At 41.7% G+C, this 142,995-nt stretch overlaps 9 protein-coding genes across 14 annotated transcripts in view; 6 read left to right on the top strand and 3 right to left on the bottom strand.

Annotated features, from left to right (window-relative positions):
- The window catches only part of ccdc178 (coiled-coil domain containing 178), a 21,312-nt gene extending 19,522 nt beyond the window's left edge, over positions 1 to 1,790 (bottom strand). The window contains 2 exon segments of the mRNA XM_030074059.1: positions 1,252 to 1,356; positions 1,748 to 1,790. Of these exon segments, the coding sequence (XP_029929919.1) occupies positions 1,252 to 1,333 (82 nt within the window). The 5' untranslated portion in view covers positions 1,334 to 1,356; positions 1,748 to 1,790.
- Positions 1,791 to 3,174: 1,384 nt separating this feature from the next.
- On the top strand, positions 3,175 to 23,314 carry dtna (dystrobrevin, alpha). Its single transcript, XM_030075017.1, has 23 exons — positions 3,175 to 3,359; positions 7,070 to 7,137; positions 7,712 to 7,792; positions 7,885 to 8,098; positions 8,478 to 8,563; positions 9,080 to 9,234; positions 9,340 to 9,445; positions 9,987 to 10,153; positions 10,371 to 10,495; positions 11,364 to 11,372; positions 11,773 to 11,856; positions 12,035 to 12,064; positions 14,627 to 14,722; positions 16,120 to 16,201; positions 16,536 to 16,630; positions 17,343 to 17,456; positions 17,654 to 17,750; positions 19,460 to 19,619; positions 19,741 to 19,830; positions 20,247 to 20,367; positions 20,886 to 21,015; positions 21,184 to 21,190; positions 22,027 to 23,314. Exons 2-23 carry the CDS (start codon positions 7,071 to 7,073, stop codon positions 22,053 to 22,055), a joined length of 2,145 nt encoding a protein of 714 aa, XP_029930877.1. The 5' UTR covers positions 3,175 to 3,359; position 7,070; the 3' UTR covers positions 22,056 to 23,314.
- Positions 23,315 to 25,093: 1,779 nt separating this feature from the next.
- On the top strand, positions 25,094 to 34,223 carry mapre2 (microtubule-associated protein, RP/EB family, member 2). 2 transcript variants are annotated; one of them, XM_030074661.1, is made up of 7 exons: positions 25,094 to 25,198; positions 29,029 to 29,156; positions 29,770 to 29,915; positions 30,072 to 30,288; positions 31,371 to 31,513; positions 32,357 to 32,515; positions 32,782 to 34,223. In XM_030074661.1, exons 2-7 carry the CDS (start codon positions 29,036 to 29,038, stop codon positions 32,878 to 32,880), a joined length of 885 nt encoding a protein of 294 aa, XP_029930521.1. In that variant the 5' UTR covers positions 25,094 to 25,198; positions 29,029 to 29,035; the 3' UTR covers positions 32,881 to 34,223. The 2 variants fall into 2 exon arrangements, with proteins under 2 accessions (XP_029930521.1, XP_029930520.1); XM_030074660.1 differs by lacking the exon at positions 25,094 to 25,198 and adding an exon at positions 26,906 to 27,338.
- A 1,268-nt stretch (positions 34,224 to 35,491) lies between these two features.
- On the top strand, positions 35,492 to 65,258 carry spidr (scaffold protein involved in DNA repair). The gene is made up of 20 exons (XM_030075005.1): positions 35,492 to 35,679; positions 35,951 to 36,100; positions 36,304 to 36,367; positions 37,153 to 37,359; positions 38,236 to 38,378; positions 41,688 to 41,923; positions 42,349 to 42,449; positions 44,058 to 44,277; positions 48,504 to 48,714; positions 49,603 to 49,841; positions 54,663 to 54,821; positions 58,409 to 58,490; positions 59,193 to 59,333; positions 59,465 to 59,524; positions 60,091 to 60,289; positions 60,902 to 61,102; positions 62,405 to 62,498; positions 62,591 to 62,705; positions 63,627 to 63,683; positions 64,729 to 65,258. The coding sequence occupies exons 1-20, from the start codon at positions 35,665 to 35,667 to the stop codon at positions 64,846 to 64,848; spliced, it is 2,814 nt and encodes a 937-aa protein (XP_029930865.1). The 5' UTR covers positions 35,492 to 35,664; the 3' UTR covers positions 64,849 to 65,258.
- Positions 65,259 to 65,436: 178 nt separating this feature from the next.
- On the bottom strand, positions 65,437 to 66,908 carry cebpd (CCAAT enhancer binding protein delta). Its single transcript, XM_030075459.1, has one exon. The coding sequence runs from the start codon at positions 66,652 to 66,654 to the stop codon at positions 65,752 to 65,754; it is 903 nt and encodes a 300-aa protein (XP_029931319.1). The 5' UTR covers positions 66,655 to 66,908; the 3' UTR covers positions 65,437 to 65,751.
- A 1,218-nt stretch (positions 66,909 to 68,126) lies between these two features.
- mcm4 (minichromosome maintenance complex component 4) lies at positions 68,127 to 76,568 on the top strand. 2 transcript variants are annotated; one of them, XM_030075265.1, is made up of 17 exons: positions 68,127 to 68,240; positions 68,514 to 68,589; positions 68,722 to 68,880; positions 69,213 to 69,376; positions 69,578 to 69,682; positions 69,791 to 69,886; positions 70,011 to 70,106; positions 70,434 to 70,572; positions 70,747 to 70,967; positions 71,114 to 71,234; positions 71,828 to 72,087; positions 72,813 to 73,178; positions 73,304 to 73,431; positions 74,141 to 74,348; positions 74,522 to 74,750; positions 74,976 to 75,109; positions 75,581 to 76,568. In XM_030075265.1, the coding sequence occupies exons 2-17, from the start codon at positions 68,529 to 68,531 to the stop codon at positions 75,674 to 75,676; spliced, it is 2,583 nt and encodes an 860-aa protein (XP_029931125.1). In that variant the 5' UTR covers positions 68,127 to 68,240; positions 68,514 to 68,528; the 3' UTR covers positions 75,677 to 76,568. The 2 variants fall into 2 exon arrangements, with proteins under 2 accessions (XP_029931125.1, XP_029931126.1); XM_030075266.1 differs by lacking the exon at positions 68,127 to 68,240 and adding an exon at positions 68,321 to 68,343.
- A 1,250-nt stretch (positions 76,569 to 77,818) lies between these two features.
- On the top strand, positions 77,819 to 82,184 carry ube2v2 (ubiquitin-conjugating enzyme E2 variant 2). The gene is made up of 4 exons (XM_030074962.1): positions 77,819 to 78,036; positions 80,704 to 80,852; positions 81,034 to 81,159; positions 81,336 to 82,184. The coding sequence occupies exons 1-4, from the start codon at positions 78,021 to 78,023 to the stop codon at positions 81,480 to 81,482; spliced, it is 438 nt and encodes a 145-aa protein (XP_029930822.1). The 5' UTR covers positions 77,819 to 78,020; the 3' UTR covers positions 81,483 to 82,184.
- Positions 82,185 to 127,541: 45,357 nt separating this feature from the next.
- Positions 127,542 to 130,043, bottom strand: snai2 (snail family zinc finger 2). Its single transcript, XM_030073555.1, has 3 exons — positions 129,797 to 130,043; positions 128,997 to 129,518; positions 127,542 to 128,484 (listed from the first exon to the last, which is right to left on the bottom strand). The coding sequence occupies exons 1-3, from the start codon at positions 129,873 to 129,875 to the stop codon at positions 128,303 to 128,305; spliced, it is 783 nt and encodes a 260-aa protein (XP_029929415.1). The 5' UTR covers positions 129,876 to 130,043; the 3' UTR covers positions 127,542 to 128,302.
- Positions 130,044 to 132,687: 2,644 nt separating this feature from the next.
- The window catches only part of sntg1 (syntrophin, gamma 1), a 27,105-nt gene continuing 16,797 nt past the window's right edge, over positions 132,688 to 142,995 (top strand). The window contains exons 1-5 of one of the 4 annotated variants that reach the window (XM_030073925.1): positions 132,688 to 133,407; positions 133,515 to 133,628; positions 139,755 to 140,119; positions 140,873 to 140,922; positions 142,432 to 142,566. In XM_030073925.1, coding sequence (XP_029929785.1) covers positions 140,896 to 140,922; positions 142,432 to 142,566 — 162 coding nt within the window. In that variant the 5' untranslated portion in view covers positions 132,688 to 133,407; positions 133,515 to 133,628; positions 139,755 to 140,119; positions 140,873 to 140,895. Of the gene's footprint in view, positions 133,408 to 133,514; positions 133,629 to 139,754; positions 140,120 to 140,233; positions 140,324 to 140,436; positions 140,483 to 140,872; positions 140,923 to 142,431; positions 142,567 to 142,995 lie in introns of all 4 variants that reach the window. The other 3 variants (XM_030073927.1, XM_030073926.1, XM_030073924.1) reach the window with 3 other exon arrangements.

The following is a 142,995-nucleotide window of genomic DNA, read 5'->3' on the forward strand; positions in this document are numbered from 1 at the left end:
TTTCCTCTGTTCATTTCCCTCTGTTTTGCCCGATTTTAGCACTCTACATCTCGTCCTGGAAGTGGCCTCAAATATTCTGGGTGAAATATCGCCTGTGTTCACACGGTGGTTACAGTCTTTCGACTTGTGAAAAGCATTCATGTCAACAAACGCATGCTTGATTAAAGGAGCATTCCAGACACTTCTGTGTTATCTACCTCCTCCCAAATGAGGCTTGGTCATTGCCACTAGGAGGCTCCACTATCTTATTTCTGGAAAAAGCGTAATCCTAGATTTGTGAAACTTGCACATTTGATTCAGCACAGTGGTGCTTTACTCGGCCCTAACTTTAATCTTAAGCTTAACCCTAACCGTGAAAGTTTGAACGAGAGTTTGGTGAGAGTAGGGTTATCATCTAGACAGGACCAGATGGAGGACTGGGAATGCCCACCTCCGAAAAAAAAAAAAAAAACAGATTGCATTTCCTAGTACAACAATGGAATTTGTAACTGACTTAATTAATTCTTTACAGCCTTTCCCCAACGGAAGCCACACCCAATTTATGCCTACCGTATTTCCCCAATTAATCGCCCAGGCGTTTAATACGCAAAATCAACTTGGACCCCAGGCGTTTAAAAGAACCAGGCGGCTATTTGCTGCAGGCCTTTATTCATTTATGCACAGACCTGCACCAGGCCATTATTGTGATCACAGTTACTGTCCAACATATTTACAGTCCATCGATTTAAGATTACGGTACACCCTTTTTTTTTCTAACGTTAGCTAGCTCTCTTATTTTGACAGAAAACGGAAGTGCCGCACAGTTATTGTGCGGCTAACTGTTTACTTACTGTTTACTTCTGCCATTAATTGGTGAAATACGTAATCCTAACCTTAACCATAACATGAACCAATACGTCAAAATTACCACCAAAAATGTAAAAAAAAAAAAAAAAAAAAAAAAACCTCTACTGTACTAGGAAATACAAATTAAGTTTCAGGAGGCTAAATTGACATACTAGACATGCATACCCCACATTACTTGTTTCTGATAGGCTAGTAATCATGCGCTTTGAACTGGAACGACACGGCAGACGAAGCTGGAGCACGTGACTCTTCCCGCGGGTGCACGTGCGATACATGCATGCGAAGGCCAGCGGCGCGTCCGTTTGAAAGTGAACACAAGTAACACAAGTCGCGGTAATGGGAATATGTCCGACCTGTAGTAGCACACCGTCTTTGAACGCAGCATCAGGTCAGCTCCACTCTTACCTTGATTCTGTCGTTTTCCTTTCCTTGATGGGAACTCACGTTGCTCATCATCATCTGCAAACTTTTTGAATTTGGACAACATCTTGGGTTTTCAATCTCCAACACCTTAGAGAAAAAAGAAAAAAAAAAAAAAATCAAATTTCAACCGCCCACCATCATACAAAATCATGAATGAGAAAATGCAACCGTTACCTTTAAAATGGATAAAAGTTGACGTTACATGTTTTTGTTATATTACTGCTATTGTTGTTGTTGTTGTTTTCAAAGTTCCAGATACCCTGTTATCCTGCTCCGGATGCGGCTAATTTCGATATCTTATGTAAAAAATGAAACTTAAATATTAATGACCTTTTAATTAGCCGGTGGGGTCGCTGCCATGGCAGAAAGTGAAAGCTTAAAGTTGCTGGCTGTCGACTGACTTGTAATATTCTCTTGTTTCGGCAGCTAAATGGAAGCCCGTTTCTGTTCTGTACCGAAGGAAAGCTAGCATACTTACTGCAAACTTTTCCCCAACATAGGAGACATTTAGTGGAAACCTGGCGGCTACAACTATGTTGGTAACAATGTGCTGTCAATCTTCATGGGCTGCGGTTGCCAGGCAACAAGGAGCTCCGCTTGGCCAGCGAGAGCTACGTTCAAGAGCAGCGGATGTTGTGTTGTTGTTCAGCAGCACTGGCAAGGCTTTTCATTTAGGCTGTCTGAGGCTTGACACAGTCCTCTATGAGAAAGTATAGAATAGAATAGAATAGAATAGAATAGAATAGAATAGAATAGAATAGAATAGAATAGTGGAGTGAATGAATGCAATACCACAGCAAGGAATCATTTTTAGGCTACTCTATCTGTGATTACAGGCAATGAAAGTGCAGCCCTTGAGCAGTGTGCACTCAATAGTAAAGCCATGCATACTAATAGCCTATGCATGTGGAATTACAGGGACCACCTGCTAGAATACAGCTACTATTACTGCTATTACTATTTTTACCATTTATTCTGAATTTACCGTGACAGAGAATTAAATCACAGTTGCCAAGTGTCAACTTCCATCAAACGTTAGTTTAAAAAAAATACACTGGCCTGAATGTGGTATATCGATGAGTGTAGGCCAAAAAAAGGGAAACATACATTACAGTTCAGTGAGCCAATGCTACCATTATGATCTTGTAAAATATAGTGTCATTTGTCTTGTTTTTGCCGAAGGACCATCAGTGTGTGATGTCATTCAGAGAGACATTCATATTCGGGAATGCTGGCTCAGCAAATAACAACAACAACAACAACAATAATAACAATAATTTTAAAAAAAATAGTAGAGGTAGGAGTAATACTCCTCCTCCTCCTACTACTACTGATGATGATGATAATAATAATAATAATAATAATAATAAATTTAATTCCTAAGACCAATGATCAACTTGTAGCCAGTGGAGCAGCTCTACATACATCGTGTCGGTGAAGGTAGATGAATGCAGCATTATTTCTGAAGCTGAAGTGTCTAAAACCATATTTATAAGATAATATTACGTATTTTATTTTGAGGATTTTAATTTTGTTCTTCTTCTTTGGAATATTATCATTATTTTCATTCTTCTTCTTATCTATTGTTATTGTTATTGTTATTGTTGTTGTTGTTGTTGTTGTTGTTGTCGTTGCTGTTGTTGTTATCAGCATTATTAGTTTATTTATTTATTTATATATTTATTTATTTTTTAACAAAGCCTCATGTTTGGCCGAGATAATTCACTGTTACCTTTTGCTGAAATGCTGACAGTGGTGTTTGGGAATTACGATGCAGTGGTGTTTTGTATGGATCCGACAGACTTTGCTGCCTCTAAGTTTATCATCGTGTCGCCTCAACACACTGACGCCAGTGAAGAGATTCCGCATTACGTCATCGCGAAGGCCACATACTGGAGGCAAACGCTGGTCTGCTCCAGTGCGCTACTCGAAAATTTCCATAACACAGGAGGCGGAAAGCGGTAAGAATGGCCGCTTCGTGCAGTGATGCACAATAGACCAAAGAAATCGTGACCGCACTTACGGATACGACCGACTGCTGAATTCCTGGATGTAAACAGTGATGTTGCATGACATGCTCCGAAATTCTGGTAAGTCTTGTGCAAGTGCGCTGCAGCTGAAGGCTGGTAGCCCAGTAGTGGAGCGACCTTAACCTACTTTATCACTCTGGGAGAAATGAGTTACCCGGCAACTTTCGGCGATGAAAAGAGCGGATTTATCGGGCTAAAGGGAAAGAAACAGGGCTGCATGGCCGGGGGACATGTTTGTGTATCACTGAGAGCTTTTGTCGCCTGTGCACAGAGGTGTCTCTGCCGTGACAGGTGATGCTAGTGGAGCATGTACTACTGCCTAAGCTGCCTGTTGCCTTTCCCTGCTGCCCTTGTGCCTTTGGCAAGTCCAACACTCGGAAAACGACGGTGGATGCATTTCAAGATGCCTCTCACCGAAACGTGTGTTATTCTGAATTCCCCGTGTGCAACATGACTAATTTATCAGTGCCTAAAAAGTCATATAATGTGTTTTTTTAACACGTGATTGAAATACACACGTTAATTCCATGTTGGCCATCATGTCACATGTGAATTCTTAACATTTCTCTCTGCAGCCTACTTCTGCTGTTTTGATCCTGCAGAGAATTTACCCGCTTTCATTTGCACCAAGAAGTCAACAACAATGCCATAAAACATCATTAGAAGCAATAACCATAGGCTTGTAAGTGAACACCCATTACACATCAGGGCTCCAAAGTTTTTGCCTTTTCAGAGCTGAAACCATGGTGATCAGCAGGCGAGGGCCCTCCAGCAGACATCACTGGCTGGTACCAGACAGGGAGAGAAAACCGAGTTTGGTGTGCTATTTTTCACTTCCACCTAGAATTTACTATTGCATTAATTAAACCACCATTTTCTCTGGCTTTGCTCACAGATGAACTTGAAGTCAACAACATAGTTTCTCTCCCTGCCAGTGGATGGACATCAGATGTCAGAGCAGTTAATACTCTCATGATGTAAAAATAACACTGGCCAATCAGTGGGGGTAACAGCTGCGTTGCACTGTACAGACTGAGCCAAACACACAGCGTACTGTAAACTGAGGCAACTGCAGACACTCAGAAATGTTGCATGACAATCTGTTTCCACTGCTTTAAGGAGGATACAAATTAGCAGCACTCTCTACTGCGTGTTTTGAGCTGCTGCAGAAATAGGCACATAGTATAAATAACTGACAAATAAGGCAAGTTTTTCTGCTCGCCTGAAATGCAGCCTAATATCTGGGCAACAGAGGTCTTTGCAGCACTAAATGACAGGGTGAGTCATTACTGTGAGACTTCTGGTTTAGTTTTGGCCGAGCTCAGCACTTCGGGTCCTCTGTGATGTTTATGGTATACAATGATTTGCTCTTTTAAGGGCAGTTATTTGCTAATGCTGCCACTGTGACAGTGGCACAGAGAAAGACTAATGTTTACTGGGCTGATGCCAACTAAGAGGTTTGGGGTCTGCAACTGGAGAGCCAGTAAAGCTGTACAAGAATGTGGAGCCTTCTCATTTGTAGTTAAAGATAGAGGCAGCACAGGCTGTATCCTAGCTGACAGTTTCTAATTTCAGATATCTTCGGCCAGCCCCATCCATTTGGACCGCTTTTGTTGTAATGTTTCCGCGTTAGAACGGATCTTACACTGTGTACAGTTGTTTTTTTTATCAGAAGGGCATAGGTGTGCAATAACAAACAAGGCAAGGAAAGGAATACCACTATGGTGCTCTCTCAAAGGTATGCCAATCATCCTGTTCTCTATCATTTTGTAGTCTGTACTGGATATGTTCATTTTATATGTGGATTTATTTTTTATCTTTTCAGACTGCATCAGACTCTTATTTCTGAGACTGAAATCAGAGCACAGGTCACACGGCTGGCACTCAGGATGTGTCTGCTTGTGATGTGCAAAGGATTTAAATGTTAATGTATACAGCAGTGTACATTTGTGCACTTGTACATTTACTCACGCTTAAAATGATGAATGGGCTTGCATATCTACTACTTTTAAGATCACATCGGAGTACTGGCTTCTGGCGCTGTGCTGTTGCTGTGTTTACATAGAGCAATTTATTGTTGCAGTTGCATTTATCATTGCATTAGAGCTGATGAAACTCTCATTTGTTAATAGTTTTTTAGAGGGCCGTTACTGGGCTTTATGTCTACATGTGCGTCCAAATTTGATTGAAGATGAGCTGTAAATTGCAGTTCATTTTAACTTCATATTTAGATGTTCTGTCAGGGTAAGGTTCCATTAATAATCAGTTTATTACCATTTTATAATAGTATACTGTGCTATGAGTAGGGCTGGGCAATAAATCAAATAAATTAATTAATTCGGATTTATGTTTTAAATCAATGGAAAGAACTACTGAATCCTATGATTAAGCTTTTTACTATGTGTTATAAAGCAGCTTAGCACTCTGTCAAACAAGTCAAATAATCCACTCATCTACACAAAATATGCATGCACAAAAATGCTTGCGCGTATCATCAGTATCGTCATTATGCCCACTAAGATTTTGATTGCTTAGTAGCTGTAGTAACAAGAAAAATCCAGAATATAATCGTAAAGTTTGAAAAAAATCAAGATTTATATTTTATTGGCCTTATCTTCCAGCTCTAACTATGAAATACTGAAATATATTCGCTCAGTTGTGTTTTACCACTTGAATTGGGTATCACATAGCTGTACTGGGAAAAAAAAAAAAAAACAGAGAAAGGATAGAGTTTTACAAAATAAAGGTCCTGTTGTCTGCTGTTAAACCCAAAGCGTGTTCTCATGTCCACACCAAGCGAGCGTCTCTCTGCAGCATAATATTTGGGGTGACTAGTTACTGTCAAAGTAATTTGTCATTTGTCAAAGTACCATGCCTGAATGATTGTCTTCCAAAAAATCAGCAACAACAACAACAACAACAACAACAACAAAAGAGCTTCATGTCACTAGCCCAAGAAGTGGCCTTGCACTCCCAGCTGTGATCAAATCAAAGCATTATGTCATAAAACGGAGATATTTATTAGGTGAAAAACTTTTCTCAACAAACTTTGGTTCTGTGTAGCGGGTGGTGGGATGAGGAGGGGGGGGTGACTCGCACTATGTTTTTATGAACAGAGCGGCTGGGTTCTTTGCTGCTATGGCAACAAACCACATGACTAGGTGTATTAGATTGCCTTGGACAGTGTGCAGTGAGGCATGGTGTGAGCATTCTCTCTGCTACTCTGCCCCTTTGAAAGACTTGTCCTTGTCTTACTCAAGTTTTTTTTTTCTTCTTCGCCCCCTGACATTTCTGATATAAGCTCCCTCAGATCCCTGTTTGATTTGCAAATGTTCTGCCAAATTAAAACAACAACAACAACAACAATTAGGCTATACATTGTAAACATTTGAGGTAAGTATGTAATTATGTTTTCTCTGCAAAGATAACATTAATTTATCTGTCAGTTGTTGCTCATGATTGTTCATAATGTTCCCATGGGAGTGCTCCTGATGTATCACTGTATCACTGAGAGTAGAGTTGCATCATTGTTAAAATGGAGCTGATGCTGGCTGTGCTGTTGTTAACTAAGTGGGTGGTATTATTGAGTTACAGTACACATTATTTGCTTGTATCAAATACTCTCTGGTGTTTCTGAGGGAAAACTACTCATTATTTATTTTGGATAGAAAGAAGTGTACTCAGTGATTGAATAATGCTTTAATTGAAAGTGTTCATGATGAAAGCAGGGGTGCCTAGACTCTGACACAACTGTCTCTCCCCCTGATCAGAATGATTGAAGATTGCGGGCGGAGTGGTGACACCATGGCAGATAGAAGGCAACTGTTTGTCGAGATGAGTAAGTGCTCAGGGCCTTGTTTGAAAGGGCCACATTTCAGTGTGATCTATGCCAGGCTGTTTCGCTCACCACCCATAAAAGTGGCAAATCTTTTTTTTTCAGTAACTTCCATGGAAAGTGAGTATCATGAAGATCAATTGTCCCCACCGGTCCCATCCAAATTCATTTTATAAAGTCTGACTCGAGCAGACAGGCTGCAGATGACCCCCATGCTTTCTTGTTGCGTACACACCTTCCCTCCGTTACGGCTGAACAATTAATAGAAATATTATTGAAATTACAATGAGACCAAGTGCAATGGTGCAACAGAGGTGGCCTGGCTTATAAATAGTACTGTCCAGATGTAACAAAACATGTGAAACATTTTTTTCAGTGAAAACTAAAATCATGATGGAATAAATATCACCCCCATTAAAACTACGCTAAAATCAGGATTTATATTGCACTCACAATAGTTGCACAATAGTTGATTTTTTTTACCATATTGTTTAGGCCTATCCTCCATGGTTCCACACCCTATGTCAATTGATGCTGCCATTTTAAATGTTACTAAAAATCAGTGATTATCCCACAGGGGCTCAAGAGTTGGATTCCATAAGGTTGTCGACATACAGAACAGCGTGCAAACTCAGATTTGTGCAGAAGAAATGCAATCGTGAGTATGATACGTTGCACTTTGCGATGTAAAAACAAGCATCGCCGTCAAAACGTTGTCAGGATAATGTTTTTTTTCTGTCTGTTTCCCAGTGCATTTGGTTGACATTTGGAACGTCATCGAGGGTTTCCGAGAGAACGGCCTCAACGCCATGGACCTCAACGCGGAGTTCACCGTGGCTCGCCTGGAAGCCATACTCTCCACCATCTTCTACCAGCTGAACAAGCGTATGCCCACCACCCACCAGATCAACGTGGAGCAGTCAATCAGCCTGCTGCTCAACTTCCTGCTGGCAGCCTATGACCCGTGAGTAACATGTCACGTGACAGCTGGCGACTAGCTGTGTGTGTTCGTCTCTGAGGATTTCACGTGAGGTGTGAAAAGTGACTGCAGTGTCTGCCAAGGTGGAGTGAACACCCACACACGTATTTCCTTTAACAACATCATGGCATGCTTGTGCAGAGTGCATATTTTTAGTGAATGTAAAAGCCAAGTGGATAGTCCTTGAAAATAATGATTTCTGAAATTAAACTTTGCCTTATAAAGGTTGAACCACGCATGCATGCCTGTTAGAAAAAAATAGCTGAGTACACCCTGTATTTGCAACCCTATAAATAGGAACTGACAGCTACACTTGAATAAAAAAATCTGTGACTATAATGCAACATTGATTTGTTCTTTTTAGGGAAGGCCTTGGAAAGATATCTGTGTTTGTAGTGAAGATTGCCCTAGCGACCATCTGCGGAGGGAAGATTTTGGATAAACTAAGATGTAAGCAACACTGCAAATCTTTATTAACTTAAGCTTAGGAAAACAATGGAATTAAAATCAGTGAAAGTGACAAATCTGACCTGTATTGAATCAGCTAATTGCCTTTGTTAAGTTCCTACAATTCCCAGTCTAAAGCTACTGCACTGGAATTTCTGATATAAACTCATTAGAGTCTGTGGTTGTTTAGATCTCTGTCTGTTTAGGCCATTGTTCCTAGAAAAATAGCCCAGGCCTGGCTCTTCATGGCTGGGAGAAGTCATTACTCATTATCTGAAGGAAAGGTTTTATTACTTAATCTACAAAATCTGTGGGTGTAGCAGCAGTGGCTCGTGAAGGGAAAAAAGAGAGCTAAGTTGCGAGTGTATTGTAATAATTGATTTAAATAACTACTTTACTTGGATTTGTTTTCCCAAATAAGTGGGATAATTGTATTGTGAAATACTGTAATTAGTCAACTGTGGTAGCAGCTAACAATTAGTTTGATTAATTTATAATGCCTCCCTGCGTTGTGCCAAGATATTTTTTCACAGATATCAGATTCTGCTGGAATTATGGTGTACTCGCAATTTGACCAATTTCTGAGGGAAGTTCTCAAATTACCTATGGCTGTTTTTGAGGGCCCTTCTTTTGGTTACACCGAACAAGCCGCGAGAACCTGCTTTGCACAGCAGGTGAGGGTCCATTATCCATACCGGAAATGTTCACGTCACCAAAAAACACAAACAAACACACTGATTCTACCTCAGTTTAACACTGTCCACTGTACCTGCTAACAGAAAAAGGTCTCCCTCAACACATTCCTGGATACGTTGATGTCAGACCCTCCCCCTCAGTGTCTGGTGTGGTTACCACTCATGCATCGGCTCGCCAACGTGGAGAACGGTAAGTCACCACACAGCATATTTATACATGAGAAAGCTAGTGGGCCGGGAGGATGTGAATTGCAGCCTTGCATCATCATTATGAGTCACAACACACACACACACACACACACACACACACACACACACACACTCAAGTGCATATGCAGCTGTAATCACACTCACACATACAAAGGGAGTAAGGTCCCTGCTGGTCATCTTCACGGGAGGTGTGTGTGTGTGTGTGTGTGTGTGTTTGTGATGCACTCGTCATCACTAGCCACCTCCATTTGAGCAAAATTAGCCACTGCCACACACTGAAGCCTGGTGCCTCGCTGCATATTCTCTAAATTGGAAGGAATGCTGTCACAATATCCCTGCAGGACTGCCTTATAAACAAATAGGGGTGAATCCTGAAGTCAGATTGCGGTATGCAAAATATATGTGTGGCTTTACAATCATCTATGTGCGTGTGTGTGTGTGTTTGTGTTTATGTGTGTGCCCGTGTTTGTGTGTGTGTGTGTGTGTGTGTGTGTGTTTGACCCGTCCTCTCCTCCCTGCAGTCTTTCACCCGGTCGAGTGCTCCTACTGCCATACTGAGAGTATGATGGGCTTCCGCTACCGCTGCCAGCAATGTCATAATTACCAGCTCTGTCAGGACTGCTTCTGGAGGGGGCATGCCAGTGGTTCCCATAGTAACCAGCACCAAATGAAGGAGTATACGTCATGGGTGAGGGAAGGAGAGGGAAGGGGAGGGGCGGGCTGAGGGGGGGTGTGTCTGCACAGGGCCAGTCATTGCAGCTATTTTCGCTCTGCTTCGTGTGCATACGTGTGATATGTTGTATCGCAGCATATGACGGCATCACTTTTTGCCAAAGGGGGATGATTTGCATATATTTTGAGAGGAATTATTCTGAAATTACACCTAGCCTCTGTGTTTCTTCCAGAAATCCCCTGCTAAGAAGTTATCCCATGCACTCAGTAAGTCGCTGAGCTGTGCATCCAGTAGAGAACCTCTTTACCCCATGTTTTCCGAAATACCAGGGAAACCTCTCAACCTAGCCCACATTGTGTAAGTTCTTGTGTCAGTTCTTTTTATCACACCGTAGCATAAGATTCCAGTCCTGCAGTCAGTGTCTCAAGCCTCCCGCAGGTGCCTCCAAGTCTGAAGTGATTCCAATCAATCTCTACAGGGCACCCGATCAATGATGCTTAATTCTAGCCGTAGGAGTGACCATAACTTTTAATGCTCCTGCTACCTTTTCCTTTATTTTGTAAAGTTAATAATCAAATAAAGGACTACAGAAAGAGATCATTTGTAGCGCCTTCGTGCTTTCTATTAAAGGACCCAATCAAGCATTTTCATAAAATTCCACCTCAAGTGCCAACATCAACCCACTACAGGCTTTATCTGCAGCATCTAGTTATCTTTATCTTGTAGATTCAAATTTCTGCCAGTTTTTAGTAAGTAAGGGATAAAGTTGAACTCATGAGTGTTTGCAAAATGTTAAACTCTTCTTATGATGTCTGGAGAGCTTTTAGTGTGTCACCTGGGTACATGAATTTTTAGATATTCATTTTTTTTATTTATTTTTTTAAAATCTAAGCTGTGTCTTTGCAAAACAGACAGAAGGAATGTCTGGCATCAGTACATGATCACTGCCTACACTTTTCAAATCTGGACAAGAAAACGAGAAGACTGTCTTTAACCCGTTCAGTGATCAATCTCACAGCACAGTAAATTAGGCAAAGCTTAGGCAAAGCCACACCTTTTATCAGGGAGTTTTTGTCATTTTAGTCTTTGGCAATTACTTTTCCAGATGCATCATATACTTTTATTTTTGTTTATGTTCCCCACAATGACTGCAACTTGTGTGTGGCCTTTGTAGCGCAAAGAGGATTGTAACATATGATTTTGTTCTCTCCTTGCTGCAAAATAGAGACACGTGGTGAGTGTGCTTTGATTATTTAACAGATCACCTTCACTGAGTATGTCTGCACATTTCATTAGATTTGAATCCTCAAGTCCCCATCCCTCATATAGTAGTTCACTGACAGTCACTATTGTTAGTTTACTGTATTTGTTGTTTCATTCATTCTTTGTATGCTCCCATCAGGCGCCCCATAACTAATCATATCCCACAATGTATGCTGTATTCTGATACATTTAGGTCATATACGTAAAAAGCCATTGAGAGGTTAAAAGATCTTGAGTACGGAGGCGTTCCACAAGAGAGAAAGACAGAAAACAGAAAGAGCACCATCCTTTGGGATTTTCTTTCTCTACAACATAAAAGACCGCCTTGTTGAGCTGGCTTTAGAAAATAACAATGTTTGTCTCCTGTCCAGGCCACCTAGGCCAGTGAACATCACCAATGAATACGCACTCTCCCACTCCATGCCTACATCAGGGAACCCTTACTCCACCAAAAAGTGAGTACAGCTGTAACAGAGACTTTTAATCATGTCTTCAGTTTGTCTACATCCCCAAACGCCCATGTCCTATAGACACTGTGCACCAAGCTCTTTATTTTCTTGTGTGTATTTTGTATGTGTGTGTGTATGTGTGTGTGTGTGTGTGTGCTCGTTGAACTTTTTTGCGTGCAAGTAGGGCTGCTCCAGATCTCTTGAAAGGGAAAGGGTAAGTGAAGCAGGTGTGCCTATAGGAACGGCTTTGTAACTCCGATGCATGTGTGAACTAATAACAGCTCGATAATGATCATAGAGCGTACACTGAAGTGCTCATTGCCCCGAGGAAACTATTAACGCACCTGATTTCTCATAGATGGGCTTAAATCGTAAAACTCAAGGGGCTACTTCAAAGTCGCTAGATCAAGCATGCATCATAAAGAAGATTGACCATTAGTTTGGTGTGTCTGTTTCAGTCACCGGCATAGATATAGGGAACACTAACTGCCACTTTCAAATATTAGCAGCTTTGAATGCTCCCCTCCATCTGCGTTTAAGTTGTAGCAGCTTTAATTGGACAAATTGTAAGGCTCGCCATTTAAAATGAATAGGTGTACCTGTTTAGCTGAAATGGGCTTCCTTTTTCTTCAGTGTTATCTGTGTCATGTTTAACTCAAGTACACACTCTTAATGCAGAGCTGTGCTGCTCAAAAGCCTTCAAGCTCCTCTTTTTTTAGAGAAGCTACACCTGCACTTGATGTTAATGAAAGAAAGAAAAAAAAAGGTGCTTTGAGGAACACTATGCCCTTTCATAACGCAGGAGTGGACGTATAGAAAAACAGACAGGCGATGTGAGGAGTGATTGGCATTTTATGTGACTTTCTTGTTGTGCATGTCGGAGCATCTGACGTCATGGATCGTGTTTGCACAGGCTTAGGAACAATATAATAGAGGGCTTTCAGGTGACATAATTCACTTCTGGAGGCCATTTTGGAGGTCGTCATCTCAATAATGGCTGAGAATAGCGGATTACATTTCTAATCGTACGACTCAGCCGTCTCAGCAATGTGACACACAGCTACTTTGTGGGCCGTTTTTGATCGTCTACTGATCATTCACCCAGTGACACATATTGTGATTTGATAATATGCTTTATTACGCTGATTTTGCCGTTAACGCATCTGATAGGAGCTGGACATTGCGAAACACGTTTTTAATAGTGGCTAATAGCTGTCTGTTAATGCTGACATGAGCTGCTGTGCTAAATTAGCATTAGTTAGCTCGCTAACAAACGTAAAAGCCAACTACTTGTTTAGGTTGAGGTCTTTAATTTAAAAAATCATGAAAACCATTGATATGCCGAATAAAGTTGTCACTTTTCCTAAAAATATTATCTAGCCAAATTGTTTCAGATTTATGGCTAACATTACAACTAGTGCTGTCATAACGCCTGAAGGAACTTAAAACAAGAGTTTGAAGGAATACTCCAACATTTTGAACAAAATACCCTTTTTCCTACGTACCCAGACTGAGACAAGATGTTCAATACCATTTTCACCTCTGTACATCCAGTGGTTTGGTTCCTATGGGTAGCATTTCATGTTAGCTTAGCATAAAGACTTGAAGTCTATAGGAGTCGTTAGCCTAGCTCCATCACATTTAAAGAATACAACTTACAGCAACTCTGATGCTGTCTTATTTATAGTTTATCATGTGTATTTAAAATAAATGTCTTTGGATTAAAAAAAATCTATGACAGTGATCCGGCAACCACTGAAGGTACAGGAAGATCCAGCACGAATGAACCTCTCCTAAAACGACTCGTTTGTTTGTTTGTTTATTTTAAATTCCAAGATGTGCATTGCATATACACATGATACATTGTGTAAACAAGACAGCTTTGGAGTTGCTGTGAGATTTATTTTTACACTTTGACAGAGCTAGGCTAATGACTCCCATAGACCTCAAGTCTTTATGCTAAGCTAACACAAAATGCTAGACAAAGGAACCAATCCACTGGATGTACAGATGTTTCTATAGTATGGAAAATTTTGTCTCAGTCTGGGTAAGTCGGAAAAAGGGTATTTTGTTCTGACAGTATTCGTTTAACCTGAGTGTGGAAACAAATATACCTTATCAGACTATTCAGTTTTAATAATGTTACTGAAGGGATGTACAGGTCCACATCTCAACAATATGTCCTTAGGTATGAGTCTTATTTTCCTGCAGTTATGTAGGTATTATTTATGCACAGATAATTCTCCAGTGGACCTCCAGGATGGCTCCAGCGGTGGTGGTTGCTAGGAGATATGTGATGCAACCACAAAGCCTCTATACGTACTGTATATAGCACAACATACTGTAGTGGTGGCATACATGAGGGCATACTGTGCATGCTGGGTATTTCTCCGACTGTAGACTGTTTGGCCTAATGGCTCCAAAAATAACTAATTTCAAGAGCTTTGGTAGAGACCCGAAGATTTGATGCTTCTAGAGCCTATTCAGCGCCTGTACCTAGTTGAGTTTTATTAATGGGCATGTTTTGTTTAATCTTACTCCTAGTCGGCGGTAGTAAAGCTCCTCATCTGTCCCAAACATAATATGGCTTTGTTTCTCTCTGGTGATCCATGAATGGCTGCTTTTCAGTCTTTCTCCTCAAACCTGTTTTGTTCTGTTCTCACTCACTGACTCTCTCTCTCTCCCTCTCTCTCCTTCTCATTCATTTAATCTCTCTCCTCCTCTGTCTGTGTGTAATGTAATGTTTTATTTTGTGTGAAACCGTGCACTGTTCCAGGTTAAACTACAACCTCGTTGTTGCCGATAGACTTGCTGACGAACATGTTCTGATTGGTCTCTATGTGAATCTGCTACGAAACAACCCCAAAACATGGTTAGTTGGTGTCCTGTGTTTGCCAGCACCAGTGGAAACTCTGTGTTCTGCTGGCCTGCCGCTTAGCGATCCTCCCCCTAACCTCTTTTCTCAAAGCATTACAGTCCTAATGCTGCATACTGTCAGATAATTCATGTAGGAATTCACTTTGACAAATTGAATATGAACTTATCTTATCAACAGAATATTGTTACCCACGTGCAAAAATACATAAAAATGCTTTGTGACCAGTACTCAGAATGGACAACAGATCAGTATGTTTTCATTAGATTAGATACCAAGGTGCAACTAAATTTCTCGTATTTGACTCTGACCAAGATGAAAGCATCTATTACCACATTTAGTTTCCCGAAATTGCAAAGTAATCACTGTTTTACTCATGCACTATGGCTGCCACTGGCCAAAATTTGAAAAGGGTCATTTGGTCCCCATATTTGTGACATTAGGATTGTAATCTCAAATGCTTATGGCAGGTTAGACTGGTTGTCTTCACATCATCGCTTGGTTAGGTGCTACTAAATATTTTTAATGCAGCTGCTTTTTTTTTTGTTTGTTTGTTTGTAGTGAATTTGATTTCCTCTCCACGAGGTACTTTCTAATGCCACCTCAGCGTGTTTGGCCCCTGTATGTGTCAGCGTTCTCGTGTCAATGTAATTTAAAAGGAAACACTGATGTGTAGGCTAAGTTAATTAACATGTAAGATAACTTAATTGTGGGGAATATGGAAGAGCCTGGTTTTTAAAGGTTCAAGCATATTCTCTGGCCTTTGAAGCATAGTGGTGTGTTTATGCTTATCCTCCCAACCTACGAGTTCCATCAAAATCTCATCCCCTGTAATTTGTGTATCTGTGTGTCTGTGTGTGTGTGCGTATGGGTGTGATCGTGTGTGCGTTTTAGGAAAGGGGGATATTTCTATTTGTGTTTTAATGGTGGTTGGCATCCATATTATGTTTTATGTGTTTTACATTGTCAGTTCTATGGAAATCCCCCCTCACCTTCCTGAGTGAGTGTGTCTGAATGTATCTAAACTACACTTTTTTTTTTTTTTTTTTTTTAGCTGTATAAATTTCTGGCATTCAGATAATTTCAAAACGCAAATGAAGACATGATAACTTCATCCCGACTTCTCTACAAATAACCTGGCTTCACTCCTGCTTTTGTGGTTTCATATAAATAGCTTGGCATGATCACGCGGGACTCTGCTGTCAGAGTAAAACCTATAATTCTTTTCTGTTGAGGAACTAACCTGACAGCTGAACAACATAAACTTTCTTGGATCCCTGTAGCTTTTTTTTTTCCTGCTTAGTCTGTGCCTGTGTAGCTGCCGGGTTTAGTTCTCTCAGGTGAGTGCAACAGTGTTGTGTTGTGACTCCCATCTCTATTTTCCTCTTGATCAGTTTGCTGGAGAGCAGTAACCATCAAGATGAAGAGCACAGCCTCATTGCCCGCTATGCTGCTAGACTGGCTGCTGACGCTGCGGTGAGATATACAAGACATTTATTGCACACAATATCGGGGCATATTTCATTCATGTCCAGTGCCAAAAATCTGTCCCACATCAGAAAAGGGTTTGCCATGTACTGCACTGGTAGCTCTGCCCTTCCAGTCCTTTTTATTTCCACAGTTAAGAAGGGATTTACAGGCGGTGATCATTTCTGACCGCAGCTGCATGCTATATTATGCTCAGATCGGATCTTGATGGATAGCTGGTGACTTGATGTTCCCCTGGTGAGATACGAGATAAGGTGGTGGATGACATCAGCCAGAGGTGCCTCTAGGTGACGTCATGTCTCTTGCTTGGTTTCACCAACAGGCTCAGCAGCAGAGGGTCCCCACAGACCTGTGCTGCTCTCTGGATGCCAACAAACAGCAGAGGCAGCTCATCGCTGAGCTCGAGAACAAAAACAGGTCAGGGATGACTGCCTTGGTTGTACTCCTAACTTCTGTTTGTCTTTCCACAACCTCTTTAAATTTCAAAATATGATACCTTTGTTTGGAAGAATGTGACGTTCTGCTCAGACCAAATAAACTCTGTCACATTAAAATCACATTAATTACATAATGCTATTAATATTATTAGCAAAGTTCTGACATTTTGTTGCTAAAATACAAACAATACTCAGAGGAGGAGGTAACCATCGCAAGTATTTGATAATATCAGGAATATCAGGTAATGTAATTTTCCAAATAGACACTAAAACCTCATACACTATATGGATTTTCAGCGGAATTGAGAGCCACCTCTTTGGGCAATTTTGGGCAAATTTGGGCAATTAGATTGAGCTGCAAGTGGTTCCTGTTTTCAACAATGGAGAGAAAAGAAAAATGGGGGATTTGGGGGAAGAGAGATGTGAAAATTGAGAAAAATGGGAGTGGAATGGATAAGAAATACTTTTTGTGCAGAAAAGGGATGTGTTTGAGGCGTGGCCTTTGTTCCCAAACTTAGTTATAAAACTTGATATAATATCTGGGGCGTGTGAGTCAATAATTCATTGCTGTTCAAACTGCAGCCAAAGAGTGCAGTAGCCCTGTTTGTGTGATCCCTACAGAGTAAATAAAACTGTTGTGTGCACTTGTGCGGGTGTGTTTGTGTGTGTGTGTGTGTTTGTGCCTGTCACAGAGAAATCCTCCTGGAGATCCAGCGGCTGCGTCTTCAGCATGAGGAGGCCTCCCAGCCACCACCTGACAGGGGCCAGCAGAACCCCACGCTGCTGGCTGAGCTACGACTTCTCAGGTAACTCGGCCTGGCTCCGCCTGCAGGACACGGCGAATGACCTTACAGTACATAACTGCACGCACTTTATTGCAAGCCAGATGAACAACCTGTGTCGGAGATTGCAGACGACTGGGATACATTTTTTTCTTTTCTTTGCTTTCGATGTGATGTCACGGTGTGTATCAACATGCTGTACAACTTGTTCCCTCTGTCAGGCAACGCAAAGATGAGCTTGAACAAAGAATGTCTACTCTGCAGGAGAGTCGCAGGGAACTCATGGTGCAGCTGGAGCAACTTATGATGCTGCTCAAGGTATGACAGATACGCTTTTCAACGATTTGACTGCAGAAACCATGAGTGTCACACTTTGTCTCACATCGCAGGATCAGTTTGCATCCGTGTTGCAGTGTAAGAATAGCTCTTATTTGGGTTTGATATCTGCGGCTGAACAATTAATTGAAATATTGCAATTGCAGAATGGCCAAGAGAAATATCCACATCACAGGAGCTGCAAATTTCATAAAAAGCCAAAAAATTGTGACAAAATGGCATCATAAATGAAGCAGTGTGGTGCTTGCATTCTCCAGATATAAGAAAATATATTTGTTTGGTGCAGACCTGTCATTTTTCATATAAAATGAAAATTATGAGGCAAATTTTTAGGATTTGCATTAAAATAGTTAATTGTAATTTGTGATATTTTATGTATTTACCTATTAATATTTTTTTGTTTGTTTGTTTATTTATTTATATGAGAGGGTGTGGTATCAGTAACAGTGAAGTCAGCTGATGAATTCCCATTGTATTTCCACATTTTTCTATATTTAGGGCCAGTTTCCCAGCTGCTGGGGCTTGCTGCTGCTGATGTACAGCACACACTGGCACATTGCAGATGGGGAAATATCTGGGCAAAACTGAATTACCAAGTGTGTCCATTAGAGGGCGTTAGTCTTTAACAGTCCACCTCTGTTACAGGAAAGACAGTGTTGTTTGTTGACTGACTGTCTTCCCTCACAGATTGTCTCCTAATTGTACATGACGTACGCCGTTGGTCAGCTATGTTGAGGTATCTAATGCTGTTAGTCAGGAGTCCAGACAGATGACTTGTGAGCAGACTTTTGAGCTCAGGATTACACTCCATCACACCATGAAGACAACATGTCTACCCCCCTAAGAGGGATAACCTTTGGGGCGAGAATATCTTCAGCAGGCAATAAAGCAGGGGGCTCTTCAAAGTCTGCATAAACAGCTTACTGTAATGGCTTAAGTGGTGAGGATATCAATCTAATTAGCCTAAAAGGATCAATGTTAATCCATTAAACTTGCATGAGCAAGCCACATGCCAGTCATGGCCTACAGGGAAAAAAAATACAGCTGGATTTTTAAGACACACTTTCATGTTTTGTTTTGTTTTGTTTTAATTTGTGATCTATAAAGATAAAAACTAGAAATGCCCCTTTTTTCTGCAGGAGGAGGAGCGGAAACGAGCTGTAAGTCTGGAAACTGTTGAACAAAAAAAGAAAAAGAAAACTTACAAATATGCACACTTTAATTCAAACTTACCGCACGTGTTTGAAATGACCATTTTCATTGTTTTTATGGTTTCTACTGTGGTAGTTTTATGATTAGTTGATTTAACAGCATGCTGGATATTTGAAGAATATTAAAAAATATGAGGAAACAATCTTCTCAGAAGATGCTCTGCAGACTATTCAGGTGTTCTGTCTCTGTCTGAACAGAAATAGGTTTTCCAGTCAAAGGTTTACATAATGAATATCATACAGGTATTGCACGGCTCATTAACATTTAACAGTGTTGCTTTGATGAGAAATCATTGGACACAGACTATAGCTTCACTAGGAAAGGGCTTAAGTGGTTGTTCATAAATATATAATCTTATACTCATGTTTTGTCTTGCAATCCTTGTTTGCTTCTTGACTGCTAGTGCTAACACACTGACGGAAAATGACATCCACTGATGCTAAAGCTGTCGTCCCTGCTCTTGCCTGTCTGTGTTTCAGACTCAGGGTCCCAGCTCTCCCCGTTCTTCCCCCAGCCACACCATCAGCCGGCCAATCCCCACACCAATCCACTCAGATTCCGCTGGCACAACGCCGACTCACACACCTCAGGATTCTCTCATGGGCGTGGGAGGGGATGTTCAGGAGGCCTTCGCTCAGGGTAACACAGTCAGACGTAGACACACACGTAGTTTTTAGCACACGTAGTTTTAGTGTGAGAGGTGATAGGACTGGAAATGTGCATGCTGTGGCAATTCAAATAATCTCTTCTCTGTTCAAAGGCCCAAGGAGAAATTTGAGAAATGACCTACTCATCGCTGCTGACTCCATCACCAACACCATGTCATCACTAGTTAAGGAGCTTAATTCAGGTGAATTACTGAAGTTGGGCTCAATGTCGTATGTGCCCTCTAATGGACTTCACTGTTGGTTTACTCTCGTGAGGCATCACCTTGACACCTGAGAAAAGATCTTTGCACTCTGCCCAATCAGGTGGTTGGGGCCTGCTAGCATCCTCCCCAAGCAAGGCAAACAGCTTTGATCCAGGGGTTTTCCAGGGGCTGGGTGCAAGGAGGCCCCTACCACCTGACTGGGCAGTGAATGCAAAGATGTTTTCTCAAGTGCCGAGGTGATGCCTCAGGAGAGCGAACCAATTGCGAAGTCCTTTAGAGGGTGGAGCTTGTATTCATAGAACTGGAGTTATATCCAGGGTAACTACTATGTTTGGCCTCAGGGATTGTTTGCGCAAGAACTCTTTTGAAAACGTCTTTCTCTTTTCACTCCTCAGAAGGTGGAAGTGAGACGGACAGCATCGTGGATTCAGACTTTGGACGTGGTGACCTTTTGGCCACAAGCACTTTGGATCCCTTCTTCACTGCTAAACCAAGGTACCTGTCAGAAATACAAGGGTAAGACATCAGCCAGTCCATGGGGAGTCTTTGGGAAGTTACTGAAAATAAGTAATTCACTTCAACTGGATTAAGGATACTCATTACATTACTAATCACTTTCTCTAAAAAGTAATTAAATTACTAGTTGTGTTATTTTTGCCTTACCTTCTGAAACCCAGATCAGCCCTCATCAGGAGGAGAACATGACACCAAGTCATATGAGCGCTTATAAGTTTTTCCAATTACATCAATTATCACAGCTGATCATTCAACCTATTCAACTTTATAACTTTCTCACTGTTACCCAAATGTCTGTCTGTGCGCACCAGAGTTAATATTGTTATGTATCTTTCATTAGTTTTTATTTTTATCTCATTTTTATGATTATTTTCTTAGTTCAGTTTAGTTTCATTCAGGTTCCAGAGTGGGTTTGCTCTTTCAGTTTAGTTTTTATTGTTTAAAAATGTTGTGCTTTAGTTTAGCACCTCCTGATTCCTGATACAGGTTCCCTCTTTTCCCTTGTTTTGAACCGGCAGTATTTCTGACAGGACCTCCAGTGCTGCAGAGGAGAAGAGCTATGAGAACGACCTGGAGCAGCAGCTGGAGGACGAGCTGAAGTTGGAGGAGCTAATGAAGCACAGGCAGGAGCCAGAGGAAGCCTGTTTGGTGAGTTCAGGGTTGGAAGAAAGAATGAAGAATGAAATGAAGACGCAAGACTGCACTTTTCATGTTTTGCATTACCAGTAATGCTCCCTTGTTCTCCCATCTTTTTGTTTTGGTGATCTTCATACTTTGCTACAGGTGACGTTGCAACAGTGAATGTGTTTTTTCCAGATTCCTGGTAAGTAACAAGTTGAAAGTCTCTTAAAAAAAGCCTTTTGTGCGAACACCATTGCACACCATATGTACAGAGAGCTTACAGTTTTAATCTTTCCCAAAAAGCAAACTAAAACAAGAGTCAACTCAAAAGAAAAAAGGGGAAAAATTGCAGGTGTATGGGGCACTAGCCTCCAAATTGAATGCCAAATGCTCCTACCATCTAATATTATTATTAATATAGTACACACTAAATTTCAAGTTTCATTAAGACAATTTTGAAGGTGATCATGTTTAAAGTATATGATTGTAATGACAGAAAATTGTTTGTGGCCTGTTTAAATTGCCATATTCTGTGTACATTTTCAGATTGTAAAGGCACTGGGGTGTATACAGGATGACTAGAATACAGTAGAGAGAGTTTTGTTTGCCATGTTGCCATTGTTTACAGCTAATAAGATGCAGAAGAAAACTGCCACAACACTCCCTAGAGTTAGATTACTGATCTAAGTACTCTGGTCAGGCCAATGGCTCTAACTAAACACAAAAAATAACAACATCAACAACAAAAACAGATTTACATCAGCACTCCTGTGCACACTGGACCTGAACACAACTCACCGTTAATTTAATGACATTTAACTACCTTGTCTGGACTCTTAATGTTGCTACACAGTGCAGTTAAAAGTGGAGAAACAGCCAGCCATCACACAAAATGAAATAACTGTTTAGATTCAGCAGGTTTTTGCTGTTGTTGTTGTTGTTGTTTTTAAGTCTTTTGCACCTTATTTTCTTTCTCTGGACATGCAGTTCAGGCTCTGTTCCCACCATCTCATTAGTAACCTGCCATTTCCTTCACAGGTGAGCAATATGAAAAGCAACAACAGTAGAAGACACTGGAAGAGACAACACTGGGCCAATGATAGAAAGCTGCAAAGATAATGAAGAATTAAAGTGGAGACAATTGCTGAGTCCAACCATAGATTACATTTATGTAAAGATATATTTTTTAACCAACCACATATTTAAGATAATACTGTGAGCTGAAACGGAGAGATTAATAACTGAGCTGTCTATTATACCACAGGTGCCATAAAAATCAGACGACTTTGGGGAATTATTTGTTGATTTTTATCTTTTTTATATGAGTTGTCTAGTAATTGTACAAGTACACTGTAAGTAGTACAGGCCGGCGAACCTGATTCCTTTGAGTTCTCATGTGTCTAAAATGGTAAACCGGGTCTGAATGTGTTTGTTAACTGAGATGTGACAGAAACATGAGATTACATTGGACACAAAGTTATAGACGATAGAATTTACAATGATTTGTAAATTTATGACTCTGGCCTGACCACTATGACCAGACTTGCCATGTCCATGGATTTCTTACTATTGCTGTTGAGTGGCTTTTGTATCGTTGTTTGACTTTCAGTCTTTCTTAAACTGTGATTCGTCAGAGTTTGTTTTAATTTGACACATTGAGTCATAATCATGCACACTGCCTTAGCTGTTTGGATGAGCTCTCAGCGGAGTTCATTCAAACTGTCAATGCAGCATGTAGCTACCAACGTATTGCACCTGTAAAGCAGAGAGGCTTGTTTTCTTCATTGGATGGATGAGTTTGAGCTCATAGTAAATATGATGCTGGATTGTGATATTGTCTGCGGAGGGTTTTAGTCTGCTACTGTCTCCATATAAAGTGTTGATTAAAGATATGCTTTAGTTTAATTGGTTCTGATAGCTGAAAGTGTTTTAAAATACGGTGGAAATGATGTAAAATAAACTGGGCATAGAGAGAACTTTCCATATTGCTCAAATTCAGTGGTTTACACTGGCAAGGGCATTGAAAAAAATGTGTTTACGATCAGTGGTTTATGAATTAAGACCATACATCATTTGCCATTGTTTAATCCGTTAGCATTTTTATGCCTTCGCACAAACCTCTGTCTGACTTGCACACCAAGATACATACACACTCTTGTACTTTTCTGAGTGTGTGTATAACTTTACACAGTCACTTTGGGAAAAGTGGCAAGCCAATCTAAAATCATAAATGTGTGAAATATATCTAGTTTGATTTTTGAGCAAGTTCATACCAGTGATTTTGCATGGTGGTGATGCATAATAAAGTGTTGACACAATATCACAATTTTGTCGCCTATGAACTCCTTTCTCTTTCTTTTTCCATTCCAGAACGACACACTTCAATTGGCTTGGTTTGGCAGTGCACATTTATTATCTGTCATAAATGCACTGTTGGCTGCCCTCAACCTATTGTCTATAATTCATCACATAGTCCTACCATCTGAGGTAACATAAAAGCAGCCATCCAGTACTGGATCTCATAGTCGTGAATATTAGAAATGAGAATTTGATTCTCTGAGGCTCAGGCGATATTATATCACTCTGTGAATAAGCCCTCATTTGCTTTTGGTGTAATTATTAGTGGCTATTTATTTATAGCTCATCAATATGAGGTAAACCTGACCACAAACAAAAAGACACTATTCATTACATGGAGCTACAGCATCCACAGCTAATGTCTGTGTTATTTGCACAAACTGCCAACATAAACTATCTGTTTGATGTGTTCTGTCTTTATCTGGGGAGCATTATTTCTAGTCTGTCACATAGTTAGAAAGCATTTATAATGCTGATTAATCCCTGAAACCCCTTGTGGTACAAAAAAATCATCAAATGTCTTTTGTCCTGTATCAAGTGAGTGAGTGCACCCTGGTGTTAGAAGAGGAGGAATGCAACTGTGTCAGTGACTGAGCCGTTCTTTTGGTTTCTTCAGACATGATAATCTTAAATGCCAAACATGTATGAGAAGCAGAAATGCTCATGCCCTGGACAACAAGGTCATTTTGTCTTTAGATGAAAGGCTAATAGAAGGAGAGAGCATCACCTTTTCACTGTAATGCTTCTATTATAAGTGAGCTAGGCAAGCCTGTTGATTTTTTTTTTTTTTTTTTTTTTTAAAGATAAGTATTTGTTACAGGAATGCAAGGGTTTACAGTTAATCTGATCCTGTGTCATACATCCAGCAGTTTGGGCACTATGGTCTTATTGGGTTTTGGATTAAACAGGATAACAGAATGTCATCTTAATCAGAATCAGAATACAGAATACTTTATTGATCCCCAGGGGGAAATTACTTTTTGTTACAATAACAACTCCCACTCAAAGTGTAAAGTAAAAAGAGCAATTAGTCAAGAAAAATAAAGAAAGGAATATAAATATAAATATATATATAGAATAAAAAGAAAGAAAAAATGTATGTACAAGTGCAAACATGGACAGGAGTTATTGCACTATAGGTTATTGCACATAAGTATGGTATTGAATATGGATTATTGCACAGGTTATTGCACATAAGTATGGTATTGAATATGGATTATTGCACAGAGGGAATTTGCACAAGAGTTAGTTTAGGGGGGCAGCACACTGACTTAGAGTGTCTGACACTCAGACACTCTTATATCTTATATCTTGTAGCTGTGTAAAGCTAAAGAAGTTTTCGGTGTTTGGGTTATATTAGTTAAATAAGATTTCAACCTCACATTCCTCTCTTTAGCGATGGCCAATTTTATTTAATGTGACACTTTATTAAGAAGGGTCCACCTATGCATTGCACCAATCTGCTGCACGTAGATTATGTACTGAGTCAAAAAAAAAAATCGTTAAAAAATGATTTACTTTGATTCACTTTGAAGTGCAGCTGTTCCTTTTAAAATACGAATTTCTCCAATCAACGCTCAGTCAAATGGAAAGTGACACGGGGTGACACGACAGAAAGCTGTCAGATGTACTCAATGATCAACGCATCGTGATGTGATTGGTCAGACTCACAACAGCTGTCACGGGCTGGCCAATTAGCTACAGCAACGGTGATGTGCCGTCCAATGACGTGTGGATGCGGTTTCGGCGTCAACGTTAAGGCGTGAATGGGCTTTTCTGGAGGGTGGAGTGACTCCGGAAAAACAGTATCTTATTAAATATCGTCTCGTAACCTGTGGCTCTGAGTTCACCGGTGAGTGAAATTTGCTGTGTACAATGTGTGTCTTGCCTTGAGTTGTTCATCACTAATATTTGCACAAACTGGACCGTGTTTTGTTGTGTTTGTGTCGCTGAATCAAAGCCTTTACTGTTACTTAGGGTTAGTGCTTTACGTTATGTCGGCTGTCACTATCCTGTCAAAGTGTCTAATAATCATAATTAGCATAGCTTGATGTCAACTAATCAACCGATATTGTGCTCTAAGTTATTTATTACTTTAATAACGAGGTTTAACTGTTGGAAAATTAGCCTTTCCGTTGGTTTTTGTTGTGCTACTGTTTAGTTGTATACGAGCTAATCAATCAGTTACTTTCAACTAATCTAACGTTTATGAGGTTACGTACGCAAGCTAACCAGCGCAATGGCTTTGGGGCTGAGGATACAACGTCAAATACAACGTCTGCTGAGCTACTTAGATATTAAGTTATTAAAAAATAATAGAAAATTTACAAAGCAGCCACGGTGTGTCGTGCTTACCATGTTAGGAATTGATATCACGCTCAGCTAACGCTGCAAGAACAGTGCAGCGTTAGCTAGCTAGTTACCACGCTTAACATCATTTCAGCATTATCCCTGCATGTAAATCTACTGGAGACGTTTCTTCTTTCTTCTTCTTCTTCTTCTTCTTTTTTTTTTTTTAAGTCAAATGCCTGGAACAGCTTGACACTGTCAGGAGTCAGTAGTCTGGTCAGCTGCCCTCCGAGCATACAAATTCCTTCTCAGTGTTGTTGTATTTAAGGGTATAGACTCACAGACCCACAGATGTCTTTCGTCTGTCATTTATGGGCTGATTCCGAGCCTTTGCAGAGAGCTGTGTTGGTGTCTGGGCTGTGTTTAATTTCCTTACAGTTATTTGCACTGAGAAAGAGAAGCCCTCATTGCATGCAGGATTATTGTATAGTGCTGCATGTTTTGTTCTCCCTTACAGAAGAACTGTGTATATTTTCTCACCTTTTGACATAGTGACAGATGTGATATCCCCACTGCTTTTAGTTGTTTACAATATTGGCTAATATATATATTTTTAGAGTATTTAGATTGTAGTCAAAGGCACATTTGACACAGTTTACCTCTTAAGGTGTTAATGCCACTGAATGTAGGAATATTATTGGTGATGGAGGCCGCTGTAAGGCCAATGCTAGTTCTTGCACTCTGCATAAAAGATCATGATCTTAGTCATTTTATTTACCAATGCTGCAGATGTGTGCTCTTGCAGGACTGTGAAGTGGTTCACATGAAGCTTGCCATTCTTGATGATCAGCCATGTTCAGATAGGATTGGTGTGTGTGTGTGTTGACTTTCGTGGCTGACTCGTTGCACATCATGTGTACATTTGTATACACTAATGTGATGATATACTCGGAGCAGCTGAATCAGCCATCTTCTGTTCTATGGTGATGCCTCAATGATTGATTGAGTGATTGATAGGTTAGTAATCAAAACCGCCTTTTACAGTGCTACATCACACCTAATATCTGTGTTCATTATTTTAATCAGCAGCATTATAGTCAACGTGGAAACGACCTGCCTACTTTTTTTTTATCTCCATCTATGGCATGTAAATAAATATAATAAGTGATACTCATCTTCATGATTTGAGGATGAAACTGGCTGGGCTGCATTTTCCTTTAATCACAAGGATTCCTCTCAGCTGATTGGATATTGTCTGAGCATTTGATTGCGGGGCTGCTATAAAGTTAATTTACATTTGAAAAGTGAGGGGTGCTCCTCTTTTTACGACCTGATCGGGCCGGTGATGTTCTTTTTTAACACACATGATCAATTACATTGTGTATTGGATTGAAATAGCCCTCTTGGAGCAGGCAGCCACCCCCATCAGTCACGTGGCCAGGGCGCAGCAACGTCATTAGGCAGAGATTTGTGAAGAATAAGCAGACAGAAGGAGCCCGAGGTGCGGCACTTTCTTCGCATTTACATCGTCCTTCTTCGGCCAGAGAGAACAGAATATCTGTTCAATATTTTAGAGACCCAATGCCTGGTCCCACCCAAGCACTTTCCCCAAATGGAGAGAATAACAACGACATCGTCCAGGACAACGGATCCAACATCATTCCTTACAGAAAAAATACAGTGCGAGGAGAGCGCGCCTACAGGTAAATCGATGTAATGCCGCATTTGATGTGGGCTCGTACGAAATTCGCCTTGGAGACATGATAACAACGCCGCACACGGCATTTTGATCCATTTCAGCGAGGCGCTTCTCTGCGTTGTGCCAGTGTGCCTGTGCGCCCACCGTGAATTTTCTATTCCTGTTGTGCCTCAGTCTACTGACTGTCATAGCTCTTCCCTGTGTGTGTGTATGTGTGTGTGTGAGAGAGAGTGAGTGAGTGTGACACTATGGCGTAAATCGCTTAAGGCCCATCCAAGTAGCACGTCTGCTGCTATAACGACGAAATAATTGGCAGGGAAGGTCATCTGCAATGTGCCCATATTCGAGTACAGTTTCGTTTAGTGGCACAAGTCAATTTGGACGATTGAATCGGAACCGGCTGGCCAGCTTGTCAGATGTCAAGCGAGCACACACACATACACACACACACAGCCGCCCCTGCTATAATATTCCCATCATGACATGTTAGTTTAGCCACTTAGCAGCTCTCCGATCTAGCACGATGGATGTGTGGTAATAACGCTGTCATATGCAACCCCATATGTCATATGCAGTAACATGTTGTACATGAGGGTTTGCCAGTGTGGACGGTTCCCAGGCATCAGCCCAGCCCTTATGTCGGCTATTCCTGCTCGGCTAACAAAGCATAGCAGCACATCCGCTTTGTTGACATGAACACGGCTGGCCCAGTTTCCTTCCCAACGAATCCGCCAAGGATTTGCTCCAGTATTCATGTAATAACCTCAAAGCTAAAAGTTAATATCCTACAGACCATCGTTAATGTTAGCTAGCACACGTTGATTTGGCATGATGTAACTCCATACTAGTCGTTACCATAACCCAATGGAGGCTGGCAGTGTTTTGTTTGCAGCTGTCCTAGCTGCTCGGTCTTCATGTTATCTCTGAACTGACTTACATTTCAGGCCCTGTATTTATAGGTACGTTTTTTTAGGAGGTGTGCGCACTTTTTTTTCTTCAAACAACGCCCCCACCATTTAAAAAAAGAAATAATGAATGAATTTTGTCTGCATTGCTTCACTGTGAGTTGATCATTCTCAGCAGCCTAATTGTTCACGACAGCCTAGTCCTTCTGTATTATTCATCTGACGACCAAGAATCAAAGCTTTGACTTCTCCTGAAGTATTAATTTTTCCAACCTTGTATGCTCTGGATAGATACACCTTTGTGCAGCATTGCTTTTAGGTTTCCAGTGTTTTCAGGAAAAGGGTCAAGGGGATTTTTTAAAAATTACTGAAGCAGTTACCATATCTAATTGGACCTGATTTGCCAGCTGGTTTGACTGGACATTGGTATAGTCCCTTATAACAGGATATTGGACATTTTTTGCTTTGTTTAACCATTCCAGTTACCAATAATGGGGTCTTTAGGTAGGCGTAGTTGAATTATATGTTCATAGGTTTAGGACTGACTCAGTTTTTTTACTTTTCTGGAATTTGGAATTTTTTTACGGTTTTTAGAATTAGACTGTGGTAAACAAACTGACCCATTATGTGATTATGTGAGTCCGTAGTGCAGCCATAATTGATTTTGTTTCTAAATTCTTCATTCCTTAGTGTTATAATAAATAATGACTGTCACAATCATAAACAGTAGTTTTTTGTGTTGAAGCCAGCCATAAACTGAATTGTTGCTTCTTTTTTCCTCTGCAATAGTTGGGGGATGGCGGTCAACGTTTACTCTACCTCAATAACCCAGGAGACTATGAGCAGGCATGACATCACTGCCTGGGTCAACGATATTCTCTGTCTAAACTACACTAAAGTGGAGCAGCTATCCTCAGGTGAGAACGAAATTATCCTTTTAAAAAAATGCATGCCGTGCATTTAGGAGGCTGTTTGAGATAGGAAGTGTGTTTTTCATTCATGCATCTGTGCACATACACATGGGGTTCAGCTCTTTCTGGGTTTAACCTGCCAGTTAAAGCAACCTGGGGAAACATGCTCACCTATCCCTGGCAAGGCGTTATCTATAAATAAGACTTGTCGCCTGCCATGTTCTCCATCTGTGTCCAAGTAATCCAATCTCAGTCACTCCTGTCACACAAACGCAGACAGAGACGCGCACACACTTACACACAGTCTTTCATTTCTCAAGGTATGGGCTAGTCATTTAATGTAGGTCACTTTTTATGTGCTCTCTACTTGCTTTTATCTTAGATTGCAACCAATCAGCCACTGTAGATCATGCTGGTTACCACATAGTAATGGACAAAAGTCTAATTGGAGCCATGTTTGTGTGAACATACAGTCATAGTTTTTTGTTAAACATCCATGAACCCTGAACCCTGAATGAACCCTAGTTTACAACTGTAGTCAGTGTGCCACATTCTGTTGTAGCCCTGTGGTTTGCAGCAAGGGCTTATAAACTCAGTTGTCAATTTATTCTTTCTTTAGGCGCAGCCTACTGCCAGTTCATGGATATGCTCTTCCCTGGCTGCATCAGTCTTAAGAAGGTCAAGTTCCAAGCTAAACTGGAACACGAGTACATTCACAATTTCAAATTGTTGCAGGCATCCTTCAAAAGGATGAATGTGGACAAGGTGGGTTTTCTAAACCTTAACTGTAACTGGTTGGGTTAGCTACAATTTGAGAACCTTATAGTGTTATATATGTGCTTTACCATTCAACTACATTTAAATTCCAATGCTTGAATTGAAATGTTGCCTTCATTTTGTCCTCTTTCCTTTGTGATATAGATTATTCCTGTGGAGAAGCTGGTTAAAGGCAGATTTCAGGACAATCTTGATTTCATCCAGTGGTTCAAGAAGTTCTATGATGCTAATTATGATGGTAAGGAGTATGACCCAGTCCAAGCCAGACAGGGTCAGGATGCCATCCCTCCACCAGACCCCGGCGAGCAGATCTTCAACCTGCCAAAGAAGTCTCACCATGCAGCCAGCTCCCCTACTGCAGGTAAGTACTGTCCTTCCGTCTAGTAGACAGTGATGCTTATGAGGTAACAAAATCATCTTGTTGCATGTGGTATTTACAGTGATGAACCTTAAATGTCATATGGTCATCATGAAGGGTTTTATCCATTTGAGACTTAACCAATGTCAGCAGACACTAGGATTTTTTAAATATCGGTATCAATGGCTCTTTCTTCTGTTTGCATTTGTTGCTTAAGGACTGTCACATACTAGATGACGACAAATATCTTGCCTGACAAGGGCAGTTCAGTTCAGTTCAGGCCCTCCAGTCAGAAAGCTGTTCAGACTAATCAACAACACAAAGATGGGTGTCACATGAATATGAGGGATTGAGTACTACCTGTTTCTATCACATGTTCACATGTTCCACATTCAGAATACAGACTACGTTTTCTGTTGTTTCCTCTTCCATGGCACTGAAGCTACAGTTTACACTTACATTATAAAAGCATTTTGAGGTGATATTGTTACAGGGATAACATTGATGAGGACATCTGGATGAGACTTACTTTACTTAATTTGTAAATGAATAGTTAATGCTCCTGTCACTTTCACCTATTGTATATGGAATTTATCCCTCCAAATGAAAGTGTGCAGCACTTTAACAAGAGTGGAACAAGTGGAGATTAGTATCGTTTTTCATAAACTGTAAACTTTTATAAAATAATCTGTTCTTACTGTTAAATGTGACATCTTCTCGGTTCATTTTCCTTGTCTTCCAGTTGTATCCAAACTCCAAATTGCTGTTGCCAGTGGCATTCAGATTTCAGTCTTGTTCAGTTTTGCACCAGTTCACACTACAGCAACCTGACTGGACTTGGACCAACAAAACCAAACGTGTGATAAAATAATAAAATGCCAGATGGCCAGAGTTTGTGGTCTTCAGTCCATTCACACTGAGGATAGTCTATCCTGACTGTTGTCCCTCCCCAAATGAGTTTATAAGAGCATTTAGGCTGTGTTCTTATCAACAATTCCTGCAATTAGGTTCTATTACTTTTCAACAATGCTACAAAATGATAGCCATTGCATAGGCATTCATGGTGATAAGCTTTTCTGCTGCAGGAGCCTCAAGGGCAAGCTCGACTACACCCAAGTCCTCAACACCGTCATCCAGACCCTCATCAGCCAAAAAGATGCCTGCGACATCAGCTCCTGCCAAAGGAGAGAAAGAACTGGAAGCACAGGTCACGCATCTTAACGAGCAGGTATGCTTAAGAGGGATTTCAGTGGGTATCAAGAACTCACCCCTTTTGGTTTGTTAGAGATGTGATTTGCATACTTAGGCCCATGACACACAGTGCAGCTTACATGGAATTTGTTGCCTGTTGTAAATTCAGTTTTTATTGTTGCTATGTCACCAAACTCATATGGAACATCCCAAATGATGATTCAAACCCAGTTCATGATTTTGATTGAATGAAACTCCCAAACAACTCCCAACAAACTGCATGAAAAAGTTTCACATGTAACCTTGGGCCTTAAGTAACGTTTTCATGATATTTCTGCTGAACTTTGGATAATATCTTAACCTCAAATGACTTGTATCACTCTATCCCTATTTACAGTACACAAGCCATTTTATGCTTCCCTTACCTGTGTAATATCCATTTATATGATTTATCCATATTACATGCATATTTGGCCACATCTGTTTGTCATTGTTAAACAGATAGGAATCCGATTGCACTTTACCACACAAAATGCAGGTAACTGCTTTTAGGTGCAGCATTTCGCATATGTGGCTTATAGAGACAGATTGCACTCATCCAGATTGTGGTCATAATGCATGCCAAGACCTCTCCTAGGGTGGTTTGAGAAACACTTTGTCTTTTCTGCTATGCTATAGCTATTAAATCATCTCGTTACGCATGGAGTGTAGCTGGGGTAAAAATTCTTTTACATGTAACAGTTTCTTAGAATTAAGCATTTGGAGATCAGATGATTAAATCTCACCTGTTTATTTTTTTTTTTTTTTTGACTCCATCCAAAGTTCACACCATTGTATTGCTGAATATCAATGCTACAAATCCCTCTTTTAATTTTTGTAGGTGAACACATTAAAGCTGGCATTGGAAGGAGTGGAAAAGGAGAGGGACTTCTACTTCAGTAAGCTGCGAGAGGTGGAGCTGCTCTGCCAGGAGCAGGGTGAAGAGAACGCCCCATTTGTGGAGCGGCTAATGGAGGTCCTTTACTCCACAGACGAACAGGTCAGTTTACTGTTTGCTGACCCTTGATTGATCTGAAATGTCTTCAGAGCAGCTGGGAGGCAGCCTTGCTCCTGATTAGATATCTTAGTGGAAGAATGAATACCAATAGAGCATGTGAGTGTCTGGGTGAAGTGAATTAAGGCATATCGGAAAAAACATGCGGAAAGAAAGAAGAATCCTGTCTTTGTCTGTGATTGCTTCTGTTTGCCCTTGAGGAGAGTCAAGCTCAGAGGCATCAGCATTGAACTGTCTGTGTCCCTTTTCAGGAGGGAGCCGCAGAGTTGGCCGAGGGAGACGGAGAGGAAGCGGACCAGCAAGCCCATGAAGAGGCACCAGATGATCAGCAGGAACAGGACGAATACTGACTGCCATCATCCCTCACCGCAACTCCAGTACACACCCTTTTTATTTTGTGAGAACTGTTAAAGGATTTTAATTTTTCCTCATGGTTTCTTTTTTGTTCTCTTCAAGACTGAGCACATGAAGCAACCGCCTGAGACGAAGCACCATCATGTTTTTTTATCCCTCTGTTCACTATTCTGTGTTTTTTGTGACTGTTGGTGAAATGCTGTGGCAGGTTCGCTGTTATTACCTCCACTAGCAGACAAGCTCAGACCATCGCAGAAGTTTCCAAGGACTGTGTGGGTGGAAGGTCAATTCAAATCCTAGATGTGATGAAATGCTGAAGTTCAGACAGGTAACTTTTACCTGTCAGTGCAAGTGTTAAATTTCCAGCTTCTGTCCCTTCATTTTATGGTTCTTTGTTTTAAATTTTGGTCTTTTTTTACAATTTTGCATATCAACCATATTAATCATGAGAATGCAATAAGCAAAGCCCTGAAAGGGCCCATAGTAGCTCTTATCTAACCTCCTTCCATATGTTGCACTGACATTTGATCCTGTATTGGACAATCTGTCCGTAGACCCTCACCATATTTATTAAGCCTTAGGAGTAGTGTAAGATTCTGCATTGCATCCTCATGAAGGGAGACAATACAGTCGATGAATTGTGAATGAAATGTAGTAGTATAATACCAACTATGACTGTGTTACGACTATCTTCACAAATTACAAGACTTCTAATAATCAGTGTGCTCAACAATGTATTATTCACACCATATGAGGTGGTTTGGTGACAGAGGTTGACTTGATATGCCATAAACGTAAGGAAGGAAGAAACATTGTGGACTAGTCTTATTACAATGAACCATTTTTTAGTTTTGGGAACCTCGGCAGCAACGTGACACTGTGGTCTGTTCAGATTTCAAAACGTTTTGTTTCAGAAGATTTTTGAACCACAGGTCTTATAGGTAAGATGTGAGTCAGTTCACTGAGTAATTTGCCATGCTATATTCCGGTAAATACATTGTATACCCTTTCTTAATGTTGCATTTACTATTATTGAACTCGGCAGTGCACCATAATGCTTTAGTCACATATTATTGTGTAAATGAAAAGGAATGTAAACATGTACTGTCAATAATTATGAATAGTAAATGTTTTTTTTCATGTCCCACTCATTATGCATTCCCCAAAACGTGTTGCATGTTTGCATTTTATTTGTGAATAACTTGACCTGCTTTTTACATATTTAATAAAAAAACAACAACTATGTTAAGTGAGCTTTTGTATGTTTAACCTGCTGTTTGAAAGATGTTGAGATTCGGATGGATTTGCTGTAATAAAATCTTTCACGTTTGAGTCCAAAGGAGTGGTTCAATATGTTGTCATATCACTCCAAATGGCCTTCTTGATGGAAATTATTAGCCTTGATCAAGGTATGTTGTGGAGCTTATAGAGATGCTAAACATCAATAACATACTGTATCCTATGTGTTTTGATGTAGTTTTCAAGTTTATCTGCTCACCTTTGCCATTTCCAGCTTTCTAGCTTTAACCCTCCCAATATCTTTGGGTATTGACCCCATTCAGCATTTAACGTCTCTAAATAGATGATCCGCATCGTTTTTTCTTTTGTTCGTTTTTTTTTGCTTCATATTTAATGACTTTAACTAATTTAATGGGGAAACATAAAGTGTTTTTAATGTCCTGTACACATTTTGTATGCATCGTGTTTCTTTGGGATCAGTTTGACCTCAGGCTGTTTTAGCTGCATAAAACACAAAGAAATATCAACATTTTACACACATTGTTTTAGATGTTTTGTATGGCACTGAGGAACTACAACATGACATTTATAAGTATCAGAAAACTTCCTTCTGCTTTAGGGAACAAACAGATACAGAAGTATGTGCTGCTGTACCACCAGACTACAGAGCAGCTTCTTCCCTCAGGCTGTGAGACTACTTAATGCACCATCTGCACTCCTCCATGTTTAATAATTTTATTTTTTTATACAATCAATTAATCAATCAAGAGGGAACCACATTTTAATTTCGTTATACAACCTGTTGTATAATGACAAATAAACTTCCTTGTATCCTTGTATCCTTGTATAACATAACCCTAACCTGTAGTCGTACCAGAACCACTGAGGGTTCATATGACATTTGGGATGGAAAAACAAAACATGATTCCCACAAGAACTCTGATGTATAAGTGAGGGAGGTTATGTTTTATTTAAAGTGCCATGTAGATGGTCAACAAAACACATAAAGCACCTGACACATAAACTTGGGTAACAATTATTATTATAATAATTTTCTGGACGTTTAAGTCACTGTGGTCAAACTGATCCCAACTGATAAACAAAATGTTAAATAAATATGAAGGTACAGTCACCCAGAGACAGCGGGTCGTTTTGTGATTCAGCTCCTGTAAATAGGAACGGAACTTTTCATTAGTTAATACTTGCTTTTGCGCTTGTTTGATTTACCTGGTGCGGTCCTGCGGGCGGTTCCTTTCGCACAACCGGGTTATACAAGTAATTGGAAACGTGTGGACTCCACCCACACTTCAGCCGGTGCACGCCAGCACCGTAAAGGAGCGCACCCTCCTTATAGAGAAGTCAAGCTGCACAGCACCCGCGCTCAGACAGTTCACTGGTACTGGGTTTGTTTGGCTGCTAGCAAACAGCGTCAGGCAGAAGTTACACAAGGATGGGATAGCACAATCTCATTTGAATGCGGAAAGTCGTGTCAACACGCACAAAACCCGAGTCACTCGCTCAAACATAGTTTACTAGTCGCCATGTCTGCTGTGAAGGTAAGAAGCCCGCTAGCTAACTTGCTAGCCTCCGTGTTCAATGAATGGAATGCCTGCTTTACTGCACTTGCTAAGTTTAGAGGGCTAACGCTAGCTAGCTTTAACCATCCGACCATCTTATCTCACCCCCGCCTCCTTGTTTACAAAGCTCAGTTGTCACCCACTCTGCTAAAGTTTACAGAGTCACAACTACCTAATCATACGTGCATTTTAGCACAGGGTGGCGTTTGAGCTGAGTTAACCTTGTAGCCCGGTGTCCTCTTTCTTGCAGCGGAAAAGGTACTCAAAGGATATAAAGTGTATTTTCTTTCCGGATGATGTCCAAAACGGTGTCAAAAAACTGGGGAGAGAGCCATCCCTTTCATCCACCTCTGCGGCCAAGTGTTGGGAGAGATGCGGAGACAGTTTTTTGGCTATAAAGGTAAAAGTTGGTGGATTCACCACATGTGCAAGTCTTTGATATAACAAGGATGACATAACTAACCCCAGCTCTTCTTGCAGTATATTCACAGTGCAGCTTCTCCTCAACATCAGTACCATAGTCCTTCCTTTAATGCATTAATGTCTGGCTCTAATTGTATTTCTTGAATATACTGATTGATACTTTTTTTTTGTATTTTGCAGAATCTCAAATCATCAGGGAGGAAACTGTCTGCTGTAAGGAAGTTGGCACAGTCTCCCGCTTCAGGTAGTAAAATTGCCTAATACTGGTTAGGTTAGTTTCAACCATGCGTGCCAATAATCAAAGCATGCCTATACATTTCCCATGTCAAAAACAGTCCTCATAATCCCTGGTAGTGTAAACTAAATTATTGCACAATTTGGTTGGTGTTAATTCAAACAAATGGCATCACAGGTGACAATGTATTAAATTGTATTGGACTGTCAGTTATATCCTGCTCCCTCTTATTGTTATTACTATTGTAATTAGTGTGCATTCATTTTCATCTTATTGACTATTAGTTTCCATCAAGTGGCCGTAGTGATTCCCAAAGCCAGTGTTATATTTTGAAGACTGTTGGGTTATTTGGTAGTGGTTCATGGTGACTTGTCCCATTAACCTCTTAGTGCCTTGACTAATTTTTGTTAAGTATTTCGCACTTCAACATAATCAATTTTCCTGAAATCATAATGATGAAATCATTATATATTTCGAAATTAATCAATTGCATTTTGAATCATTCAGTCCAGTATGTGGGTCTTACTATTCCATGTACTCATGTGCGGATCAATGCCTTTATCTTTTTTGGGAGTGAGTTCACAGTCCACTCACCCTTGAGTACTTTATTTATGATTCATAATAAGAAAGTGGTAAGGCTAGTGGAGGTAAAATATGGCTCCAGAAGTGGGACACGTACTCACTTTGCTGCCTCTGGGCATTCTGGGTCTTTTTACTGTTTTATAGTATGGGACACCTCATCTTTACCCAATAATGACACACTAATATCTCCGTCTACCCTTGTGGTTTCCCAGTGCTGACCAATGGGGATCAGTGTAATGAAGACCCAGTACACATTGCATGGAGCTCCAGTGACAGTGATCAGTCTGACAGTGACAGCCAGAAGCAGCATCCACCCCGACTTGTGGCACAGCATCAACAAAGGCCTCAGAGACCAAGGAGAGCTTCAGCTCCCATTCAGTCTTGCAGCAGCGCTCTGCCTATGCTGAGCGATGATAAAGGTAACTCTGTGGTAGAGTCCTGACTTGAGTCTGGCTCCTGTGACTACAAAGATACAAGCTAACAAGTGGATTTATAACAGTTTAGAAACAAAGTTCAGTCCACTTTTTGATGTAAACAAGTCACAGTGATCAGTAGATGACATGGCACATTGTAAGGTGTAAGGTTCAACAGAAAGAGACGAAACAAGTGTACCCGGCTTTCATGAGGGATATTTTTAGGGCCACAGGGTAATGAGACATTCAGCATCAGAGAAAGAGCAGCCCAATCTGTCTCTCATCATTTCATCAAACTGTACTGCCTATAAGCATTTATTATATATTCCAGCTGTTTGTTTTTTTTTGTCGCAGGTTTTGTTGTTTAAGCAGTGCTATTGAGAGGAAAACTATTCTCTTAATAACTTCTGGCTTTCCCTAGAAGTTAATTTTTACACTGTGATTCCTTTACACAAAAATCATGCTTGGTATTTGCTGGTTGCTTCATTCATAGCTCATAGTGGTCAAGTTCTAGCAGGTGTATGTAGTATTATAATTAACTTTTTACAGCTTCATATTACAGTCCAGAAGAACTTCTTCTGTAGTTTTGTGTAGGAATTGGGATGACCCGAGGTTCTCTGGAATGGTTTCAGAATTGATGAAGGATTGGCAATGTTTTGTAAACATGGTGGGAGTGTGTATAGAAAAATCAACCATTCAGGGCCCTAGCTAATGGTCACACCATATGTTTGTGTTACAGTTATGTAACTATTGTGGTTCTAACTTTGCAATTCAGCTTTTTGTCATACATCAAGAGCTAATCTTAGTTTGAGTAATTACACCCCTGTATAGGTCTGCCGGAAACTGGACTTAGTAAAATGTATTTATTTTGTATATTTTTAGAGGGCGTTCCTGTTATAGACGCAGACAGCGATCTGAATGACTCTGAGGGGGAGGATGAAAAGGACGGTTGGCGACAAATCTCAGACTGTGAGTCAGGATCTTCTGATGAAAAGCCAAAAGATTTGCCCCCTAAACCTGCACATGTGAGTGAATAATCCTTACTGCTGCACTTTATTGCTTCCACATAGCCTTTTACAATAACTAATAGCTATACACACTCTTTGTGTGCATATTGCATGACAGAGGACCAGTTGTTCTTAACTTGTGTATGCAGGATGCACCCTAGTCTATTTACTTTATAGTGGTACTTTAATGCTGGTTTTGTCAAGTGTAGTAGATAAACATATGGACACTAGGTGGGGCTGTGCACCCTCTTTATGTGCTGTGAAGCCAACACCAGGCCCAGCATAAGGCTGACAGTAATGTTTAAAATGAATAATATTGCTCAGCACAGTTACTGGATTCCCAGTGCATATATAATCATGCAAGTATCGATGGTTTCATGTCAAATTTCAGTAATTTCCCTGATTACCCGTGATATATTATGTAAATTTCCCTAAAGAATGCATATTACCCCTGAGAGTTTTACCATGTCCTATTTGTCTTGCACAGCACTAAAGGTTAAAAATGAGCATAATGGAACATGGCATTAAGCACTATGCTGCTTGAAAGTTTACATCTTTATTTTTTGTTATTTTAATTGTTTTGATTGCATGTGTACCTTTTATTCCACTAGGTGGAGTATTACAGCACTGTTCTGATGACCGGAAAAGGCCTGACAGGCCGAAACCAGCAATGCAGAGTACACTTTCTAGGTTCAGGTCATGTTCCAAACAGCCAAAGTTCACGAGCTGAGGCAGCAGCTTGAATGAACCACTGTCTTACTGTGTAGGGAAAGGCATGATTTAAATCAGGCCACCCCTTAACCAAAGTAGACATTAATACACTGATGTTTCTATTCATGGTGATGAACATTTATACTCTTTTCCTGATGACTGAGGCTGTTTTTGTTCTGCAACTCCTATATTTATGACTTAAAAATGTAGAATGCAGTGTTTACTGCTGTTATTTATATCTGACAAGTGAGTGTGTAATCATTGTGGCATCCGAGAAAATGCTTTGATTCTTATATCATTGATGACAGATGGGCGTCTGTGATAAGTTAATCAGATGTTGGTTTTTCTGAATCAGTCTTCTTCCTGTTATATTGGGCAAACATATTTCTGCAGTTCATTGGTGTCAGGCTTTTGTCAATGCTCCTGCACAGTGTGGAGACTTGAGTTGCGTTCCATGTCAGAAGTCGTAGTGTTTGTTAAAGGCAGGGCTGGCATTGAGAGAATGTGAAAGGAGTGGTGGTGGTGGTGGTGTGCTTCAGCCTAAAGACCACACGCAGCACTCACTCATTGTAACACATCAGGAAATGCAATTGACCAGCTAAGTGTGGCAGCAGGTTCGCCAGGTGGTTTGTGGTCAAGAATTTGCATATGGGGATTAACCGAATGTTCCATTGTTATTTTACCTTTTTGTAGCCAGCGTTTACAGCCACTTACTCATTTTCATATTCATATCATATGAATTCAAGTAACTAAGCAGAGCATCTTGTGATGGAGGTCTGAGTTTGCAAGTTATATCTTGAGAGAGGAAGCATAAAGGCAGATTAACATCACTCCCACAGGCCCAGCTACTTCCTCTTGTCACAGTTTAATTTGCTGCTATCAGCTGTCTGGGGTCAAAGGAGATCTAACATCATGTAACTGAAGGCTTGTGGTCAGGGGCCTCACAGAAAGAGAGGTTATCATGATCCTAACTTTGTTCAAATTGATGCTGCTGAAGGTAATACAGGCGGTGTCAGACAGTTTGATTACATATTACACATGCTCAATAACAGGAGCAGCATTTGGATAGATGGATAGATTAAGTGCTTCTCCCTATCTATTAGTAGTAGTATTATAATTTCTAATGCATTTATTACTACAAATGGCAAGTTTTTTTTTTTGTTTGTTTTTGTTCCACAATGCCATTCTTATTAAGGATGAACAATTAATTGAAATATTATTGATATCGGAATATGTCCAAGTGCATATTTCAAATCGTAGGAGGTGAAATTTTCTGGTAAAGGTAAAAAAGTGGGGCAAAGAAGCAGTGTAGATAAAGTATTATAGTGCTACGAAGACCTACAAAAGTCTATTTTCCAGATGTAAGAAAACGTGGTTGTTTTGGCATAGACTGCAGCAAAAATAACACCATCATCATTTTAATATCTTTTCCAGTGAAAATGAACATTATAATGCAAAAAATATTATTCCTATTAAAATCATCAGTCATCTCGCAATATCTGTAAAATTAAGCTGTTTTTTTTTTTTAATCATATCATTCAACATTAATTCTTATCATACATTGATTTTGATTTAACTGGGTCAGTAGAATATAGTAACCTAGTTAGAAATCTCTGCTCTCCAGAAAGGGTGCTCATATATTACCCATAGTAAATCAAACTGGATCAAACAGGATAGAGTGAGGGGGACTGCAAACCAAGCCAGAGTTTATTACTCCAAAAAAAAAAAAAAAAAAAAAAAAGAGACAAATGCACGGCTGACTCACTTTTTGCATGCGTACCAGAACTCTTTATTATTGTACTAGCGCTGAAAGTGGATAGGCGGAGCTGTGAGGGTGACAATGTAGTTCAAGGCCGAAGAGGATGGCCACTTCCCGGATGAAGCTGGATCCTTAATCTGAGCCCCTAACATCGGCAGCCAGCGGGGTTAATAACCTCGCACACATCGTGGCTTTGCCAGATCAGGGCCGGGCCAGCAGAGCAGCGCTATAAACAGCGTTTTACTACTATTTGTTCAGTAAAACGTGCTAGTGGAAGGGAGGCTACACAGGCACAGAGCACAGAGCTGTGTACTTATAATGCTTTCAGCGCCGGGTGAAAACATTTTTGAGCCGGGGCCAGGAACATAGTGTTCCTTTCTCTGTAGCTGGTTGGAGTGTGACGTCTGCTGGCATGCCGCCTAGCAGGGTCAAGTTGATTCAAATGAGAGAGCGCGTTGGCTGACAGAGCCTGGTATGCTGGTCTTGTCTGCACATGACAGGAACTGAGATTTTCTCTTGGATTTTTCCATGAGAACTGATGGCCTGAGGTGTACCGTGCCATGATACAGCAAAAAATATTTTCTTATGATATCTTATGAACTTATCAGTGTACTGCGTCTCCACCCACCACATGTTCAATACAACTGATTTCTTATAATCTTCAGTGAGTCATTATTTATGTACTGAAGGTTGAGCTCATGAAATACTCAATGGCATATATAGATACACTGTATTTTTATGCTCAATCAGACATGTTAAATGAGGCACACTGACACATTAAATAAATTTAGTGATACGTATTGTGAAAATGTCAACAGATTGTTTAACTAAGCCCTAATTATTACCTTTGTCCCTAGATGACCAATGTGGAGATCTCAGGCTATGTGTCTGATGGAGAGAACGCCGATGACACAATGACTCCGAGCCGACTGGACACCGAGAGCTTTCCTCAGCTGACTGGTGAGGGCAGCAAAAGGTCAGTCAGTGACTGGGTCAGATTTGCTCAGGCAATGCTGCAGACGCCTCAGAAACAGCTTGACAGAAAGCCCAAGACCCCAGAAGACTCTGCCAAAAAGAGAAGGAAATTTCAAAGGTTTGAATGGTGTTTCTTTTTTTGGTGTTAGTCATTTCGTTAGTATGAATTTGTCATAGTGTGTCTGCATATGAGCAGCAATGAAAGAAACAATACATCATGGCTGCCAAGCATCAGTAAAACATTGACAGTGACATTTCCACAGTAACAGTGATGATCAAAGGGACACCTGGGTATCATGTGGGTGCTAAATGTCAATGCCATCTCTAAGCCCTTCACAGATGAAAGATGGCTATCTGCAATTGTGAATACCAGCTTGGTATCAGCATGTGAACATCTTGTTTTTCTTTGAATTATGCTATACATATGCGTTTATTCAAGATGTGTTTAGTCTCTTAAGCAGCTTACTGAGCTTTGCTTTACATACCACCATCTATTTCCCTCTCACATGTGTGTGTGTTTGTGTGTGTGTCTTTGTTTCACAGTGGAGGCCTGGCAGAGAGGCTGAATCGACTCCAGTGCAGACAGAGGTCAGCTATTAGCTTCTGGAGGCACCAGTCCATCTCTGACACCTCGACAGCACCAGGTGATCCTGACAAACCGCTTTGCTTTACCCCGGGAGCTTGTGCACGTACACATGTGACTCACCATTCATGTTTAAAGATGAACTCTGATTTCACACAAGCCGAGAGGGCTGAGGCCAATCTCACATCTGATGTTGAGTGTGCCTGTGTGGTTGTAAGGAGAGGGCACGTTGAGGAAGTGCTGGCTGTACGTTGATCACTGTGGAAGGGAACTCAGGGCAGTATGTAGGTGACAGGAAACTGCTTGCTTAGTTGTTGTTGTTGTCTTTTTTTTTTTTCTTTCTTTTCCTTTCCGTGGTGTGGCAAAGCACTTGTGTACTCTCATTGTTACTATCTCCTTATAATAAGCCACAGCTAGTGGCTTAAAGGTGACAGTTGATTGTGGAAAAAGAGAACAACTCTGAATCAGGGGTTTGATCACCTTAAGTCAAGAGTTCGGTGCAGGATGTGAATGTGGTGGTTTGTATTAAGTTGACCTCATTTTTAAAATCAAGTCATTATTCACAGGCTATGTAGACTTCTGCTCTCTAGATAATTGTTAATTGATTTCATTTTTCTCCGTACATAACCCTTACTTTTACAGATGCATTACTTTCAAAGTTTAATAAGAAAATCATAAAGCTTCCATCAAAAATATATATTTTTTTCTTAATTTGAAAACATGCCAGTATTTTATGTATAACCCACAACTTTGAGGACAAGATAGGCCTTATTTCATTCACTGTCATCTGTCAGCCTGATTTATGACCACCTGGTGCACGCTCAACAATAACAACATTGTTACACAACCAGATCATGCTGTTATAGAACACCTGTTTATCTTTGTTGTTGAGATTTTTTTTTTTAGTGTGTCTTTATATTTTTCTATGTGCCTGCACATGTGTAGGCGGGCTAGAGTCATTTCCTGCACATAATGCTCTGCTCAAGATTAATCAGATCATTGCAGGTCATTAGGAGGATTCTTAAGTGTTATCTTAATTTTGCATTTTCTCATGTTGCTGTAATGTAACCCTGGACTTAACGCAGCAAGCAGAGATTAAGCATTAAACACGCATGTTTGGACAATTCCCCTGTCAATCCCTTTGGATATGATGTACGCTGTCATATTGAAATTTGCCCTCTAGCCATCTCGAAGAATTGTTACATATTCTGACACAGAGCGGCATTGTCTAAACTGTGAATTCTGATATTACGACTTGTATGACTCAGTGCCATCAGCTTTTACACACTTTGCATGCAGCCAAGTCACACTGTTATCCTGAATTGATTTATGGCTTTGGGACGTTGTCTTGATTTGTTCTTCTTAATTATCACCCTCCACTTTGTTGTGTTGACCAGAGGCAGTCAGCTCTATGGTAAAATTCCACATGTTGCACACTCACATGTTTGGATTTACAGTGTTGAACCTCCGACTGAGCCTCGGTGAGCTGCAGCTTTACAGTCATGCCGTGTGAATTGTTTTGATGTAAAAGATAAATTTCTCTCATAGCACATAATGAATCCCACCGAGAGCGAGAGAGTGTGTGAAACCATAAGTACGCACTGCATGCAGAGCTACAAAGGCACGCACACACACTCAACATCTGTGTTGTTCTTGCTCTGCTCTCCAGTGGACAGGCCAGGCGTGCTGGTGCTGGAGGTGCTGGAGGTTCAGGAGGAGTGCAGCATGCAACTAGCTCGGTGTGAGCACCACCAGCCGCCCAGCACGGGTCATCAACACCCCCACCCTCTCTCCGCCGCAAGAGCTTGTGTCCTGGTGTTGTTCAGCAAGGAAACTGCAGCCCAGCTGATGCCTGCACCTGGAGACATTATCCACATATATCAACCATGGTGAGAGAGAGGTGTATTTGCAATATATAGCGCCCGCTGAATCAAAGTCACTTTTAGTTGCACAAAGGTAATGGGTGCACAATTAATTTTTTATTTGGGTATGTGGTGATGTAACATGAGGCAGTTCCCAAGGTCTGAAATTAAACACCTGTAAAGCTTTGATTGCCTGTGAAAATGTCTTTGGAGGGCAAAGTAGTAATTTGGCCAGTAACGTTTTGACAAGATGTTATTTTAGTGTCTCAGTTCTCTTGCTCCTCACAATGAACTGCAAACGTTACTGTGCAAGTGAGTGTGCAAGTTTAAAATTAACTCCACACACAGTACCTGGCTGGTTTAAAAAAAAAAAAAAAAAAGGATTTTGGCAGGTTTTCTTTTTTTTTTTTTTTTTTAACTTGGCAGGTGAGGCAAAAGCTTTCATTTTGGACATTGGAAGTTACACAATACAGCACTGACTCACAAGGTGCAGGACAAAGTTGACATCACTGTAAGTGCTGAGAAGGCATACTGTACGAGAGCAGACTATTGATAAACACACTACACTTACACATGTACATCCAAAGCTGCAGAATGTCACTATGTCGCTGCCATAGTGGATCATATTACTGAGAGGAGTATTGATGCTGTTGGGGGTTAGACACATATATCAGCAAATTTGGTGTTGCCTGATATCAAATACATAAATTTTATATATTTTACTTACATATTTGGCACCTTAATATTGTTTAATATAACTTTCTTAGTTTTAACTATTTTCTAATTTGAACTCTTTTCTACTTTTGATGGCAATTTGTTATGTGTGAATGCACCGTCAGGAGTAGTGCTGCTCAGTTTTGTTGTACTCTGTGCAATAAAAATAAAGGAATATATCAGTATCTGCTTTAAAAAGCAATATCGGTATGAGTCCAACAAGTATTCTTACTGCCGATGTTTGGCTGAAATTTGACGTTTTTGTCAACATTTTTTTCCAGGATTGTGTCATTTGCACAGCTGTCAAACAATAGAACACAAGTAACATGACAAACACAATTATCATAAGACAGGCCTGTCTGAAAAACTGAACCTTTTACACCTCACGTTTATTACAGTTACATAAATTTCTTTCTATACTCGGCGTCGTGACTAGAAATATATCAGTATCGACTTAAAAAAAAATGTACCAATGCCGATTATAGGGTGAAGTGTAGTAAATATTTATATTCTGTAATGGCCACAGTTGTCCATATATGTTGCTCAAATACCACAGTTGTAATTATTCTTGGGTTTGAGTTTAAACGTGTATTATCCTCAACATCGTCATGTTTGTCACAATGGTAAGCTGAAAAAGGCCCAGATGTGCAACAGTCCTGCATGTCCAGGGCGGAGGGGAGAGGAGGGAGGCGTGTGTGTGTGTGTGTGTGTGTGTGTTTTGTGGGGCTTGTTTGGGAGGGCAAGCGAGGCAGCAGTTGACTCCAGCTGTTGGGAGTTTGGGTTGAGTGTGCTCTGGAATATCCAGGCTGGCGGAAGCACAGGGGCCTCCTCAGTGCTCTGACGTCATGAACAGCTCCAGGGAATGCTTCACATTCCTCTTCCTGGCAGTAGTTAGGTCATTTCCAGCAAGCCGGGGAAAAACACAGTAGGATTATTTTCTGGAGCATTTGGGAATGGAGTGTGGAGGGAGCCAGAGGACGGGATTGAAAACACATGGCGTTTGAGAGAATCATTGTATCATCTTAGCCACTCTTTCTCACAGTTGTATTTAATTCCTGAAAACACAAGTGAGCAGAGGAGAGCTGATCCCACCCCCAAACCCCTTACTCTTTCAAGGCAGTGTTTTTAATTTAAATACATTGCCTTAAACCCTGTTTGTGTGTGTATTAATGCACCTCATTGATTCATTTAAAATTAAGAATCAATCATAAGCGGAAAGAAAAAAGTGATGAAATCAAGCTTAACATCCTGCTCAGAGATATTCAGTCTGCCGCAGCAGGACAGGTGGAAATGGAAAAACACGGAATTCAGAGTGTCTGGTAAAATTCCTCCTGTCAGTTTCCTGTGTGACACTTGAATGGTTGCCTCCCCCATATTCCTTGCACTGAGTGGGTTGGGTGGCTCCTCCCACCTCCCACTCCTTGTGTGAGTGGGCCAAGGCGGCAGCGGAAATACCTGCAGGCACTATTCACTTACGATCTGTGACGCCAGCAGCCGGGCCACTCCTTAGAACAGCTACCTGTCTAACGATGATGACAGCTGCCCACTCACCTGTTCACAATGGGGTCACGTTTCCTGTGCTAGTGTTTTACCTGTTCTCTGTAACAGTACGTTCTGCTCCACTTCCGTCAAAGTTTTGGCTTTTACTGATTGTTGGCTTCTGCTCAGATTTTGGGCTGATAAATATTTTCAGTTCCCAGCCCTGATGGGAAAAACGAATCAAATCCTGTTCTGAAGTAAAACAGTAATGGAAAAATACTCCTAGAAAAGAAAAAGTTCTGCATTGTAATTCTGCTTAGTATAAAAAGTGTTGGCTATAAAATGTACTTAAGGATAAAAAGTAAAGGTAGTCATTGTGTACATTGGCTTCTTTCAGTGTTAAATTATTGATGCATAAACAGATGAAATATTTTAACGAAATAGGTCTAATTACACCATTTCCTGTTCCAACTCTTAACCACATGTCATTTTTTTATATTTTGCATGTAAAAGCTTACTCTGCAAGGTAACTTTCCCTCTGAAATGCAGAGCACTAGCAGTATAAAGTCACACTAAATACCTCCTGTGGGTTTTTCACTGGGAGCAGAAGTCAATGTCTTCTCTGGTTCAGTTCACGTAGACGTCCATTCTTAAATATGATATTTGTTTCAGAAGCTGTTCAGAGTGGGAGGGTGATTTATGGGCATGTGCACTAGAATGATAAAGCAAATATACCACAAATATTCAGTGGTTAATGTATAATCTTGCCCTCTGCCATTGCTATTATTTGACTGCATTACTTGTGTACCACACATTCTCAATACGTGCGATACACAAGTAAGGCTAGGACCAACATCTACCAGAAAATCTCCTTATTTTTGTTGCATTATCATAAATATTGTCTCATTATATAAATAATAAGGTTACTGGGTGTAAGGAGGTATTTTTTTCCCCTGTTTTTTTTTCTCAATCTCAATCAACTTTTATTTCTTTTATCTCAGACTGTTTAATTACTCTGGTTTAGCTGTGATGCCACAGGTCAGAAACAAGTTGTGGCGCGTACAGTAGCTCCAGCCACAGAGACTGCACTTGGCTCTGAGTCAGTGATAAGCCATCATATTATTATCTATGTCACATGAAGGGGAAAAAAAACAGTCATAGCTCAGACTCGCCGCAAAACAATATGCCTTCTAATTACCTGGCTGGTTTTCAAATTCTCAGGCTGAGTACCATTCAGGTGTGTTTTTTTTGGCTGGATTAGCTGTTTGACAGTGCTTGAGAGCACTGCCAAGCCGAGATGTTTCTGGTTTAATGCTGGTTCTCTTTCCTGGCACACTTAGATTATTGAAATCAAAACTGATAATACTGAAATAAAAGAATGGCACAAACTGCCATTTATGCTGCACATTGTTTATATAGTTTGTATAGGCTTTTTCACGAGCGACAGTTCACGTTTGTATGTGACGAGAGTTTTTTAGTGTTTTTCCACGGGTGGGTGCCCGTTTGGAAAGCGTTTTTGATCAGGATATGCGCTTTTGAGCAAGGTGTGGCCTTTACAGAACCGCAGTTACTTGGAAAATGCATCCTTTATATCAGTGAAAGATGACATGTGTATGTTGTATATTTTCACTTGCCACGGAAGAGCTTAACCCACTTGAACCTGTAATCTATGCTTGGCAGCACGTAGTCAATAGACCTGTGGAGGTGGTACCTTATCTGTGTTTGACATTCAAACAGCCTTAAGTGTTCTACCAGCCCCCCTAGGTTTGTGCAACAACCTATTCCATTTAGTGTGAAGTCTGAATTTTTACATCCGTTATGTCAACACAATCACATCACAAACCACTGTTTATCATTTTCCAGCGCCTTAAAGATGCTAAATTCCATGATGGTCGCAATTCTTTTCACCATGTCATAACATTTCATATTAAAACTGCAGACTAGGGATGTGGTTGAAGGTGTGATATGCGACAGCGGGGCACAGATCACAATCACATCAGCATTTCCAAATCGCCTGTTAAATTATGAATTTCAAATTGATCAACCTTTTGTATTCGCAGGCAAAGTCTTTCTATAGAAGGTGACAACTGCACCATTATTTTGAACACACACTTCAGCCAGAAGGTCTACTCCGCTTCCAAACTAGACAACGTATCCATTCCTAGAGCCGTTCTCCCGGCAGAGAAGAGCCTGCCATACTCGTTGGCTAAAATATTTGGACTGCTGGAGGGGTACAACATCACAGAGGAGGAGGAGGCCACTGCCAAACAGGTGTGTCTGCATTTACATCATTAAAATGAACATTGAATCCTCATTGAAAGGATGTGTTGGATCTTAGATCTGTTCACATGGATTCTTGAAAAGTTTGCTATGAACATGCACAGTAAGCTTATAATAAAAAAGCTTATAATAATGGAAAAAGGGTTCTTTTTTTTTTTTTTTTTTTTTTTTAAGAGCCTCCTAATAAATGTCAACCTCACATGCTATCAGTCATTGTCTCAAGAACTCACTGTTTGTCACTGTTTGTCACTGTTTGTCACAGTTGAGGGTGAAAAACATCTTCAGTCCAGTAAATTATTTACACACACTCTGGCTATTGGCCACACAAGTTAAAGTCTGATTCAGGTCAAGGTGTTTAGAAGTACCGCTGATACCCTGTGATTAAATCTTCCTGCTGTCTTCCAGTGGTGTAGAAAAAAATATGAGAAAGATGCTGCCACAACCGACACCATTCCGCTTTTTGCAGTAGGTTAACTTGTAATACAGAGGAAAGATATGACGATTTTAATAGTGAGTGAAGGTATCACTCACCTTATTGCCATTGTTTTGTTGATGTCAAAATTTACCCATAATGCTTTGCAAGTCTGAGTTTAGATGGACTGCATATGCCAAAAAGTTAAAAGAGTCAAAATGTTTACACCCTAAGTTCTTCAATATCAGATTAAATGAGACGTCTTAATGGGGTTTCTCATAGAGTACGTGTGTAAGTGGGTTTTGCTAATAGAGTTCTGTGTCATCAGCCATTGATGCAAAACTGGGTCAGTTGCCATACACTAATAACATATTTGGTGGGGCTTTAGGTAATGGCACTGTAGTTGAATCAGTATTAAAATGTATAAAATAATATATTGGCTTGTTTTCCTAACTTTCTCCAACTAGGTTTCTGCCCCTGCTCTCTTCAGTCTCGGAGCCCCAGGTGTGATGAGCAGATGCCGTCAGTCTCTCCTGGAAGCTATCGAGAGCCTGGGCCAGGCCGGCTCTGTGGGGCAGGATGTGGAGGTAGTGGTCCAAAGGGTTTACTCCATCCCTGTGTCTGACTCCCCTGCTGGCTCCATGCTCAAGCCCAGAGTTCCTTCCAAGCCCTCCTCAGCTCATCCTGTGGAGAAAGGCAAAACCAGGTACTATTAGATGAGTTGGTATCTGATTTTACAGGCAGCCCAGTGAGGCCTGTGGCCTGTCACTGCATGTCAGAAGAGGTTGGAAAAAAATTACAAAAATTGCAACATGCAACATCTGCTATGTATGCCTCTCTACCACATTGTAAATTGTTCTTTCTGTAGAAATTGCATGCTGGTTTCCTTGGTCTCAGGGCTTACATGCCTCTCCTTGGTGGCACAATGTGCCTCAGTAGTCAAGCTATTGTTTACGGAGCAGCAGGCCCCACAAAGTGCTCACACTGTCTCCAGCCATATGGCATTGCTTGACAAAGGACACAAACATTTCTAATTGAATCCAGCTCCTCAGTGAGTGATCCAGGCCAATTCTCAGGAAAGACAGCATGATGTTTTCTGAAACTCATGCACCAGCAGGCCAGAGCTGAACTGGTGCCCATTCATAGTCCACGGGGTGGCACCAGTTTGTGGGACCTCTTTACTTTAATGCTCTTAAGAAAAATATCTTTGAATTGGATGCTACATTTCACACATTACTAAAATGTGTGGCTGTGTGGAGTGGGATCAGATTTGTTTTAGCTTTGGTTATCTGATCTGAGGGTGGAACCTAGCCTATACCTTGAATTAATAAAAGATGTCATCGAAAAAGAATGTGATTGGCTTTTATTTGAAATGGTATTTTAATTATATTACAATTATAAAATGAATTGAAAAACAAGTGATTAGTACTCTCTCTTGTGGTTGATAAACAATTCAATCACCTTTCAACAAAAAATGTAATAGTTATTTAAAGCTATGGTATTCCTGGAGGGGGTTTTGCAGTGAGAATTTCAGTATGCAAAGCTGCCTGTGTTATTGAAGTGACTTGGGAGTTCACTGGAGTGGTCTTGTTGTGGTTAATGAATCAGCAAAGACTGTATGTGAGGCCTTGCCAGCAAGAATGACCTTTAGTTGCCTGGCCCTCCCCAGGCCTGTTGTTTTTGTCCTGTGCTGAGTAATAAAAGAAAAGTGTTGGTTTTTTCAGGGTGGGATGGGATGGAGGGGCCTGCAGGGCACGTGGTGGGGAAGAGAATCGTGAAGAGAGGAGAGCCTTGGTCAGCTGACTAAACGAGCATAGGGTGTAATATGATGCTCGCTCCTGCCATGCCTTTCCTGCAGCTGGTAAACAAACGCCGCCCTCTGACCGGAAACGGTTTTACCCGTCCCTCCCTCCATCCAACCTCACTCAGCCAGATTCAGCAGGATCAGTGGTGGTGGAGGGGTGGAGGAGGGCTAGAGGTTAGGAGGTGATCACGAGGACTCAAAGAGTTGAAAGTGAATATGTGGGTGACCCTGCCTGCCAACATATAGTGATTACTTGATTTGAACATTGTCCAGCATGACATATATTGGGATTTTTAATCTATCATTTTATCGCCTGTCAGTCCTTTTATAGAATGAATTTTGACCCTCTAGTTTATTTTTCTAATGCACTAGAAGCAGTATCAGTTAAGCTTTTTTTTTTTTTTTTTTTTTCAGGAAAGTCTTGGTTTGAACAGCTCTGTCCTTTGTCATGAGACACACATGAGAAAAATAAGATCTTCTAGTTTATTGTATTCCTGAAAGTACTTTTCCAAGATCCATGCCTACTCTGGCAAAGAATGTATTTTACTTCGTAGCCCACTGGCCCCATTCAGTTTAAAGACAAGCACAGTTTGTACCTCTCATGTCTTGTCCCCAATCCCTATGACTCACTCCCCTGGTCAGCATACTCATTTGATCCTTTTGTTGTTTAGCCTCCTTGTTAATATACACAGGGGAGAGAGGCCAGTATGATATTTATGCCTGAAGAAGATGTTAAGTTCCCGTAAATTCAGAATCGAATAAACAAGAAGATTAACTGTTTGCAGGGAGTGAGGAGAGGCTAGCTTTTTTCTTGCTGTAGAGGGAACACAATGTGCTGCAAGGATCCTGTTACAACCATGTTTATCACTCTCCCGGCACTGATTGGTGGACAGCACATAGGAAGGAATCCCGCCTGTGCGTCCCCTGCCAATGAGGCCTCTCTGCTGTGTTCTTCATGTGTGGGTCGCTTACTTAGTTCGGTGCCAAGTAATGTGCATGTGCATGGGCTTGCATGCGCACACTGTGTTTCTATGCGTGAAGGAGGACGTGTGTGTGTTTGGACAGGCTCAGTGGATTGCAGTTCCTGGAAGAACCCCCGAGCTGCTGAGAATTTTGTGATTGCTCACAATAACAAATTCCTCAAATCAGCCTGTGACTGAAACCGGCCAATAGCGCAAGGTTTTGAGGAGTGAGGGTCGCAGTTTGAGGAAGTGGGGCTGTGAATGGCTAAAAAGAGAGGCTGAATGGGGAGGCAGTTAAGGGGTGGTTGTTTATGTCAAACTGGCACTACCATGAGTCTCCTCAGCCTTTTCGCTCCACTCTATCTGTCAAGTTCCCTATCAGATATCAAGTTTTCAAGTTCAAACAGGTTCCTCTGTTCCAAGGAAAAAAGTGAAAGTAGTAGTTCTCACCATCAGATTTGACTCAAGCAGTGACTGGTGTGAGCAAGAGCTAGAGTTTATATTTCTACCATGTCAGAGGGTGTTTGTTTTTTTTTTTGTTTTGCCCAATATTGTTCAGTACCATTTGATAACATACAAGTACTGCAGTGGATGTAAGCTTCCTTCGATTTACCCAGTGTTTTCCCAAACTGTGTGGGGTCAGACATGCTTAAATTATCTATAACAGTGAAGTCAATAAACCTTTTTCACAGCAGTCATTCAGACATGAAATAGTTGGACAAAGACAGGTGTTATTGATGACATTAAGTTGACCATTCAGTTGCATTTCAGTGTAGCAGAGCCTTCCCAGTGTGCCGGCATGCCCAAGACCAGGGCCATGGCTCTGTGAGATCTAAATGGAGCCGAATCTTATAGTCATTAGCATCATCTGTGTTCACCGTGTTATTTATTGTCAGAATGGCTGCTGTGAAAAAGGTCTGTGACTTGAAATATCATTCAGTGTGTAGCAAGTGTAGCAATTTTCTTGCCTAATGGATACAGATAATCTATTTATTTGATTCTAGCATTACTATACAGCATTACTCATTCCAACATTACCAATTATTATGCCTGTGGCAGTATTTTCTGCTCCAGAATTCAGTTTCCCTGAGGCATTTACTTGTCTGACAAGGTGGTCATCATGTCACTAAATGATTGCTCTTTGATGTGATGAATACCATTCATGTAAGATGCGCTGGGGCTTGTTCACTCTGTTTCAGTCTGTGTACTTCATTGTTTACAGGTCCATAAGAAATAGCTTGAAATTAGTAGAAAATGTTGTGTGCTGTTACATTGCCAGTGCTTTATTATTTCCGCCAGGAAGCAGCCTGGAGGGGATCATGTGTTTGGTTGTGTGTATCTGTCAGTGTATGCATGTATCTGTCTGGAGCTAATATCTCATACTACTGACCCTGTAAGCCTAATAAATGATAAAATGGTAAATGTACTGCATTTCTATAGCGCTTTTCTAGTCTACTGACCACTCAAAGCGCTTTACAATGTTTGCCTCACATTCACCCATTCACACACACATTCACACACTGATGGCAGAGATTAGCATGCAAAGTGCCAAGCTGTCCATCAGAAGTGGTGAGGGGTTCAGTGTCTTGCTCAAGGACACTTCGACACACTCTGGAGGAACTTGGGATCAAACTGGGAACCCTCTGATTACCAGACGACCGGTCTACCGCCTGAGCCACGCTGCCCCGAAGCCTAATATTTTTTGTGCACAGTTATGGCTGTGTGATCGAGGGTCTCTCAAGGTTTGGTGATTCAAACCATTGAAAAATATATTGCAGCTGTGTGCTGATTCTTCAGCTGTTTTTTTTTTTCACTTTCTAAGCACCGGAGAAGGGGAGATATAGGGAGATATTGTTTCCCGGTAGTCGGAAAAATGTGTTTATTAAGTGGGTTTTGGAGTTGTTCCTGCCCAGATTTGCACGCCAAGGTAAGACTTCACACTGGTGGAGATCTGTACTCTACTGAGTGAACTCTTCTAATTTTTTTTCAGTGAAGCATTTGTTGTTTTACCAATATGTGACACAGGCCTGATTTGGGATTGTGAATTAAACAAACAACTGGGAATAATGTCTCTGTAAATACATTGACCTACCCCACCAAAGTAATGTCAAGAATGTTGTTTAGGTATCTATTTCCAGGTTCCTCAAAATAAACCGAGACAGACCCCATGTTTACCAACAGAAGCCATTTATAGGCTCAATCAGGTGGTTGAAAACAGGCTCAAAATCTTCCAAAGTCTGGGGCGTGTGCATGCATGCACATGCATAATGTGCACGTCCACAGGCCACCTCCCTCTTCTCTTCCCTGTGTTTTTCTTTTCTTTCCCCTTTCCTCTCCTGGCCGTTGCTCGTCTAACCAGGGGATATGAACTCTGCTGTTTATTCTCAGGGCTGGTATTGGGGCTATGTCTGGGCTTGAACGGCTCTGCCACTGTAGCCTATAGCAGTTACAGTTTTTTGCTCACTGGGAGCAGCAGAGTACAAGGATACAGTTTAGTGAAGTGCCTCACAGCTTTGTAGGCCAAAGGTCTTCTCTGTCAGCAGCAGCCTGTCAAACCAGCCACCAGCCATTAACACTTCAAAATGTCAATACCGGACCTTTTCACAGTGTTTCCAGCGTGTAACTAGTAACAATGTATGACGATCATTTTCCTTCTGTTATGTTTCATCCCCATAAAGATTTAACGATACCGTTGTGAATGAAATCGGTGTGGTCTGTCTCTGCATGTGATGTTTTGTTTCTTGTTTTTGTTTTCCTCCAGACTCTGTGTGCTTGTCCAGGATGGCTATGGCATGTTCAGTGTGGTCCAGCTCCCCCTCCTGCCTTGCGAGGACAGCCTTCACCACTACAGCCAGAAGTGGCAGGGGAAGGCCTGCCTGCTGAGAAGTATTAAAGTGGTGCAGCGGGTCACTCGGGAAAGGTGAGACACAAACGCTCCTTTGCACTCTGCCTGCCGCCAGCCACCCCTGGATGGCTTTTCACCTGGTTTTCAATTCACAGCCATGATTAAACTTCAACCCACAGCTATTGCCACTTGCCTTGGCATACTATATTTGCGATAGGGATTTCTGTGATAGGTTAAGTTATCTAATCTAGCTCCTTGGCCATCTGGGACAACAGCCCTGGGTAAATGCCTGCGATAGCCAGCTCCTGATATGAAACACCAGTAAAACAGCTGTAGGCTATGGAAGCTCTGAGCCTAAGGCTAAATCATCAAACAGGTGTAGATATGAGCTTCAGTGCCTTATTTATGGATCCCCTCCAAATGATAAACCACAGCGAGATTCCCATTGTAATCCTCTCATGCATTTAACAAGCATCGTTGCAATATCTTCACAATGGATAGAAATTTTAATTTCTGCAAATCATATAAGGCCTGATTGTGCTGCCGTGTCCCCAGTGCCACTGTGTTTACATGTAAAGTGATACTGAGGTGCACGCTGCGAGTCCCTTGTGAGTTTCCATAGTCAGGATCCCAGATTAGCAGCAGTTAGAAGAACTGGCATGAGGACATTTAGAGACCTGCTTGGGGTATGTTTACATCCTCGGTATTCTCCATACCAGACAGTCTATAATTTCTCTGGAGCTTGTCTGTGATCAGATTATGATGGATGGTGCATATTCAGGAATAGCACATAAGCTGCCATATTATAAGTGCAAAGTGCAAAACACGTGGAGTTGGCTCGGTTAAATCAGACATTCCTTCTCTTCCCTCCAGTTTGTTAGAAATAGCACCTGTTGGATATCTAGGCATATGATAAATACTCAGTGAAACCCAAACCTTGGCAGTGTCAGTCTTTTGGGGAGTAATTTTCAGAAGAACTTGCTTATCGTCAGCCACCCCAACACCTGTGTGGCCAGTTTTACACCAATATCTGAGGGAGCTGCTTTCAAAAGAACATTAGCCTAGTCTTGGATTTTTGCCAGCTAATTAGAAAACAAGCTTTCCCTGTAAGGATTGATCCACAGCTTATCTATTATAATGATTTAGTGAGAAATAGGAATTTTGCCAATATGGAAACTGTATTAATAGTGTAACAAAGCGTCAAACATGCAGAGAAAACTGTCACAGGCAAAAAGTCTTAACTGAAACTCTGTGAAGGACAAAGTGAATCCTTGCATATTGCACAGAGTGCATGGCATATAAAGCCCCAGCCACCTTATAAATCAATTTTTTTGCAATGCTTGAAAATTCTATATTGAAGAGCAGTGCATTGATTTTCTTTGTTTTTCCACCACTGACAACACTACATTTGGGGATCTTTATTGCTTACAATAGTGTGTTTCTATCTGATATATACTGACTGTTCTCTGTCTCAGCTACCGCAAAGCTGTGCGTTAAAGTTGTAGTATCACAAAGGGACATTACCATTTGCTCATACCAAGTGTAGAAGCTCAGTATCAAAGTGACATTGAGGTGAATGAGTCCTGTTAGTTTGTTGTTGCTGTGAGTGAGCTCATCCTTGAGCTGGCCTCACTGGACCTGAATGGGCTGCAGAACCAGTTCCAGACAAAGGAACCCTGTGATTAAAGGCTGACTAACAGGTTGTTAACCACTGACTGACTGACAGTACCCAAGAAGATGAATTAGTAACTGTGACTGGCCACCCAAAACTCAAACACACATTTCTTAGAAGCTGAGTTTCAGATTCAGATTCTTTTACTCTAGACAGCACATCATAATATGGAGTACAAACTTGAAACAAAACAACAGTACGGTAGTAAACGACCAGGATAAACATTAAACATTAACATTGCTCAAAAAGGCACTTTGTTTATAAATGTTCCTCGTTTTATTGTATCTGTCTGTAATAATGATATGAGTTTAAACATTGACAGAGGGTTTGCAGGTATTTTGGCAGGTACATCTCACTATTCTCTACAATGATTATGTCTTTACATTCAAACAAAACATGATATCCGTCCCCCAGGCAGTTGTCATTACATAAATTACAAAACCTTTTATTCCTTTCCAGACCTTCATGTCTTCCTGTTATTTTTAGGTGTTCTGTCATTCAAAACTTTAAAATTACAAATACCCTAGCCATACCTTCTTTTCTCACAAAGTAGATACTTTTTAAATTTAAAGTGTTCTTTAAATTCGCAGTACAAATCACATGATGCCACATTGCCACTTCTGCAAAAATTGGTCTTTCAACCTCTGCTCCACTGCTAGCCTCAGCCAATTGATATTATCACACCTCTCATCCAACCAAAGGTAGGAGAGACTTACATTCATCTAATGTTTGCTGAACAAAGGTCATCTATGGTGATATAGTTGTTCCGGAGATATACAAATTGAATAAACAATTACACATTTCCCGGCTGAGCTTAGTTTCCTTCCCATTCAACAAACTCCTCCAATTACCAGTAAGAATTTCAGAGGTAACCTCTCTAAAATGGCTGTCTTCTCAACGCCACATACTTCGCATGCATACAACATAGCTGGTATCAGAAGCCTGTCAAAAAGCTCTAGTCTAATATCTAGTGGTAAATCAAACTTCCTACACTTACACAGTAAAGCACACACAGCTCCAGAGGCCTGTTTACAAAGTTATTCAGCGGCAATTTTCAATGAACCATTGTAGTTAAATATAATACCCAGGTGCTGGTCAAAAGGTCAAGGATAGCTTGTGTTAGATCATCAAACATACCAATATTGGAGTATCTACTCTATTATAGTGGGATATAAACTGCCAGGAGCACCAAGTCTTTCTCGTATTTCATTATATTTCAGGTGATTTTTACACACACAGAAGCGTCACAGTGGGCCATTTTCTGCACACACTTATCCCCAATAGTGTTACTTACTGCAGCTATGACCCCTCCTGATGGCCATTTAGAAAGATTATGTTTGTTCTTGATAAACACTTGCAAACCCATGGGATTTAAGTATTTCAGTCAAGTCTCGTACGTCTATAAATAGTCTGTTTTTGTCTTATTGAAGTATAGGACATTGTATTTTTTACATATTTCAGCAAAATCTGGGGTTTATTTCTTATGCCACACATGGAGGACTTGGTTGAGGAAGAGCTTAACTTATTTCTCAAATTTTACATTGAGTGTCAGATTAAACAGCAAACCCAACCAACAAATCAAGCATAATGAGTGTAGCTATTAAAGTTACTTGTACTTGTTTACTAGTACTAGTTGCTTGTTCTTGTTTTTTTTTTTTTTAACATCATTATTTTTGTACCACAGTGATACTATGATTTACACATTGGGAACTGTGCCCCACCCTTCACTAAATTAACGCACATGTCAAAAACTGTTTGTGTGTATCTGCTGTACCAGCCTGAGCATGCTCCCTGTTAATTCTAAGTAACATTAAAGGAGCTGTCTTAACAGATTTGTGTTTCAATGGAAGTGAAACTAGCTGTGAAAGCAATATATCTTCCCATTTGTGTCTCTGGTTCCTTAGTTTCTCTTTCCTTCCCCTCCTCAATGCCTCACTCCTTGCTCACTTTTTCTTCTTCCTCATTCTCCCTCTCTCTTTCTCTTTCTTAGGTGCACCAGGCTTTTCAGCTTGATAGACAGTCTCTGGCCCCCAGTGATGCCCCTTCGAGTGCATGGAAACACACCTAGTTCAGTAAGTTCTCAGTAACTGAAGCAGAAATCAGGCCATTTCTCTGTGGCTCTTCACCAGGCCACGCCTCGATTTCAGGATATGTTCACATTTGTATAATCAGAATGTAACTGGTTTGAACAGCGGACAGGGCTGCACAATATGTTGTATTAGCAGCGACATTGTGATATGCACATGTGCAATAGTTAACTCAAACATGCAAATTAACTCAAACACGTCATGCTACATTTTTTTTGCTGCTTGATACATTAGGTAAAAATTTGTTTTATGGGTTGTTGGATACACAGTTTGTTGCAAGTGACACGCAGGCTCTGCATGCATAGCAGTCAGTTTGCTTTGTAGTCTGGTGGAGGGGTGCGCTTGGGAAAAAAAAAAAAAAAAAAACAATATTGCAATGTCAGTTTTTTTTCCCCCAATATCGTGCAGCCCTAATAGAGAATATCATTTCCATCTGCAGTTGTTTTAAATTCCAGCCGATTTCTGCAAGAAAATTGATATTCACCATCCTGCACATGTTCAGAAAATGTGGGCGAGTTTCAAATCAATACTTTTCACGTGATGAAGAGTGTAAGGAAGTCTGTGAAAATCGGCGTATTTCAGAGACGTAATCAGCAGTCTGCTGAAAGTTTAATATGCTTAAGGAATTTAGGTCTTATAATTTCTTCACTGTAGGGTGATGCTTTTTACAGCTCTCCTGTATTGCAGGAGACCAGACCTCCAGGGCCGGCTCCCAGTTTCTGCTATCTGCTGTCTGGACAAGAGAGCTCTGTGGAGCCTGTAGAGGAACAGGCCGTATCCCCACTCTACCTTCCCCCCACAAAACAAAACTTAAGAGATATACTGCAGGTGAACTGTCTCTTGCACACACACACACACACACACAACTGGAAATTTTTTCTGGTATGTCTGGAGGTTGTGGTACTCATGGCCATTCTGTAAACCTGTTGGTGACTAATGCAAATGTATTTCTGTTTCAGAGTGACCTCAAAAGTCACCGCTGCAGTTTTGTCGCCACTGTTATATACAAGAGAATGCAGGTATTCATTTTTTTTTATTATTCATTCATTTTTATGCCATTTTTCTTTTTTTTTTTTTTTTTTTGCTGCTGTAGTTCTACTTTTGTTAAAAGAGGTGAATTAACAACACGTGCTCTGAACGGTCATCATCTTCATGACATTTGAACTGACATACTGATAAGGGTCAGTGCTTACGTAGAGTCCAGCTTTCATATCACTGTATGTATAACAGACTATGTGGGGCCCGGGTGTTCTTCACCACTGATTGGTGAAACCTTTACACTTTGACCAGGACGAGATATCAGCTCAGAACAAAACACTGGACTTTGCCGCCTTCCTGCACGACTGCAGTGCACTCGCACTTTTTTGTGTGTCAGTGTTGTAATCTTTGTATTGAGTCCAATATTTTAAATGAGCGATCACCTCATTCTTTTGGAGGGCGGGGGATCTCAGACAGAAATGAAACTACACGTTGTGCTTTGTAAGCTGTTGTTATGAGCATTTCCTTAAAACTCTCTTTCTAGGTAATTGTCTGTTTCTTTTCTTGCCCCCCTTCCTCCTTCTGCACATGCTTGCACTCATTTCAGAGTAGTGATGTAGGCCAGAGTGAGGTTTGGTTGGTGTTGACAGACCCCAGTCTTCAGGAGGAGCAGCTCGAGGGGCCAAGGAAACGAACAGTGGCCTTGTGCGTGAGCACTTCCTGTGTGCTCACTTCCTCTGTCGTCAAAGCACTGAACTCCCCTGCCGCCTGTCGCTTGTCATTCAGAGATGCCATCAAAGAACATGGTAGTAATGTTGTCATTCATTCCATTTTGTCACAGTTTAACACTACAGTGGACTATAGGGCTCAACGATTTGGTTAAAAAAATAAAAAATAAACATCATATTGCAGTTAGATATTGCGGTAGACCTTTTTCACAGCAGCTATTTTGATATGAAATAGCAGGTAAACACAGGTGTTACTAATGATATTAATTAAGCTTTCTGTTCCACTGAAATTCACCAGAGCCTTTTCACAATACCAGGGCTCTGACTCTGTTAGACGTAAATGGAACGGAGCCTTAATTAATGTCATTGGTAAAACCTGTTTGTTTACCCTGCTATTTCATGTTAAATTAGCTGCTGTGAATAAGGTCTGCTGGAGTTTGTAGCACAGCAACGCAACACACATTTTACCTTTGTCAAAAAAAACTGCAGCTCCCACAATTTCTGCATTACACTTGGCCGTGTTGCAATTCCGATGATCTTGTTTAATTGTTCATTCCTAGTGAATCATATGCACCAGACCTCATAATAACTTGTTTCCTGTTGATTTAATGCTCTTCAATCAGTCATAGTTAGTGCACTTTGCCCTCTTAATCTTGCAGTAAAATTCCACAATTTCATTTCAAACTCTAGGTGTTCTCCTGTGTGTGGAGCAGTCCGTTGTGCAGATTCACCCTGTGGAAGCTGAGAGCAGTCTCGAGTCCACAGACGGACCAGAGTCACCTTCACAGTCGCTGGCCAAGCCCCAGGCCCAGGCCAATGCCCTGCCCCAACCTGTGAGACTCGATCCCCTGGGTCCTGAAACCAAATCCAAGTCCCTCTGCACTCTCACAGGCCAGTTTCCCTTCCCATTGATTCTTGTGGTTTTTATGTCACTTTCCTCATAACAAGTGATTCCTCCTGAACTTGGCCAGTGTGCTTTTTTCTCTGGAGAAGAAAACCACTTGTTGTTTTTTTGGATTTGTTGCTTGGCGAGAGGCCTTCATGTGGCTTTAAGGCATTCCCCTGCACTGTCATTCACAGTTGTCCCAGAGTTGTCATTGTGTGGAATTTTTTAAAGTACAAACACATGAAAATTTGGTAGATTCATATAAGTGCTCTGTCATTGGCTATTGAAAATAGCCTCCTCCCCTCGAGGGTTACATAATGTTCTGTGAAAAATGTTAGACTTGATTATTAGTGATTACAGTAAAAAAAATTGCTTGAGTAGTCAATATGACCATCAGTACTACCTGCAGTAGCATCTGAGCTTTTATTTTGACATACTGCATCATTTCATAGTGCCTCTGCCGTAGAACCAGCATTTTAATGTTTGTTAGCGTCACCACAGCTATATACTGATGATATCCCATGAGTCGCAAACTTAATATTTAACAGCATAGATTAGAAAACTGCTCAGTTTTGCCCCTTATCCCAAGTCAATTGATTTCATGAGTGTGATAGCCAAGTAACAGTCAGACCTCATTGTCATGATGTATTGCCTTGCTTTCTTCATGTCTTTGCAATTATGCAAATGCTGGGAAGAAAAGAACAGGCTAAATGGGATAATAATCTGCATCTGTCGACTTCATGTCACAGTGGAGGGCAAAGATCGTACTGAGAGCCCCCTGGCTCTGGCCCCACCGGCCATACATGTTTGGTCAGGTGGCTGAAAAATAAAACAAACACATTATCTTCTTGGACTTGTAAGCGAATTGTATCTTCTGGAAACTACCAGAGAAAAAAGGCTCAGACTGGAATGTACAAGAACTTTTTATCAGTGTAAAATCCAGTATCTTATATAAGGTGCTGCAATTATGTTTATTGGACGCCTTTTCTGGTTGTCAAGTGAGATGATGTTTGGGGAGTAAATTTGTGCTGTACTTATCGCTCAAAATCTCAGATAAAAATGCAAGGAGTGCTTTTATCTCTTACTCACTTTCTGCTACGCGTGCACACACACCTGCAGACATGCATACAAGCATCTTGAATCTTGTATAGTTTTTTTGTTTTACTTCTTTCAGTTAAGCCTCAGCGTTTTTTTTTCACCAAATTAAAATAACCTGAAATAAATATTAATAGTAAGCAAATTGTATAACAAGCAATTAGAAGAGTGCAATGTGCATGGAATTTAACTGGCTTTACTGCTGCGTGCAGGGGTGATAGTTGGCGTGGATCAGAACACGGCTTACTCTTGGCCTGCCTGCAATCACTGTGGAAGCAGCCGCTTAGAGATGTCAGTGCAAAGACCGTAAGTTCTCAAGACTTGATTTCTGATCAGCTTATTCATGAATATTAATCATCATGAGAAAGCATAATAACATACGTCTGTTTTACCAATAGTGAAACCTTCCACTGTGTTTCTTGCAATGCACTGGTGGAAAAGCCAAGCATGAAGGTCCAACTTGAAGTGTTCCTGAGTTGCTCTTCACTCAGCAACTGCACTGTGAAAGTTAAGGTGAGAAAAAACTTAGTTTCACAAACTGCCCGACGCCTTTTGCTATGCACTGTATGGTGAATCAAACTTCAAAAATCTGCGCATAATATTGGAATAATTACGTGTTATTTTTCTCCGAGCTGCCTTATCATTATAGTTGCTATGGTTCAAGCTGCACGGAAAGGAAATGGTGATAAAATCTTGTGTTTTTGAATATCAAGGTGTGGTTATAAAAAGAGGAGGAGGCCAGGGTGGTGTCGTGATTAAAGAGATTGTCCTTCAACTGGAAGGCCTGGATTTGAAACCCCTGAGACGCAAGCACCTACCCTGCTGAAGTTTCCTTGAGCAAAACACTGACTAGTACCACTGAATACTAGCTGACCCTGTGCTTGCAGATAGGCAGGGAAGGCGAGCAAGGGAAAAGACGCATTTCCTCTGTGCAGATTAAGAGTATCTGAAAAATAAAATCTAAAAACTTGCACTGCTTACACATAATTCTACTGTATAGTATTTTATGTCAGATATAGTGTGAGATTGCAATCAAGAAAGCAAGGGGGAAATGGTAAAATTGCGATGAGATCTTGTAGTATTTCTGCATAAAACCTCTGGCCAGTGGGGGTGCCCTTGTAGCTCACCTGGTGGGGTATGTGATACTTGTTGGGGCTGACTCATTGCCTCTGCAGCCCAGGTTTGATTCTGGACCGAGCCCTTTGCTGTGTGTTGTCTGTTTCTCTCCCCTGCTTTTTGTGTCGTGAATTAAAAAAAAAAAAAAAAAAAAAAAAAGTGGCAGCTGCAGACTTCAGATACCTTATGTTGGCTACTTGGACTGTCTATACAGAATGTCACTCTATAACAAGCATTTATGTATAGTATATTTTATGAACAAAGTTAAGGCCACCAATAAAAGTGACACTAACTGCTGCACCTTCCTTTTTTCAACAGCTGCAGCAAAACACTATTATGTCCATCCTAAACATTGCAGCATTTGAGGGTAATGAGGTAAGTTTGCTTTCCAATGTTATATAATACCTGACTGTACCTGCCTCTCATTGAACTGCAGTGTGTGTTGATCCTCTGTCAATATGTCCTCTGACATCCTGGTCATCTGCTCATGTCACACCTGACAGTGATAAAACCGGCTTTGTGCAGAAGAAAGGCTTTGAGTCATGCAGGTCATTACTGGAATACAGCTGAAGGAATTTACGACCTAAACACTTAAATGTTATCTTCCTGCTCCTTAATGATTAATGATGAGTCTGCAAATGCATTGTGATGTGCATTTTAGTCATTTAGATATCACTCTGCAGGGCCAGTGCAGAATAAGCTTAAATTCCTAGATTACCAGGAACACCAGTGACTTATGGTAGGGTGTGCAAAGGTCTGCGCCTTACTAACCCTGCAATATCGCTGTGACTATCAAACCATCATGTAGAAGTGAAGAGCTAGGGAAAAAATCAGCCGCAATGACAAGTCAAATAATTGATTAGCTGCCAGCTATTAAATTAATCATCAACTATTTTGATATATCACTTGCATTGAGTAAATTTTAAGAAGAAAGTTTCTAAATTCTCTGATTCCAGATTCTCAAACGTGAATATTTTCTCTATAAGGGCCTCTATGGCCTCTATTATTGTAAACTAAATATTTTTTGGTTGTGGACTGTTGGTTGGGACAAAACAAGACATTTGAGGACATCACCTTGGGCTGTGGGGAATTGTGATCATCATTTTTCACCATCTCCTCGCTGATGTCCATGAAATGTCAGAAACTGGCATTTCATTGACCAAATAACTAATCAGTTAATTGAGAAAATAACCAACTTAACAATCAATAACGCAAATATTTTTTAGTTGCAGCTCTATAAAAAAGTAGTCTCTTGTGTGCAACTAGAGTTTTCGATCAGAGATAAGGAGCAGTGTCTTTAAAGGATGAGTTTTCAGCCTAACAGTACTAAATGTTAGGTAGCAAATGCATTGTTAACTTGAGTGCAGTTGTAGTGTGCAGCAGGCCAACTGCAAGGTTTCTGATGGCCCATCTGCTGCAGTTCCCAGGTTACGAGGTAGAGAATGTCCTGGGGAAGGAGGTGGGCCCCCTCACAGTTTATGTCAGAGTCGTCACCAGGAAACCCGCTCTCTGGATTGGCCTGGAAGAAGTCTGTCTCTGAGGCCGTAAGCACGAGGAGCTGGTGTTATCAATCCTCAGGCCTCAGCTGGCTCCAAGGATCTGCACACTAGGCCTTGGTCCGAGCCCAGTTCGGCCCCCCCTGTCAAGGCCTCTCGTCAGCCCCAGAGGCTGTGCTGAAGTGAATATGCTGGAGGAACACAAGGTCTTGTTTGTGTGTTAATGATATGTGATCCTGTGGACCAGGAGTTGACAGCCCAAGGGTAGACACTGCTAGAGCACCGTCTGTCAAACCAGCCCATGTGGTTCAGCAACTTAGGTGACTCTACAATTTGCCCATTGGCTGTAAGCAGACTTATTTGAATGGTTTGAAAGCCTGTTTCAAGACATCTACCTCTGTATTTAGCACATCTGAATGGATACTGTTGTCAATAAAAAAATAAGTGTTTATGACTCACTGTGTTTTGCACTTCCTTGGTATGCTTTCTATGAGTGGACAATGTAAAAATGCACCCTGAGGTAGACCTCAAGAGACTACAGTTCCCTGACAAAACAACTTAGTTTAAAATACAATATGTGCGGGCTATTCCATCAAAGCCCAAGAGAACTCACAAACCAGGCAATTCTACAGCTTTTCAGCAATTTTATTATAGATTCCATAAGCAAATGTTTCATACAAACTATATAAAAGATTGTATAAGATGGCTCTCATACAAAGTTTGGAATTATAAAACGTACCATATCAGGTATAACAACATGTAAATGCAGTGGTAAAATAATTTAATATAGAAAAAAAAAATCCCACAAAAAATGGCAGCAACGTCAAATATTTCCAGTGCCATTATGGTTAAGCTTAAAATACATCTGTTACAGATGGTAAAACGAAATGTCTGTTTGAGGTATGTCTTGCAAAGCTCAGTTCATAGAGGCAACAGGTTTAACTTTGTCACCGACTCTCTGCGCTTGACGAGCCCACAAAGGAGGAGTTGGGTAGGTGTTTGAAGAAATCTCTCAGTCCTGTAAGCTCCCTGGTTAGCTGCTCGATCGTTTTGTGTAGCCTGTCGTTCTCCGCGCTCAGTTCAATCATCTTTTGCTGCATCTCCAAGTTGCGCTGCTTGGCCTTGTCCCTGCTTTTCCTCACGGCGATGTTATTCCTCTCTCGCCTCTGACGGTACTCTTGGCTGAACCTGTCAACTGCCTTTTTCCCCCTTTCCTTCCCCATCTTCCGAGGGGAGGAGCTGGCGGAGCTGACAGCGGACAGGGGCTCTGGGGTGGTCGGGGGTGTCGGCTGTCCCGTGGGCAAGCTGACGGAGGTCTGGGCGCAGGTCTCGATCTGGGACGGCAGGGACGAGGACATGTCGCTGTCGCTCCAGTCGGACTCCTGCTTGATGGGCGCGCTGAACACCCCCTTGTCAAAGCCAACCTCCGCTTTCCTCTCGTACTCTTTCTGACTCCCAGCTGCGTAGCCTGCGCTGCTTGACAGCTGTTGCATGCTGCCGGATACCGACACCGAGTTTGGCATGCTGTAGAAGTCCGCCTTCTCTTGCTTCACAGTATTGAACAGGTCGAGGAAGAGCTCGTCGTTGCACAGCTCCAGGTTTGGCACCGCTGTCATGGACTCTATGTACTGGCTGAAGTCGATGGCGCTCTCGTCGTCGTACATGGCAGTGGCGGTGCTCAGCTCGGCCATGGTGTTGTGGTCCTCCGCCGCAGCATCACTCCTGCCCGGCTTGCACACCGCCTGCAGCCCGCTCAGCTTGTTCTCGTAGAAGTTAGCAGACTCCATCCCCCAACTCATGTTGCATTGTGGAGACACGCACTGAGAGTCCAGGCTGTATATGTCACACATGAACTCTGCTTGTTGCCCACGTGGTTACGAGAGAAAAAAAAAAAGACTTGTTAAAATGTAACTCACAAAACGGATACAAATGTAACAGTCCTCAAAGGCAGCGCGCTTCCTTTGCTTGCGCCTCTCTCTCCCGATTTCTCTCCTGTTTGTTTTACTTGGCAGGTGATTTTATCCTAATGTGTTGACTGTCAAGACACTATATCCTTAGAAGAGTAAAATACAACTCTTGTCATGGGTTTTGACGTCTCTGAGGTATCTGTATTTCGCGGAGTGTTTTGTATCATCGCCTCGCTTACGTCAGACGTTTGCCTCCCCCTATACTGAGCCAGTAAAGTCATGACAAGATCACGTGGTCTCCGTTCACTCCAATTTGAGGAAAGAAGGGCGTGTGCTAATGCCACCCACTTACTACGAACAAGCACACGGGCTTGTGTTGTTTACATAGGCTGTGCAAGTTGGAGCTGAGTTTAATTTGTCAGCAGTCATATGCCTCATAGACCACAGTGTCAAAAAGAATCGAAGTGGACGGCAAATCACACAAACTCAAGCTTTTCCAACTTTTTAGGCTGACATAAAAATCAGAAATTCATACACCCAATAGCAAGTAGGTGCTGCAGCATATAAAGATAAGGCCTTTTCAGGGAGGGGGTATATATATTAAAGCTTTTGTGAAGACATAACTTTTTTTTTTTTAATGGTTTGAATTGTGATCAGCCCATGTAGTTCACTCACTTATTACCACTGCATCACTGTTATGAACTTCAGCACCATTATTATGCTGTTATGTTTTTGTTGCCATTGTCTTTATTGGTGAAAACCCCCCTCTGGAAGACTATAAAATACATTTGAATCACATACAATAGTGCCATCATGATATCTTTTATATTCTGAGCTGCACTGCATGTTTACAGTGCAAAATGAAGACCTACAAGGCCTAGAGGAAGTTGACAATCCCATAATTTGTATACACTAATGAAAGAAAAATGTTGGTGGGATGACATTTCCAGTACTGACACTAAAAGTGCTTATAATGAGCTCGTAATGACTTTCCACTTGAAAACAGAGACAAAAAGTTACCATAAGTGACCTTCACCTTACACATGTTTTTTACACTTCTCGGAAACGCTCATTATGTTCTCCCCATAGGAAAAATAAGAGCGCTGTACTTTTCCAGTCCGGCCTTGACTTTTAATGGAGTTTGCGCCACGGCGTGGTTAATGAGTGTAACTGCAAGAGAAATTCATTTCCGACTGGACGAAACCAAGTCAGACAGGGTGACATTTGTGTGTGAAGCGACGCGCAATACCTGCAGTATCACGTCTGTAATTTGGCATCGAGTAAACGGTGTGGTGTGGTTTCTGATGTACCTTATTAATTATATTTATTAAAAATTAAGCATTCATGCATGACGTGACAGCAAAGTCCCAACTGAGAAAAATGAACATTTACACCCTTTGGAGTGAGGGAGCCGAGCGGAAGTGGACAGAAGGAACTGCCTTGCCATTGGTGCAAAGTTCCCCGCGAAAATAACGTCACGCACAGTTTCGCGCCAGTTCTGCTGCAGTCAGACGTACACACAAGAGAAGGTAAGAATGGACTTTGTCAAAATTGTTTTAATGGAGGCATAAGTGGTTTTCATCTCATCTAATCTTAGTATAGCAACGTTACACACTAGATCCATCATCTGTGGTGCGTGCACGTTGTTTTCACTGCATGTTTGTTTATAAATGTGAAGTAAAGCTCAGTCGCTGAGAGTCTGGCTCATTGTTTTCCACTAAGCCACATGTCATCTCCGCTGTGGCAGCTCTTCAAGTTGTCTTGAAGTATATTTAATTTCGATTTCGATCTTTCATTTATAGAAATCCTGACAAAAAATGTCTTCCCCAACATCAACTCCTGGTCGTAAACGTGCAAGGACCGACAACCCATCAACTCGTAAGCATCTCGCACTAGCCTAATAATGCAACTTTAACAAAGGCCCTCTAATTACGTTAAGGTCCGGTTGACTGTGGATGTTGTTTATGTATACTATCAATAACCTTCCCTTCATCTCATATGTAACTCCAGCTAGCAATGATGCTGCCACCTCGCCTCCATCCCAGCGCCGGAGAGGCCAGGACTCCTCCACCGGCGAGCTGCCGCCCATGCCCACCTCCCCGGCCACCGACATGCTGAGCCCCGCTGTGCCCCAGGACACCTCGCTGTTCTCAAGCCCGCGGCACTCGGGTACTAATACCACTTCTCACGGGTTTTATCCTCTTTACACCAAAGAGCCACACGCATGACATACTTGTTGAGGCCTTTTTTTTTTGGTTTCTCCTTGTGATCATCCAGTAGGATTGTACAGGGTTTCATACTGTGCGTCGATCAATAATAATAGTAAAATGTGGAATTTATAGTTGACTTGTAAATGTGCCTTTCATTCTGCCAGTGGTCCTTGAGCTCACTGTTGCCCATCAATGCTCATTGTAGTTTAATGACATATGTAATTTAGTGTTTTTGTGACACACTTAACGTAACTGAAGCGTTTTATAAATATGACTCTGTCCTTTCAACAGTCCTCCCCAGTGAGGTTGACATGAGCTCCCCTCTGATGTATGGGACCCCCAGCTCCAGGGTGGAGGGCACCCCGCGCAGTGGCGTGCGTGGCACGCCGGCCAGACAGCGACCTGACCTGGGTTCAGTCAGGAAGGCCCCCCAAGTGGATCTTCACTCTGACCTGGTAAATGGAAAGGCAAAGTGTATTAAAAAATGATTTTACTCTTATAATCATAAACAGTGTGTCGTTACATTAAACATTTAATTTGAGCTTTATTTAGAGACACAGCATAAAGACACTGACTAATGGAGTTACATAAAGTAAATGGTGATAAATGAAAGCAAATAACTTTGTATCTAACGGCGTCGTTAATTTCTCTTCCAGCCAAATGATGATGGTGCAGCTGTCAGTGATGGCCAAAATGCAGGCCAGAGACTGGTCATCTGGGGTACCGATGTCAATGTAGGAACTTGTAAGGAGAAGTTTCAGGTATGAGAGGACAAGATATTGCACCCATAAAATAATCCAAGATATGATTTTTTTCCCCTCACTGTATTGAGATACTGTTTGAACGTTGTTGTGTTGCTTTGCTTCCAGAGGTTTCTGCAGAGGTTCATTGACCCAAACTCCACTGAGGATGAGAATGCCGGCCTGGACCTGAACGAGCCGCTGTACATGCAGAAACTGGAAGAGGTGGTGCATTTAATCACATAGCTGCTCTGGGTGCCCATACTCTGCTTGACTTGTTCTGCAGTATTATACACCTCATGTGATGCACGGGTGGCTTTAAATATTAAGTTATCTTTTTGTCCTACAGATCAGTGTTGTCGGTGATCCGGTGCTGAATGTGAACTGCGGACATGTTCAGTCTTTTGATGCAGAACTTTACAGGCAGCTCATCTGCTACCCACAAGTAATGTCCCTTGATTCACATATACCACATTATTTCCAGGGGTATTTTCCAACATAAAATAAATTCCATTAGGACATTTTTTAATCCAACATGACAGTATCTTACAGTATCACAATTTCATCCACTTTTTTCAATATAATAGCAAGAATTGAACTCGTAATCATGGTATTGTTAGTCATCTTGCTTTCACAAGTTTAATGATTGGTTATAAGAAGCTAGTTTGTCTTTTCCTTTTTTCACTTATGTAGTGTTCAAATGATTGTCTGTCATCTGATTGGAGGTTGAGACTAGCATGCCAATGGTTTCTGTTCCTGATCCTTTTGCCAGGAAGTCATCCCAACCTTCGACATGGCAGTCAATGAACTTTTCTTCGAGCGTTTTCCTGACTCTATTCTTGAGCACCAGATCCAAGTCCGCCCCTACAACGCCCTGAAAACCAGGAACATGAGGAGCCTAAACCCAGAGGGTGAGTGTGCTTGTTAACCTACACCATTTTACCAGATGGCAAACATGCCCACAGACTGAGTCACATTCATTCCTACTGTTGGAAAGAGCGATGTCTAAGTGAATATTGCTCTGTAGTTCGATAACAAAGTGAACTATCTGTGTCACAGTAAAGCCTCGTGTCCTCCCTCACCAGATATCGATCAGCTGATCACCATTAGTGGCATGGTGATCCGCACCTCCCAGCTCATCCCCGAGATGCAGGAGGCCTTCTTTCAGTGCCAGGTGTGCGCCTACAACACCCGCGTGGAGGTGGATCGCGGGCGCATCGCTGAGCCGGCTGTGTGCCGCAACTGCAACACCACCCACAGCCTGGCACTCATTCACAATCGCTCCGTCTTCTCAGACAAACAGATGGTGAGTTTAGCTGGGTTGTTAATAGGGCAGATTGCTTACTGTAAGTGACATATAGTCTCGGAGGACGTTAAATGCTACTTAGTGCAGTGTTTCTGTGTTTATGAAGGCATGGCATCTGTTCATGCGGTGCTTTTTCCCTCCAACAGATAAAAGTCCAGGAGTCTCCTGAAGACATGCCTGCTGGTCAGACCCCTCATACCACTGTTGTCTATGCCCATAATGACCTGGTAGATAAAGTGCAGCCAGGAGACCGCGTAAACATCACAGGTGAGCCACTTTACACCAAACTATCTTTATAGCACATTTGGTACAATTCAGAGGCAGAGTGCTGTGTAGTTAAACACTGTAGAACCATAAAATGAAGAAGAAAAAGACATTACAGCATCACAAAAGCTTCTGTTCCTATAAAAGTGATTTCAGCATAGGAATGACCTGTAATGCAGTATAGAACAGCCCTCTAAACATATATATTTATATAGTCCCTTTAAGTGCGGTATAGATACAATTACTCATAATACAGTGTAGGCAGTACATTCTCAGAATTACCGATCTGGCTTAATACTCCTGGAACTGAACATGTCTGGGTGTAAGAACAAACCTCCAAATATAAACATCAAAAGATGAAAAACAAAGCATTAAACTGTAAATATGAAATGACTAAATCAGAGTAAAGCACTAAAAAGCAAGCACTATGGAAAAGCTACAACTAATAGGAATTTCTATAGGTTTCCCTTGAAAGTGTCAAAGCTCTGTACTCTCTCAAGGGATGATTTTGCAATTTCTGGGGCTTTACATGTGCTCTCTCTGCACCAATGTTCAGTCAGCAAGAGACATCTTTATCCTTCCAAATCTCCCTGCAGGCATCTACAGAGCTGTCCCCATGCGTGTCAACCCCCGCCAGAGCAACGTGAAGTCTGTGTACAAAACTCACATCGACGCCATCCACTTCCGCAAGACCGACGAGAAGCGCCTGCACAGGCTGGATGAGGAAGCGGAGCAGAAGCTCTTCACTGAGGACCGCGTGCAGACCCTGAAGGAACTGGCAGCCAAACCAGATGTGTACGAACGCCTCTCCTCTGCCCTGGCACCGAGCATCTATGAGCACGAGGACATCAAGAAGGTCTGTATGTTCATCAGAAGCCCCAAGGCTCCGTTAAAGTTGGACCCATAGATTGGCAGACTATCACTATTGGCTCATATCAGCTTTAAAAAATAATGTTGTTTTTGGTCCAAGAAATATTTTTACTGCTGATATTTGGCTGACTGAAATTTGACAGGTGTGACTTTTTTTTTCCTAGGAGTGTGTCATTAGTACCTCTCAAATTAGTCACAGAAAAAAAATTAACATGTTCTTTTGTTTACATAATGCTTAATTAACTTGATTAGGCCTGTTTTGTACCTGCATTTTATTCTAATTGTTACAAAAATTCACTTCTGTATCACTAATATCAGCATTGGCCTCAAAAAGCATTATTGCTCCATCCCTACCATATTCTTGGAGAGTTTTCCAATGGAATAAAATGCAGTAGGGCTGTAATTAACAATTATTTTCATTTTTTAAGTGTATTGATGAGTTGATTAATCGAAAAAGTAATCATTTTGTCAATATAATTTTAAGAATAATTACAAATTCCCATCAGGAGTTTCCAGAAACCAAAAGCAAAGTAGTCTGAGCAAAGAAAAACCTCAAAGTACTCATTTTATAATGCCAATTAATCGACTAATAGTTAGAGCACTGTTATGCAGCCTTATTCAACAATAGTATAGTACAGTTGTGGTGTTAGCAGTGACTCTAAGTTTGTGTGAGTGCTGTGTGTGAGTACGGTTCATCTGCTCGTGTCCCAGGGCATCTTGCTGCAGCTGTTCGGTGGAACTCGCAAGGACTTCAGTCAGACAGGCAGGGGCAACTTCCGTGCCGAGATCAACATCCTGCTCTGCGGAGACCCTGGCACCAGCAAGTCCCAGCTGCTGCAGTACGTGTTCAACCTGGTGCCCCGCGGCCAGTACACATCAGGAAAGGGCTCCAGCGCCGTGGGTCTCACCGCCTACGTGATGAAGGACCCCGAGACCAGGCAGCTGGTCCTGCAGACTGGAGCGCTGGTGCTCAGCGACAACGGCATCTGCTGCATCGACGAGTTCGACAAGATGAGCGACAACACTCGCTCTGTGCTGCACGAGGTCATGGAGCAGCAGACGCTCTCCATTGCCAAGGTCGGTTTTGACAAATGCTAAAAACATGTAGGCATTTGGCGAAGCTCTGGTTTTGTACATTATTTTCTTGCAGGAGGAACTGGTTAGATAATCGCTGTCACTTTGGTGCTGTTTAATATCCGCAGGCTGGAATCATCTGCCAGCTGAACGCTCGCACCTCCATCTTGGCAGCCGCCAACCCTGTTGAATCTCAGTGGAACCCCAAGAAGACCACCATTGAAAACATTCAGCTGCCACACACTCTGCTGTCCAGGTAAATAGCATAAGTCACCAGAATCACACTGAACACCCATGTACGACTGTTTAAGGAACAGTCCACCCAAAATTCAAAACAAGTTATTCTCCCACGTTAGTGCAGTCTGTCCATCCAGATATGTTGTGATTTGGCAAGGTTTCCAGTCTGCTGCAGTCTCCCCTGTCTCCTTGCACCCCAGTCCAATTGGACTGAATGGGTATAGTTTTGTGGAGCTAGAAGTGTCTAAATAATATGTTTAACTCAACAGCTTTCCAAAGACAATGACAGCTGACATAATCTACAGCCCTGTAGGGAAAAGAGCTTCACGGGGAACTAGTTTGTGCCAAACAACACTGGAAAATTCTCTATTTATCAGCCACAAATTAGCTCTCCTTGGTGATGGATAGATACAATTTGATAAATACAGTTTGAGCTCCACAAAACAATACTCATCTATTTGCATTATCTTGTGGCACCAAGAGATGGAGAATATTGCAGCAGATTGGAAACCTCACCAAATGGCACAGACACTCTGGACTGATTGATTGCACAATCTGCCACTGGATATTTGGAAATGCAAAATGAATTTACTGACGCTGTAATGATTGCTTTAATGTGCAGCTTGTATTCCTCTCTCTATTCAGCATCTGAGTGACTTTTATTGGACGTGCAGGTCTTTCCCCCATCACCACCAATTTTTTAACACTGCCATTCTCGCCCTCGTCAGATTCGACCTCATTTTTCTGATGCTGGATCCCCAAGATGAGGCGTACGACCGCAGGCTGGCTCACCACTTGGTGTCGCTGTACTACCAGAGCGAGGAGCAGCTGGAGGAAGAGTTCCTCGACATGACCGTGTTGAAGGACTACATCGCGTACGCAAGGACTTACATCAACCCAAGACTGAATGAGGAAGCCAGCCAGGCTCTCATTGAGGTACGCCTTCTTAAACTGTATGAATTCAATGTATGCATTTTTTACGTGCACACAGTAAAGATGCATATCTGATCAGATCGGCCGCAACACGGACAGAGCTGTCAAACTGGAATTATTACATGCCTGACAGTTGAGGTGAGGTCGACCGTTTACATTTGCGTATTTGTTTCCAGGCCTATGTGGACATGAGGAAGATAGGCAGTGGCCGGGGCATGGTGTCCGCCTACCCCAGGCAGCTCGAGTCCCTGATCCGCTTGGCAGAGGCCCACGCCAAGGTGCGCTTCTCTGACAAGGTGGAGACCATCGACGTGGAGGAGGCCAAGCGCCTGCACCGCGAGGCCCTCAAGCAGTCAGCCACAGACCCCAGGACGGGATTTGTCGACATTTCTATTCTTACAACAGGTAAGAATAGAATTTGGAATGACTATTGTATCAACTTTTATGGAAGCAATTATGTAAAACGCTTTAGTTTTGATATTTTAATGCCCTGTAATCCAGCTTGCTGAATTATCCTCATGCTCAGAACCTTGTGGGAATTCCTAGTAAATCACTGTGTTTGACATTTGGGGGGGGGTATGAAAGGATATATTGGTGGCTTAAAATAAAATGTTTGCTTTCTGATAACAGGTATGAGTGCCACAGCCCGCAAGCGCAAAGAAGAGGTGGCCCAAGCCCTGAAGAAACTGATCCAGGCCAAAGGAAAGACGCCCGCCATGAAATACCAGCAGCTGTTTGACGACCTCAGAGGACAGTCTGAAACTGTAAATGTTTTATTTTTCTTATTTGTGTTCCACGATTTCATTGTCAGCTCCTCTAAGACATTTCCACTCCAGTTTGGTCATGCAGCTGCAGAATTTATCACCCTTCTTTAATGATGTAAGATATTTCTGCATCATTGGAAATCTGCAAACCAACTTGAAACAATGGGCATGCATTCAAAATAAAATCACAATATACTTCTTTGCATCTTTATGAACTTAATCTCAGAAATAGTAAACAAAACCAAATAGGTGGCCGTGTTTTGCATAATTATACAGTGCAGTTTCACTCTTCCTCACAATACTGGTGATCCAAATTTCATTTCTGATCGAGTAAAACAAAACTGGATCAAGATATTTAAGTGTCTTCTACAAATTGTGTTCTGTTCATCCATTTATTTGCATGCATATCAACAAAACCCAGCGGATGTTTGTTTCCTGTAACGACTTCCTGTTTTGTCACCCTGTGCTCAGGCCATTACCAAGGAGCTGTTCGAGGAGGCGCTCAGGGCACTGGCCGACGAGGATTACTTGACAGTCACTGGAAAGACTGTCCGTCTGCTCGCCTGAGGCACACCCTGCAATTATGTACAGTCATTAAAGTCCAACCTTTTCTTGCGTCGACCACATTATCGTGCTGTAAAAATTAATGCACGCTGGAGCCCCTGAGTGTGTTTCCTGAGGGATTCAGACACCGGGAAAAGTCACCAAGATGACTCATTCTGTCTTTGTAGCATGTTCTTGTGGTAAAATTGTTTTCGACAATATTAGAAAAACTATTTTTCAAAGCTAATATTTAAAAGTGCTTGTATACCATAATGTTTGTCAGGTTCCAAAAAAAAAATTCAGCTGCTCTTGTTATGCATTCATGAGTCACTGTTCCCAAATAGTCTGGTCTTCTGTGTTTCGTCAGTAAAGCATGGACCTGAAATACAGCCTAATTTGTACAGCAGAGTCATTTAGATATTTCTTTTCCATCTTGGCGAATATTTAAAGGTGTTTGGTTTGTATACATAATGTTTGTTAAGGCTTTGTTGCTGTTTTATGTGTTATGCATTCATGTGTCATCACATCACAGCCTGGTTTTCTATATCTTGTCATTTATGAGTGGTCCTCACACCCACTTTAACTTGTACAGTGTAGACATTTAGATATTTCATCTCCGTCTTTCCTCGTCCTTTGGCAAGTCTGTTGAAGCAAGCCGTAGATGGATTTTGTTATTTTGTATTCTCAAAGGAAGGATTCCGCAAAGCGAGATGGCAGAGTTAGCCAGACAACTGTGGAAAAGCTTATGCCACAGTCTCGCTCCGTCAAAAACATCCCCAGTGTTTTCGAGTAATCCTTTGAAAATGGTAGTACTTATTGCCAAACAGTTGACTTTAGTTCTTTTTTTGAATAATCACTGCAACTTGTCTTGGCTACTTGTTAATAAGAAAAATAAAATAAAATGTTTGCTACTGTCTCCATGCCTGGAATGTGTCTTTTTTCCAAGCTAGTAGTCCTCAGTATTTCATAGCAGCTTATGTTTGTTTACATCCTATATGGTGATAAAGGTGGCTACAAACTGTTGTGTAACATGAAGGTCACAGGTTCGATCCCCACAACAGCAGGAGTGGGGGGGAAAAATTGATTCACTTAAGTATAGCCATTTTTTATTACAATATTTTTATTTATTACTGAATTGATTTACTAAAGTAAAAATATTGGTATTCTAAGCTGTAGCCTTGACCTCTGACCTCCAGATATCTGAATGAAAACGGGGTCTATGGGCACCCACAGGTCTCCCAATTGCAAACATGCCCACTTTATAATAATCCAATGCAGGGTTGTTGTTTTTTTGCATGTAGTCACAAATCCTAAAACGGTGTATTTGTTGATACTAAGGCCTAAACAGTCCTGGAGTTGCACACATTTGGTTTGACTGGAAAGATGAGACCTGATTTATTCATGTGTGATGGTGGAAGCCCCCACAGTAGACATTTCATTGTACTGAGATCAATTTTTTGAAACTTGACATCACTGTTTAAAACGACCTATTGTGACCTTTAGGATCATCACAGCATTATGAAATGTCCACATTTTTGAGGATAACTCAAAGAAACAAAAATCACAATAAATCATAATATCAAATCGCAATACATATCGAATCAGCACCAACGCATCATGATAGTGTTGAATCAGGAGACAAACATATTGTCCCTGCCCTACACAATAACCATATCTTATTATATTAAGAGTGGGGAAAAAATGTCAGTATAGCACAGTATCACAATATTTTTGACAGGTTTTTATGACAGTCTTGGTTTGTCCGTTTGCTGGACAATGACATTTTGCTGCAATAAAAATGACTTAAGTGAGATGAACAGAATGAAAACTTTATTAAGTTAAGACATAATTTGCAGTTGAAAAAAAAAAGGTAATAAGTTGCAATACTCAGTATACTGCACAACATTTTAAATCGTGATACTACAGTATTGTGACTCAAGTATGGTGATAATATCATATCATTGGGGCCTCTGGTGATTCCCACCTCTAATATGTTATCTTGAGTCATTGAGGAAAACATTTAAAGCTTATAGAGGCTATATGGATAAAATAAAAAGAAAGAAAGAAAGAAAGAAAGAAAGAAAGAAAGAAAGAAAAAGAAAGAAAGTCCAACTAGTTTTCTGACACTAAGCTCAGGCTGTACTCAAAGTGCCAGGTTGAAGCTGTGATACCACTAAAGTTGCAGTGAAGAAGCTGCGGGCATTGTGAGGCTGCAGGGCAGGTTTGGGCACTTCTCCTGCTCCCTGTGCAGGACAGTGGCTGCAGCGCTGCCTCTGCCCCTGTCGCGCAGGCAGCGGCCGGTGTGATGCTGCTGTTTTAACCGATGTGATGTCACAGTTTTGTGTGCTTCTGGATTTGGCTGAAGAAGATGGCGGCCTCCTCAGGTTTGTAATGCCTTCAAACTCACATTTCAGGCACCCCAAAACGCCCCGAGCGAAGTTGGAGCCGCGGCGTGATCTCGGAGAGCGAGCGTGGCGTTTCCCACTTGAGCTGTTTGCGAAGACGTTTGCTCGTAATTTCACGAAAAAACAAAAACAAAAACGCACCCAGTGAGCAGTGATCTTCGGGGTAGCCGTCTATGTGATGGAGCAGGCATGTTAGCTAACCTAGCTAGCGTAAACCAGGCGTTGGGAATAGCCCCGAGTTAGCTTAAGTAAGAAAGCGGTGCCGAGCAATGTAAGATTAAATTGCGACATAACAATTCTGTGTCTGTTAGCAAACACCACAGCTTGTAATGTTTAGTACAGGACTGGAAATAATATATAAAGTGGAAGCGTAAACACTTCCATTGCCAGCGAGGTAAGTTAGCACACGGCTAGCTAGCTAAACGAGCTAGAATATTCCAACAGCACACGGCAATGCGTTTCGTTTCGTCTCGGCTAACCTCACACAGCTAAGTCAACTAATTTCAATAACTGACTTCTCTGTCTAACTGCCCAAATTATCCACTTGATAAGTTTATTTGCGTACTTTAGTGGCCATTTAGTTCTGAGGAGGAAGTAAGGTTGAGGATAAAACGCACGTTAGAAACCTCGATAGCCTCCGTGACACACCTCACGCTACAACACGGCGTTTTAACTGAATTATTTCGTTGCAGGATCCACTCCAACCGCAATTTAAACTTAAGCATTTTGACTTTTTAAATGATTGTTTTCGTCTTTCAAGGATCTTAAAAAATAGGCCTATAATTTTTGAGGGGTTTGGTGAATCGGAAATATGTGGCTGATGGCGTGGGCAGGATGGAAACGTACAAAATTTCATCTACTTGCACGCGTTGTGTCAGCAAATAGTCGGGCCCATGCGTTAGCGCTCACCAGGAAGCGTGATTTTCGAAGTTGCGAATCAGCCTGGTTGCAAGCAACTTTCGCTATTGCTGCACCGTATGCATAAAATGCGTCGTGAAATCACACGTTTTTATTTTCTTGTGTGCTATCAAATTGCTCCAAAGAGCTGCCAGGGTGAAAACATTATCATTAGGCAGACCAGCCTTGTGTAAAGTGTTGCAACAAGGAAGTAAATGATGGAACCTGACTTGCGACTAGGTGATATGACCTGCAGATTCAGAGGTAGACTCATATTTTATACATATTAGTTTCACAGAGAAGATGCATAGGAAAGTGGATCCTGCACATTGAAATGCAGTCTGCTTTGGAATAAATTATTTTGTAGGAAAACTATGGCCATTCCAGATTGACAAAAGTAGTTTTGCTTGTTTGAGTCTACCAGTTAATCCAGTTATGGTTATGGGGATTGAGGTTTAGTTGGAAAGTCAACCACAACTAACAACCGACAAATCAAATAGGATATTGTTTTCTCATGTACATTTGGATCAACACAAAAAGATCAAGAAACGTTGAAATTACACCAGTTTGGCAGCTTGTTTCATGAAGTAATCTTCCTGAAAACAATCAGCCATAAGTTATGAGTATCATGGTGCATTTGCACCACCAGGGTCTAGTTGTTGACAAATGACTGGCGGCTTGAACAACTCCTTGTGAACAGATGGCCTTTTAAGGAAATGGAAGCGCTCATATGACACTTAATAGTCAATTCATTGTGTATGCTGCATGCCAAGTGAGAAATGTCTTATTAAAAGTGATTTGTAAAGTCTTGATTGTGGCGAACATTGGCCAAACGACAAATCGAGATGTGACGGCAAGGGGAATTTTAGAAATGTTTTGTTGTCTCAAGAATGCACCTCTTTTCACTTCCCCTTTTGTATGTGTGTGTCATCCGGATCATGATTATGAATAGCAGGAGTGTGCAATCGCCCTTTCAGCCCATGCCACTCCTTTAGCCATGAACTGTAAGTGGCTCATAATTTACAGCCGTATGAGTACCTGTCAGTGTGCACGTTTTAATACCAACGTCTGAACAGCTTCAGAGAGCAAAGACAAAGCCCAGATATTCCCACTTGTCTTACACTTTAATAAAAGTAGATTTGGCAGATGTTATCAACTCTTTTACTCTTAATCTACAGTATTCAAAGTTGATAGCATAGGCCCATGTGTCATAATCTTGTGACTGTTGTGACTCCTGTGTCTTGTGACTGCAGCAGTTATTAAAGTGCTGACTTTAAAAAAGCTCAACAGTTTTGGATGTCTTCAGTCACTGCCTTTGTGAACAAGGTATCAAATTTGGCCTAACTCCACAGGATGTGGATGGGATGTGCACCGTGCACTAGACACCTGATCAGAGCGGAGTGTCCAACATCATATCGAACTACTCGGTCAATTTGTCAAGTAGTCGCTTCTCCTGCCACGTCCTGCCCTGCACCTGTGACTCTAAACTCCCCGCCCATGTTTATTTGGATGCTTTGTACTTTGGAGTTGGATAGATGAATGCATGCTTGCTCCAGGAGTCACTGAAGGATGCAAACTCACAGCACACAGCGCTCTGACATGACACTGCAGCTGTGTGCTGGTGTAAAAAAGGAGTATACATATTTGCTTTGTTCGCACTTTGTTGTAATTATGAACAGCTTTAATGGCGGGGGGAAAATCCACCAGATAAAAATCCTTTGCCATGTGCTTTATTGCTTGTTCCTCCAGGAGTTAAAGTTCCACGCAATTTTCGCTTGTTGGAAGAGCTTGAAGAGGGTCAGAAGGGCGTTGGAGATGGCACAGTCAGCTGGGGCCTCGAAGACGACGAAGACATGACTCTCACACGGTGGACAGGCATGATCATTGGACCAGCAAGAGTAAGCAAAGCACCCCCTTTTTTTAGCATGCATCACAGTGTTGAGGAGGAATTTAAGACCATGTTGCACACATTTAGCTTTTCCTCCACATTTGCATTCCAGTAGAGATAGAAAATACCGAAACTCAATATGATATGACCAAAGTCATTGTTGTTCCTCTTTTGTCTACTTCATTTTGCAGACTAATTATGAGAACAGGATATACAGTCTGAAAGTGGAATGTGGACCTAAATACCCAGAGGCACCCCCGACTGTTAGATTTGTAACAAAAATTAGCATGAATGGGATAAATAATTCCAACGGGACGGTAAGTGTCACCCCAGATTGGAAAGCATAGTGTCGTTCAGTGTAATGTAGCTGAATTTGCTGAATTGACGCATTGTTTAAAGTAATTTGGCAGTTTGTGGTATGCAAAACATGATTTGTGTTCAAAGTCAAAGGCCCTGTCACAATGACTGATGTGTTTTTCATTTTGTGTTGCAGGTGGATTCACGTAGCATACCAATATTATCGAAATGGCAAAATTCTTATAGCATTAAAATTGTTCTTCAAGAGTTAAGGCGTCTAATGACGTCCAAAGAAAATATGAAGCTTCCACAACCACCAGAAGGACAAACCTACAGCAATTAATTGTAACGGATTGTTTTGACCCTCTGTCTTAAACCTTACTCTTAGAAATATTGTGTAAATCATCAAGAGGCTCACTTCGCACATCAACAATATCATCTGCAAGAGCAAGATTGGACTTTCTTATTACTTAGCTCATTGAAAAAAAAAAATGTCCCTGCAGTTAAGCACTGAATAGATAGTTAAAAGACTACAAGTGCACAGTTATCCCCCTTTATTGAAATTACTTTGACTATAACCTTTATGTTTGACATGTTCCAACTTAAGTGGGCTTGAGGGAAGCATGACACCACGCAAAAGGCTGTACCAGAGTCCCAACAGTTGTATGTTCAAATGACTGGTCACTGAAACCAACAGCAAGATTTGTGTATGATGGCATGCTCTGTAACTAATAAATAGATGAAGTGAAGCCACATTTTGAGTTGTTAGTCAAATTAGCAGGTTCATTGAAATATCATACAGATTGCTGAATATTGAACTGTGGCTGTAGTCTAAAAGTAGTGTCACAAGGTGAGAAAGATTTTTTTTATATATATATATCTGTATTTGACACAATACCAATATGTTTCTGTTCTACAGCTCTTTGACATGTAACAGACGTTGAAGCCTGTTCTGTTCTGAAACCCTTGCATTTAACTTCTAGTGAAAATGGCAGGTGTATGAACTTGTGATTTTCTGAAATTAAAATCACTGTCTGCGAATAAATTTCCAAAGTTGAAGTTTAATTCTTCTTAGCTGCGCATACAGTAACCACTCTTCCCACCAGAGGGCCCAAACTAAGCAAGCCCTTAGCTCAAGTCAGCTCCATTGCCAACAAGATGCACGAGTCATGCATTATGTTGTGAGTAATCTCTTGCTGGCCCTGTTTGGCAATGTAATGGAAAGCAGGTTAATGAAACTGCTGGGTGACACCACTCTGTAGACATTTAATAAATGACTCCTGTGCATTAGAATAATATAATCAAAATGCAGTTTGTTACACACTGCAGTCCCCGTTTGCCTGCATACTTGTTTAAATATGCAGACTATTCCTTCATGACTTGATAGTTCACTGAAACTTTGTGGTGTTGTTCACTACTTTAAGTTAATAAATATTTTAACTTTATGATGCTCAGTAAATATCCGGTACATCGGTGAGAATCATGGTTACTGCTATGTTTGAAAATATGACTTGTTTTTTGGCTTATTAAATTTAGTTTTTTATTCCCGAGCAGGTCATAAAGATTAATTATGAGATGTGCATTTTAAAGGGATTCATTGCAGATTGCACAGTGCACTGTCGTAATTACACCCGCAGTCATTTTTATGTTTTGCTGCATTTAAATTAAAACAAAATATTAGTGTATTGCTGAGCATTAAGAAGACACTTGGCGGCTGACGCATCTTGATTTTTATTTCTAAACCCTTTTCACCAGGCAAATTGAACAAGAGCACATTCGGTGTTACATCATTGGCCTGGGGGAGCAGTTGCAAGGGGAGGGAGGTGGTTAATATTGCACAGGGGGCTTTCTGGCGCTTCCCATCCCCATTAACTACTGGCATCAGAGTCAACTTACCCTGGATGGATTAGCATTTTGAGAACTGTGATGGCCCAGCCACTCCCAAGGTATATTACACCAGCAGATAATTGATGAACAGTTGGGCGTGTATTCATCAGATGCAGCCAATCGACATAAAAGTTTCTGCTCCTTATTTTTCTTCATGTACAGATGTGGCAGTGACCTTATACACTGTAAATATGGTAATGATGGATTTAGCATTTTGAAAACCGCTGAGGCCTTTTCATAAGCTAATAGGAGTGTTGCTGCTGGAAAAAATCAGTGTCCTCAAAGCTTCCAGGGCTCCAAGATGGAGTGTGACATCCAAAGATGATGGACTGTGGTGGTTACAGACTGGGCCTGCGTGGCGTCCTGACCATATATCTCCCTCACCGCAGAGCCTGACTCTGGGCAGCCCGGCTTGTCTCGAGGCTGGGATAAGCACATGTCTGCTGGCTGTCCACATCAAACTGGGCACCACATTCACAGTCACTGCAGAGTGTCAGAGCTCGGTGTTAGCAATGATGCAGAAACGCCCCACTGCAAAAACAATTATCTTTCTATCATCTGTGTATGGATCTGATTTATTTGTGAATATCAGATGCATGAAATGGCATCCTAAGACCGAGAGGCCAACTTAGCCATGTCCGTTCATAATGTTTTGCTGAATATCAAACAGAACTGGAGCTGAATTACACACTTGTATGAACACATAAGCGATGACAGAATATCAAAGTAGCACAAATATACAGAGGGAACATAGTTGGAATTAGAATTGTGGGAATGTTTCGGCCATTCACACAGCATTTGCATATCAAAAGTCACTGTTTTAACTATTTTTTTCATACCCAAGATAATATTTGCATAGAAGCAGCTTTGATGTGTATTTGGGTGAGCTGTTTTTTTTTTTTTTTTTTTTTCATCTGTGCTCCCCAACGCCCCATATCAAATCAACACTGTCCCCTAGAGGGTGCTCTACACTTATGTATGTCACTGACTGAGCTCTGTGAAGGGGCCTCTGTCTGGAGGACATGACTGTTCTGAAAAGGCAGGGCCAGTGTGATGCTTCCAGGCTCCTTTTGTACATGCTGTCATTATTCTTTAGAAAACTGACATGTTTTGCAGTTTGCTGAGAGGAACTATGGCCTGGCTCTTAGCAGGCTACTGCGCAAAGCTCTTAGCTGTCCCTGTCTGTCCTCACAGGGCCATTGAAACTGAGCCTGATGATGAATAGATATAATTAAGAAATCACTCACAGAATTAAGCCATTAGAACTCTGAACGCAAGGAGTATAAGCCTTATTTTAAATGTATTTGTGCATGTGTATCTGTGTGTGTGTGTGTGTGTGTGGGTGTGAGATGACTCAGTGTTTGCTGCAGAGGATGACCTTGCTGTTCGTAAGTCTATAAGAGAGTCATTTTGACTTTCTTGATGTGACAGTTTGTATAAGTGCAGAATCCATTAGCTATACTCTCTAAATCAGTGTCACCGAGGAGCTTTGTTGTTGTCTTGTTTTGTTTTTTTCCCCCCACTCAGACGAGCTTATGCTGTGGACAGTTCACTCAGCCTAATCAACTCCAACTATAAATGTCACACCGCCACGTTTCACAAGCTCATCCCGCTACCCACCACATGTATTCCCTGACAGATAAAACTTTGCTCATTCCTGATGACCCCACTTTTCAGAATCTCATTTAAATGGGAGCAGCAAATCCTCACTCAACTGTTTAACCTCCAGCCCATCAGGCTAATCTGAATTTCAAACTCAGGCACCTGCACAAAGGCTCCAATTGAAACCGAACTGGAAGCTTATTGAGCTTATCATAGTTGTACCACTAGTACTATTCTGGGGGCTTTATAAGGTGCCCAGGCAGGCTCCCACTTAGAGAAGAAAAAGAGCAAGTGTGTTGGTTTAGGTTTGATGGGACTGGAGACAGACAGAGAGCCTGCGAGTGCAGTTCAGTGATCTAAGTTGGGAAGGAATGCGGTGAGGGGGACATAAGACTCGTCTGCCGGCTGGCTGCAGGAACCAAGCCTCCTTGCTGAGATCCCACACTTCTCACCTTTTGCCCGTGGGGCCAAGAGGTCACGTCTTCCGTCTGTTGATGCAGTACTGTAAAAAACTTTGTCTTCTTCTCTTTTTTTTTTGGAAAAGAGAATGTATGAAACATGCTTTTAACCCCATTTGTCAGTAAGACTTCAAATTGAGGTTCATAAGAAATAGAATCCAAAGGTTCAAAGTTCAAAAATGTACAGATTTACAACAATAACATGGCAATGGGAAATGGAATGAGATATGCCTCAGCAATTTCTTTCTTTTGGATGATTTTTGTTATTTATTTATTTAAGAGTAACACAATAGCATTGTTTGCCCAAGTTAATTGCCCACATGGTCAGGTTTTGGGGGCTTGGAAAACAGAGTGTCTGTTGTGTGTTTTAGTGGTGTATTTACAGTGAGATACATGAATGGCCTCCTCTCACTGTGAGAAAAGAGACAGATTGGAACCACATGTCCGTTGCACCCCTGGTTCTCTGGGCTATTGACATGCACTTCACAGAGACATCCGCATTCGGATAAGCTGCTGCTGCCGCTGTTGCTGCTGCTGCTGCTGCTGCTTTATGCTTATGGATGTTTTAGACCATGCGATTCACAGAAGGACAGTCTCAAGTCGAAGGGAGGCTCTGATGTTCAACTTGTGTCAGCATTTGATGTATGAAACACTATCTGGAATTCGAATTAACAAGTCAATGTATCTTGTTCGTGCAGAATCTCATCTCTGGTCAAAGTGACACAGAAGAGGGCCTTTGTACAGAATGTTGCAAAAGGCAGGAAAAAAGATGTCCAAATAATCTGTGTACTTACTGCATTCCAGGTTATTTATACAGAGCAAAAAAGTCAGTAGACTTCATGTCTCTACTCAGTGGGAACTATTAAATTACTGCTGGATGTTTTTAATTACTTCACATAAATGTTGGAACACAACACTCCTCCAGTGTTGGGGGCTCTATAATGTCTCACATGTTTAGGGAAGCACTGGCTTGCACTTAATCATGGTGGTCCCTGTGTGATTCTGGCATTGGAAATGTGGCTTTGTGAGAGAAAAGTGAGCATTCCTTCTGCTGGCGCAGGGGAGAGGAAATGGGTAATAAAACCAGAAAAAAAAAACCTCGGCGGCGTGCTGGAGCCAGTGATTCTGGGATCCACTTAATTGCTCTTAAATGAAAAAGATTTTTGGCTTCCCATTTGCTGTGTTTAAAGAACGTCAAGTCAAATCCCACATGTATACCAGCCAAGCGGTGACTCTCATCCAGCAGTATAAGCACTAATCCTTCTCTTTCAGTGGTGCCATCAGTAATATTATTATTAATATTGAGAAAGCTGCTGTTCACCGTCTGCATACGCCAGAGGAGGCAAAAATTCAGCTCCTTTGCTCATATACTGAGGCCAATGCAGTCACAGGGGAAAGTTGATGTAAATACTATATTTAATGTTGACTATTTTATCTCTGTGGTTGTTCAGACTTTGAATTTTTGTGTCAATTTTGACAAGTACGAAAATAAACGAGCATCCTTGCCCTGATACATCAAAATAATGCATGGCACTATGTTAATGCTATCTTCCTATGCTATGTAATGATGTTTGGAGAAGCATTTCCCACAGGACTGAATTTATAACCCAAAGGACTATCATGTCATGTGGCAATTAATCTCCTGAGCATATGTGATACATGTTCACAATTAGCCATGCATTAGCTATGCATCATTGCTTTGTTGTCCTATCTTAGTGTCACCGTTCAAGAGCATATAATGTAGTACATCTTATTTTGTTGCCGTCATTGGCCGTTTTTTTACAAGAGCTGGGTGAAAAGATGCCAGTCAGCCAGCCATTAGGCCTGAAATGTCATGCTAAGCTGTCATGTCGTGTCAGCCGTTCCTTTGTAGTCATTAATTGTTGAGAGAAGTGTGTCACATCCTGTCAAGCTGACTGCTGGTGTCCCTGCGGTCACCCCTCTGTGCCCGGTGCCCGTTGATGCTATTGTGGCAGTGATGGCCGCAGAGAGGAGAGAGCCGGGCCCTGCAGGATGTGAGACAATACTGGGAAGGAAGAGGAGGGAATCCCGGAGCTGTGTGCAGGAGCCTGGTCAGCCGAGTGTCTCTGAGAGCATTCCCCCGTGACTCCTCGCTCTCCCCCGAGGTCCGACTTTGTCATCCTCCTATACCTTTGTATGTGCAGGGAATGAGAATAAAGACTTTTTTTCTGTGGTTTCCTTTTAAATAACACACCCTTAAAGCACTTATGATGGATGACATCACCATTTGATTCACCTGCTATTAGTTCAACCATTACAGACCCATGTTACTGGTGCGTGGCCAAGCTTTCTTCAAACCCACAGGAATTTGTTTTAAATTATAGGTGGAGATCCTAAGCTTTCCAAAGCTACCATATATGTGCTGCTGAATTACAGGGAAATGTATATAAAATGCACCAGACATCTAGATATTTCCTATTTGATGTAATGGTGCAGCCATAAAACAATGGCATTTTGGGTTTGAATATGTCACTCAGTATAAACATGATGTGGCTTCCATGAAACATTGCAACCAGCGGATACAGAATATATATGGGACACTGTTGTACAATATGGAAAAGAAATACAGTGCCTCGCGGTTGTATGCCTCCACTAACCAGTCAAGTTGCACTTTTATCAGCTCTTTGCCCATTCATCACAAGATCTTTTTCTCAGCTACAGCAGCAAGCAAACCTCCCTAGTCAAGTGTCAAATTTTGGAAAACTCTTGTTGTTGTCTAGCTTGCTATTCATTATCTTTCTCTTGCCTCAGCTTTGTTGTGCTTGTTCTGCTGTATGTCTTGTAGTTTGTGAGTTCATTGTGTCAGGAAGCGGGTACAGCCGTCGTCTGGTACTTGGAAAGTCCCTGGTTCAATCCCCGAGTCCTCCAGAGAGTATGTCGCAGTGTCTTTGAGCAAGACACTGAACCTCTGACTGCTCCTGTTGAGCAGCTTGGTATTGTGCATGGAATCCTCCGCCATCAGTGTGCAAATGTGAGGTATACATTATAATGTCAGATTCATTGTATGTATTCACATGCTTGGCCAATAAAGCTGATTTTGGATGTGCATGTTGCAGCAGAGAAGCTATAAAAATGTAAAATGCCGATGCTTAGTGTCACCAATTCAGTATCCGACCAAATGTGGCCACAATCTGACCTGCTGTTTCTGAGTTGTGGTGTTGAATAATGGCCAGAAAAGTGTTTTTGCAAATCATTATGATGCCACAGTGAAGTCAACCTTTGACCTTTTGGGATATAAAATGTCATCACACCCATCATTTTATTCCATTAGACATTTGTATGATATTTTGTTCTAATTAGCGCATGAATTCTTAAGTTATGGCCAAAATGTGTTTTATGAGGTCACAGTGACCTTGGTCTGTGACCTCTGATCAACAAAATCTAATCAATTCATCCCTGAGTTGAAGTGGATGTTTGTGCCAGGTGTAATGAAATTCCCTCTAGGTGTTCCTGAGATATCGCATTCACAAGAACGGCATGGATGGACAACCTGAAAACACAAAGCCTCCAGCCATGACTTTTGCTGGTGCACAGGCATAAAAAAAGTTCTCAAACTTTGAAGTGACCTTAGGGGAAATTTAAAGGAAAAGCCGAGTTTAAAAGGTCAACAGCCCAAACCTGCAACTTTTAATAGTTTATACACAAAACATGTGGATGAAGAGATGAAATATAATCCAAATGAGAGATTTTATGGTGCTCCAAAAGAGTTGCCAGGCGGTCAAGACTCACTGTGTGCTCATGTAAAACCAAAATAAATTACATAAGAGTTTCTGATGTGTCCATAACCAATTACAGCCCAGTAAACACACACATAGCAGCGCTTCTGGATACTAACACTGACCTTTTCGGCATGATGGAAAACAGCCATGCTTACAATAGTCGTGCCATTTTGGAACAATGTGCATGAATCAATGTTCGTACAGTGAAAGACAGTGTTGCGCAGTGGGGGAATTAATGAAGAAGAATCTGCGGCCTCGGGAAGCGGTCACAATTTGCTCTTGCTGAGTGGCTGAAATGCAGTCGCACAATAAGAAACATGCGAGACCAACCTTTAAAGGTTCTGCCTCTGGCCACTTGAAAACGTGCCTCTTAACCATAAAAGATGATGCACTGGGTTACACTGCAGACAAGCAGGGGAGCAAAAAAGATGTCCAAATATTTCCATGGCTCCTGTGGCCTTCTGCTTGCATAGTCCTGGCATGAGCTCATCAGTGTGCGGCTAGTTTGTGCTCCCTCAGCACTGTTCTTTCCCAGTCTTAAGTATCAGTGTCGTAGCTAACTAGGCATTGGCATAGTCCTCCAAGCTCCGGCTCCCACCATGGCTCCACTCGGAATTGAGGGTTGAGATTTTAATAATGGCAGATTACATCTCTGTGTCTCGTCACCTAATTCTGAAAAAGTGCACTGGCATTATGGTTTAGCTTTGTCTTGATATCTGATTTGCTCTGCGCAGTCTGGTCATGCTCAGCTGGGGGTCCGGATGATCAACATCAGTAGTCATCTGTTTCAATAAACTTGCCTAGATTTTATGTGGCATGTAATTATGCTTTAGGTGGGCTTATGAAACACTCATTTCTTTAATTCCCCCTCAGTAGTTATTTTTGTGAGCTCTGATCCAAATGGAAAAAGTTGCTACAAAATGTTGACAGAGCCTTCTTTTTGGGGGGATAAGGCATTCTTTTCAACTGCAGTACACATCTCCCTAAGAATGAGCCTCTGCGGTATTAACCCAACCATAAATTGACATGAAATGTATTCCTGATAATGCAAACATCGGGAACAGAGGAGCCAGAAATAACTCTCTCAGGCAAGATGTGGAAGAGATTAAGACTGAACCAAAGAGCAAGTGGAGGCGGGAGGTTGGAAAATGAGATAGGGTAGGAGGGGAAGGAGGAGAGGTAAGAAGAGGAGAGGAGATGGTGGCTGCAGGGGATGGGGTGAGGGTGGGAGTGGAGGGGGTGTCTGTACAGGGTTAGCGAGTGAGTTGGGAGGTGAAAACTGAGCAGAGAGAGAGAGAGAGAGAGAGAGAAGGGGTGGGGGGGTCGGGTTGGCCCCTGTGAAAAGGAACTCATAAAAGTCACATTTGTTGGTGATGCATGAGGAAGTGAAGCCAGCTTTGGCACATGTGTCTGTGGTGCTAAATTAACTGTTAACACAAATAATCAAAGTGCAGGGCCCATTGAGTGCTGGCGCCAGTGAAATGAGGGGGAGAGGCGGGCTCGCAGGCGCCGCCCTCTCCGACACACTGCAGCACTACGAGCTAGCCATAGCAGGTGGAGGTCTACCAGGGGCTTTCACAGGATGGAAGTGCTTACAAAACAGGCTGACCAGCCCACTGACAGAGGAAAGCACCGCCGCACTCCTGCTTTCCAGCTATTGTGTGCAAGCGTGCTTCTCTTTTTAGATCTTTCTTTGTAAAGCCCGACATCTCAGAGTACCGGAGGACATGCATGGCACTTGCAATTACCTCCATGACTGGTTAATGCTAATTAAAAAGCCACTATTGTGACTTAGAGAGCATTTCGTCCCCCCCTCCAGTCTTTTGAGGCCTTATATCAGTGGCCCTAATGGCTGGACTTCCACCCCTAGAGCAGCAAGCCTTGTTGTTGATAGCACAGTCAGGACCATTGAGGGCAGCATGAGTGAGAGGGGAGGACAGCCTCACAGAGATAGTTTGAGTTCACACTGTTGCCACAGAGCTGCTTCCTGAGCTCAGATTATCTCTTCGCTGCTGTTACCATTGGGCTGGTGTAAGAGTGTCCACAGACGTATTGATTTTGGAAAGTTAAATAAAAAATCCTTTCAGGCTTGTTGGCTCAAGTCTCTGTCTGTCGAGTTGCTGTCACCAAAGATACCAGAAAATATGGCAGGGCAATGAGAAAGAATTGCGTCAAGTGACAGAACTGTTTTAGCTGCTGATGAAAGCAAATAGTGATGAAAGAGTTTGATTGTTATTTTTACGTTGTATATTTATTTATTTGTTTATTTCAACCCCATGAGCTGTTTTATGAAGCAAACAGATCAAAGTGGTATTATCATCTCAGCTGAAATTCTCCAGCCTCACTCGAGGTCCTTTTGCAATATTGCATAAATGAGGAGCAGTTGAATTTGTGATCAAGAGAGCAAGTCTTTGTCTTTACGAGACCATTTGAGTTCAATTTTCTACTTGCCAAAAACAGTCAAGTCGTGAGGGGAAAATAAATATAACAATTTGGAAAAAGTAATACCCTGCAGCCTTGTGACATCAGCACAAAGGAAGCATGGCCCCTGATGCTCTCCACTTCCCATGCAGCCCACAACTGGGCCGTAGACTGAGGTTGCCTGGCGCCACAGTCATCATGTGTGTCAGTCACTTGCAAAACTCACTGTTTTCCTTAGAGGATGAGCTAAGCTCCTCCTTTAGCCCTAACGATTTATTTTAGACTCCAGCGTCCAGAGACCCCCTTTCTTGAAATCTCAGTTTATCTTGGCCATGTTGTTTCAATATGAACCAATCAGCTTAGCCTCCAGTGGAATGTCCCCTGGGACTTGCCTTGGTTTCCCAATAGGCCCATTCATTTTGAGGACACAAGTTTAACATCTGGTTTGTATTAACGCTCCCTACAATAGCTCTTGTCGAGGGCTGAGTCGCACACTGGAACTGGAGGGCAATCAGTCCCTACAGAAATATTATTTGATACTAAATCTTATGTCGAAATAGCTGGATACCTTCTTTTTAAATCGACCATGAGATAAAACGGAACCGTGCTCTCCTTTACCTCGTAATTACAAAACAATTATTCTCATTTAACATCGTTGGCGTCTCATTGCGCAGGTAGTGAGGTATCTTATATTTGGTTTGGTCGGCCTCCAAATGTGTTAAAAATGAGGCTTTGCGTCATCGCAGAGCACCGCGTGGACAAGTCTCCACGATACTACACATTAACACTTTAATACTTTGGTAATTAGCCTCGTCTCTCCAAGTGTATCCAGATGTACCGTTGTGGGCAGTACAAGCTCAGCGAGAGCACACTGAACCAGCAGGTGCATGTCTCAGGTAATGGCTGCTGCTCCCACTTCCTGATAACAGATTGCTTATCCTCCTCTCTCCTCTCCCCCTTACCAGGCTCTCTCATCTCTCTCTCTCTCTCTCTCCCTCTCTCCGTCTGTCTCTGTCTCCCTCTCTCTCTCTTTATCATCTGGACCACACTGGAGAGCGCCTGCCAAAACCGCTTGCCAAAAGAAGAACAAGAGCAGGAGTGCTTTAAGTCTCTTATCTAGGTGTTGGTAAAATTTCTTTAAGGAAATAATTCATTTGAAGTGACCTTCGATTAGGAGGCGCATAGTAAAAGTGTGCTCTTTTCACCACACAGTTTAAGGTACTTTCATTTGCTGCTAATGCAATTGCTTATCCCGTAAGTATCTCCGACTGGGATCAGACTATTACTATTATGCTTTTGGTTGAAATTGTCCTCGCCACATTGCTCTGCCCGGTAGAGTTCCTGTTTAAGTTAATGGGGCATTCTATTCTAGGGAGATGAATTATTAGCTTGTTATCTATCATTTAAAATGACCCGGATGGCATTCTTAGTATTCATAAAGCTACTCAGCCATATTGTTTATGTCTGCTTCACTGGTGTTTGCTCTGCTGTCTGATTCTGTCCATTGTCACTGTCGGGTCTCTAGAGCCAAACACCACAATGGGCCCCCAACTAGCTGTCAGAAACAGCTCTGTCAATAGTTTAAAGATGTTATCACCATAATTATTTGTCAGCTTTTCCCTGTGAATTGACCTATTTTGTCTTTTTATTTCTCTTTTGTTCCTGGAGTATTGATGGAACCAAAGAAATTGCTTTTCACTCACACAGAAACACGACCGAGCTCACCGGGTGGCTTCATGGAGTAACGTGACATTGTCTCTCCAGGCTTTGCAAACACACACCACCCAGATGGTACACATTTCCACATCACTAATGTGATATAATATTCAGTCAGCCAATTTCGTCTCTCTCACCACGCTCATGCACACAGAGGGAACGCATCATCAGTGTTGATACATCGTCGTCGGAAAGAAATTTGCCGCTCTGTCATATTGTGCCAGTGGGAAAAGTTGCACATATCGCATTCACGTGACCTCATTGTCATTATTTGAGTGTGAGTTAGCCTCATAGTAACCTCTGCCTCATGTCTGGATGAACTCTGAGGCGTCCTCCTGATGTGGATCTCAAGCTGAGGTGGACTGGGGTTCCCGGGCTCGCACTAGAGGTCACTAATTCATGGACGGTAACCATGTGTCAGGCTTCATGTTAAATGCTGGCCATGCTCAACCTATGGCGTCTGTGTGAAGCCCAAACATTTCAACCTCTGACCTCCTGGGAGGCTTGGTTTACAGCCAGGGTTAACAGTGCTGATAGCATGCTGGGAACCTGCCCATTTGATCCGGGAGACAGCTTGCTAGGGACTGTTTTATAGCCAGTATCATTGTTGAAAACTGTGGCAGTTTCCAATGTTCCAGCACATTATCAAACTAAAACAACAGTCTTCTCTGGACAGTGATAGATACAACCCTGTATATAACCTTTTTTTTTTTCCTTTTAAAGTGGACCTATGTATCTGAAAACCCTACAGAATTTACCTCTGCACCCAAAAACCTGTTATCTAGGAAATCCATTTTTAGGAATTTAGAAACATAGCTGATTGATATCGATGTGCATGCCTCTTTGACATTTAGAAATACATTTTTAATTGGATGGCTTAGTCCCAAAGTCAGGAAATGTGGTAAAATGTGGGAGGTGATGTCTACTGGCTGTTACACACAGACAGGACACAGACGATGTTGCTCACTGGGCTGAAGAGAAGTCTGCAAAAATGTGAAGTGCACAGCCTGCACACGATGCTCCAAAATTACTTTTATTAATTCAATAACTTTTTTTTTTAGTGAGGATTTAGAAACATGACAAGTGTCTCTCAGTGTGTTACACACGACAGGAAAGCATGTAATCTATGGTGTTCTCATGTAAGACTTTATGGGGCGCCTCGGTTGTGGAGGAACTGGAGATTCACTTTTGTGGACATAGTGTGGGTGGTCATCAGTGGTGGAAAAAGGACTAAAATAATCCTCTCAACTGCATGTAGGCCAATGAATGTGACTTTGCTGAGAATTTTACTCAAATAGAAGTAAAATTACTGGTGCAAAAAGACAAAGTAGCTGATTCAAAATGTATTCAGAGCAAGACTTAGAGAGGAACACTGCTCAGTATGCGATGGGCTGATTGACTGCGTTAAGCCTCCTAAGGTAACATTTTGAGATTTATTTCACTGTCTCCAGAGGTGTATTGCTGTCATCTTAGGGGGAAAAACAACAACAACAACAAACAGGTTTTCCCATGACAAGTATTCACCATAATTTAATCAATGTTTCCAGGCTAAAATTTTGTAAGTACCCCGATGCAGCAGTTTATTTATAACACAGGACATCTGCCACTTTGGTGGCCCAAAATAATTTAGGCCTGAATATGATGTCAAAAATTGGATCCTCGAGCAAAACAATAAGACATAACGTTGACAAGGTGTTGATGAGCAAATATGAATCCAGGTAATTAGCTTTCCAGAGAAACTGTATATACTTTGGGCCAGAGCCAGCTCAGTTTCCGTGTACACATCCCTTTTGACCCTGAAGAGTTGTAGCTGTAGTTGTAGAGAAGCTCTATCAGTTTGCTCACATGACCGGCTCTGACCCCTCATCTGAGACAGAGCACCAGCTGGGCCGGGCTAGAGCCGGCGCTATCTTGCAGTGCTTGATTCTCCCTTTATAGACCATATGTCATATTAGAGGCCAAAAATATTTTAGCGCTTCATATGATGTCACAGACTTGCAACTTAGGGCACAACAGTTTGGTATTATTTCGACATGAGAGATTGCCTTCAAAATTGAGGCAATGGAAATGTTTCATTTATTTTGCTATTTCTAGGTCAAAATCCCCCTTTGAGCCAGACTAGAAACAATTCCTTTTGAAAATATACAAACTAGTAGTTATGAGTTGTGGTTCTGGACTGAAAACACTGGGAAGATTATCATGACTACATGAATCATCGTTATTGATATATAGTGAACACTCTTAAATTTTGCACAGTACAATATTCAATCAAACTACTGTACACATGAGTAAAACTACTGACTTCCAAAATTACAATAACAACAGTAATTGTGATGAGTACTTGATGAACATTTATGGACATGGGCATACTTCCTGTTTCACAAATGTTTGTATTACCGTGATATACAGTTAATTCAAGTGTAAAAGCCCAACCGAGCAGCCTGTGTGTCCACAAAGGCAGCTTCCCAGCCATTTTCAGTGGAGCAGCTCCACAAAATATCTCTTCAAGACATCACAGATAAGGATTCGGCTGTCTGGTTTCTGCCTTTGGTATTGAATGGTTCATGGCCACAACCTTGTCCAACTCGCCAAAATCATTAAAAAAAATATGCTGTTTGAATTACGCTTTAATGCATGACATGAAATTGTAACATAGATCACCGCGTTGATATTTTGTGCAGACATGGCGTGACTTCTTTGATGTTGACTCTTGGTGGCGCTTAGCAAAAAAGAAAAGTCCGTGTATTTTCAGAAAAGCACACAAAATAATGAAAACTCCTCAAAAGGAAAACTGAGAACCCTTTCCCCTCATACAATGCTTTGTGAGAATGTCGCTAATAAGCTGTAAGTGGCCATTTAAAGGGTTCCACATTGACTACCTCATCCCAGACTCTTTTTTACCACACATTTATTTCCCAATTAGCTGTAATCCTCAGAATGGCTGGCAGAGGATCTTGCTCACCACTCCACAAGCTACAATTAGACGCATTGTATTGAATGAGCATTGTGGAGTCTCAAGTCCCACTCTTGTGAGGGGGGTTAGTGTTTTATTTGTCACCTGGGAGCGCTGCTTTGAGGCCAGGTCACAGCTCCACACAGCAGGGACCTAGTAAATCGCTTGTTGCTGCCGCCTAGGCTGACCTGCAACAGGGCTGCCATTCAACTGTCTTGTGAGGAATGTCTCCTGCACCAGCGGGGCGGGGGGTGGACGGAAGTTAGATCTGGTTTAAAGGGAACAGACGGATGAACCGTGCGCGGACAGTGTTTCCTTTGAAAAGCCATTCAAAGAATCCTTTGACAGTGGCCCGTGTCAGCTGATTACAAGTCTTTTGACACTTTTATCTTGTGTCTAATGCGTTTAACTGAAACACCCCCCAACACCCAACGCTGCAAGATAATCTGTGCCAAATATTCTATAGTCAGCTTTAGTTGTAGTCTGTTGTGCCGGTGCATTTTATGTCCCAAGACTTAGAAAATTTTCAACAAGCTGTCCTCAGATTCACGTGTGCTCGGTGAACACAGAATCTGCCACAGTTGCTGCGCTTTTACTGGACGCCATCATTTAAAAAACAAAACTAAAAGGCTCCCATGCACTCTTGCATTTGAGAGCTTGTCAAGAGAAAATGGAAATAACCTGTGTGCAACTCAACTCGGCAAAGTGTTCAAAATACTCCTGCGCTGACCCGGTGCTCCCTTGAATACCTCTTGTGATGCTGTTATTGTAGAAGCAATGAATTTAATGCTTGTAGAAACATTATGACGACATTTAATTACTACTCAATGAAATTATTGCAGTGTTATTTAATGAAACAAGCATTCAATAAAGACCCACAAGGGAAAGTCTTGAACTGATAGACGGGGTCAGTCCGGACTTCTGGCTAAAGATGGAGAGGCGGTGTGAAACACTCAGACTTGCTCCTGCGCTGCCAAAAGCACCAAGATTTGTGCGTCATCAAATTACCAGAAGTGTTGCCAGTCTCAATTGTAGGGTAACATAATGACTGTGCTTTGCAGTAATAATGAATAATTGCGATTCTAACAGCATGGCATATTTGTCTTCAGCTCTGCATAATGTCATCGTACCTCTTAAAGTTGATTTCTCTTGGTTGATTTCGGCCTATCTGGACCGTAATATTACAACACATCGAGACGCGATCATTATTCAGGTTTATGCATACCTACGGGAATGCTGTCATAAAACACGGCAGATGATTAAATTCATGCTTCTATCAGTGGCTCTCGTCTACCTATTCTCAATTACAAGCACAGATGAACAGAGGAGCGTTTGAGCAAGAGTTTCTCAAAACAGTTGATATTATTTGCCTCCAGCTAACTGTCACAGTGAATAGCCCATGACTAGTGTACAATTAGCTGCAGCAGCAGGGGGCCAGTCTTTACAATGCTGTTGTTTTCCTCTTGCTATTGCTGTTCACTTTTATGGCCATCCTAAATGAATGTTACTCAGGTTCCTTATAATTTACACCTCTGTTTTGGACTCTGCATTTACAGGGTACATCATTGACGGAAATAATGATGTAAAAAGTAAAGACAGACAGTAAAACATTTATCATCGGAGTTATTATTTAATGCATTTCGCTGGTAAGTTTCTTTCCAATCGTTAAAGACTTTTGACAGCCGAACACCCCTCCGCTGTGTATTCTATTTGTAGTTTGTTGAGCTTGGAAATCAATATAACGAGTCATACCGTGCATCTTCAAACACGATCAAGTGTCTCCGAGTGTCACGGTTATGAATACATTGACTTTGGAACGACCTGCCAATAGCAGCCAGAAGTGCTATGAAATGGAGTGTGCTGAGAGCGAGGCGACCTGTGCCAGCTTGCGGTCAGGCTTGTGAGTGTGTGTTGCCTGGTAGAATCGGCCCAGTCAGGACCGCGAGTTGAAAGGGTGAGGGAGGCGGTGGCAGGGTGGAGGATAGACCTTCAGTGTTTGTGGAGGGAGGGCAGCCGACCAGCTCGGGTTCTGGGGGGACTGAGGGGCTCGTGGGCTGGCGAGAGGGGGGGAGTTTGGTGGGGGTGGCGGGCAGGAGGGCTCCTAACCTAGAGACTGTAACTCATTGTAGCCTGACTCCACTGGCTTGGGTGGCAAAGATCGTGAAGTCCTGGACATTCATCAACCTGCCGAGGAGGGCCGACTGACTGGAGCCAGGGCCTGTTTTCTTCCCCCCTTCCTCTCCCCTCTCACCGTGTCAGTGGGATCCAATGCAACTGCGCCGAGGCAGCCGCCCCGAGGAGACAGACCCGGGTCAGTGCAAATAATCAGGCCTCTGACGCCTTGCCTCGTTACTTGGCAGGGGGGGAAAAACCCCAAGCCGAGTGTGGGGGATCCCACAGGAAACCCGGGACAGGGGTCGCGCAGAGGGGCTGTCAGCTCGGAGAGGATAAGGTTAAGAAGTGGCCGTGCTCGCCAGAGGATAACAACACGCAGACACCAGCAGTAAGATAGACATCGTTGTGATATAACCTACACCCAGGCTCCATTTGAATCCAACAGTTTTCTGAGTAGCCCACTTGAAGCCTTAATTCCTTTGTTATCTGTTGCGTTCTCATGCTTCATATTTCTCAAAGTGACAGAATCATGGCTGACCTTTAATGAAATGCATCAGATGGGAGGAACCGGCATGTAGAAAGAAGCTCAGCCATTAGTCTGGACATGAGGGCTTCACCCTGTAAGTCATCAGTGGCTTTCCTATGACTTGGTCCCAGTGATAACCGCGCTGAGTCAGGGCCTCGGCTCCGAGCATGGGAAAATTTAAAGGGTGGAATGTGTGGGGGAAACATCGTCTGCTCTGATGACACTCCAGAGTCTGTGCAATGTCCTTTTATGAACGGGCTGCATCTTTACCATGACTCAGGCTTTTATTTGCGCACATTAACCCGAGTGATGTTATACTGTTATCAACGCCCATGTTCTTTCAGTTCCCAATATTTGCATTTTGTCTTTTGGCATGTTTTTGTGTTGTCCAGCATGAAAAATTTACAAAAACAATAACCGCTCGTCAGTTACAAATGACTGCAATGTCAGATCTGACCTTTTTGAGGCATTGTGTGTTGGGTTCTGTTTTATTTTAGGGGCTTGTCTGACTGCGCTGTGTCTTCTTTTATGCGTGTCTATCGTTTTATCTACTTGGAAATGGAAGCCTGTGACCATCATGATTTGATTTAAAGCACGCTGAAATGCCGCGACTAAGACCTGCTTCCCCACTTATGTCTCCATTTTCAGCGACGAGGAGATCTCTCTGTGAAAGTCATCATTTATTCTCCTGTCGATGAAACTCTCTCATACTCATTTGCCATCACACTAACTGCGCCAGCGGAGCCCATTATCCCTTTGTAAGACAATATTCAGGCATTTGCTACACCTTTTGTGCATGTTAACAGACTGTGTCCCTGGCTACTCATCAGGCTCCTCTCAGTTTGGAGTTCTCACATCCAAACCCTCCCCCTCGCTCCCTCCCTCCCACTGCCACCCCCTCGCCCCCTCCACCCCCACCCCGGGGTCTCATGGGAGCTCAGCAGTACAAATTTCCGTTTATACCAGTGGCTGGGGCTGACGACACCGCAGCGCTCTACCCCACAGATTGACGAGCCCTCAGATGCCGATTTACTGTACATGGCAGCCACTCTGGAGCCGCCGCACATCTGGAGTGGAGTACGCTTACTGAAAAACAGGGGCCAACCTTGGCCCAAGCAAGTGTAGCAGAGCAAAACCGATGAAAGGCAGCCCCCCCCTCCCCTCCCACCCCACCCCAAACTCTCCGCTCCTCCATCACCCCCACCTCCAAAACCCCCAGATCTCTCAAGCTATTAAAAAGACCTTGGAAGGCCTGGATTCTGTAAACAAAAACTTGAGAGAGGCATTAAGAGACATGCTTCAGCTAATGATGTGATTGTGGTGGGAATGTCTTCACCAGAGCTGCTGAAATCTTCTATTTGGGAGTGTGTGTGTGTGTGTGTGTGTGTGTGTGCTGCAGTGTGTCGATTCTTGGAAACGCAGTGAACCCTCCGCTCTGACAGAGTTTGCAAAAGGAATATTTCCAACTGTGACAACTTGAAACAGTAAAACGTTGAGGGAGGGATGTGAATCAAGCATGGATTATATATAAGCCATTTATTTTCTTTAATACTTACACTTCCTAGGGATTCATTTTATATCTTTTCTAGACACGGCTAGTAAAATAAAGTGATTCTTCACATATTAATAATCCTATGGAAGATGAAAAAAAAATATTAATAAGACGTCTTGAAGATTCTGAATGATTTCACAAGCTGGTGACGGCGTCCAAAGACAACAAAAGAAAGATTGGTCTGTTTCCTGTAGGAACTTCATATTTTGTAATCTGTTCTTTTGCAACTGACAGATGACATTGTTCCCCAGAAGACGACAATGTTTCATAAAGCAGAGAGCGGGCCAAGCCGGGGAAAAATGCACCGTCAGATGTCAAAAAATACCTCTGTATCAAAGGACAAATCTGTTCTTGTCTTTTTCGGTGGTGCAGGACTCTGTCAGAATATAGTTAAAACGGACTAAATCCCCATTACTAAACACTTTCTAGATTATCTTTCGATTGCTTTACTCGGGTTCTCATGTTTAAAACATTAACAACCAGAGCTGTGTTACTCTCAGATCTGGTTGTTACTGATCTCAAACAAGGCGCCGGCGTCAGTCGTCTCTCTTATTTCACCGCGCTGAAAAGTGTGCGAGCGTGCGTTTGAGAGGGTGTCAGTGCGTCTGTGTGCACGAGGTAAAAAGTGTCAAGGAATTCATTGTCTGTTCTCCACCTGTTATTATTCTGGTCCCAATCAACCTGCTAGCCAGTCTGGAGCCAGTGGCCATCTGGAAACACTGCTCTGTTTATAAACTTGGCAAGGATCAGCACTCCGGGGCTCTGACCTCCCACACAAATCTGGAAACAATTAGAGCAAGACAGTCTGGCTGATTACTGCAAAAGGGCCCAGCGTGGATCCCACTGACGGCTGCGGGGACGCCAGAGCCTTGTTAGAGAAAATGCGAACTCAGATGTACACACAAACTCTCACACCATGAACACACACACACACAGACACACACATGCACACACTTACACTTTCAGGATTATGCAGTCTCTCTTCTTTTCCTGTAGAGTGTCTATTTTTGTATTTATAACCTTTTTTTTCCCCCTCATGGACAGACAGACAGAGGCATGCACATACACACACACACACGCACACACACACACTCACGCACACGCACGCACGCCACCACCCCCACACACAGAAACAAAAACACAATTTATTGATCTTTTCACATTGTTTATGGGATGACTTGCACCTCATTTTTATTTAAGGAAACAGGCTCCCATAACCTCTGTCCACTTATTGACTCAGGCTCATGCAAACTGCCAACATAAAATCTTATAGGCTAAATTTAGACAAGGTGTTTAAATAAAATAAGGAAGGAAGGAAGAGAGAAAGAAAGAATGAATGAATGAAACTTTTTTGAAATAAATAATAATTGTTTAACCTCTTCTTTCTATGTTCAGATATTACATATCTGAGATCGGCATACATCATAGACACTGACTAGGAGTCAAAATCCCTTAACTTTATTGAGACTTGAAAAAATAAAGTAACGTACTGGATGTATTAAAAAAAAATATTGAGGTGTGGACGAATGTTTTCAACTTAATATTCAAAATAAATACACAAATATGCCCTTAAACCCTTAATTAGAGTCTTGAAGATTTGCTACTTAATTTCAAATCAGGATATCTATTACCCTTTATTGATCCCCATGGGGAAAGCCATCCTCTGCGTTTGATCTATTCTAATTATTAGGAGCAGCGAGCCGCCACTGTGCAGCGCTCAGCTCCATTCCGGTGTCTTGGTCAAGCTAAAGAGAGAACATATATGTTTGTGATGGTGGTGGAAACAGAAGAACTAAAGGAGAAATCTGCACAAACTCAGGGGAGAACACACAGACTACACAGAGAAAGGCCAACCCTGGCTGGGGTTTGAACCCAGGACCTTGTTGCTGTGAGGTGACAGCACCAACCACAGAGCCACCACGCTGCCGCCTTTGTAGAATTAAGGGCTTCAATCTTGAAATTAAAGACCTCATTAAATTAAATGTGCTGTGTGTCCAGAGGAAATGTAAGATAAAACCAAGAAGGGTTTTTTTCCCCTCATAATTTAACCATGTCTGCCGGAGCATCAGAGCATTTCCATGGAAAGACCATAGGCGACTCGGTTTTTACGACAGCTGAGAACAGAGCCTGTCCTTGCAAAAGAGCGTGGAGTGACATGGAGGTCACCTCAGATTATATAGTTATTGATCACTTGTCTGGATTGCCTGGATCCCATTTAGACTTCTTCGAAATACCACACCGAGATGCAATCTGGCCAACAATCATTTCAGTTTATACAAACATTTGATTAATTCCTAATTCACACAGATTCAATTTATTTGCTTGGAATTTGTGCGTATTAAAGCATGTGATTAAGGAATTAAGAGTTCCTGGGAAACAGTGCAAAAGAATAGCTCTGAAGCTAATTGTCAAAAAAAAAAAAAAAAAGAAAAGAAAAGAAAAATTGTCTCCAAGTTGTACTGCTGTAAATTGATCTCCGTGCTGTGATCCAGGGAAAATATAATAAAACAACCCAAAAGATTAACAGCGTATATTCCCTGTATGAAAGATCTTATTTATTTCTCATACAGCATTCAGATCACAACTAACCAAGAGCTCACCTTGGTAAGAATCTGATTAGAAATACCCACCTCACATTCATCATTGGCAAATATCAAAGCCATACATCTTCCAGTATTGACAAAACAATGGAGACATACGTGATTCACACTTTGTTGATGTTATTTGTCTATCTCTCTGTTAAAATGATTTTTATTCATTTTATACCTTCACCATTTACAGCAACTCATACCCTACACCGCTCCAAGCAAAGAATACAATGCAGACCCATATAGAAATAGTGATAGTGATTCTCCTTTTCCTTTACAAAGGCAATAATTGGGAGGATAATTAATTAGATAATAATGATGGTGAATAATTACTCTGCCCACTACTCACTCTCCCTCTCTCTCGCTTTCTCACTCTTCCTCTTTTTCCTCTCTCTCTCACACACTCTCTTTTGTAAGGATTTATGGTATGCTGTTGCACAGTGCATGTGAATAAACCAGGAGGGGCTGCTTTTAATAAGCAAAGATTATAGGGAATGGGCCCAAAGCCCAATAGAACATTTCCAGCTGGAAGTCCATCCCCTGTGCTAGAAGGAGCACAGCACACCAGCTATAGTTTAACAAGGAAGGAGACAGAGATTGAATGCAGATACTGCATTACATGGTACTTTCCCCGTTTCTGCTGCACTACTTATGTTGTTGGCTGTTTTTGCCACGCTGCTCCTGTGCTCCTGCAGCTTCGCCAAAAACATATCGGGGCCTGAATCGTTGAATCACATCAGTTAAAGAAAAGCTCCCCTCTTAGATCATCTGAAATACTCCGAGATTGTTGCTGCGCTGCATTCCTAACAATAACTACATGTGACATATTGCAACCTGGTTAATGTTGAAGGTCAGGGAGAAAAGCCTGAGTTTTCATGCGCAGTTTTAATAATGTCAAGTGACTTATGAATCACTGTCAGTACGATAACGTGACATGGATCTAGAAGTTTACAACAGGTCAGTGATTCATGGCAGTGCTGCAATAATAGTTTCCCCTTACCACTACTCTTTCCACTGAATGTGGCATGATTAGCTATCAGTTAGAATCACTTGATCACACAGGCCTGTGTGTGCTCTAAAATTAGACGTCATACTGCTTATGAAATCCCAGCGTCTTTGGCAGTGCCAGCCACATCGGGTCCTGAGCATGGTAAACAGTTTATACACGCCTGGCCCCTTCCTCTTTTTGGAAACTGCAAATGTGGAACAGAAAAAGAGTGAAAACAGGATCCTGATCGGACAGCGTCTACGTCTGGTGCGCAGAGCTGGTGTATTTTTGAAGTACCAGAGGAAGAGCGAGGGCAGTGTCCTTCCTGGTTTTCTACAGCTTCCTGTACGCGTCCCCCGAACTGGAATTTGATTCAGAGCCACTTGTTACATTCACTCCCCGTGCCATTGTTTCACTGACCATTGATCTTCTGAGATTTGCTTCCGCTGACAGCCCAGCCCTGTTGACAAACCCAGTGGACCGGTCCTCCCTGGAACAAGCATCACCGACCACCATGTGAATCACCGCTTGTGGCATTCAGCTCGCATTCATCGAGGCGGTCCTGACCCCACACCGCTAAGCTTTCCAGTAACACACACGATAACAATGCAGGAAAAGTCTGCCAGGCATCATTACGTGGAATGCTATGAATAACCTGCCATGATGATCGATATCACACAGGCTTGCGTAAAGACGGGGTTCACATTACTTTTTCATTGTCTGGGATTTCAGCATCACAGGTGGGGGGATGTTTATAGGGGGATTACACTTAATAAAACTGACTGTGCTTGCCGGAAAGAAATAACCCCAGTAGAAGTCTGAGAAATCTCCCACACAAGTTTCTCAGCAATATCCCTGTATAACCATCCGAGAGCTGTGTGTATAAACAACACATGCTCATTAGGATGAAACCACACACCTGCCTGTGTGTGTCCAGGTGTTCCCTACAGGTGGTGCACTGCAGCTCGGCTCCAGCTGGTGGCAACAGGCCCTTATTTCATCAGGTGCAACAACCACTTTCCTCCTCTCAGCACTGAGAAAAATCCTCCTCTGCTGCTGAGTCATGCTAGGGGGCTTTTAGCTGGCTGCAGGCGATACGATTAACATTTAAGATGGAAATGTCGATCATCAGGGGTGAAAATATTAAGTATTCCTTTGTGCATATGTGTAGCCTAAGCATTAGACACTGACTCTTTCTCAGCTCGCTTTTGAGGATAGTGCATTGGAATGTGATAAAAAAAAATCATTTATTTAACATTTGGCAGGGAAAGTCAATTAAAGTAGCCCTGCGTATATAGAATTAAAATATAGAAATTTAGATGTTTGGTATAAAATTTTAAATGATTTTTATATAAAAATGTGATCAGGGATATTAATGGAAATGGAAATATACATACAGGGGATTTCCATATGTACTCAAAATCAACACATTTTCATTCATATATGGGCATATATTTTATGTCTAACATATATTATAAATGCATGTGTCCCTCCCCAGTTTTTTGAGTCAACAGCCACCACTATGACTACATATGTTAAGCAGGTATGGGTGCACATATACATCCATGTAATGACAAAGTGTTTTTTTTTTTTTTTTTTTTTAATATATGCATATGTAGGTATAAGTGTTTGATTTGTATAAGAATATAGCTGTTACATATACGGCAACATTTTTGTGGTATTCGGATTTATAAGCTATATAGGCTATTAGATTTCCATATAGGACCTGTGTTTATCAGGAGAATTACAGGGGCCTTATTTCAGAAATGTAAAGTTTGATATATTATATAAAAATTTAATTAGGGATGTTAATGTTGACATTTTTAGATTTGGACTCTTAGATTTACAGAAGTCCTTTTTTTTGTTATTGCAGGCAAATTCAATCAACACATAGTACCTACACTTGGTTTTGATTGGCACTGCACGGTAAATAATTGCTAAAATCCCTCCAATCAGGCAGATTCCCAGCATTTGGTCTGACATTCCCCTGGAAAACCTCCACTCTGTGGGTTTGCCACATTTGAATCCAGGAGAGCTGGTGGTATCTGCCAGGCAGCCCTGCATTGTCAGGACTTCAAAACCATTCAATAAAACACCGCTTTAACCAAACCACATGAAAAGCATTATTCTCATCCATGTTGTATTGGAGACTAAAAAATCATGAAACCTGAATAATATGGGAGACAGTCTTCTGGCATTAAGACTAGTGACCTCTTTTGGGTCATTTGTCTAACATCACAACGCCTGATGACAAATATGTGAAAACTGGACAAATGAACCACAAGAACGGACAAAGTTGTATGCAACAGAGCAGGGCAAGTGCGGGGGAAAAATTGAATACGGCAACGAATTACAATGTGAAAAGTGGTGGAGCAGAAACAGGCACAGGCCGGGAGGGGGGTTGGGTTGGGGTGGTGGTGAAAATGAGAACATGCACAGTAATAGAGGGAGCCAAATGTACTTATTATCAAGTCAAGTTAGCAGAGTTCAACAGAGGATATTGCACTAAGGAAATGTAGATAAGGGATTCCTGCAGGCGGAGTGGATCCCCCTTCCTTTTATGTTACAAGCATGATTGGTCCGTATGTTGCCATCGACGACACTGATCTATCCTGCGGTGATCATCAGTCTCCCAGTTTATTGCCTGTGAATATTGGATGTTACACGGTCACACCAGCAAGTCTGCCTGATTAATGTTTCAATTAAAAAAAAAAAAAAACGCAGAGGGAAAGGTTACTGAGTAGAGCCTGGGAGTAGGTAATATTATTGGGAACATTTTCTATTTGATTATATTGGAAGTGAGTTAAGGAAAGTTCCTCTCATAGCTCAACCAGCGCTGGACAGCTGGAATGAGAGTGGAAAAAAGAGCATAGCTAATAGTGAGGGGATAAATATTAGAAAAGTGGGGAATATGCAGGAGCTATGAAATATTCTTGTGAACATTTACACTGTTAAATGTTTAAGGTCAGATCTGGGGGCATTTTGACGTTGGTTCCAATCTTACTTTTTTTTTTTTTTTCATAAATATTTGAGGTTGCTGTGCACCGAGCCAGCCGGTGATGGACACCCTTGCGGAAGCAGGTGTTTCGGATTTGAGTGGCAGGTGGTGATCTATTTCCTGTGACGCGGCCAAAGCGAGCCTCCTGATTCATCTATAATTTCTTAATACAGTGGGACAGAATCCACAAAGCTGACTAATTGACAAAGAGCCGCTTCCTTGTTCTGGGCTCCATTTTACAGAGAGCCTATCTGAAGCAGTTACACATGAAACATTACAATATGGCAAACGTGTGCTGTTACACCTCTTTCCTCAGCTAGATCATCGATAAAAGCTTTCCCACTCACACAGTAGACCTTTTTCCAGCAGGTGAAACCAGCACTCCGTTTCCATCCTTCAATAAAATTGGACAACCACAACACATAATCCTTGTTTGGGAAATCAATCCCACCCTTGTCCTGAAGCTATGCTCCCTAAACACTAGCTCTAAAAGTATTTACTAAAACAGTGTGGCTGCAAGCGGCATGTTTTAACTTGCAATCTGTGCTCAGATTCACAGCTCGCAGCCCTGGAATGTAGGACTTCTCTGCTGGCTTGGGGTGGTGCTTTCTTTCCCACTGTCAGTCTATCATTATGCCCCAGTTGTCGTGCACACGCTCGCGCAACTAGCACGCACATACAAGCAGATGCACACACACAAATGCATGCACAAATACTGCATGGACTTGCACTGCACACACACACACACACACACACACACAGTCACACACACATCCCAACAAGGAGGTGGCCAAGCTCGACATCGACCAAGCCAACAAATTACGCTCGATATTTTACATCCTAACCTTTTTGACAGCAGAGTCTCTTTGAACTGACCCCAAACACACATTAATTCACAAGCAGCTATTGAAAAAAAAAAAAAAAAGTTTGGATTTTTGTTACTTGAAGCACATTAAATGAAACTTACAAACTGCCCAATTTATTTATTTTATGTCAGCTTTATTTAAACGGGAAATACATCACCGAGATTAAAAATTCCTGTGAGTCCTGGCTGAGGAAGGCAGCGGCACATATTAAACCAGCTAAATAAAAACAAAAATATAAGATATAAAAAATCCAAGCATATAGATGGGAATTTAAAGGACAAACAATGCATAGATCTGCAAACAGTGAGTGCAATTAGAGGGAGGGGGATTGAAATTAACAAAATCAGCAGATCATTTTTGATTTTGTCACAATAGAATGAAACAAGGACACAGTATGCCATAAGCAAAGAGCCTGAAATTCAACAAAACTATTATATCCCTAATAATCATTTCCTCTAATATGGCTGCTCAGTCGCTCAATCTTTAAGATAAGGTAAGATAAGATACCATTTTTCTTTTCTTTACTATTTCTTTCTTTCTTTCTTTTTTTTTTTGCATTTTGTTTAAGTTGAGACGATGGGCCCTCCATGTAAATGCATCAATAAAGTATCTGTCAACTCAGAAAACAACAACAACAACAACAACAAGTAAAGTTTAAGGTAAGTTTCATGCATCGCACTTCAAGTTACAAAAGGCGAACATTTTTTTTTTGTTATCAGTTATTGTGAATTCATACCTGGGACTTTTATATCGATACCAGGCCAGAATCTATCTAACATCGAAATGTTTGCTGATTTAGTCCTGTATGCACACTCACACACACACACACACAATCACAATGACATGTACACAAGCTCAGGTGCACACACACACACACACACAACACAGATGCATTTGGATGGCTTCTCTACTTGTGATGATGAGCACACCTGCACTCACTATTTCTGAAACCCGGCTGATCAATGAGACTGCGAGATGAAAAGAAGAACAGGGCAGAGGGATCGTGTTGTTTCGGAACAGGAGGTGGTGCCAATCGATCCGTGGAGTAGACACACACTACTCAGCCGAAAATGCAGAAATTACATCCTTGCCTCAAATGTCAGCTGATGGTTTTAAGAAACTCGAGGGAAGGGGGGGAAAAAATCAACTTTTGTCCAATTACTGTGAAAAGTGTGGACTCTTGACCAGGACAGATAATTATGTCATTGAACAAAGAGAGGACAATGATAAAGTCTTGACAAACTGTGTGAGTGTATGTGTGTGTGTGTGTGTGCGTGCATTTCGATTCGCTGTATCCCTGGACTGTTTTAAGCAGCTTCTGAAGACTCATTTTTATTGGCAAGCCTTTCCATAGATCTCTGCTGAGGATCTTTGGATTGACTTAGGATCTATATATGTTTTCTCCATCTGTGCTCTTTATCCTTTTCAAACATACATTTTTGATGCATTCGTCTTTCTATCTATTTGTTCTTATTTTTTCCGTGTGTGTGCAGTACTTTGTGACTGTGTGTTTTCAAAAGTGCTGTGTAAATAAAGCTTTAGTTACTTACCTGCATTTAGGTTTGTACTATCTGCTGTATACAGGTGCTTCTGCTGAAAAATGGCAAACGCTGATGGGTGACATCATCGTAAACAGATAATCCACTAAACAGGACTAAATCATCCCTGCATATCTCTGCTCTCTAGGATTTATCAATACGAGGTGAGAGGTCGAGTAAATAAAATGACCTTAGATTTATATACATGAACAACAGAGAGACAGGAACAACAGCTTTCACCTAGAGTTTCATTACATTTGAGATTTAAAGCTTCATGCCGATAAAAAACACCATTTTTGTAAAGGCAAAGACACTAAAATTACTTAAAATCCTCAACTGCTCAACTGAATCAAATATTTAAAACATTTAATTTCACAAGCAGAATAATCAAGTGCTTTTGCGAGCCTTGAACTCTTAACTTTTGCCTTTAGGCTGCTGGCAGAGGAGCTTCCTGTTGTTTTTTGTTAGTTACACAGGTTGAAAAACTCTGCACGGCTTGTGAAAATAAGGCCCGTCTTATTCTTAGCCAAAGGCCATGATTATAAAGTAACAGGTAGCTGGAGGCTACGTGGAGATACCTTCGAGATAACAGCTAGTTGAGCCTGCCTTGCTCAAGACCACACACTGAACACTTAGATAGCGGCTAGTTAAACTGTCTTTCCTTTTTGCGGATTGCTAAAAGGAGTTGGCGAAAACACACCTAGATTTGATCAAACACCTACCCGCTGTCTTATAATGACACATTCTCAGATTGAATCAAGAGTGCCAAACTCAAAAAGCAGGTGTATTCCCTCCTGAGGGGCGAGCGGTCGATGGCATGAGAGATTTTTGTCACATGTTCTTTTGTAAATACCTTGCCGGCAGCTCCTTTTTAGTTTAAACTTCCTCTGTTTGCGCAGGCATATTTCCCAGTCGTCTGAGTTTCCTACGTCCACCGTGCAGGTACATGTCTCAGGAGACTGAGTGACATCCCTTGCTTTTAAGAGGATTTTATTTTGCGAAGCCTGGGAGATGGACCATGGCACTAATCTACTCTGACACTGCCATGCTGGTGGATCTGCTATTCATTCAAGCAAAGCAAACAGAGAAAGGAAGGCAGATCGTTTTGCTTACTCTGCCCTCATTGTTAAACCCCCCCTCCCCCTGTTCCTTCAGGAGTCCGCTGTGATAATTGCAGCTAAACTTTGTGGCAGAGGTACATATCATTAGCCGGCCATTGAGAATAACATTAAAATTGCAGTGCAACCTGGACTGTGTGGTCACAGCAGAAATTAACTGCTGATAAAATGCTGCAGGCTAGGTGATTTAGAGAAGCTTGTAAAATGTGTATTCGGATTCCTGCAACTGCATGTTGGGTATAGATGTGATCTTTGAATTTCCTAACCAGCATGAGGGCTATAAATCTTTCATATCATCTCGCTCAGGTTTTATCGACACAGGCCGAAACAGGCTCTGGATCTTAAATTTCATAGCTCAGATCAAACTGCAAAACACTCTGACGTGGAATTTTGATAAGTCCCGGCTAAGCATCGTGATGACGAGGAAGCGGCGTGTCAGAAATAAGCTTGTGAGGAACATCTGTGAACCTGAAAAATGATTTGCCAGGGGCCATCTATTACCACTCCTACAACAAGAAAACGCTTTGAGCAAGTGTTGCACCGAGTGAGTCACGTATTCTTCAGAAGATTCTTCTTTGCATTCTTCACACTGAACATTTCCATTCGTTTTTTTTCTCTCTCTCTCTCTCTCTCTCTCTCTCTCTCTCTTCCCCCCCCAGTCAGGACAGTCTTCTGTGCAAGATGATTACTGTGAGACTGTGATGACAGGAATCCCACCTGACATGACCGGACACGCATGCTTACATTGCTCTGAGGTTTACAGTACCACATCAGCGGCTACAGGTGCCTTCGCAGCATAAGCACCAAAATGGCAAGAGTTTTAATCAGCTCATCCCCTACACACTCGGCGAGAAAGTATTCGAGGCTGAATCAAGTGTGAACAGAAAGGATCGTCCCAGTTGTAGCATGAAATACAGCTGCATTTCTGAGTCACTCCATATAATAGCGAAAATCCGCTGCTGTGTTGCGTCACGAGTGCCTTTAAACTCTTAGTCTGCAGCCATAAAAACTAACATTTTGACTTTTGATTGTAACTGCTGAGAATTTTGTCAGTGATATATGACTTCATTTTACAGTAGGCAAATGTTTTCGTTCTGTTTTTTTTTTCCATCATGGAGCGAGATAAAAGAGGCATTCTCTGGAATTGTAATTGCTGTTATGATGTATTATCCTCCGCATTAGCCTCCATGACAAGTATCAAAACAATCCTATAATTTTATGTTCAAGCCTTGGGATTTTCCAGTTCCTCTATCAGAGCTTTAGAAGTGCAAGTCATAGTGTGCTGAGTCTCCAACTTGTCCTGACAATTCGACAGGTTGGGTACCTCTCAATAGAAACACCTTGGCAGCGTCACGTCTGCTACCTGCACCTGCCACAGGCAAGTGCCTGTGCCTTACAAAGGCATAACTTAATGCCGGAGCAGGTCCCGGCCTGCATCCCCCCCTCCTCCCCGCATCCTCTTACTCAGCCCTGGCTTCTTGTTCTCCGTGCCCCATTGTTAGGCCACAAGGAATGCAAGAAAAGTGTCTACTTGACCTCCTTTGGCCATTTTCTTTGCCGTGACTCTCAAATGAGACAATCTTGTTTGCCGTGGAAAAACTGTTGGACTGTTTCCATCATTGGCGGGCTTTGCTGAAGAATTTGAAATCTTCCTCCCAGCTGATGCTACGGTGCAAAAATTGAGTAGAGCTGATAATATTGTTTACAACAAGCCTCACAATGTGCCTGGTGTATTAGCATATGCAATTCATTTTCCAAATTGGCTGTGTATGAGCCACGATCAGGTGGTAGATAACCAACTTTTTTTTTTTCAAAGCGTCCTTTCAGGGAGAGGATGCTATTTCATAACAATAGCACCGCCTCGATTACACTGAAGAATCAAATTCAAATTTCCCCAGCTCCAGACTCACTGTGAAATGAAAACATTTTACAAAAACAGTGGCTCCATGAGACAAAGCTTGATTCCACAGTGCTCGTGATAGCCCCCCGACGCAGGCCCAAACAGATATTATTTTGCATTCCTTTTCCTTTATCTACATCTTCCTCTGCATCTGCTGCCAATTACATCATCAAAATGCTCCAATTCCTGCTTCCTAACCCCCTTCAATGGCGGATCACCCCATGCTGTGAGCGAAAAGACCCACTGGGGCATAAATTTAGAGGGTATACATAAGAATATACGTCTGAATGGACAAAAGGGAGTTATTAATGCCTATAAAATATGTATTTAGAGCAAGAGAGAATTATTCTACTTTAAAGGAAGCTGTTGGAATTAAATCCTTATCCATATTCAGGAAATAGTTAAAATGTAATTTCCAAAGCAGCATGTATGCCTACACTTACATTGAACTGTCAGACTACTGGGGTAATATTTTATGGGGTTGAATACAATTACTGCGCATGGTCTACTGAATCTGAATGCTGTGTACATTGAAAATTCCCGTTTATAATGAATTGCGCAGCCTTTGTTTTGTTTCACCACTGTGTATTATTTAATTGTATTTTTCTCCAGAGTCTGCGTTGAGTGATGGACAGGAATAGCAGTCGATAATATAACTAAAAGAAATTGGTTGTTTGTGGGTTTTTTTTTCCTGTTTTTGTACTGTGCTCCCTGGAAGAAAAAAAAAACAGTCATTTGTCATTGATTTCTCTCTCTCTGCTTTCCCAGAGATTACCATTGCTCATTCGTGACGCCCTGCACCTCTGGGAGAGCAGAGAAAAGAGGGCAGCTACACCTGCGGCTGCTGAACAAGTGTATCACTGTCTGCGTGCTCTGTCCTGGCTTGTTGGGCCCTCTCGCCTGGAATGTGCCGATGAGACAATCAGGTGCAATAGGCGCGTGGCAGCTTGCTGCAGGGAGAGATAACCTGCTCCGAGACACAGAGCAAAGAGTGGAGCAAAAGATTCAGCACCCTATCCAGCCCCAATCAACACCCAGCCAAACCCCAGGACATGCCAATACAGACCCACTGTATGTGACACATCGCTGAGCAGGAGTTGTTGATTTCTAAACAGCTCTGCTCTTGGTGTAATGTCTGCAGACTCGTTGTGTATAGGCTTGTTTGACGATCCCAGTGTGACTCACTCATGGCGAAAGGGTGGAGCTCTGCGAGATTTTATTTAGCCTCGGGGACAGAAAAATTCATTTCTATCAAGAAAAGGTCATGAGCAATGTTCCAGCTTCACAGGAAATGCATCAACGCACATAATTGGATCACCCATCAGTTTTGGGGGCACCTTGATTGAACTGACACCATTTGCCAGTGATATTTGCTCATTTCTATTGGAGGTGAATGAAAAATGCTGAACACAAAGTTGCTCTTTCAAGCCGCATAATAACATTGTTTCTTCGGTGTCAATTTGGCATCAGCATTGCCAAACAGCTTATAGTTGAACATATTGTAACAAGGGCTGAGATTGAATTGTTACAACATGAAACATGAAAACGGAAGCAGTCTCATTTCACTTATGGAAAAGTAAATTGCATGACCACAAACTATATAAACAAATGCTGAAGTATGAGTTCTTTTTTTTTTTTTAATATAACTATTATATGGTATAATAATTAGCTTTATATTAATTGAACATCTCATCATAAAATATAATGTGCAGGCAGTGCATGATGTGATTATTGCCTGCTCTAAGCCGCTCAAAAACAATTTATCCATCTGATTTACAGCTAAAGCTAATCTTGTTATGCTGTTATTTATTTATTTAAGTTTTCTTTGCCGGCTGCTGATGTAACCAATCATATGACCTCAAAACTGTTTAATTTTCTAAGCATTATGAATTTCAAGAGGCTTCCCCTCCTGCCATAGCCACCCGCCCTCCAGATAGTTAAACAACTTAAGTCTTGGGTCACAATGTGGTTATGTGGTCTGTTTCATGCAAAGCATCACATCCAGCTCACTACTCGCGAATTTAGATTAATAGTTTGATAACAACAGGTCTCATATTATCTCGAGACATATTTGCAAAACTCCACGATTCCTGTCCTGATGGGAATATTATTTACCGCTGAAACCCAAGCAAGACGTTTGAGGAGAGACGACCCTTCTCAAATGTTCATTTTTCCAGAATGTGTGTGTTTTTGTTGTCTAGGTTTTCCTTGGTGGCAGTGAACAAAGCGTTCTACTGTGGAGTAGTTTCAGCAATCGCAGACACAGTGTCTGTACAGGGAGTTCCTGTCCCTGGCCCAAACCCACAGACCAACAGCAAAGAAGGACAAGGTCAACTATTGCCTCTGCTTTCTCTTGGCATCAAGGCAGAGGAGATTTACCTCACTCTAAAGCTGAATTCCTTTAAGCTGCATATCACGGGGGTTGCTTTACAGAGAAACATAGAAAATAAATCTTAATGAAGCGTAGATTTTTTTGTCTTTACAGTGGCGCTTTATCAAATTTGCTCCAGCAAAGCAGCTTGCAGGTAGTGCAGCACTCTTCGTTGCTTTGCTTGTTAAGACTTTATAGTCCACGCTGGTTTAACTCTTTGCTTGGGTAACCGAAGATTATGAGACAATTATCAGAGTTTGGAATGCCAGACTGTGCTGCACACGATAAGGGAGGCTCAGCAGTTGTAGAAGATAAAAGCAGAGACACTCACCAATGGAAACACCAGAAGCCTTATCAGATTGTGATAGACTTTGTAGATCCTCCCTAATCTGAGTGTACTGGCTTTGAAACGGCTCTCACTGTCACTTTAACAATCTCTGCTCGGCGCGGTTCGTCACCTTGGACTGTGATGGAATTTATGTTCATTTCGAAATGAAAGCGCCTTCTCGTTGAGGAGAATTGATTAGCATTTTTCAAATTAGAATCACTTGTGTACTCCAAAGCCGGTCCAAAGTAGACAGGCAATTATTCTCTCACAAGTGAGAACATCTATTAAATTTGGATAACAGTCAAAATTCATTGTAGCTCATTGAGGCGAGAGCAGCAGCATGAGCATCCTAGATGTGCTCCGATTTCATACGTGTGCTTTTGCATTTGCAACCTGATAAAAAAAGGAGGACACAGACATTCACAATATGTCACTCTGACTTCAAACACTGCATAAGATTATAATACATGTCTCACAGGATGTAAAGCAAGTTGAGTTTTCCTTGGTGTTGCTCTGACTGAAAGCTTACACACCCTCTCTAACAACTGTATTAGACCCAGAGGGGAATATCTGGCATTTTGCAAAGCAACAATCTCCAGAGTCTTTTTCATTGTGGATTATCTTGGGGGCTGGCTTTCACGAGGCCTAATGACCTAACCAGAATTATGTCGAGCCTGACCTTTGACTTCATGCTAACACTGACATCATCAGCATGTTTGAACCCAGAGTAAGAGGATTGTACAACATGATCTATGGCAGAACCAGCGTCATTTATCCTGACATTTAGACCTGACATTCTTTGATTTTTTTCCCTCTTCAAATAGTCAAGGAGGCAGCAGTTCATTGGTATTCTCATAGCTAAAACAAAAGCAATGTTTTGGCTACCGAGCAGGCGAGAGGGAGGGGAATCTCATTATCAAACTCTCAGTTCTGTGTTTGTACAATGTGTGAGCAGCTTTTTTTTTTTTTTTTTTTTTTAACCATGAAGCTGATAGAACCAGATTTATTTTTGAATCCTCTAAGAGAATTACAACTGCTGAAATGTAATTAGCAATGCAAAGCCACAGACTTGCATTTGCTCAGTTATTCTGTGGAACAAGGACATTTTTGATGGACAGCTACAAGTCACCGTGACAAGACTATAATGTAATGTAATTGACATGTTGCTGTCATGCTTTATCAAAACCTAAGTCCCAGCTTGAAGGGATGGTGACATTGCAATTTTTTTGCGCTCAAACAAAGGTTGCCATGAGTTTTCCAACAGCAAAAGTGACATAAAGTGTCAAGTCACTGGTTATGTTGCATAATCTTAAACCCCGAATGAACAGAAAAATCTAAGTATATATTATCCTGTACATACTGTATTACCATACATTAACACAGCTAACGAAATGCAAATTTAAACAAACTGTCCCTTTGAATTATGGCACGTGACAAGAAAGTGTATTCCAAAATGTGCTGCTTTGCCTCACAAGTCTTTGATCTGACACCCCCCCCAGAGAAAAAAGTACAACAGGCCTGTACTTCATGATAACAATACAATTAAAGGACATTATTGGCCATGGTTGTGGCTCCTTTTAACAAATCACGACCATGCAAGCGGCCCCCCTGCGGGATCTCCCTTGTCTAAACCACATCCTAGTGAGTAAGAGCAGCTCCAGACACTGATGCACTCAGGGCCCTGCCTGCCACCCCACACCTACCCCACCGTGTCATCACAGTCAGGGCTACTCACTGCGCCGTAATTACCTCAGGCTGACACACAACAAGGGGGATGCCTTCAAGTAAACACAGTCCAGATTCTGGCCCAGCTCACTTCAAAGCTGCAGCCTGCTGATAACAAAGCAGGCCCTGGAGAGTCCCTCCTACCCTCCTGCAGAGAGGGTGGCCAGGACGCGGCGGGGGGAGGGTGGGCGATAGTGGTGATGGGGTGAGAGAGCGGAGGTGTGAAGTGCCTTTTGACAGCACAGCACCTGCTGCTTCTTCACCCATCGGCCAGCCCCTGCCATTTGTCTCAGCTGACCGGCTAGCTTGGATCAGGGATTAGAGGAAGGGCATTCAAGTAGGAGGCATGTATGCAAATGGGGAAGGGGAGAGGGCACGGGGCAGCGAGGGAGAGGAGAGGGACCCGTGCGTACCCTCCTGTGCTCGGACACTCCCTCTGTCATGCTAGTGGAACATTCCAGCCGTCTGTGGCAAGTTACTCCGCTGTTGTGGGATGATGACGCGTCTGCCTCTACACGGGCCGTCATGGATATCCTTTGGCATGTCTCATATCGACGCCATCTCCACTGATCTCAAGCCATGACATGTCACAGTCGCTTCAATCACAGAGGCCTAAATTAGTGTTAATCTGGATGTCTGTATGTCATTAGCATTATCAGCTAATGCCATCCAAATGGTGCTTGTTGGCTTTAAAGTCATGCCTTATCCCACATCAGTCAGTGGCTTCCCAATCTCTTATCAGCGGCGGTTTTCTCTGCAGCTCACGACACAGCTGGATCAGGACTCCTGTGATCAGTCCGCTGGAATGAAAGCACTGGTGCAGACCAGGCAATCTCTGAAAATACTCAAAGGCTGTGGTGGAGGCAGAGGAATGCAACAATGACAGAAGATATTTATGGCAGAGAGGACTGTGACTACTAGCCGGAAAGACAAACAATCTGTTTCTCGGAGTGGGGGGAATTGTGATATTGATGGGATGTTTATAAGAGTCGTAATTGCGACATATTACCCAACAGAACAGAAGTACTCAGCTACTTGGTTGGTTATCTCTGAAATCTTGAGGAGTGCTGAAATACCTCTGCCTCGAAAAACAGGAAAATAACAATATCAAGTTCTGCTCAGCATAAATAACACCAGACAATCCCACAGGAGCTTTCACCTCTCTATCGAGAATTTTGTTGCATAGCGTTGTAAACATTGCTGCGTCTCTCTTCTGTTATTCCAGTGATCACACAGAAATCTGATTTAAGCCAGGAAAAAAAAATGTTTTCACCAGTTCAATTGAAATTGTTTTCAAGATGACTGATGACAGCCTGCTATTTCTGTTAAGTATGCATTTGATATTTCACGGTGCGTATTGAAATGTGCCAGAACATTGGATTCATTCCTTTGTGACTCGCACAGAGGCGTACCAAAATATCGTCCTGCCATGGAGGCTTGGTTGCCCTGCTGAAATGATTTTTAAAGAGAAGTCACATTATCAATATAAAAAAAAAATCTACTTAAAGAGCAAATCGATACTAAATCACATAAGGCGTAAAACTCTCATTGCACTGCTCTCATGGGCTGAAACTTTCAAACTAGTTGCACTTGTGGCTACACCTTTAAATTGGTTTTCTTGACGTCACAGTGAAATGAAAAATAACTTCTTAACTTGTTGGCTCAGTTTTCTTTTTGAAATACTAACCTACTAATCAATACATTCAAAATAATTAGCTAAATTTGGATTTTTTTTTTTTTTGTAGTTTTTTTATTACGATTTAATTATCATCATTTTTGAAAACAGTGTACCTTCAGTGGTGACATCATGAGGAATTAGTAGGTGTCAACAAATAAAGAGCTTTTCTCTCTCTAACTGATCACTCATTAGTTTATACACTTCCGGAAGATGCATCTCATTGTTAAGCTCCAAACAAACAAACAAACACACAAACAAACAAACAATTGGACCTGCATCAAATTAAGGAAGCAAAATGCCATTTCATTGTGATTTTAGAGAAGATGGCTAACAAAAACTGAAATGGTAACATGACACTGGGACCCTAACTGAATACAAATATTTTAAAATATGACTCAAAATAAACAAAAATACCAAGGCACTCGATCTGTTAATTAAAAAATTCCTCGTTCCACTGAGACAACATGCCTTTGTCAGGGACCACGCCGCATGCCTCTCTTATGCGGCCGAAATGCATCAAAGTTTTATTTGATTTTAATGTTCAGTGGAGCTATGCTGGTCTAATAAGGCATCTTTCATGCATAGGGAATGTGCCTTGGTCTTATAACCCCAATTCCAGAGAACACCTTTCTATTATTTTGATGTTTTTTCCATTATGAGTCCCCACCGCCGCACTCTCTTTTTGTCTTTTAAACTAATCAGAATACAATATACTTGAAATTATTTAAGCTATTCCGCATTTTTACCTATAAGGAATCAGTGACATAATATCTGCTTTCCAAAATAAGATTTATATCAAAAATATGGCTAATGTATGGCTACTCATGCCATGATTTGCATATTCATCACCTGTAGACATTGTGCATGAAGGCTGTGTAGTTATGGGTTAAAAATGACAAGGTATGATGTGTGTGTGTTGAATTTTGTAAAGCTGATCTGGGCTCTTAGTAATCCACATGTAAAAAATCCATATCTAAAAAGACTAGGCCAAAATCTTTTATATGGCTGGGTCGTTGTTACATTTAAAAAGCGTCTGTTTTGACCTCAGTCATCATAATTAGGTCACTGGACAGCGGATTGCAAATACTGACTATTTGAACAGTTTGCTTAAATAGTGCTGATTTATTTATTGTAAGAAATAAGTCGCTTTTCCTTTGCATATGCTATTTGTCTCTTGAAAATATCTGAAAGAATACGTTTTCCTCTTTCTAGTAGATTATTTCTTATTGCACCATTTTAATTCTAGTTAATTCTCCACCTTGTTTTAGTGTTTACCCACAACTATTCGAATCTGCTCAGCTTGATTTTCCCTTCTCTTCTCTTTCCCACTTACCCACACACACACAGACACACACACACACACACACACACACGCACACACACACTTCTGGTCTGTCACTGCACAAACACCAGCTTGTCCTGCCTCTTTCTGTCTGCTCTGTTGACTTGCCTCGTCAGCAGTGTGTTTTATTAAGTTGCCCACGCAACTCGCATCTTGGATTTCTTCACCTGTGATTCTGTTTTCATGACAGCAGGTGAGCTGCGTGTTTGCTTTGGCTTGCTGCACTCTGAACAACCAGTGACCACACTGTGTACAACCAGGAAATGGCAAAGCCAGACTTGTGAAACTTGTATCACAGTTGATAATGTATCTTTGTAAAAAACGTTTTTTTTTTTCAGCAAATGTTTTGAGTTGATCTTGTTGTCTCAGCATGCGATAAATTTGTGGTGAGCTGCAGTCAATGAGTGGAGTCGATGTTAACGCCCACCCGAGGATGTGATAGAAAACTGTTTGTGTCAATTCATTTTGAAAGAGCAATAGCTAATGGGGAAGCTCCAACGCTTGGCCGACCAATCACGTAACTCCATCACTCAGTTTAACTCCAATCATTCAGTCATGTTTGTCAGGCTGGCCCCGCTGTGCAATCCAGCCAAAATAAAAAGCAACGACAGAAAGAAAAGAAATGAAAAGAAAAAAGATGTTTCTGCTTTTGTTTAAGTCGCTCACAGTGTGGCTGGGTGGACTCCTGTTGTATGAATGTCAACTATGCTTCTATCATGGATGAAATTGGGCATTTAATGTTATTATTTGTACCATAATGTCCACATGATTGTGCTGACAAGATACAAGTGAGAATCACAGCTGGCCAGTTTCTGATGCAATTCTTAAGGATAACAGCTGTAGTTAATAATCTAATACTTGAGTGTGAACGTGCTATGGTAAAAATAAAAGTGCTGACCTTGAAGTGCAGCATTACTCAACAACATTACCAAGAACAACAGCGATTTGTCACTTCCTGCCTTTGGATATGCACTATCCAGCAGCTACAGATTGTCGACATTCCCATGAGATCCTTGTTGAGCGCAGGACTCCTACCCATCCCCAGAGAAGCTGCGCCGGAGGTTCATGTCCTGTCGGGGCTTGTCGACTGAGTACAATACCCAGAGTCAGAATAATGTGCCCGGGAGCTAGTTTATTCAAGCACCTTTTGTTTGCGCTCCGTACTCACCTTTTCCCTCCACTGATGCTCAGATAACCACAAGACAGAGAGGAAAAATCCAAAGCATCTCCTGCAGAGGCTCTGTGTATGGTGTCCCTGAATGGATTTTGTAGGCTCTGGCTGTGATTTTAAACTGTGTCGAGGATTTAAACAAACAAGCCCATCTAAGAAATCCAAAAAAAATGCATCAAAGACTACATATTCGAGCCTTAATGTGATGTGAATGGCACCTAATACCATTCAGAGGCCCAATGTCATGCCGAACTATAGTGTGGGCTATTCTCAAGCCCCCAGAGTATTCTGTTTCACTATTTACCCATAAGTTAAGAGAGGTCATGCAGTAATATGTGTGTCCCTGAACAGCTGCTCTTTGATGTAGGTACCTGGGACTCACCAGAGATCAGCATATTCCTCTGAGACGCTCGCTCAGTTTTGATCCGGTTGCTTTTTCAACTAAAAAAAGACATGAAACCCGGTGCCACAAAGGCTCTCTATCTTTCAGATTTTCACTCCACTGTTTAATTATTTCTCATTTCCTAAAACACTGTCGTTTAAGACCTTCAGTAGTCCCTTTTTTTTTTTAGCTCATATAATTTAATAGGTAGTGGTAGCCCATAGAGGTGCTGAGGCTGAGTGCATTGCTGATGTGTTTTGCTGTTTTGTTGAGGCTGTTCATGCTGTTGCTGTGGAGTGTAAAACCACTTAGGAACGGCTGGTGGCCAGACAGCTCTTCCCAGGCCTGATTCATCATAATTAGGTCACTGGCTCGGTCTGCTGGCCTCCCAGGGATAGTCTCACACTCTCATATCCACCACTGTGCACCGCTGTCACTGGTCACAGCGCTTTCAAAGATATGCAGTGATCAAAATTGCATACACTGAATGTCCAAAATGTGAGAGACATGTTTTCTGATGTTTTGCCGCGGCTCCACATCTCTCTCATCTCGAAGCTTAAAAATCCCTCTCGTGCTCGTCTGCTTGTCTCCTCTCCCTCCTTGGTGATTGATTCAGATTTGGGGAAATCAATAAGGGATAATGGCTTTTACCTGGATTCACCTCATCAGAGTGTTTCATGAAAAGTCTCCCTTCATATTTTGCACATTCTCTGTAATGGGCTTTAAAAATGCGTCGACATGATGTGCTTCATTTTAACAAGATAACACGCTGCGCATATAGATTTGAATGAGCGACATGGGACACGGCTATGCAATTAATACAAATCCTATTTTCATCATGCATGCTGGTCTCTCAGAGGCTTCTACATTCTGTGTGTGTGTGTGTTTTTTTTTTTTTTTTTTCAATTTCTCCTCCCTGCTTGGATGTGAGTCAGTGCAGCCACAGTTGTGATAGGCCCAACAGCTGTAAATATGCCACTGGAGCCCTGAACTGGCTCAGGTCTCCACACTGTTCCACTGTAAAGAGCAGAACTGATTGTGAAACAGTGTGTGTTAAATAATCGCTTCCAAAACTGGAGATCCAGTGTGAGGATACGGTGCGCCTGCCTCGCCTATAGCACACATGGAGGTAAATGGAGCTCCCTCGAAAGATCCCGGAGGACAAACACCCATGTGTGCTGTAATTAAAGTAAATATTTATCAACTCAGCATAATGAGAGGTTCTTCAGCTTGCCTGTGTGAAACTATTGTACGCTATTTAACTGCATTTTCCCCTGTATTATTCTCCTGCTCTACAGCTTTTGCCTCATAAATCACTCATGGGTTGCTAAGTTTTTAACAATTTGGCACAAGACTGATGAAATGCATATAATCAGGTCACAGACACAACTGAGTAATTGTTTTGAGTGAGACAGTAGCGCACATGGGTAATTCCAGCGGGATCAATTCACTTGTAACTTCTGATGGCTGTCAACAACATTACCCAAAAGAGGCGAGACGATTTTTGTGGTGATATTTTAATAATTGAGGACAATGTGAACATGAATATTTTGCGAACATTATGGTTTTCAAAATACTTCTGTTAGTAAATAGGATGACACTTGCGTAATTGTGTTCATGCGGGCTGAGGCAAAAATATGTTCTGCTGATGTTTTTTTTTTTTTTTTTTTTAAAAATACAGGAAATCACATCTAAAATTGGATGCAAGTTAAGCAGTGTGGAGCAATCAGGATAGCCAGATCTATATATGCATGAAATAACATAGAACCAGAATTTCAATACATGTTCGTATTCAGAAACCGGGTTATCACAACAACAACCACAACAATTCTATTACTACTACTACTACTACTACTACTACTACTAACAACAACAACAACAACAACAACAACAACAACAATAATAGTTGTTATATAACATATAAAAATGAAGCATCTCATATAGGACAGAAGAAATAATACAACATACAAACAAAAACTGGACAAAAACAAAAAAGATACATTAAACTAAGACTCAGAAAATGAGTCTAAAACAAAATTTCAAAAGATAACACTGATTTAGTAGCTTGAGCTCTTTAAAAGCTGCATTCAGGTACATAAGCATTAATCTCTTCGCTGTATAATCAGATCAGAACATATTTAGTGAATTTCAGGCTATATTCAGGCTATATTCTGAAACTCTGAGTTTTTAAAGAGACTGGTGTAGAGGGAGTTATGATGTTTCAAAATGAGATGATTTGAGAGCGTAAATGACCTGCAAGTTGGCTGAAGATGAAAACTCTTTGAATTTAAAAGTCTCTGTTGAAGGAAACAGAACTGGACCGGCCTCTTGACCTGCTTCTCAAGAGTCAGATCACTGTCATAAACAGCCCCCAAGTTTCTGGCTGCTGGTTTAATGGTTGCAGACAAACTCTTCACTTTATTCTCTTATTACTTTATGGAGCCTGGAGGATCAAATACAATCATTTTAGATTTGCTGTGATTAATTCGTAAAAAGTCCTGAGTCATGCAGCACTTAGTATTGTCAAGGCAGTTGTTTAGAGTGTCAAGGCCATTTAAATCATGGGGCTGAACGGGAGGCACAGCCGCGTGTCACTGGTGTAGCTGCGAAATTAAACATTATGCTTACAGACTTCATGGCCATGGGAAAGTGTATACACACACAAAAAAAGATAGGACCGAGAATTGAGCCTTGCGGCACCCCACATATGTCTGCTGAGGAAGATGATGAGTTGCCAGTGGTGACAGAGAGGTTTCTATTAGAAAAGCAGGAGATGAGCCAGTCAAGAGCAGGAGCAGAGCTGGTGATATCCACTCAGCGCTGAAGGCGTTCAATTAAAATTGGATGATCAACAGTGTCAAAGGCTCACTGAGGTCTAAAAGGATTAAAATGAGTCATCCCCTCCCCTTTAAAAGTTCATTATCATTATTAAAGGAAGGCTTCCCCCAAATAGTGTAACAGTAGTGTTGCGACATCCTGTGAATTTCACATTGTGAAACAATCAGACTATCATTTGATAAGACTGAGGGCAGTCCAGCACCACCTTAGCCCAAAACTTGCTTGCTTGAGTACACAAAATCTAAAATAAGTGCTGTGTCATGTGTAACAAACCACATACAGGTGTATTATTCACCTTGCCATCGTTTCCATGCCTGCAGTATCAGTGTCTAACTGTGTCAGCATGTATCAGCTGTTCTTGAGGATTTGGAGGCTGTACTTGACACTTATTAATGAATAAAAAAAAAAAAAGATTGAAAGTTCAAGAAGTTATGTTCAATGTAATCTAATGTTTGAAAAGCCTGACAGTGATATAAGGTCCATGTAAGATTCAAAGTAATAATAGTGTTGCAACATGAGTTTAAGACTATGAAGTCCTTTGTTAACAGGTTCATCATTTAAACTGTGGCAGCGCTTGTCATGACAATAATGAAAACCATGTCTGGGTGAATGCATGTCTCAATCCTTCAAAAAACCGGCGGCTACAAAGGGCCATGTTGTTTATAGAGATGATCCTTTACTGCTGTGGTCATGGGGTTTTGAGAGTTGCACATTAAGGAGGAAATACAATCAAGCAAGTATGATCACAGGATCCTTTGACAGCTGACCTCTGCTCGACAAGACGGCAACAAGAAAAGACCACAGAGCTATTGATTAAGACAACACAGCACCGTCTGTCTCTTCTTGACTCTTCTTCTCAGCGCCCATAATGACCCGCCAACCAAATCATTCCTGACCAACAGGGAGGGCCAGCCACCATCTCAGTCGATGCTTGCAGTCTGCCACATATCAAACTGCCTGTCATCTGCTTGTTTCTTTGCTTCAATGTTGACGCTATTTCAGGCATAAACAACTGTTTTTGCCCCATACATTAACCCTTTTACTTTAATGAGATAAACACAAACACACACACACAAAAAAAGAAAACATACTGCAAAACTTCAAAAGAATTCATCTACCCGAGTGCTTAAATTATGCTTGCTAGAGTTGCATGAGTCCAATTCATCAACAAATAGAGCCTCAATGCAAAGGGCGCCACACAATTAGAGGCAAACAGTATTATCTGGAGAATATGCACCTCCAGCTTAAAAGCAGCACCAATCTAAAAAGCTACCCAGTCACTTGAGGAGACAAGAGAAATGAAACAGAATAGTCTTTAACAAGATGGGGAAGCTCAATAAACAGGCAAACATTCCTCGGGGCGCTCAGAGTAAAGACGAATACACAATCATCTCCTTTCTGATGCGGCGGGGTTAGAGAGGAGGGCTGCGGATCACGCTCTGCCTGGGACAATCAGGCCTCAGAGGACGCCCTTAACTTTATTTGTTCCACTTGATGGTCATAAAGGAATCACACTCCCCCATTCACCATAAAGTCAGCAGGTTTCTGAAAGATGTGCCCTGCTTTACATCTAACCCAGTGCTCTCGGAGGCAGCCCTGAAATTTTATACAGCCCTCGGTGCTCATTTTGCACAACACATATGAATCCAGCTTTTAGGAATATAATTCAACAGGCGGAATCAAATGGATGGCCAGCCACGCTTATTATAGTGAAATGGCTTATATTATTTTCCTGAATATTAGAAATGACTCCATTTAGGCTTCAAATATTTCAATTTCAGGTGACTCTTGGGAACAAGTAAAACAAATTAAACCTCACTGTTTTGCGCCACACATATGAATTCGGGTTTTCAGAACATAATTTAATAGGAGGGAATCAAATGGATGAGCAGTGACACGTATTGTGGGGAATTAACTTGTGTTATTTGCACTGAGTGTTAGAAAAGACTTCATTTAGCCTTCAGATGCTCTAATTTCTGGTGACTCTTGGGGATAAGTGAAACAAATTAAACCTTATCTGCACTGTGTTTCAGCGTGTGAGATCTTTTAACCTGATTACAAAAAAACACCCACCAAATACCTGCGTTTGGAGTCGGCAGAATTGTCAAATTACACACAACAGCATGGCTATTAACAGTTCCCGCCCCCTAACAAACATTTGATCTCACACATCCTATAATAACCATATGCTTCAAAACAAATGAGCCCCTACCTCTTCCCCTCCCCCTCTCCTCCCACCACCACCACAACTGCTAAATCAACTATTCATGTTAGAGTGAAACGCATTTAACGTGTTGTTGTTATCTGAGAAATCAGTCAGGCGGTTAATTGTTTGTTGTAAAAGAGAATCTTGCAAGATTATAGGGCTAATTGGTATCATGCTTGCGTTTTTTCCTACCAAGATAATAAGGCCGTCTCTATGCAATGAAAGGTATTTTAGCTCCCCCAAAAGAGTGGTGGGAGAAACAGTGCCACAGAGTGCCCCCTTGATGGCACTTGTCTTTTATGAGGTAAAATATCTGAATAATAGGAAGCGCTGCTTGTAATGTTTCCACATTAAGTCAGAGCTGAGGTTGCTACAGTATGGACCTGTGGTTTTGTATCATTGCTGGTGGCTGCACCTGCTTTTCAGCAAGGTTGAAGAGCTGGGAGCCACCTGACCCCAATCCAAAGAGCGGCAGAGAGCACCTGGAATAGCTTGACGATGAGTCACACTGAGGAGAGTCTACCTACAGGGGAGTTCAGCCCCTCACGGCTAGCAAAACAAGTGTCTGTTTGTCAGATCACATCTTTCAGGTCAGCAGCTCCTAGGCATTAGGGCAAACGGGAATGCACTGAAGATTTGTTAGAAAGAGTTCGACTTTGACTGTATCCCTTAAGGGATTGCACTTTTTGTGTTGTTTCCTATGCGCTGCCAGTAGACAACATATGGTAAAAGACAACAAAATGTAGCCTGAGGAAGTCTATTAAATCCTCGGTGGCAAGCATCCCAGTATTTCAAGGAGGTTGTCAAAGCAAATGCAAATTTGAGGTTTTTTGTGAAAACATATTAGTATCTAAATATCTCAGAGCTTTAGCAGTGATTGCTGACTGAGCAAAAAAAAAAATTTAAAAAGCACTTTTGTTTCAAGGTAAATTGAACTGGTTTGACGGGAATGACGACAGTTGGGTTTTTAAGAGATTCTGTCAATTTGTCCCGATTACCGCAGATAACTTTGTACAAGAAATGAGCTCTTCCATTTAAAGGTTATATCCACTTTGGCAAAGAAAGGACTGTGGGTCCTCAAAGAGTATAACAAGTGAGTGCAGATCAATATAGCTAGTATGTGTTAAATTTCAAGGTTGTTTGATGTCTGGACAGGTTCACAGGGAACAGGTTGAGTCTTGATTCAGAGCTGAGTCATCTCTCTCCTCATGTCTACATCTTCATAAAATGATATGGTTCAAGCTGGATTTAATATCGGTTGGTTTTGTGCAAATTACTCAGTGATTTAAATTCCATGACATTGATGAATCGGGTTGGATCTGAAAGAGCTGCTCCAAAACCAGACAAGGAGGCCACAAGCTTTGCAGAGGAACCAGTTTAGAAATTCAAAAAGTATAGAAAAGGGTCATGAAACTTTATTTTTAAAAGCATCATGAAAATATCAAAATATGAAAATCATTCATTCATCACAGTTGTCACTGTCAATATACAATCATCTCAGTCACGCTTACATTCAATATATAAAAATATAAAAAGCAAACTGTTGTTTAAAAATACATAATGGCCAAGTGAAACTGAGGCACTTGAGAAATTGTATTGCTATTTGGAGTGCTGGCAAATAGTTTCTGACAAATGACTGTGCAAAAGCTAGAATAATTTCACCCTAAAAATAAGTTTGCACTTGTTCCCTAAAGATGGCTTCAATATTCCATTGTGAGTTCGTGTTTTTACTGTCATCTGACACCTCATTTAATATAGTGTGTGTGTGTGTGTGTGTGTGTGTGTGTGTATGTGTATGTGTGTGGTTCATATAAAAAGTCAAGAGGATTCCATTATAACACAGCCGCTGAGAGACATCGGCACAAACAATACAAGATAACATTGTGAAGGCATATAAAACATTTTCTAAACATGCAAAAAGTGCATGAATAGCACAGGTAGGTGAGTATATGGTATGACAAAGCTCAACACTGATTGCCATAGCGGAAACACTGCTTGAAATGAGAAGCACATGACACAGCTATTTTTACTCTGAAATGAAACAGATCATCAGTCATAGAAAAGTCTGCATATTTGGAACGAGCTCTCGACGTGATTCCCTGACAGTTCTCCTGGGCTGGAAGGCAACAGAGGTCTCTGGTGGAGCCGTATCCCAGTCAGTGTGCTACACAACAACCAGATTCCTCATGCTTGTGCAGAAGAGACATTCTGGAGAAGGTTTTGGAACAGTTCTTGCATTGGTATTTTTTCACATCCGAATGGGTCTGTAGATGAGCCCTGAGATTGGACCTGTCCGCAAAAGCCCTATTGCAATGGGGGCAGGAAAATGGCTTCTCTCCTGTTAAGTGAAAAATGAGAAATAGTTGTTGTCAGTGATCAGACACAGATATGGGTTAAAAAAAAAAAAAAAAAACAGAAAATTGTGCAACATCCACCCCCAATCCAAATTATGTTACTAGAAGCTCTTGGCCTACAGTTGTTGGCTGCTCTGTGTTAAGTTTGTGGTTGATTGTCATGCCTGATATTTGCGCAAAGCAAGGACAAAACTGATGTTTTGTGCAACACAACACCAAAAAAAAAAAAAAATTTTTTACAGGACAATGTTATGTGGGTTGAGCTCCTCACTTGAACATCTTTCTCTCCCAACAGCCTCTCACAGAGCTGCAAAATTGCTCTAAGCTGTGCAACAGGCTGTGCACTGTATAATACAAGTAGACAGCTGTAAAGGCTATTAAATGATGTAACACTTTGAAAACAAAGGTCTATAATTGAGGGGAAAAAAGAAAGCCTGTAACAACTCTACTGACTTGCCCTTTCACACAGGAGGCCTTTCTTTTGTCACTCACTCACCCGTGTGCGTCCTGATGTGTCCTTGGAGCAACCAGGGTCTGGAGAAAGCTTTGCCGCATATTTTACAAACACAAGGCAAGGTATGAGTCCTGATGTGCATCTTGAGAGCTCCGAGGCTTACATACTCCTTTTCGCAGTATTTACAACTGAAAGATTTCCTCGTTTGGGCGTCGCAGTGTAGCTGTTTGTGCTTGAGCAGTCCGGAATAAGTGGAGTAGGACTTGCTACACAAACTACACTGGAATTTCTCAGCCTCCACTCCATGAGGGTCTGTCAGCTTGGGCAGCATTTGCTCGTCTTCATCGCTCCTGGGGCTTTCAGAGCCGCTGTGGTCTTTGGACGAGGTGTCGGAGAGCGACGAGGGGTATCCAGAGATCGGAGAGAGGTCACTGGGAAGCGGAGACAGCGGCAGGTTGCTGGTAGTCCACACTGTGATGGGGCTGTAGGCTCCCGGGCTCAGGATCTCCGGCTGGGGGATGACAGGCAGCGGGAGGCCCTTGTAGATACACGGTGAGATGAACACTGAAAAAAAGAGACAAATTAAAATTAATTACGTGACACAGTGTTCCTGTGAACAGCAACCTGCGCCAACATGGAACAACTTGAATAGCATCACTGGAGTGAAAAGCACAGATTGAATAAGTATCCCTGGGCAGAAAAACAACAACAACAAACTTTAGGGAAAACAATTAAAAAACACAATTAAACACGATGTATCCGCGTGACTGCATGTACAAGACGACAACTTCACAACTTTGTAAGGAGGTGCACATTTAATCAATGAACTTTGAAAACTTTACCTGTGGGGCATTCCAGCTCACTATAGTTTGGCTTCTTGGCGGAGTTTATGTGTTTCTTGACCAGGAAAGAGCGTGGCATCTTGGAAAACGATAATGGGGAACTTTGGCATAAACTTTGGTCTGGAGAACGCAGCGCTGAGCGGCAGTAAACTTTGTGAAGACGGAAATCCCTATTGCATAGTCCAGTGAAGTGTCATGCTGCAGCGCAGCGCTCTTGGAAACAGTGCAGTGTGTAGCTGTAAAGAGCTGTAAATACTCCCCTATCAGGTGCATGGGAGGAGCCATCTGCTCTCATTTACATATACTGCCTCCTTAAACCAATTAAATCGCGCTTTTACCACAGAGCTTTAAAATGCACTTTTTATACGTGCGGGTAAATCTCTAATGGGCGGGGTTATTGCACCTCCGTTAGACAGGTGCTTTGTGGCAGACCTGTGTGTGTGTGTGTGTGTGTGTGTGTGTGTGTGTGTGTGTGTGTGTGTGTGTGTGTGTGTGTGTGTGTGGCTGTGTGTGGCTGTGTGTGTGGCTGTGTGTGTTTAAAGAAGTAAATGGAGACGGCTACTTGGATCAATAGCAATGAACTGACCCATTCCTTTTAAAGAGCACATATACATGACATTATACAAACTATTTTGGCCATTTGCTCGATGCTCTTGCCCAGGGCGACTTACAATGACTGCAGCAAGAGGAGAATAAGCTTAATTTCCATTAAACCAAAATTACAAGCAACCAATTATAATGAATGTCAAGGCCAGGACCTCTGTTTCCTTAAAATATTCATGGAATTACAGAATGGTCATATGAAGGGAAGAATGAAGGGCTGGGATTTAAAAAAAAAAAAAAAAAAAAGAATGTCATGACTAATGCAATCAGTGGAATGTGTAAATTGTTGATGATTCCTGTGTTGCCTCTGGAGACTTGGATGTATGGATGACGTATTTGACTATACATTCAATAGCAGTAATGATAGCAATCATCATCATCATCATCATCAAACAAGATGACTCTCATTGCCACTGCTGCAAATCAAAATGGTGATAATGATGATGGATGATGATGACTGGGGAAGGGATGGGAGTGTATTCCTTCCTCACCCTGCATGTTTTAATATTTATTGATCAATGCTGAATTGATGAATCTGTACCTCCACTGGTGCAGTGCTGAAACCAGGAGTTGGACTGAACTGCCTGCTGCCATCCACACGGTCACTGTGTTGGTCTGCCAAAGAACGGGGTTTCCTTAATGCAGTTGTGTGTGGAGGAAACCACACATTTCGCTGCCAGTAATGCAATAAGGCATTCCTCCTTGAAATGTAAATCTAAGTGTAGTTGCCTCTCAAGGTCAGACCTGATAGCATAATCACATTTTGCCTCTGCTGCTGAACTGGACAAGGAGAGGCAAACTTAGCAGTCTACGCCCCCTTGTGTTCAACTCCCTCGGATGGGAGATGTAAAGGTAATAACTCCAGCAAGAAGGCAGAGGGGGAAAAAAACAAAGGCGAGGCTTAGAGGGGAATATTGAAAAGCAGCTCCTGGAGCAGTTGGATTGGCTGGGTCAGCAGATATGAAAAGCTCCTTATGTCTAGGGCAAGCTTTAAGTTAATTGTGAACTGCTTATCTTATCTAGAAAACATAATTGCAGATCATGAATAGTTTCCTTTTGTGCCTGGTTGGATTATAAAGGGAATGGAAGGTTATCTGTGCATAATAACTCTTGCCTCGTGTCACACAGGCATAACGCTGTATAAAACGAGCGTGGCATACCATATGGCAAACGGCCTGGGTGAGCAGCAGTGCTGTTTTGTGGTGATCCAGTGGTAAGCCTTGTGCACCGAATAAGATATGACTTTGTAATCAGTGCTGCGTTGCCCACCAAACCATATCGAAGGGAAGCAGACCATCCATGTCCAGGTAGCAAATGGTCTTCTCTGCACTTTGCTTAGCCACTGAATACAATTCAGCTCTCTGCATTCACAGCACAGTAATACAATAATGAAGGGAAGTGATAACTAGGTGTATATGCTGACTCAAATCGTATCACTAATTCTAAATAGCACAGGTACTTGTTCAAAACCATAATTCATCAAGAGGAGGCCTCACATCCTCGACCCTGCATTGTGCAGAAATTTCATTCAATTACATGAAATCAAAGCTGCTTCTGAGACATGAGGACTCGTGTAATTGCCTGGTTAAAAACGAATAACAGGTAAGATTATAGCCCTATCAATTATTCTGTGGACGCAGGATGTTATTGTTGTAGTCTCTACGGGTGGAGATCAGATTGAAGGGTGCAGTGAAGTCAGGTATGGCTTGTTCACCAGAGAGTGTGTGACCTTAGTGTGTGTAATGCTGTTACAAAGGCTTTGCTGAGACCTGGCAACACCTTACAGCAATATGAGATCCATTATAGGGGCGCACATGCATGGTTTGATAACCACAGCAAAGCCATTAAGAACAACAAGACCGAAAAGCCTTGCAATATAGGGGAATTACTGCAGTAGCCTAGAGTTAGTTGTGAAGCCTGAGGATACCTACATTGTCTTAAAATCACACCAATCACTTAAGCACAATTGGCTGTGGATCTATGCCAATAGAGGACAGTGGATAGGATAAAAGTACTGATCTAGTGCTGTTTGACAAAAAAATGACTTATCAAGCGCAATGACAGCGTTGATCTGGGATGAAAAGCCCATGAAAAGTCCAAGTGCTCTTATTTGTCTCAGACAGGTTTATGATTAAGCTTTTGGGCTCAAGTGCTCCCTTTGACGTTCATCATAGTGAGTTGCCATCAAACGTCACGGGGCTCAAATGGAAAACGGTGGGAATCTTAGCTGGCATGACAACAGAATGGAAAATGAGGTGCACCTGCTCAACCTGCGCAGCTGCTCACGCAAAGGGCCCCAGGGAGAGCTGTCCATACACTGAGAGCATCTGCACAAGCGTGTCGAGGATCTGCAAGTGTGTTGCCGTTCAGCTAACTACACAAACTGATTCATGAGATCCTGTACTGACGGGGGGGGAAACAAAAAAAAAACCCAACATTAACTCGTGTTTTAACACCGTTTAGCCAAGGAAAGTGAACCTCCAAGCAAAAAAAGCAAACACAGATCCTGGTGCACAACTTTGGGGAGAAACAAGGAGCAAATAAACTCCTCTCACTTTTATTATGCGGTATTCTTTTGTCACATTTGCCCCATTGAGTGTGCTGGCAAACCTGGGTGTGATTCCCGGCTGAATTCATAGGACCGCAGTGCACGCAAATATAATTGGCCTCCCAAAAAAAAAAAAAAAAAAAAAAAAAAAAAAGCTTTGATAAATGTATCATTGTGTGTTTAGAGCGGATACCACGCATGACACGTCTCCAATGGGCTTAAAAAAGTAAATTCATCTAATATTTATGGCTACAGAGTTGCGCGGGTGCCTTGGGTAAACGAATAACTGAGTCGATTGACGCGTGCGTTGAAACAAATCGCATGTGATTTCCAGCTTCAGTCATTTTGGCAGCACGATGCAAGAGAGATGTGAAACTGGAGCCGCTGCCGGAGATGTCGACGGAGAGGAGCCCCTGAAATCGTCGCCACCAAGGAAATATGGGAAAATCTTGTTTTGCATGTAAGTGCGGGAGTGTTTGTCGGTTTTTGCACATTGCTACAGTGTAGTGGACCAGGATGCCGTGTGGGCGACGCTGCCACAAGGGATACATTGTGATTTTTTTGCAGAGATGTTTTAGCAACCGCTGCATAAATTAAATAAGAAACCATCTCATGAGGGGATCGATGTTCGAGTCCAAAGGGATTTAATAACACATCACCACCTGTTACTAGAAAAATCAGGTAAGCTGCACAGACCCTTTATCGCTCTTATATTTCACAGGGCTGCCCATTTCAGTGCAGTTCGTACGTAGGTGGTTAATTATGATGGCCATATATTAGCGAGAACGACACATTACTACATGTACGATTTACTTTTTTGGGGGGAATGCAATTTGCCTCCATACTGCGCATCAAGATTTACGTACCGGAATAACCTACAACGATCCAGTGGTTATTAAAGCCTTACCACCTGCAATAATCGCATTTGTGTAATGCACTGTGGGGAACAGTTCACTTATGATGGGCCTCATGATGAAAGGGCGTTTCATTATTGTATGATTTGCATGGAATCTGGGCTTGCTGAAATATCTACAATGCCTCAATGCTGGAATATAGGCACCCGCAGTTCCTCCAGCCAGTGTCGTGGTGGACCTCTTTTCATCCATAGTGACAGTCAGCAGCGTCCAAGTGGACCGAGGCTGCACTGCCAATAATCGACAAACATACTTTATACATGGGCCATTTGAAATGTTAAACGTCAGGGAGCTGGCTCAGGCAGCTGATACCCTGCTGGATCAGTCATGTTGCTTCTCTGCAGCTTCTTGAAATAAGCATTAAGGCAGTGTCCATCTATGGCAACCTGAGGAGTATTTCACAGCCCCACTGTTCCTGTGTGTTTTATAAGCCTCGCAGAAAAGGTCCTGAATTCTCAAGGGCTTCACAAAATTTATGTTGCCCCTATAACTATAAACTGGGGCTCAGTTGTGGCATGTTTCTTTTCATCTTGAGCTGAAGGTGAAATAGTCCCTCTGCGTTTAAAAACGTCCTGCCCAGAGAGAAATAGAAATCAGGACTGCCTTTGCCTAATATCTCTTCATTCTTTCATCATCATCATCATCATCATTATTTCAGGTATGTTTCTCCAGCGGGCTCCAGCCAAGCAAGCTCCGTGCTCATACTGTGCAAAGAATATTGAGCTGAGCTGGTCCACTCAGTGGTCATAGGTCACGAGCAATCTGTGTGATGTACTGGAGGTCTCACTTCCCACAGAATGAAAGACGTTGACATGTCATTGATGATTTTATGCCCCGAGCACATGCCCCTTCCCCCGTTCAGCCTACGCTCTAAATCAAAGAGCAGTTTGGCCAAGCGACACGGGTCCTTTGTCAGAAAATCAGGCCTGAGTGAAATGTGTCATTTGTGTCTGGTCAGTATGTCAAGCAGGGAGGGAACCAGGCGTGACTCGTTTTGACTCCCGGCAGTGCTCTGGGATCAGCTGAAATTGCAGACAACAGTGAAGAAAAGTGTCAGGAAGTTCTGCCTGTGTAATGATCACAAGAAACAATGTGTATTCTTACACTATCTAACAATACACACTTCCTCCACTGTACCTTCCATACTCGGGCAATTACTTATCTCCTGCTTCTGCTCCAAGTGAATCCCATTGGGTAGTTCAAACATGCTGACTGGATAAATCTTCTAAAATATACAGTTGGGACAGATTATCTTAAGGCATCTTTCGAAAAAGGGGAATGTACACGTTGACATCAATTATGTACTTTAACACGTTCAAAGTGCTGTTTCACTCCCGGGTGTCTTCCCAGCAGCTTGATCTATAGAGCTATAATGAATATTCAGAGGTTACTGTAATGTTTCAGTCCCTCTGTTCAGAGTGAGGCTGAAGCATCAGTCAGTTTTTTTTATTTTTTTATTATTTATTATTATTATTTTTTTTCAGTGTCATGTGCCTCATTCAGTGACCTATTTTGACCATAGATGGAAGTGCCTTGCGATATAGGGCTATTCGTCGACAATGGTGGGCATAAAAGCAATGAAAGGAGACTGTATAATGTTCGCCAAAGGTGTGCAGTTTCACGCTCCGTGTGTGCTGCAAAAGCTTTTCCGTATGTTTAATGAAAACAGTTAGGCACCCTGAAATAGAGGCTCTCCTCTAACGTTTTCATCCGGCTACTGTTCCATCTAAAGGGCAGCTGGGAGAGCCTACCTTACCGTATGTCACTGTAAGGCTGGCCACAGACATCTTCATTACGGTCTCGCCCCAGAGCCAGACAGTGGAGAGAAAACTATATCATACCTGATGTTTCTGGTGGGGTTTTTAGAGGGGATGGTACACTCGACCATCCACACAAACAGTTCCAGATGTTGAATGGTAGTTCGCTGAGGAGATGCCGTATGTTTTCGGTGCTGTTTGATGAACCAGCAGTGGCACAAAAATAAAATAGACATTTCGCTCAAAGTGCAACAAAAAAAAAAAAAGAAAGTAAAAGAGTAGCAGGGGGTTTTGCCACAAAGTCCCTGTCATGCAAAAAGAAAGCCATTAGTCGTCTGGCTTAGTGGAGGCTGACGGCTAATGAAGCGAATACACACCAACTCTCATGGCGGGGAAGACACGACACTCATTTATATGCCCCTCATATACCAGCCCATCTGATTTAGAGGTTCAGGACTGCAACACAGACCAAAGCAGTGAAAGCCACACGTAGGTGACTGCCGACAGACGAAAGCACAACACTGAGGGCTAAACGATACACAGTGATTCATGCATCATTTAAACATTATCATATACCTCCACTAGTGGGGTTTCAGTTGAAGCCAGGCACTGTTTCCTGCATGCTGTACAGTCTCTTAAGTAGCCCAGGCCTGGACGACAATTTTAGGTCACATTTGATTAATGTGGATAGTCTGTTTATTCGTTAAGCACTGCTGCCTTGACAGCCAACTACAGCAGCAGCCCATTGCTTTTTGCTCAACCTTGATGGCACGACAGTCCTATTCACTTGTACAAATTGCATTATTGCGTTTCCTTGGACTATTTGCAATTCATACAATCTCTGCATTGCAAATAGTTCCCAGTGGTAATTAACCCAGTTTTCAGTTTTGCTTATGATGGCAAAACAAATTGCTTGACCATCATTGTGTTTGTTTACTTAGAGAAAAAAAAAAAAAAACGCTCTTGTTAACTTGTCAGTACTGCAGCAGAATCTGTAAAGCTTAAAGCGATGCTGATTGGTAGGCAGTTTTCAAACAGGTGCATTTTTTCCACCCCAGAATTTGCCATGATTAGTGTCCATACAAGCTTTAATCTCCAATAATGTCTAGTAGTTTTAAGGCCATCATTTTGGTAATTCACTATATATCTCTTAGATTCCAGGCTAATTTGTTTTGTGTCAAGCAGTTTGACTTCATAAATAGTTTGCCCTAGCATTTCATTTTCACACATTTCTCTACTTTTATATTTAGTCTTCGAACAGATTGGGTCCCCTGACTGGGTAGCTTCATTTCAATCTAGCCTGCGCTTCCAGCAATATGCAGGGTTTTTTCAGGCTTTTCATGTATCCCATGCACAGCGTGGTGTCATTTCAAGGCCCCCAAAGTCTTCTTAAATAAGGCTCTTTAAGCCTAGTTGATTGCACTGCAAAACTGACATATTTTCCCGTACAGTTGCACTTTGTTATGTTCTGCTGTAGAAAGCAATTAGCAGAATGACTATTGTGATTCAAGGTAATGACCGTGTGTCTGTTGATTCAAGCTAATTAAGAGATTTATGTACGATAATATGCTTCTCTTTTCCAATTCATTTACACCAATGCATCATATAAGGAAACAAATATCAGTGAATTCCTATTAAGGATCCTGTCAGTAGAAGCAAAAAGCGCTGTAGGGTCATTTGACCTCTAAATGAATCTTCACGGCCCTGTAACTATAGTGTATCACTACAATATGATTCTTACACCTCTGTTCCTCGATATCCAGTGATATAATAAAGGACCAGTTTGTGAAATGATTCTCCCAGATTTAAGCTGGCACCCACCTGATATCTGGTGGCACTCTGCTGCCAGAAAACATACATCAAAATCAGGAAGGTCAGGGGCTCGGTCTATAAATGTGTCAGTCACTAATTTACTTCCGTGCCTATCATTCATGAGCATCTGGCATGGAGAGCAGCTCTGGCTGCTGCTGGTCCTCAGGTATTGACTAAGAGGTAATGAAAGGCTTATATGGAATATTTGACAAATGCTTTAAAAGGATGCAGAGCATTAGATGATATTTTTGAGTCTTGCCAGAATGATCACTCGCTAGAATAGCACTTTTAGGGGAGCACAATTTACGCCTTGCTGGATAAATGTGCTCAGTAAATACAGTGCTGTGCAAACAGTTGTTTCCTGAGATGAGCCCATCCAAAGCAGTGTGAAGATCAAGTGTTGCATGTATTAGTCTGTCCTACAAACTGTCAGGTGCATAGGAACCTGCGCATCACACTACGGTAAACACTTTTTCCAAAATGAAACTGTGTGACGAGGAGTAGGAGTAGAATAAACTGGAACAATAGAAGAGGTTGTCAGCTCTCAACAACAACATTTTAGAGTTCATTATATTTTCACGCATGCATTTGGCAGATCCTATAAAATCCTGTCAGTGTAATGGAGTTCCTACTGAACAGGAATCTTTTCAGAAGGCAGGGATATTTAAATAACATTATTAATATCAACTATCGTCACTTGTCAAATTAAAAGCTACACTGCACGGTGCCATATGTTCCAGGTCACAGAACAAATGTAACTCAAATGAAACCCATCTAAATTTTAAAGTAGTGGAACTACACTTGCTGCAGCACATTCTGCAGACAGCTGCTCCACCTGCTAAGAAAAATGGCCATCCATCATCCTGTATGGGCCACAGCTGTCCCCAGCAGAGATGAAGATGTCACCATCACAATCTACACATCATGCAGGCAATCTAACTGCTACTCTCTTTCACTTCTCTGCCACTGTGTCAAAGACAAGAGCGTTATTTGAAGGGGAAAAAAACCCTCTGTTTTGGCGATTTCCTTGCTGTGAAAAGATCTGATGGCATAGCGGAGTTGTGCTGACTCAACCTAAATGGCACAAAAGGTTCATCCCAGTTTATCTCCAAGCTCCTCACAGAACCGGGAGCTGTTCACGTGCGTTTCGTCAGGGTGTACGTGAGGGCACTTGCTAGGACAAAGTGCTCCGCTTCGAGCCGCAGACATATTTTTCAGCTGACCACATGTAGACATGCATTTTTAAATAATGATGTCAAGATTAGGCATACTCTTACATCCATCAGGGAGAGGTGGCTTGTCTCAGACAGTGGTAGCTGTAAGCATAGACTGCAGAGGTGGGTGGAAAAAATGATTAAGATGAAAAATGTGATTCTCTGTGTCAAATTAAATTCAAAAAGTCAATTTAAATTCCCAAGTCCGAACATCTATTAGATGTATTTTACACGACTGGTATAAGAGAAGATGTTATTTGCATTGACGGGAGCACATATTATCACTTAATTCCTCCTATTTATGACTCCTATTGATCAAGCAAATAGAAATCCAGGTTTTTAATTTACATAAAAGTTTGGAGGTTATTAACATTTCATTTTGTTCTTGTGCTCTATAGATATTGTGAATCTCTTGCCCTGGTTCCTTGCCCTGGTTCCAGATGGAACGTCTCCCCAGTGCTTAGGCAAATACATTTGCAAATTTCATTAAGGCTACTCTTACAGTATAATCAGAAGTCAATGATTTATGCATGAAATTTTTCTTCAAATGCATATAAGTTTTTAATCCGCTAGAACAATGATCACAGTGGCAACACATGCCACTGCGGCTCGGCAAAAAGGTGGCATTGAGCCAACAGCGCATACTAACGAGGAGAGTTTCTCAAGGGTGTTCTATTGGAACACAACAAACACTTTGGAAGCATCATTTGCACTTGGCGTACAAAATGCAAGAAAATGGAAGAATATCAGTTAATTGCCTTTTGGCATTCATACCCAATGATCCACAGGTTCTGATAGCTGAGGTATTTGAGAGGATCCTTCATCACAGGGGGAGCGGTGAAAATCACACATTCTGAGTTCACTTTTCAGCCACTTTCTGTAGCAGGTTTCTTATTTGCAAAATGAATCTTTGGATTGAGTCAACATCCCACGTAGTTATGTTGACATCACACATACGACTGTTTGGTTGCACCCGCAGGATACATCTTTTGAGTCATACCAGTATCAGTACATTATATGCAATACTCTGTTCTGTCTTTACACTTTGATTTTATTTTGATAAAACACGGGAATGCTGTAAAACTTACATGTTGCATGTTTGTTTTTCAGCTCTTGCAGGATCTCAGCAGCTCCTCTCCTGCTAATAGACCCCAGCCTTTAACCAAATTTAGGATTGGGATAATACCTTCAGCCACATCTTCAAACTGCGGCAGCACAGCCGCCGATCAGAGCCTGTCAGGAGTAAAAAGCTACAGGATAGCCTCATTCTGCTCTTCAGCGTCAGCTCCATCGGGAATAATCCTGCCCCAGCCCGTTGCAGCCGCTCCAGACAGCCGGGAGAGTTGACAGCGCTGCTCCCCCAATCTGACAGCCATGATCTGGGAAGATCCTCTGCTGCGGGTCGGATCAGGGATCAGCTCACGACTAGATGGCTAGACCTCTCTAAACGAAGAGCTGGGGGGCTTTCTACTGAGGTAAGTCTGACTCCCTCTCCCAGCACAGCACAAATTCTGTAACTCAAGTGTGAGCCATTTTAGTTCCACATCCCCTTCATTTTTTCCTTTTTTTTTTTTTTTTTTAAACTCAAGTGGCAGTCATGTCTGATTGCAACTGGAACTGGTGTGTGCTAGCTACGTATGTGCAGCTCCTCTCACATAATATTCCTTGTTGGCACTTGTGTAAGTCAAATGATTTAAAAATATATGGCACATTTTCATCCAAGTTTCCCCTCCTGTTCTCCAACCATATGACTACCCCTGCTGTACTTCTCACCATGGTTTGTCCTGCACAGCTTTGCCAACTGTGTGACTGTGAGTTTTAATGTGCTCCCTGACCAGGTATCAGATATGTTAATACGGTTCATTTCTGGGAGCAATGGATTCTATATTGAAACATTTATTAGGATACCCAGGTTTCTCACCTTTGCTAATGAATTATTCATTACCACTTATTGGTCTCTGGCTCTTTCTCCTGAGATTGCACGGTGGTGGATTTTTTTTTTTTTTTTTTTTTTTGCATACAGTTGAATTTAGACGAGGCAATGAAAAAATCATATTTGTCTGTGTGCCTACACTAAGATGCTGTAAGACTATGACACCATAATGAAAACACGCGTGCTGCTCACAGTGGCACTTAGCTTTAAATCAGTGCTTGTCAGAACCATGTTACTGCAAAGTACTTGCTTTCACAAGCTAACTCAATCCCTTTTTTTTTTATTCCCATGGCAGTTTCCCTCACTGCATTGTAGCACATGGATTTCAAGACTTCAAATGAAGAGGTAGGATTGAATAGATTTCATTTATCACCACGACTATGACATTGCCACGTCGCTTTCGAGTGTCGGGATGTGTAAAAAAAAAAAAAAAAAAAAAAAAAAAACCTGCGGACAACATTAAGTGTCATTGAATGAGATCCGGTATCTGGAGGAGGCATGCGGCTCGAAAAGAGATGTCCTTGTTGCATATCTGGCGCTGTCGGCAGTGTAAATTGCCATGCACTCGGTATCTGATCGGAGCTGATGATGTAGATAGATAATAGTGGAGGGGATTAAGAAGGAGGGAGTAATAGTAAAACATAAAATGGATCAGAGATAAGGCCAATTATGTACAGTACAGGCACTACAACAGGTCAAACAATGCTCAGCCACATGAGACGCGGTCTGACCCAGCAATGTTCAGCCCTGGCACTACTGCCCTGATTTTGCTTAGCTAATGACTCTCACGCTGGCGCACACACTCTCCTTCCTCTCTCTCCATTCCTCCCACAAAAGCACCGACACTCACAGGCACATACATTTCTGCAAATAATGTGAATTAATGACGCTCTTATTTCATTCCTCGCAGTGCAGCTGCAGGCGTAGGGCTCATTTCTTAACCTGAATAACAGCCTTCACACCGCGGGTGAACGATTGCATGTTCGGTGAAATGACTTTGATTTGAGTTCCACCTGCAATTGAGATATTCCCTCCAAGAATAGCGACCATGCAACTTGTCTTGTTAACTGATGACTAATGTATCCCATGTGTCAAGGATGCTGACACTGGCGCATTTTTCTATTAGTAATCTTGTCAGGTGAAGGTGCTTCTTTTATTTAGACCTTTCTAAGTCAAGGACAGGACAGGCATTCCAATTAGCCAGGGAGGGAAAGGCTACGCAGAATGCAAATTTGTGCGGATTAGCATGTTTAAAATGGATCATGAGGTGGTGTGTGTGTGCGTGTGTGAGAGAGTGAGGGAGGGCTCTCACATTCCTCACAGTTTGCTCGATGCTGGGAAATTCAAATATAGAGTGTACTTGATCTCAATCACTTAATTTCACAGGTTCCTAATTTGTCATCATCATCAGCAGTACACTTTGAATAAATGAGGTGATATAATTTGAGCAATTCATAGCCCCTAATCCTTTTTTTTTTTTTTCTCAGAGTTTCTCACACCCTGATAAATATGAAGTACACCTAGGGCGCAAATCTCAACCACGATACCAGATAACTGCTTGTTTGAGAGCTAATTAGCCCGCTCTTGATTCGAATCCATAAATCAGTCAATTTCTAACACTTTTTGTCAGAATGTGTGTGTAGCAGAGTGGTCAGCTGGAATATTTATTTCAGCCTCGGCAAATCAAGAAGCCAAAAAGGGAAGAAAAAACGGTAGAATAACAAGCATCACCGAAGTTCTCTCGTAATTTCCATGTTCAACAAGTATTTTCCTCGGTGACATTTCATTTCATGGCTAGTTAATTTAGCTGTGGCAGGAATGATGAATGATTTTTATCTTTTTGATTACCCGCAGACAAAGACTGGGATTTATTTGTTGCAAGAAGGTAATGAGGAGCCGTTCAATATTCGACTACACTTGGCAAAAGACATTCTGACCATTCAGGAGCAAGATGTCATCTGCGTGTCGGGAGAGCCTTTTTATTCCAGCGTAAGTCTGTCTAATAAATACTGACCACCAAACATCACACACACACACGCACAGGCACATATTGAAATCGATAACACATAAAAGAAGCTGACAATACAAATACATTGATGATGAACTGAATGTCAGCGCATGCCTGACAAATGTACCCAGGTTTGATCTTTAGCTCATAATTAAATCTGGGTTATTATGGCGCTACAGTCACCAGAACATAACACATGTAGCGATTAAGCTCTGATTTCCTCAGCTACCTTTTTTTTTTTTTATTGACGTTAATAAATATGACTGTTTCTGCCGGTGGCTCCCCTGTGGTATAATTCACTATTTCCCAGGGGAAAAAAAAATCTTCACCAGGATAAATGGTTTGGCCTTTGTGTCTGCTGAAACATGACTGCCACTTAACTAAAAAAAGAGCAAGAATATGCTCACATG

Source organism: Myripristis murdjan, chromosome 17, assembly GCF_902150065.1.
Source record: "Myripristis murdjan chromosome 17, fMyrMur1.1, whole genome shotgun sequence".
Lineage (NCBI taxonomy): Eukaryota > Metazoa > Chordata > Actinopteri > Holocentriformes > Holocentridae > Myripristis > Myripristis murdjan.

Excerpts from the sequence above, each read along its gene's own strand:
- dtna (XM_030075017.1), top strand. The coding sequence starts at position 7,071 with ATGATTGAAGATTGCGGGCGGAGTGGTGACACCATGGCAGATAGAAGG. Across the intron at positions 7,793-7,884 it reads TGTGCAGAAGAAATGCAATC|TGCATTTGGTTGACATTTGG; the intron begins GTGAGTATGATA and ends TCTGTTTCCCAG. Across the intron at positions 20,368-20,885 it reads TACCTGTCAGAAATACAAGG|TATTTCTGACAGGACCTCCA; the intron begins GTAAGACATCAG and ends TTGAACCGGCAG.
- mapre2 (XM_030074660.1), top strand. The coding sequence starts at position 27,217 with ATGCCTGGTCCCACCCAAGCACTTTCCCCAAATGGAGAGAATAACAAC. Across the intron at positions 29,157-29,769 it reads AGTGGAGCAGCTATCCTCAG|GCGCAGCCTACTGCCAGTTC; the intron begins GTGAGAACGAAA and ends TTCTTTCTTTAG. Across the intron at positions 29,916-30,071 it reads AAAGGATGAATGTGGACAAG|ATTATTCCTGTGGAGAAGCT; the intron begins GTGGGTTTTCTA and ends TTTGTGATATAG.
- spidr (XM_030075005.1), top strand. Across the intron at positions 36,101-36,303 it reads ACAGTTTTTTGGCTATAAAG|AATCTCAAATCATCAGGGAG; the intron begins GTAAAAGTTGGT and ends TGTATTTTGCAG. Across the intron at positions 63,684-64,728 it reads CAGCATTTGAGGGTAATGAG|TTCCCAGGTTACGAGGTAGA; the intron begins GTAAGTTTGCTT and ends CATCTGCTGCAG.
- cebpd (XM_030075459.1), bottom strand. The coding sequence starts at position 66,654 with ATGTGTGACATATACAGCCTGGACTCTCAGTGCGTGTCTCCACAATGC.
- mcm4 (XM_030075265.1), top strand. The coding sequence starts at position 68,529 with ATGTCTTCCCCAACATCAACTCCTGGTCGTAAACGTGCAAGGACCGAC. Across the intron at positions 68,881-69,212 it reads CTCAAGCCCGCGGCACTCGG|TCCTCCCCAGTGAGGTTGAC; the intron begins GTACTAATACCA and ends TCCTTTCAACAG. Across the intron at positions 73,179-73,303 it reads AGACGCTCTCCATTGCCAAG|GCTGGAATCATCTGCCAGCT; the intron begins GTCGGTTTTGAC and ends TAATATCCGCAG.
- ube2v2 (XM_030074962.1), top strand. Across the intron at positions 80,853-81,033 it reads TGATCATTGGACCAGCAAGA|ACTAATTATGAGAACAGGAT; the intron begins GTAAGCAAAGCA and ends TTCATTTTGCAG. Across the intron at positions 81,160-81,335 it reads TAAATAATTCCAACGGGACG|GTGGATTCACGTAGCATACC; the intron begins GTAAGTGTCACC and ends TTTGTGTTGCAG.
- snai2 (XM_030073555.1), bottom strand. The coding sequence starts at position 129,875 with ATGCCACGCTCTTTCCTGGTCAAGAAACACATAAACTCCGCCAAGAAG. Across the intron at positions 129,519-129,796 it reads TGAGCTGGAATGCCCCACAG|TGTTCATCTCACCGTGTATC; the intron begins GTAAAGTTTTCA and ends TCTTTTTTTCAG. Across the intron at positions 128,485-128,996 it reads ACACATCAGGACGCACACGG|GAGAGAAGCCATTTTCCTGC; the intron begins GTGAGTGAGTGA and ends TTCACTTAACAG.